The sequence below is a fragment of the Salvelinus alpinus genome, chromosome 6, assembly GCF_045679555.1.
Source record: "Salvelinus alpinus chromosome 6, SLU_Salpinus.1, whole genome shotgun sequence".
NCBI classification, from domain to species: Eukaryota; Metazoa; Chordata; class Actinopteri; order Salmoniformes; family Salmonidae; genus Salvelinus; species Salvelinus alpinus.
In genome coordinates, this window is record NC_092091.1 from 22,521,670 (window position 1) to 22,629,843 (window position 108,174).

The 108,174-nt window shown below is 43.2% G+C and overlaps 4 protein-coding genes and 1 long non-coding RNA gene across 10 annotated transcripts; 3 read left to right on the top strand and 2 right to left on the bottom strand.

Moving 5' to 3' along the window:
• The first annotated feature begins 3,675 nt into the window (after positions 1-3,675).
• On the top strand, positions 3,676-65,616 carry LOC139578364 (perilipin-3-like). 5 transcript variants are annotated; one of them, XR_011675534.1, is made up of 9 exons: positions 3,676-3,823; positions 13,797-13,891; positions 14,195-14,390; positions 14,493-14,572; positions 15,192-15,543; positions 15,776-16,137; positions 16,249-16,464; positions 16,649-17,309; positions 65,585-65,616. XR_011675534.1 is itself a non-coding variant. In XM_071405844.1 (8 exons), the coding sequence occupies exons 2-8, from the start codon at positions 13,820-13,822 to the stop codon at positions 16,784-16,786; spliced, it is 1,416 nt and encodes a 471-aa protein (XP_071261945.1). In that variant the 5' UTR covers positions 3,676-3,823; positions 13,797-13,819; the 3' UTR covers positions 16,787-17,324. The 5 variants fall into 5 exon arrangements, 3 of the variants coding, with proteins under 3 accessions (XP_071261945.1, XP_071261947.1, XP_071261946.1); XR_011675535.1 differs by having other exon boundaries at positions 3,692-3,818; XM_071405844.1 differs by lacking the exon at positions 65,585-65,616 and having other exon boundaries at positions 16,649-17,324.
• Positions 17,657-25,742, top strand: LOC139578365 (AN1-type zinc finger protein 5-like). 2 transcript variants are annotated; one of them, XM_071405848.1, is made up of 6 exons: positions 17,657-17,788; positions 19,231-19,438; positions 19,724-19,838; positions 20,030-20,151; positions 20,352-20,459; positions 22,108-25,742. In XM_071405848.1, exons 2-6 carry the CDS (start codon positions 19,288-19,290, stop codon positions 22,254-22,256), a joined length of 645 nt encoding a protein of 214 aa, XP_071261949.1. In that variant the 5' UTR covers positions 17,657-17,788; positions 19,231-19,287; the 3' UTR covers positions 22,257-25,742. The 2 variants fall into 2 exon arrangements, with proteins under 2 accessions (XP_071261949.1, XP_071261948.1); XM_071405847.1 differs by having other exon boundaries at positions 17,658-17,788; positions 19,231-19,447.
• LOC139578362 (alpha/beta hydrolase domain-containing protein 17A-like) lies at positions 31,138-40,859 on the top strand. Its single transcript, XM_071405841.1, has 5 exons — positions 31,138-32,094; positions 32,278-32,659; positions 33,613-33,807; positions 34,247-34,426; positions 35,622-40,859. Exons 2-5 carry the CDS (start codon positions 32,286-32,288, stop codon positions 35,845-35,847), a joined length of 975 nt encoding a protein of 324 aa, XP_071261942.1. The 5' UTR covers positions 31,138-32,094; positions 32,278-32,285; the 3' UTR covers positions 35,848-40,859.
• Positions 60,794-77,660, bottom strand: LOC139578363 (ral guanine nucleotide dissociation stimulator-like 1). Its single transcript, XM_071405842.1, has 18 exons — positions 77,612-77,660; positions 77,421-77,498; positions 77,225-77,311; positions 76,991-77,077; positions 76,758-76,790; positions 76,479-76,600; positions 76,233-76,322; positions 68,170-68,317; positions 67,940-68,054; positions 67,661-67,830; positions 67,055-67,254; positions 66,654-66,728; positions 66,286-66,479; positions 66,000-66,133; positions 64,738-65,057; positions 64,537-64,622; positions 64,325-64,414; positions 60,794-62,222 (listed from the first exon to the last, which is right to left on the bottom strand). The coding sequence occupies exons 2-17, from the start codon at positions 77,424-77,426 to the stop codon at positions 64,401-64,403; spliced, it is 1,881 nt and encodes a 626-aa protein (XP_071261943.1). The 5' UTR covers positions 77,427-77,498; positions 77,612-77,660; the 3' UTR covers positions 60,794-62,222; positions 64,325-64,400.
• Positions 77,661-77,802: 142 nt separating this feature from the next.
• LOC139578366 (uncharacterized) lies at positions 77,803-81,172 on the bottom strand. Its single transcript, XR_011675536.1, has 3 exons — positions 81,005-81,172; positions 78,269-78,448; positions 77,803-77,931 (listed from the first exon to the last, which is right to left on the bottom strand). It is a non-coding gene; the product is annotated as an uncharacterized lncRNA (long non-coding RNA).
• Between the last annotated feature and the right edge of the window lie 27,002 nt (positions 81,173-108,174).

Genomic DNA, 108,174 nt, shown 5'->3' on the forward strand with positions numbered 1-108,174 from the left:
CCAGGAACACAATGTAAGAATGAATGGTTGGATCAGAATCGCAGTTATAATCATTGGCTAGTGTGGAGAATTAAGTTTAATTTTTTTTTTTTTTTAAATCAAGGTAGGCTAAATGCTCACTGGCTTCCATGGAATTCAATGCTACAGGGGGCAACAATCTATGGAGCCAGATAGCTGCCAAAAGGTTGAACGTACGTATCGTTAGGATCATAAGAAAAGCCATGAGTGAAACATGAAACGTGAAATTTTATCTGTGAACATACAAACACCATGTTATGATTACGGAATTTTGGGGGGGGGGCAATTCTGGCATACAATAATACATTTCAGAGTTCTGGCAGCTTCATCTCACCAACATGTTTTTTTTTACACCAAACGACCTGTGAGGAGTGCTACGCAAACAAGCATAACACAGTATAAAAACAACTGAAGTCAGGGAAACCGGAAAAGGTATCCTGCATCTTTTCAAGTCTCCATTACTCCTCACTTGAGTTCATTTCACATTTATTTAACCTTTATTTAACTAGGCAAGACAAGATCAAATTCGTATTGACAATGAAGGCCTATACCAGCCAACGCTGGGCCAAATGTGCACCGACCTATGGGACCCCAATCACGGCCAGTTGTGATACAGCCTGGATTCGAACCAGGGTGTCTGTAGTGACGCCTCTAGCTCTGAGATGCAGTGCCTTAGACCGCTGCGCCACTCGGGAGCTAATGTAATGGATCTCTACAGCATTCGGAAAGTATTCAGACCTTTTTCCACATTTTGTTACGTTACAGCCTTATTCTAAAATGTATTAAATATTTTTTCCATCATCTATCTACACAAAATACACCATAATGGCAAAGCGAAAACAGGTTTTTAGAAATGTTAGCAAAAATAAAAAACAGAAATCCCTTTATTTACATACTAAGTATTCAGACCCTTTGCTATGAGACTCGAAATTGAGCTCAGGTGCATTCTGGTTCCATTGATCATCCTTGAGATGTTTCTATAACTTGATTGGAGTCCACCTGTGGTAAATTAAATTGACTGGACATGATTTGGAAAGGCACACACCTGTCAATACAAGGTCCCACAATTGACAATGCATGTCAGAGCAAAAATGGTACTGGTATGCCAAGTCTAGGTCCAAGAGGCTTCTAAACAGCTTCTACCTCCAAGCCATAAGACTCCTGAACATCTAATCAAATGGCTACCCAGACTTCCGGAGGCATGCAGCCATAGATGCATTATACCCTAATGTTGGTCTATTTGCCTACTAGCCAAATAAAGTGCAGAGCATGCATGATGTGTGCAACTCATCATTCCAACATATTTGAACATTTAATTCATCCTTCATTCAGTTCAGTCAGTCAGTATGTCATCCATTCTGTCATTTGTTGCAATAGGAACTAAATCAAAGAGAATAGAACAGTCTTATCCATTTGTTTACTGAAATCCAGGTGTGTATCTAAAATGATCTAAATTCTCCAAAGTTCTTTAGCCTATCACTTTAATAATTCAATGTTTAATTTAGGCCTATTCAAATAAAAATATTGGCCTTCAACTTATAGGCATTGCAATTGAGTCTATCATTTTGGGTACTGGTGTCTTGCAGAATAGTATTTGTGTTTTATAACTGTTTTTATTATAGGCCTCCCCTTAAAAAGAGACCCTAGCTCACAGGCCTCTAAATATAGCCTCTAAATAAACGTTAAACAAAATAGTTGAAGAAGCACATGCAGTGGCTGATAGGGAAAACAGTACTGACAACAAGAATAGGTTATAAATGGTCTTGACCATTTGGGACTCCTTGGCTATTTTGCTCGGGAAAGGTTCTAGCCACGACCGGGAGACCCATGAGGTGGTGCAGAATTGGCCCAGCGTCGTCCGGGCTAAGGGCGGGTTTGGCCGGCTAGGATGTCCTTGTCCCATCGTGCTCGAGCGACTCCTTGTGGCAACCGGGTGCATGCACGCTGACTTCAGTCGCCAGCTGTACTGTTTCCTCCGACACATTGGTGCGACTGTCTTCCGGGTTAAGCGATCACTCTGTCAAGAAGCAGTGCGGTCATGTTTCGAAGGACGCATGGCTCTAGACCTTCGCCTCTCCAGAGTCTTTACGGGAGTTGCAGCGATGGGACAAGACTGTAACTACCAATTGGATATCACGAAAATTGGGGGGAAAAGGGGGAAAAAGTACCCCCCAAAAATATTTTAAAAATCATTTTGTTTTGTCTCATTATGGATATAGCCTCTGCGTGGCGGGGTTGTGCAACACAAATGGCTATAACAAGCCTACATACAGACTGGAATTCACAAATACAACAGTCAAAATGCCTAACATAAGGCCGTGCTCCCAAATACTGGAAAAGTGTGATTCGTTAGGTTACATGATCACCACAGTAGCCCCACGCGGCCATAAAAATGTATCATGTAATTATATGGCCATTAAATAACACACAACAGCATGGCATATTTAGATAGTAGAATAGGCCTAGCATAAATCATATTTACTTTCTATTTTGCAGTTCAGGTGGTTATTCTAGACAAGGCTCTTCTGTGTCTTTATAGTATCATTCTCACAAAAGTAATTTGCTGAAGGCCCAAGCCTATACTACGCCATCAACTGGTATAATGTCGTTATTGAATTTCCGTTCTAAAACAATCTCTAGACTTTTATTTTGGAAATGAAACTGGAATCTGCAAAACAACTCTAATGTCTGGGCTAGAGTTGCTTGATTGACTAGTTAACTTCGACTAGCTACTTTAAAGTAAGAATTGAACGTGTAAATGTTCATTCATAGATGTAACATAGGGTTTGTACATTTACAGACCTAATTTGACGGTTACGTTTCATGTTTCACGCATGGCTTTTCTTACAATTTACGTATGGATTTTTTAAAGATGCTAACGATACGTACATTCAAAAATTTGGCAACTATTTGGCTCCATAACAATGTCATACTCTTTTCGACCAGACAGCATCAGATAGGTGGTCTATACTTACAGAGACAGAGTGGCGCTGTTTCACTCACTCAGTTGCTTTCTCCGGTGAGATTTGTATTTGTATTTATTATGGATCCCCATTAGTTGCTGCCAAGGCACCAGCTACTCTTCCAGGGGCCCGGCAAAATTAAGGCAGTAAATACATTGTCTCTTGCGTATTGAAGGAACATTATGAAACACAGAGAGACGAAAGATACATTATTTAATGTTTTTATCTTGGTACATTTTTTTGGAGTAGCCTGGCTTCCCTTGGCATCCATGAATACACGCCACTGACTATTACCCTTTCAGACATGTTCCTCAGATGGTGAGAAGCTGAACTCGTGAAACTCCCTTTTGTGAGCCATTTTTCTTCATCTGTTAATGCAATGTCAGGTTGTGTACTTGGAGATGGAGAGACTTTATCAGTTAGCTAAAACTGTTCCCCCTCTATTTATAATCAAAATGATTATTGGAATAGGCTAAAACAGTCTCCTCATCAATTATGACATGAACACAACACTTACATAAATATACATTCACAGACATTATAGACAAATGGCTGTGGATATTCAAAAATATATTACCATCATCATACAGGCACAACTATTGATATCATAATTGTTAGCCTACATTGCTTCATATAAGCAAACAACATTCATTGGCTACTGTAGCTAGCTTGGTTTCAGTTTACTGTGATTGGTTAACTTTCATGGACAATTGGACAACCCTGCCTTTCCTAAGCCATCATGTGTTGCAATTGTGCTGTCAAGAGGGCTTGGTCAGGACACAGCTAGTTCGGCTTAACTTCGCAGCCAGATAAAAGGAGGACAGGAGCATACGATCGGTGAGGTCAGTAAATACAATTACAACTTATAGCGACAAACATATATTTAAAAAAGCATGACAATTGTAGTACTTTGAAGACATCGCCACGTTTCGTGACTACTAGCTTGCTTACTAACAAACTCTAGTGTAATATTAGATGTCTGCCTAAGTGCCTGTGTAGATGCCTATTTCGATAGAAGTTAATCAAGTTACACGACTCAATAGTTATTTCTCAAAGACGCTGTTAATATTATTACAGTACTAGGAAAATTCCTCTTGTGGGGGAAAGTTCAGCTGAACCATCTTTCAAAACAGCAGCAAATTTGCAAATGGCCACTCAGTGCAGACCTCTTATTATTTTCTTCTTGGTAAAATAGTATTTTTCATAACTGTACATGATGAGTCTAGATCTGGACTCGTAATGTTGTAGGCTGCTAGGACCATTCACTTCTATGCCTGGGACCTTTATATATATATATGGGCTATGGCTGGGGCCCAAGTCTTTCTTCATACAATCAGTCAGTGTTTCACTGCTTGCATACTAACGTGCTTGCCATTTAGGCCTGCCCTACTAGCTGCAGGGGTCACAGAGAGTGCTTTTTGATAGTAGATTGAACACTCACCAGGATGTGGTTGTTCGAAGGTGTAGACCTTCAATGCAAAATAATGTCAATTCCCCCCTCCAACTGTTTGGTATTGTTAGTTGCAAAGCTTGTCACAGTTATTAAAATATATTGCTCTAGTATTATATTTCTCTTTATCTGTTGCTTGTTATCAGATATGAGAGACACAGACTTTGCTCCAGTGGTGTCACAGTGTAAGTGAAGATCTCACTGTCGATCATTTCAGTTCTAAACAAGTATGCCTACATTTAGTCTGTCTGTTGTATTTCCACCTATGTTTGTTCTGTAGTTTATAGCTTCAGTCGTGACCTTGACCCAGGAGCACTGAACTGTATTATCATACCAAACTAGTCTCCTCTCCATTCATGTTACCTTCACTAAGAATGAGAGAAGAGTAGGCCTACACACAGTGACATTTTTTTTTACTAATTTCGGTTTAGATGCTTAATATAGGTATTAATACTGACCAAGTATTACGAATATAAGAAACACAGTTAAATGTGAAATCAGTTCAATGGGAGTCTAGTCAGTTCGATCACATCAGTCAATCGGAGCATGTTTTGGATGCCTCGGAGTCTGAGGCAGGCAGGAGGCCCATGTTTTTGGCCAGCTCCATCACTCATAGAATGGAAGTAAGCCTCTTCAGGATGTTATCAGGGCAGACCAACTCCTCAGTGGTTTTTATAAGCTGCCTGCTGGTAGGATGCTCAGCTGCCCTGTCCACACCCTCAGCATGGTCGGGTCCAGACTGGGCCTTCCTCTTCCTCAGCTGCATCAGTATGTGTATGTAGAACTCTCTCGTATGGGCAAACTCTGCTCTGCGCATCAGGTCCATGTAGTAGCAGACCTGGTTCCACCTCTCCTGATCAGACAGATGCTGGTAGTACTGCATGCACCTCTGCCAGTACTTCTTCTGGTTGTAGCGCTCTGCTGGGTGACTGAAGACAGGTGCCTGCCATGGACCATAAACGAAGGGGAGAGCAGCAGGAGAGGGGCCTGCTAAGGGGATGAGCCCAGGGGGTGCCCAACTTCCTCCTTCAGCTGCGACAGAAACGGCCTGGAGTAGGCACAGTAGAGGGCTGTTCTTGGACTGCTGTGGGGGTGACGCCTGGTCAGGAGCCTGAGGGAAGTTTATGGTTCCCAGGAGCCCCTGACTGTACCTTCAGACCCTTTATAGAGCTCTCATGGCTGATGAGAGAGGAGGAATCTGGAAGATCCTTCATGGTGTCCACGTATCTGATATGGGTCTCCTCCACCTTTACTTTAGGAGCCTGCTCTGAGGTGGGTGGCAGGTTGACTGTGCCCACGTAGGTGAGGGTCAGTGAGGCCTGCTGAACAGGGCCAGGGACCAGAGCCACGGGGCTGGGTGCTGCCACAGTATCAGTTTGACATGAAAATTACACATCCATATTGCGGTTGTAATAAAAACTATCAATAGGGATTTGAAATTGCTTTGTGATGTTGCTTTGAAAAGATAAGATTTTGGTGACAGAATACTGTTTGTCCACTGTCTCTATGGCAATTGGATATAGTGACGTCCAAAGATTTTGGCATCTCTGTATTAGAGGTCGACCAATTATAATTTTTTCAACGCCGATACCGATTATTGGAGGACCAAAAAAAGCCGATACCGATTAATCGGCCGATTTAAAAAAAATAAAAAAAATAATAATAATAAAAAAATAAAAAACATTTTTTTTTATATGTATATATATTTGTAATAATGACAATTACAACAATACTGAATGAACACTTTTATTTTAACTTAATATAATAAATCAATAAAATCAATTTAGTCTCAAATAAATCCATCTGTAAACTACCCACCCAATTTACCTACCTCACCCCCCATACTGCTTTTATTTATTTACTTTTCTGCTCTTTTGCACACCAGTATCTCTTCTTGCACATGATCATCTGATGATTTATCACTCCAGTGTTAATCTGCTAAATTGTAATTATTCGATTTATTGCCTACCTCATGCCTTTTGCACACATTGTATATAGATTCTCTTTTTTTCTACCATGTTATTGACTTGTTTATTGTTTACTCCATGTGTAACTCTGTGTTGTCTGTTCACACTGCTATGCTTTATCTTGGCCAGGTCGCAGTTGCAAATGAGAACTTGTTCTCAACTAGCCTACCTGGTTAAATAAAGGTGGAAAAAGAAAAAAATAAAATAAAATGAAACATGTTCAATTTGGTTTAAATAATGCAAAAACAAAGTGTTGGAGAAGAAAGTAAAAGTGCAATATGTGCCATGTAAAAAAGCTAACGTTTAAGTTCCTTGCTCAGAACATGAGAACATATGAAAGCTGGTGGTTCCTTTTAACATGAGTCTTCAATATTCCCAGGTAAGAAGTTTTAGGTTGTAGTTATTATAGGACTATTTCTCTCTCTACCATTTGTATTTCATATACCTTTGACTATTGGATGTTCTAATAGGTACTTTAGTATTGCAAGCCTAATCTCGGGAGTTGATAGGCTTGAAGTCATAAACCGCAATGCTTCAAGCATGTTTATGGCTAAGAGCTGCTGGCAAACGCAGTAAAGTGCTGTTTGAATGAATGCTTACGAGCCTGCTGCTGCCTATCACTGCTCAGTCAGACTGCTCTATCAAATCATAGACTTAATTATAATATAATAACACACAGAAATACGAGCCGTAGGTCATTATTATGGTCAAATCTGGAAACGATAATTTCGAAAACAAAACGTTTATTCTTTCAGTGAAATACGGAACCGTTCCGTATTTTATCTAACGGGTGGCATCCATAAGTCTAAATATTGCTGTTACATTGCACAACCTTCAATGTTATGTCATAATTATGTACAATTCTGGCAAATTAGTTCGCAACAAGCCAGGCGGCCCAAACTGCTGCATATACCCTGACTCTGCGTTCAGTGAACGCAAGAGAAGTGACACAATTTCCCTAGTTAATATTGCCTGCTAACATAAATTTATTTTAACTAAATATGCAAGTTAAAAAATATATACTTGTGTATTGATTTTAAGAAAGGCGTTGATGTTTATGGTTAGGTACACATTGGTGCAACAACAGTGCTTTTTTCGCGAATGCGCTTGTTAAATCACCCGTTTGGCGAAGTAGGCTGTGATTCAATGATAAATTAACAGGCACCGCATCGATTATATGCAACGCAGGACAAGCTAGATAAACTAGTAATATCATCAACCATGTGTAGTTAACTAGTGATTATGTTAAGATTGATTGTTTTTTATAAGATACGTTTAATGCCAGCTAGCACCTTACCTTGGCTCCTTGCTGCACCCGCATAACAGGCAGTCAGCCTGCCACGCAGTCTCCTCATGGAGCGCAATGTAATCGGCCATAATCGGTGTCCAAAAATGGCGATTACCGATTGTTATGAAAACTTGAAATCGGCCCTAATTAATCGGCCATTCTGATTAATCGGTCGACCTCTACTCTGTATATAAGTTACACCTCAATGACATATCAATGACTTCTGACATTCCATAACCCAAAGTAAAGACAAGGCAAAACAACAGCAGATCACCATACAGATGTAGGATCTTAATTTGAGCAAGTTTGCTACAGCAGAAGAATTATCCTGCAGCAACAGGAAGTTTAAATTATGTGGATTATAATTAATGGGCATTTTTTTGTAGGTGTTGATACATCTTTCATTAGGGCAAATGAGTGTTGTGTTCGAGACCACCTAAAGTGAGACTGAGTCAAGACCAAGACCAGAGGGGGTCCGAGACCAAGTCAAGACCGAGACCAGAAAAATGCGAGTCCAATTCAAGACTATGAATGTAATTTGGTCAAATCGCCACCATAATAAGAGTTCAAAATGTCCAGTATTTCTGTGTTCATAATTCAGAAGAACATATGGATTCTTTAGACATTCAGAATGGTGAAAAAAATAAATGCTGAAGGCAAATAGAGCCACTCTACAAATGATTACTAACCCGAACACAGTGGGGAACAATGAGGGACTTCTACGCTTTCAGAGAAAGGTTAAGGATCTATAAAATAATACAAATGTTTTTTTCCCAAAGATGTTCTGATTTTAATATCTTCAATTTGTTAGAAAGGAAAGGGTTAACAATGAAGAGAAAAAATCCTGATTTAATATTTTTTCTTTGGTGGTCTCTAGGCAGATAAATCTAGCTAGCTAAGTCAGCCATTGGCTAGGCCATCAGATGCTTGATAGAGGGCATCGGCCATTCAACTATATTAGGGGTGTCAACCAATCACATTGACTTCTAATAAGTGGGACCACTTTTACAAAAACCTATGGGAACTTCTGCATTCTCGAAGGCCAACAGGCCACTGTGCAATAGCAAGCAGTAGTTTTCCCACGGTCCAGCTAGCTAGCTTTTGTTGTAGGCTAGTTTGCAGCGGCTGCAGCAGGTGTTATCAAAGTACATGTTGTTGCTAATTTGTTAGCTTGTCCCTTTTCAAGAATAACTTTCAACAAGAAGTTAACTTTCAAATGATCATCATCTGGTAAGTGGAACTGTGTTTTTTTTTTTTATTGCAGCACACTTCCTGTTAGCCATCTCTTTTGAAAATAACTTATGTCAAATCAATCAAATCAAATGTTATTTGTCACATCTGCTGAATACAACCTTACGTTAAATGCTTACTTACAAGCCCTTAACCAACAATGCAGTTCACGAAATAGAGTTAAGAAAATATTTACTAAATAAACTGAAGTAAAAAATAAAAATTAACACTAAAATAACAATACAGAGGCTATATACAGGGGGTACTGGTACCGAGTCAATGTGTGGGGGTAGAGGTAAATTTAGGTAATTTGTACATGTAGGTAGGGTAATGCATAGATAATACACAGCGAGTTGCAGCAGTGTAAACTCATGGGGGGAGGGGGGGGTGTCAATGTAAATAGTCAAGGTGGCCATTTGAGCAATTGTTCAGTAGTCTTATGGCTTGGCGGTAGAAGCTGTTATGTAGTCTTTTGGACCTAGACTGGTGCTCCGGTATCGCTTGCCGTGTGGTAGCAGAGAGAACAGTCTGACTTCGGTGACTGGAGTCTTTGACAACTTCTTGGTCCTTCCTCTGACACCGCCTAGTGTATATAGGTTCTGGATGGCAGGAAGCTTGGCCCCAGTGATGTACTGGGCCGTATGCACTACCCTCTGTAGCGCCTTACGGTCGGAGGCTGAGCAGTTGCCATATACCAGGCAGTGATGCAACCGGTCAGGATGCTCTCGATGGTGCAATTGTAGAACCTTTGGAAGATCTGAGGACCCAAGCCAAATCTTTTCAGTCTCCTGAGGGGGAAAAGGTGTTGTCGTGCCCTCTTCACGACTGTCTTGGTGTGTTTGGACCATGATAGTTTGTTGGTGATGTGGTCACCAAGGAACTTGACACACTCCACTACAGCCCCGTCAACGTGAATGGGGGCCTGTTCGGACCTCTTTTTCCTGTAGTACACAATCATCATCTTTGTCTTGCTCTCATTGAGGGAGAGGTTGTTGTCGTGGCACCAAATTGCCAGGTTTCTGACCTCTTACCTATAGGCTGTGTCATCATTGTCGGTGATCAGGGCTACCACTGTTGTGTGGTCAGCAAACTTAATGATGGTGTTGGAGTCATGCTTGGCCACACAGTCGTGGGTGAACAGGGAGTACAGGAGGGGACTAAGCACGCACCACTGAGAGGCCCCCGTGTTGAGGATCAGCGTGGCAGATGGGTTGTTGCCTACCCTTACCACCTGGGTGCAGCCCGTCAGGAAGTTGCGGAGTGAGGTGTTTAGTCCCAGGGTCCTTAGCTCAGTGATGAGCTTTGTGGGTAATATGGTGTTGTAAGCTGAGCTGTAGTCAATGAACAGCATTCTCACATAGGTGTTCCTTTTGTCCAGGTGGGAAAGGGCAGAGTGGAGTGCGATTGAGATTGCGTCATCTGTGGATCTTTTGGGGCGGTATGCGAATTGGAGTGGGTCTAGGGTTTACGGGATGATGGTGTTGATGTGAGCCATGACCAGCTCTTCAAAGCACTTCATGTCTACCAACGTGAGTGCTACGGGGCGATAGTCATTTGAGCAGGTTACCTTCGCTTTCTTGGGCACAGGGACTATGTGAAAACATTCTTGCATTTAAACTTTAAATCACTGGTTACTTTGTGCTAAACGTGAAATGTGTTTTGCAATGGAAAGTCACAGTTATACATTGCAATTCGGAAATGCTTAGTCTAATGGTTATCTTTTTGTATTCTTATGATTGTGACATACTGGCTTATTTTGTTTAAGTGAATTGACTGCTTATCCTTTAACATCATGCTGTATGTGACTGCTGTCTTTCCATCGGCCCAATGAAGTGGTGCCTTGAGAAGAGGGTCCTGTGTGAAGGAAAGGTGCCCTGTGTGACGTACTAAGTTTTCCTAAAGATTTTTCAGATTTTCACTCTCAAAATCCTACTTTAAAAAAACATTTTAAAAGAAAAATGTGATGTCCTTGAACTACATCAGGAGACCATTTGAGGTGTGGGAAAAATAAAAATAAAGATGTTTTTACTTGTCCCTTATTTCAATTGAGCAAAACAAATGCCCTCCCCATTTGATACAAATCAGCATTTATAGCATTCTATCAGGTAGGCCTGCATTGCGGTCAACATTTAATTGGGAAGGTTTTTTGGGAAAGCCTTCAGAAATGTTCATACAAACAGTGTATGATGACTGAATTGCACATCGCAAATAGCCTACAAACCAAGACTACGGATGAAACTTTTTCAATACCTGGTTTGCATACCCATTGTTGCCATAGTTAGCATTTACTGGTAGATATAAGTTGAAATGTCTTTCCTACCCTACCGGCTACCGATGTCATTCTGTGAGCTGCTCCATGCGACAACCAGTTGAGAGCTGCGCACTCATGCTGGCTGCAGATGATATGCTGCTGAAACTAGGCTATTCGTGCTGCAAGCAGATGCATATATTTCACGTGCTTTGCAATTGTTTAGGCTACTTTGTGCATGATTTCTCTATTGTACTACAGCGGGGACTGTGAAGAGACATAGACACATATACACATAAGACACTCAATCTACTGTTAGGTTCTAATTATCAGAGTAAGAACTCGACGGATACTATGAAAGCTTAGACCAAGTTTATTCTTCCCAAAGGATCGAACCGCTGAATCGACAAAAACATGTTTACTATAGTGGTGGTATATGTACCCCACTTTGGGTGGAGTCTCCTCCTTCTCGCTAAACATTGTATCTTTATTGCTAGGCAGGAAACTAAGTGATACGGGCAATAAACTTTTCCTTCTCCCTTAACGTGACCTGACCTGACCTTGACCCCCTTCATCACTAATCCAAGACTCTCTCCCCTTATCAATGCCTGCCACGTATGATCGTTTTCCCTACACTCAGTACATTCCAAGCTTAATTGCACCCATCATATACCTTCCTCCTACAGATAACCATTAACTTCTGGTGTAAACCCTCTAAACCATAGTACTCAATATTTCAATAGAATACCTGATAATTATTTCAAGTTTAGAAGTTAGAACCCAGAATCCATCACTACACACACGTTGATGTTGTATTGTAAATATGTGATAGTGGAGTAGTGGCTTGAGGGAACACACTAAATCTATTGGGTAAGGTGTTATGAAATGTAACGTTATATTTTAAATTGTGTATATAACTGCCTTGGTGTTGCTGGAAACAAGGAAGGGGATCCTTAATAAATAATAAGTCGTATACCTCCACTACACTAATTTGATACGCAAACAGTAGGGATTAAGAAGTGAGTATAGGCAATGCCCACTGAAAAACAAAGTGTGTATACGGCGTATATCTGCGTATAGCCTCTACTACACCACTGGCCCTTTGTGTTTTACAAAAAGTGCACTCCAACCTACATGAGTGCGCTGGTATTACGCTTGCTGTCCTTTCAGCATCACGAGCATGTCACACACTGATGGCCCAATAGGCTCGACACTGCGCAAACATGTCTATAACAGATATAAATACTGTTACAATTTCCCCCTGTCTCCCCTTACTAATAGTGAGCGTGCAAATTTCCCCCACTCTTCCCTACCAACAAGTCAATTAAATTCAGACAAAGTTTGAGGATATCTTTCAACAAAAGTAAAGGACAGTAATGTTACGAGTAAAGTAGGAATCCCAGGTTTCAATAGGCGATACAATATTAATGTTTCAAGAAAGGAGTGTATATATTTGGCCTGGGGAATCGGTTTTATCCGCTGACTGAATGGAAGCTGATAATTATTATTTTTTTACTCCGCTGGTCTTGGTAAGAAATTACAGACCGATATGCTCAATATGTGGTCTCGAGACCGGACTCGTATTACAACCCTGGGGCAAATTAAGTCTGACATTTTTAAAGTGGAGATTACAAACTTTAGAAGCCTTTTTAAACCTCGAATAGACTACAAGTTTGCATTTGCTGTGCAGAAAAATTCTCAGCAACAAAGTGACCAAATTGAGATCCTACATCTGTGCCTTTTTGGACATGGAATATTGAGCAGTACACAAAAATAAGCTATAGGCCTGTCCTCTGCAGAGGAATAAAATGTTCTTACCGCTATAGATGAAAATAGTTGGTCTTGCAGAAAGATGTACCTGTTCCATCAATGGTACAGACTGATCAACTTCCTGAATTAAAAAATAATAATAATTAAAAGGCACATTTTTGTACAGACAGCTTGGTCTCAAATGGCCTTAAATTTGATGCCACCAAAACTGAATTCAGGATCAACTTTGGCACATTCTTGGCCCAAACATTCTACCAAAGTTGCTATGTTCAAATGTTATCATCCAATTGAATAACAAACACATTCAGAATCACCATGACATTATGAACAAAGTTCTGCAGGATTTTCATGTTCAATTGTGATGTCATCAAATAAAAATTTTGCCAAAATTGTTCAGGTAAAATATAAAAAGCACATGATCAAACTGCAACATCTTTATTATAACAGCAAACATCCCAATGAAGGCCTACATTACTTTGGTCTGCAGTGAGATTGGCCCAGATAGACCTGTAGCAGAGGAGCTATACTGTTTGTTTGTAATATAAACAATTACTGTATCTGCCTCCATCATAATGATATTAATATTTTGGCTGTGGGAGACATAATTGGAAACCACAAGACTTCAGTCATCCTTGCGCAGTTCAACTTCTGTCCAGTGACGTGAATAATTCTACATTTCTGCCCTATCCATTTCCATCTTGGCTGTATCCTGTTGTTTGACAAATGAAGCAAACATGCCTGGGTTGTCCTCTAACAGATGGGTAATGATGAATCCCATCGCTGTTGTTTAGCTGGATAATACATTTCTGTCTTCTGAAGCAAGTAAAATTTCTGTCTCATTAACCAAGTCATTTCATGTCAGAAATTAAAGAAAAATCCTGCACAATGGCAGACAGCGAGAAGACTGATGAGCCCAGTGCAGCAGCTATAGCCCAGCCAGCTAATGGAGATCAGCAGGTGAGGAGCACCATCACTGGGACAGTAGTTTACTCTACAACACACAGCTCTCATGAAGGGTCTGGTACACGGATAACTTTGAAACCAGCATTCAATATTTCACAGAGAATAGGCACTCAAAGTTGATTCATTGGAAATATGCAAGCACTCCTCAATTGTAATATGCACACACAAAAACTGTGTGCAGAGTTGAGTTATCAGTACAAAGCAAACAAAATATGCAATATGAAATTGGCAGCACAATGGCTGTTTCTTCTCTCTTAAACCTTGCTAAATTATAAGCATTGTGTGTTTTGTTCCCAGAGTGTTGTGTCCCGTGTGGGTAGCATCCCCCTGGTGAGCTCTGCGTGTGGCGTAGTGTCCAACGCCTACAGCAGCACTAAGGACAGCGTTCCCCTTCTAAAGGGGGTAATGGATGCTGCCGAGAGCGGGGTGCGCACCCTGGGGGCAGCCGCCACCACCGGCTCCAAGCCACTCCTGGACAGACTGGAGCCACAGAGTGAGTTCTAATGCATAGTGACCACAGACAGACATCATTTTTTAAATTATTTTATTTTAGTGGATCGCTTTTTGTTAGGAATTGATTCATAATTTGTTGCAGTTTCTGTGGTGAATCAATATGCCATGATGGGACTGGACAAGGTGGAAAAACTGCAAATCCTCCAGCAGCCAGCTGACAAGGTGAGACTTTCCAAATCTAATGTTGACTAGTCAACAATGCTTCCTCATGCATCCAATTTGACTAAAGTCCCCAAGAAAAGACAGGTAAACTACTTGATATCTCATCCATCAGTCACTAATCTTCGCTTGGAGCATAGCGCCTCAACATATGGATCTCCACGCTGTCCTATTCTGGGTCAGGTCCCAGGTTGATGTGGTTTTTTGTCTCAGGTTGAGTAGGTCGTCCTCTTGGGCGTGTCCAGTTGGGGGAAGGCTCCTTGAGGATGAGGGTGGGCTCTAGAGGTGGGTTTGATCAGGCCAAGTCACCAAATAGTCTGAGTCAGGAGGCACTGATCAGGGAGGAGACAGGGTTGGTCCGTCTTTCGCTGTATTGTGGTTCGGGATGTGGTCGCACCATGTGATGCCCAGTGATGCCAGAGGCATTTGCAGTAAAAGGCGTCCAGACGACATGTGAGGTCCAGTTTTTATTTTTTTTACAGAGAGTGCGTTGTTTCCAGATGTTGTCTAGGCTGGCCATGGTTGAGGCTTCCCATGGTTGTCACCGTTGCTCCTGCAGATATATAATACCTCGTATATTTATAACAGCTTTTTAATGAGCTGTATATTTTCTTTCCCACAGCTGGTTTCAGACACAGTGGGCATGATGTACCAGTCTGTGAGCGGGGCAAAGGAGGCCATGGCTGGAGCCAAGGACACCATGACTGGGGCTGTATTGGGGGCAAAGGAGTCGATAACTGGGGCTGTGACCGGGGCCAAGGAAACCATGGCTGGGGCCAAGGAGACCATGACTGGGGCTATGATGGCTGCAGTGTTTGGGGGTGTGGAGATGACCCAAGCAGCAGCCAGTGGATGGTTCAGCTCATTCATGGGGACTGGTGTGGGCCAGATGGTCAGCAGTGGGGTGGGCCTGGCCCTCAGCCACTCTGAGAACTTGGTGGACCAGATCCTGCCTCTCAGCGACAGAGAGCTGGGTCAGTATGAATGAGAAAATGAACTAGTAACCACTGAATGGACTGTACTGAAATGGATTTGAACCAATCCCTGGTGTGGGTGCTGCTGAGTCAGGTCTAGAGCTGCAAGATGGTGTGATCATTTAATTTATGTGTAGATATGTGTATGTAGACAGGGTGGCACTAAAATCAGTAGCTCTGATCTCAGACTGAATTATCCTTTATAGATCATCTTCATTTTTTCCCTGTTCAGCTGCTTTGGCCGAGCCTGCAACAGCCGAGGTGGCTACTGCACCAGTGGTGGGCTCTAGCCCCTCTAGCCCCAGCTACTTTATCCGTCTGGGCAAGCTATCCTCCAAGGTGCAGGAGCGGGCCCTGGAGCAGTCCCTGGTGAGAGCCCGGTATGCCAGAGACACCACATATGCCACCATAACCCAGATCACCAGCACCTTGGACCTGCTGGAGAACGCCCGCTCCACCCTGGCTGCTACCAACCAACAGCTGGGAGGAGCACCAGAGCAGCTGCTGCAGCGCTGGAAGGAGTGGCAGGAGAAACAGCCTAAAGATGGACAAGTAGATGGCGGGAAGGTGGATGGTCCCAAAGACCAGACTGCGGTAGGGAGTCTCAAATTAGTCTGTTTTGACAAAGTAGTCATGGGAATGAATGTACTTGGGGAACTTAATAAACACTGTCTAGTTAACCAAATGCCATTGTTTGTGTTGCAGTTAGAGTGGCGAACACTCTCGATGGTGCGTGGTCTCAGTGACCAGTTGCGGTCTGCCTGCTCTGGTGTGGTGTCCAGCGTCCAGGGCCTGCCCAGTGCGGTACAGGACCAGCTGGCAAATGCACAGAAAGCAGCTGAAGAACTGCACTCCTCTCTGGGCAACACTAGCACCCTCACACCCCACCTCCTGGAGCAGACCCGTTATCATCTAACACAGGTATACCAAACTCTCTGTTGCTCCATTTTTCCTGTGTGTATTCATTATGAATACACCAGCTACTGGTTTCTCATTATTTATTCATAGTCTTAATATTTCAACCAACACATTGCATGTACATCATCATAACAGAAAATTATGAATCACTCTGAGGTTATTTATGTTGATTGACACATTTTCGCAGGTGCGACATTCTCTGGATGGCGTAATGGAGTATCTGCTCAATAACACTCCTCTCAACTGGCTGGTGGGACCTTTTGCACCCCAGCTCACTGAGAAGGGGGAGGACAGGCAGGCTGTGGATAAAGGCCCTCCGACCTAGGCTTGGTTTGAGGACCGACAGGTTGGAGTAGATTACTTCAAAAAGGCTTGCACTTCATCTGCTTTCAGTGACCGAGGCCTTAGATTAACATGTTGCTGACATGGTGTGTGCATTGTTTTGTACAGTGCAGTAAATTATGCACTTTCTACGCACTTACTGCACACACACTTGTGAGTATAAACCAATGCTGATGATAACATGGTACATGCATATGGAAATCACAATACTGTTTTGTATATTCTCCAGAAGGGGATGACTACTAAAATGGCCATGTTTGTGCTGTAAATCACACTCCAATCTGTGAATGTTAAGGAACCATTTAAAACAAACTAATTGTATTTTTCTGTAACACTAACTGTACGAAATGCTTTATAAACCCCACATGTGACTGATCATTAATCCTCAAAAATGTACGAAAAGGGGTCATGACAAGTTGGTGTGACATTTCTGTGCTCTCCTCTGTATGTGTAAGCTCCTGAAGGGTGTAATGCTGTTGTTCTTGATTGCTAATACAGTCAATAAAGTATTGTTGACTCTCCTCCTGGGCTTGTAGTCCATTATATTTGCTATTTCAGCTTTTTATATAATACAGGATTTCATTCACCTGCATCTTTCACTCATTGTTAGTTGGTACTGCCTAGTGAATATTTAGAATTGGTTATGTTGTCTCCAGTCGAAGTACTTTGCTGTTCTTTTTTTATTTTTCCAATTAACACACAAACATGTTTTCCAAGAACCTGTAGTAGGGAGCTGATATTGACTCATTAGCAAGCATTTTTTTATATAATTATATCACCGCGTTTCTACGATGCTATTGGCAAATGAAATGGGGATATTATGCATGGTGAGAAAATAATGAATTGTTGCTTAGAATTACGTCACGGTGGTTTCGAATGTCGGGAGCTAGCGCTGGTTAGGAGGCCGCGCGCACAGAAGGGACCGATTACTTGTACATTTCTGGAGACTAAGGTCGTCAACACCGCTCATCACTTCGTATTTCAGGTACTGGGTTGCTTTAATAACAAACAAGAAACGGTTTCGCTAATGTAAACCTATTAAATCCAGTCAGATCCGTTCCCGCTGACTACAAGCTAGCGTACCGTTAGCGCTTCATGCTAGCTAGTTATAGTAACGTTAGCCAGATAGCAGTTGTAGCTGGCAGTACATATTAACGTTCGTTTAGACACTTGTGTGAAAACAAAGTCGTGTTACATATTCAATGTAATTCGTCTGACTAATAAATATCATTACCCAGATAAACTAGTGCATCTTTACATTCAGGACATGAAAAATATGACGTCGCCGCTGGTCCTTGTTTTCAATGAATTAGCTAGCTAAATATTACTGTAGCTAACTAAATAGCCAGTCTCTTAGCCTAACGCTATTTGCTTTTGAGCGAGGACGCAATTGTTTTCGACTGCGGACAAACAAGACCTGAGTTGATGATCAGCAGTAACGTTAGTTACTAATTTAACTAGTTAACCAGACAGCTAGTTTGCCAATTATTGTCAGTCTATGACAAGGGAATGCCATCATTTTAGTGTTTTGTTCTTTGATTTCAAGTTTGCTTGAACCGACCAAAACATGTAGTTATGATGCTTGCGCTGTAATTGAATTTAGGCTATCCTGGCAGCCTTAGTATTTCTTGGTTTATCGAGGCACAAACACTTGTTTTCGGTACACACTAGAGCTAGCAAGCTTTTGTTTGTGACACAGGCACTGTCAGACAGTTTGCGATGTGTCTTTTGTTGTTGGTCTGTTATCCATGCTGTAAAACAAGGAGTACCAAAGCGTTCATGGAAAATGACCCCATATGTATTGTCATGGTGACTGATGATATTTAACATGTTTAGTCATTTAGCAGACGCTCTTATCCAGATTAGTGAGTGCATACATTTTCATATTTTTTCGTACTGGTCCCCCGTGGGAATCGAGCCCACAACCCTGACGTTGCAAGCGCCATGCTCTACCACACGGAATATCTCAGTTTTACTTCCAGCCAGGTGTATGTGTAATAGAGTATTGTGATTTGTAACTGCTTGTGTTTCTACTGTCAGTGTTATCTGACCATTCAAATGAAGTAAACAAGTTGTTTTTGTGGTTTGAAAGATACGGGTGTAAAATTCTAAGCCTAATTTAACAGAATAAAGCATAGCCTCTGGATTGGGTAGCCTCCATGTTAGTAACAATAAACAGTATTTGTATTGTATCTAACAAAATAGATCACTCATCACCAGTACCATACAGATTAGATCTGTCAGGATCATCTCTAATACACTAAACCAATAATCAATCATTCACACTTACTCCTAGCAAAACCACTAACACTTTCAGAATTGCTCTCCTGCTCCAATGCTGGTCTCCAAGCTCTTTTAGCCTTTTTATAGAAATGTTCATGTAAACAATGGCCGTGAGTTTGACTAACTCTTCAACCCTATTTTCAGGAATATCCTCTCCCACCCCCCCCCTCCCTCCCTCCCGCCCTCCCTTTATCAGAGAGCATGGCTCAGGAGACCAATCAGACGCAGGTGCCAATGCTTTGCACTATGGGCTGTGGTTTCTATGGTAATCCCCGCACCAACGGTATGTGCTCGGTCTGCTACAAGGAACACCTACAGAGACAACAGGGAGGGGGCCGTTCCAGCCCCCCAGGTGAGAAAGGTAGGAAGATGGGAGAGGGATACAAAAGGAGGGTGGTGGGTTGCTAAAAGGGGCTGGAGAATGAGGTAGCAATCGCTGCTAAAACCTTGGCATTATAAAGCAAGAGAGTGATTTATCAGTTCGTGAAACACAACACTTAAAAAAAAAAATTGGAGCCATGTAGGTAGTCAATAGCATGTGGCATATGATTCAATATAGGTACAATTCATTCATGGTCAACAACTGGGGGGGAGGGTGTTCAGTTGTGTCCTATATAAATGTGTGGTTTACCCACAGGCTCGGCAGCTTCATCGCCAGTGGGGTCCCCGGGAGCAGCTGGTGTGTCAGTGGAAAGCACAACGTCGGAACCCAGCACGGAAGGTTTCACTCCGCCCGAGGAAAGGACATCCAGGTATGCTGACATAAAATCAGCTTGTCTCTGCAAACAAACACACAGACTGCTAAATGGAATCCATTACATTGACAGTAAGCTGTTGCTCAAGAGGCTTTTGTTCATCATTGTTTTTTGGAGTTCCATAGTAGATTGGATTATGGTTTCAGTTGTTCACCTCATTATTGGTCTGTGTGAATGTGTGTCTCCAGTCCCAACTCCCCCAGCCCAGTAACCCAGCAGATGACAGCCATGAGTATCTCCCAGGATACTGGAGCCACTGACTCAGACCGGGCTGATGAGGAAGAGGACGAGGGGACATCCAAAAACACTGGTTAGAACAACAGGGGGAAAAGCTTGAGACTTTCTTGGTTTCCAAACTCTTTTCCAGTAGCAGTCATCAGCAGTATATGGCATGGCTCCTGTCTTGTCTTGTAATACATAACTACGTTGCAGCCACCCGAGGGTACACTTCAACAGTAATATATGGGTAGCTCTGTTTGTGAGGTTCAATTAGATGTTGTATTTTAACAGGGCCAGTGGGGGAGGCAGCCCAGGCCTCGTCTGATGGTGATCAGACCCCTGACAAAAATAAGAAGAAGAACCGATGCTTCACCTGCCGGAAGAAAGTGGGCCTGACGGGTAAGACGGAAGATAGGCTGTCCAATCAGAAACGCATCTTTTGACCAATGGGTAAAATAATATGGTAATTGTGTAGATACTCCTCTAAGAAAACCAATGGTCCAAACCTTGTCTCTCACAATCCATTCAAAAGTTATTGGAGTATTTACCCTTGTAGGATAGCTGAAATTAGGGACCCTAAATTAGAGAAAAAAGTGGTAAAATAACAGGAAAATATTTTTGCATCAGCTAGGCTGGATGCTGTGTGAGAATTAAGTCTAACTGAATGGCTCACTGTTGAACTCATCTTTCGTCTCGAATCCGTAGGGCATAAAACAATATAGAGGTAAGATAGATATTGATTTTGAGACATGACCTGTAGTATTTTCATATTATAATATACACTTGTCATATTAATGCGAAATTTTCGTTATTTAAAGATTTTTCACACAAACATGTATCTTTGAAATGTCAACGGTACACTGAGCCGTACTGCAAGCGTTGTATTTTTTAAGCATTTTACATTTAATTTCGCTTTTTGCAACCCGCGGAAACTACTTTGTAGATGACTACCAGAACATGTAAAATCCTCAAGTTGCTGTGAGAAAGCGTCACTGCTTTGTCAACAGAGATTGGTGCTTATTACCGGATGTATTAGGTTACAAAAGCTGACTTTTAGGATATAATGTTAATACCATGTTAGAGAAAGACCCCACTGAATGATTCAGGACATGAAGAATCATATTTGTTCTGGTAAAATGTATTTTATAACATAAGGAAGTGAAATTTCATGACCAAAGTGTGTTTTCAACCAGTGGGTAGTGGGTGAACACCTTACAGAAGGTTTCAGGGCGCACAGCACACACATGGCAGGTGGCTGCTGAGTTCAAATGGTTTATGGGGCATTGAGCTCGAGTGCAAAGGACTTATTTTCTGAGTTAGCTTTTAGGTGTTTGAGATTGTCTAGAATCTTTACCCCTGGGGAAATGAAAGCATGCAGGGCTAATTAGTTAGTTCAGATACATCTTCTTCTTTTTTAACTGACTCTGATGTTACTGCTCTCATACAGTGTTGATTTGATGCTTTTTCAATGGTATGTTTATTTTATTTTTTTCAAAGAAATTAAAACATCTGCTACACAAACTAAATTATATCTAATTTTCAATAGACATGATTGATCCGCCTATTTGAACGTCAGAACATCATATTTATCACACACAGTGCAAAAATAGCACAGAGACCTCAAGACTGAATGTTAACACGATGCTATTGTCCTTACTGGCTGTTTTTTTAAACTAAATCTTTGGTAATTTTTTTTATATTTGCTCGTTTATTTAATAGTTCCTATTCCAAACGTAGACTACAACTTGTATGAAAGTAGTCTACCTATCACATTGCTGTTTGTGTAGAGAGCAACATACTGCAGGTTAGTGGTGCATTTCACGGTCCACTGCATTTCACAGTGTACTGTTGGCTTGCACTCTACCGTGGTGTTGGACTGCTATACAACAATCTCTTGGAAGAGCCTTGTGCTCACCACCCTCTAAGAAAGCACACTGTTACTACACATCTCAGGTTTTCATCTTGGTACAGTTGGTTGGAACTGACCTTGGAGACTGAGACGTAGATAGGGTTGGATGTTAACTTTGTCCATCTCTTCACTCTCTAGGCTTCGACTGTCGCTGTGGTAACCTGTTCTGCGCCATTCACCGCTACTCTGACAAACATAACTGTCCTTACGACTACCGAGGCGCCGCCGCAGCCCGCATACGCAAGGAGAACCCCATTGTGGTGGCTGAGAAGATCCAGAAGTTATGAGGACTAAGTAGAAAAGTCTCTGACGTGAAAATTTGGAACAATGGCGGCATGGAATAATACCAGATAAAATGGCTTCATTTGTTCATGGTAGGATAAGGTGGGTGGGGTGGCAGCGTCATAGCCCCTGTCCAGCCACTCCTTTTATTGGTATCTCCCTCTCTCTCTCCTAGAGTGACTGCTGGAGTGTGAATGCGTGTGTGAATTCCCATGTGGGGAGATGGTGTGTGTGTGTGTGTAGCTTGCTTGAGAGTCAGGGAGAGTGCAGTAGGGTTAGGTGGGCATTTGTCTGCTGTGGGGAGGGAAGGCATTACATTTTTACCCTTTTTATTGTTAACTTGGGGGGACTTATTTTTATATTATCCCTGCGAGGTAATTCAAATGAGACAGAAGTAACCTGTTTAAGAGCATGCCACAGCTCGGATAAGGACATTGGGAGGTCAAGTTAAGATCCATACTGGGAGTTTCTGTGTGTATCAGCAAGATCTTTTGAAGACTTCACATTCATTTACTCCCAAAGAAAAACCATTGTCTAGTTTCTGTCAAATTGGCCTTTTGTTTTATTTTAATGTTTCCCTCTGGGTGATTAGTTCACAACATGTCAAACTCCCAAGTCTCTGCATTCAAGAATGTTTTCTCTTCGATATATTGACTTCTCATACTGATGTTGGGTGCATGAACAGTTAGTTATTGGAGGGGGTGGGGGTGGGGTGGGGTTATCGAGATAGCCTTGACATAACTGAGTGATTGAGTTCTGTTATTTTTCCTTTTTTGTTTTAATGAGCGAATGACATCAGAAGATCTATATTAATATATTGTAGTTAGCTTGAATTGTGTGATTGCATTCTATTTATTTTTTAAATCATTTGGTTGGTTTGTACTGGAGGATTGGCAGCATGTGTCCGCAAATCATTTGATTTGTACTTAACCTTTCAATTCTATTTAAGCATTTCCATCTGATTATGTAACCATTTGAAAATACAAGTTCTGATATGTGATGGAGTAGAGTGGACATAAAAGGTCCATTATTTTGGAATCAAAACACAACAAATAGTCTCAACTGCAGAGCACAAAACATTGAATGTGCAAATTAACCTACTCTGTTTTCTTCAGCCTCTGGGTCTTTATAGTTTAGTTGGATCTCTGCAGGTTGGCTACAGAGAATAAAGCATATTCTTCCCATGCAGGCAGGACATAATGTAGTGTTCTCCTTGAACACCTGCTTCTGTTCCATATAGCTTACACTTTAAGCCTCCTTGTCCTTAACCACCATCATACCACTGACATATGCTGAATGATAACTGAACTGGTTGGCAATTAATCTCCATAGTGACACACCTCTATTCTCAGCTGAAGTGAATTACTTCAGAATGACAGTGGCGTGCTTTATAATGTCCTCCCAAATGAGTCCTTTTTCGAAGACGCTTCTAGCTAGCTACTTCCGAAAGATCAAAATGTGCATGCATGTGCAGTCAGATGAATAACTGTTTATTATAAACAGAAAAACGAGCAAGAATGTTAAGACACAGCATTAGCACAATGCAACGCGTTACTGGAACCTTGACTGGCTGAAGTTCTAGTTAATGGGACTCTACTGTGTTTTCAATTGTAAATACCATGTGACTACTATTCATGTAGAATAATCTTATGTAGAATGTCGCCAGATAATAGGGGAGGAGAAAAATATCAAAATATTAGTATGTGTGAATAACAGTGCTTTTCATAACTACCCTAAAAGAAGTGCAGTGGCACTGCTTGGTTTTCCTTTTATTTTGTTTCACCCACAGGTAATTCCTGTGTCTTCAAACAGGGTGTAGAATTTAGTCAAAGGGCTAAAATCACCCTGGATGACATATTTATCTTTGACAGTGTCATGCTAGATTGCTTTCCAGTTCCTCCTGACTGCCCTGAGATTCAGTGACTCAACTCTACAGTCAAACACATCCCTTCTATGTCCAAAGTACTGCTACTAACTGGCTCACTCCTCAGCAAGGGCCTTGGTGTCCCTGTGGTTGTTTTCAGGATTGGTCACACTAGTTCATTTCAAAACTATTTGTGGCAGTTTTGCATTGTTGAATCAAAGGTGTATCAAACATTGATTTACAATTCATGCTTTTTCATAACATAGCAGATGTCATTGAAAAATATTGTGTGGAAAAAGCAGATACTGAAAAACAGCAAGTGTAACACCTGGCAAAACAACAAGGAGAAAGTCTGAACTGAATGAGATCTCTTTATATAAACAGGGAATAACCTAGACTTAATTTAGTCAGACCTGTGATTGGCGCGTTAGCCTGGGTAGTATTACAAGTTAAAGAATGTCTTAGTGAAGGGCGGGCAGCAGTGGCTTAGGGCCTTGGCATGCAGACACCAAGACAGCCTGTCCCTGAGCCTAGCCCGGAGCGCAAAGCCCCTGTTACGAGATGAGTCCTCTGGTTTATCATTTGTATTCAGACACTCATGGATCTTAGGGTTCACACTGTTTTAAAGTATCTGAGTGGAGATGGTGCGGTGCCTTTGATACCATGTAAGAAGAGGGCCTGAGAAGAAGTGTGTATGATGAGCTAAGGCTAGGCTGTCTGAGTTGAAAAACCTTCCTTGCTGTTGGTTTATTCCCCATGGTGATGTTTCGGTTTTAAGAGTATGCACTAAACTGACTTTTTAAAATGGGGCAGAGATGCGTGGCCTCGTGTACCTGATGAGTGTACTCTGTTCTAGGGCAAGGGAACAGTGTCGGGTTGTCCTTCATTTTGGCTGACTGTCGTCTTTGCAATTGTGATGTGTTGCAGGTTGATAGTTCCCTTGACTGCTCAGACTATCCCAGCATTTAAAAAGGTGAGCAGTTTGAATGTTACCAACTGGTTGATGGGGTCATGCTTATCAAGCTATTTTTGTCTCTGGAATTGACCACACTGAGCCTCCCTTGTGGGGCCCACTGAGCTTATGTTTTAGGCTTAATAAGATCTGTTGATTCACTGCAATTGTATGTAAATGGATCAACTAAACCGGATCAGAATCAGTGATTTGATGTTACGAAAACATCCACTGCAATTTCAATCTGTTGCACTTTTACAATGTTGATGTCAAGTTTGTCTTTAGCACACTTTAACATAATCATTGTACTCCTCTTGCGGCCATTACTACAAAAGCTTTTGATCTGTGATGAGTAACCAGCTAATGGGTGACCAAATCTGGCAATATTCTCTCAATGTGTTGCAGCAGAACTGAGTTCCCATAAAATACAGTGAAGTGCTTGACTCATTCCACTGATGAGAAATGATGGAACAGACAATAATTGAGTTCCAGAATGTTACAAATTGTAGATCTCTCCTGCAGGAAATTACAAAAGTGCAGTCAAGTCCTTTGGACTGGTGCACACCAGTCCCCCAGAAACAACACCAGATATCTTTTTGGTTTTTTTCTTTACAAATGTAGGGTTGTATGATGAGTAAGTATAAAACAATAAAATCAAAGTTTATTTTAAATTTACACTGTATTTTGTATTTATTTGTACAGCTGAGGGTAAGCAGGACAGATATGGTAAAGAAGGGTTCATGGGTTCAGACTTTCCTCTTGAGACTGGTTTATCCTATAAAAAGCCTAACATTCCATCACAGCCTCCCAACACCTGGAGTACATTCAATGGACAACACTTAATATTGCAGTAGCCTATTGTTGTACAGCTGTACATTTACACAATGCTTTGTACTGATGTGTTTCTCTGACTCGGCAAAACGCTTAAGAGACAAATGGGTGTCCACAATGTCACCAAATGTTCAACTGGAATGGATGCTGGCTCTAACTAGAATTTACCATGAGGGCCGACATATCCCGCTGTGTGTAACACACCTAGACTGAGGCAGCCATGTCCATGTGTGCAGTAGCTGTGTATACCCATGCCACAGAGCCCTGCCCACTTCCACATCAGCAGCCATTCACTACTCTTGGTTGGATTTGAGCAACAAAGTAGGTGTCAATCTACCTCAGATGTGACTTCTGTTTTGGAAATGGAACACTCCACACTTAATGATGATGGTATACCTCACCTTTCAACTATTTTAAATGTGTTGAGTAAGTTGTTTACTACACACACTCCGGTCAGTTTGTTTGGTACACCACCCCGTTCACAAAAATTGATCACTTCTACAGACAGTGAGTCACGTATCTTGTTATATAAAGCAGACAGGCATTGAGGCATTCAGTTACCGTTTGTTGAATGGGTGAATCGAGTAACCTAAGCAACTTTGAGTGTGGTATGATCGTTGGTGCCAGGCGCGCCGGATACAGTATCTCAGAAACGGCTGCCCTCCTGCGTTTTTCACACAGGACAGTGTCTAGGGTTTACGAGAATGGTGCGACAAACAAAAAACATCCAGTCAGTGGCAGTCCTGTGTGTGAGAGATGAGAGGTCAAAGGCGAATAGCAAGAATCATGCAAGCTAACAGGCAGGCCACAACAGACAAATAACGGCGCAGTGGTATGCAGAACGACATCTCGGAATGCACAACTCATTGATCCATGTCGCGGATGGGCTACTGCAGCAGATGACCACGCTGGGTTCTACTCCTATCAGCTAAAAACAAGAAGAAGCAACTTCAGTGGGCACGTGATCAACAGCACTGGACAATTGAAGAGTGGAATAACATTGCCTGGAACATGACAGCGAGTTCAGTTCACTTGAGTGGCCTGCGCAGTCCCTAGACCTCAACCCAATACAGCATCTTTGGGATGAGATGGAACGGGCTGTTTACAGCATGAATGTACTGCCGTCCAATCTGCAGCAACTGTGTGATGCCATTGCGTCAGCATGGACCAACATCCCTGTGGAATATTTCCGACACTTTATACAATGCCCCTAAGAATTAATTCAGGAGGCAAAGGGGGGTCCAACCCAGTACTAGATGGGTGTACCTTATAAACTGTCCAGTCAGTGACAAAGCTACTAACTACTATGTCCTGGAAGAGGTCCATGCAACAAACTAAAATGTTGAAAATATGCCGACACCTATTTTTCAGAGGTGGGACCAAATCACTATTATTAGAGTCACAAGCAAGTCACAAGGTCTGAGTCTCAAGTCGTGTCCCAAGTAGAACGGGTCATGTCTCCAGTCAAGTCCAAGTCGTGCATTCTAAGAGCAAGTCGAGTCAAGAGAAGTTTTTTTTTACGTCTCAAGTAAAGTAAAATAAAAAAAGCTATACATGCAAATCTTTGTCTATTTATTGAAGCTACCAGACAACCCTTTTCATTATTTTGTCTAACACATTTTGATATGTAAGAATTAAGTTTAATAACAAATTCCAAATGCAAGCTTCATAAATAATTGATAAATTTACCATAAGACCAGTAGCTAGGCCTATGCTAGTCATTGTTGATTGACGCTCCATTGCTGGTGAGCTTGTAAAGTAACCAGTTAATATTGTCACCAAACAATATTTGGAGCTGGATATTTATTTATGGAAATCTTCTCTCCCTACACTACCGGTCAAAAGGTTTAGTACACCTACTCATTCAAGGGTTTTCTTTATTTTTTAATATTTTCTACATTGTAGAATAATAGTGAAGACATCAAAACTATGAAATAACACAAATGGAATCATGTAGTAACCCAAAAAGTGTTAAACAAATCAAAACATATTTTATTTTATTAGATTCTTCAAATAGCCACACCTTGCCTTGATGCCAGCTTTGCACACTCTTGTCATTCTCTAAACCAGCTTCATGAGGTAGTCACCTGGAATGCATTTCAATTAACAGGTGTGCCTTCTTCAAAGTGAATTAGTGGAATTTCTTTCCTTAATGCGTTTGAGCCAATCAGTTGTGTTGTGAAATGGTAGGGGGGTATACAGAATATAGTCCTATTTTGGTAAAAGACCAAGTCCATATTAAGGCAAGAACAGCTCAAATAAGAAAAGAGAAACTACAGTACATCGTTACTTTAAGACATAAAGGTCAGTCAATATGGAAAATTTCAAGAACTTTCAAAGTTTCTTCAAGTGCAGTTGTAAAAACCATCAAGCGCTATGATGAAACTGGCTCTCATGAGGACCGCCACAGGAATAGAAGACCCAGAGTTACCTCTGCTGCAGAGGATAAGTTCATTAGAACTCTACCAGGTGACTCTAACCAGGTGAAGCTGGTTGAGAGAATGCCAAGAGTGTACAAAGCTGTCATCAAGGCAAATGGTGGCTACTTGAAGAATCTCAAATATAAAATATTTGTTTAACACTTTTGGGGTTACTATGTAACAGTATAACTTTAGTGCGTCCCCTCGCCCATACCCGGGCGCGAACCAGGGACCCTCTGCACACATCAACAACAGTCACCCACGAAGCATCGTTACCCATCGCTCCACAAAAGCCGCGGCCCTTGCAGAGCAAGGGGAAACACTACTTCTAGGTTTCAGAGCAAGTGACGTAACTGATTGAAACGCTATTAGCGCGTACCCGCTAACTAGCTAGCCATTTCACATCCGTTACAACTACATGATTCCATATGTGTTATTTCATAGTTTTGATGTCTTCACTATTATTCTACAATGTAAAACATTTTTTAAATAAAGAAAAACCCTTGAACCCTCTTAAACTTTTGACCGGTAGTGTACAATTTGACGTTTGCTCTGCACCCGATCCTTTAGCTGTTCAGCAAATCAGCAATCTGTTCGCTAGCTCGGTGGTTCAAAGCTCGCGACCCCCCACGCATGCACATGCGCGCACACAGTCGCTTTGAACGGCCGCCTGCCCGCAGTATGCTAGTTGCCAACTGGGTAGCCCATTTCTTCCTCACAAATATCGTAATAAATTCGCCAGAATATGTTACATCTTCATACCATAATCTTGAAGGCAGTGCGATGTTACAGCTATCTTTAGACATATAGCCAGTAGCCACCCAAACTAGGCCTATCTGAAATATGAAAATGATCAATGAAATCGCCAGGTAGCCTGTTATTGTTCTGACGAAGATGCCTCTGAAATAGCTTTCTAAACTGTACTCTGTGCTTTCTGGTCACTTATCTCTGGATATGCGCTCTAGCCTTTGCGTGCCAATGCTGATGACTGGTCATTGGTCAAACACAGACGATATGTTTTTGAGACAACAATCTAGTGCAATACCGTAGCCATATATTAGAAATCAGATCAAATGGACAAAGGTGTATATATAGAAAATATATATGAAACATAGGTATTTTTCTCATTCTTCGCTAACTCGCCTGACCTGTTTGCTGATCCAATCAGAGGGCAGAGTGTGCGTTTCACTAGCTATTCTGTCGCACGTTTTTTTGTCAATGCTGCGGCTACTGTCTGGCTCGCGGAGGGTAGTCAACGGATACTCTGTGCCACAAAATGAGTGATAAAACGTTACAAAACCTGCCCAGACAATTTCAAGTCATCAGACTCAAGTCAAAGTCTCGAGGCTCCAAGTCAAGGCTCAAGTTATTTGATTTTCTATCAAGTCAAGTCTAAAGTTATCAAATGTGTGACTCGAGTCCACACCTATGCTATTTTCCAGAGAAGTAGTAAAACTCCAGAAACCACCTTAGTGCCTCACTGCAGGAAATATTTTCTCACCAGAAGAATGTCTCCTCCTGCAACACTTCCCAAACCCTCTTGCTTCCTTCATTCCTTCAAGTGTGTGTAGGCCTACTGTTTTCAAGAGTAGGCCACTTTTCATGGTAGTTCCCAATGAAGTTCTGAGGATTATTCAATTGATCTTTACAAGCAACCAATAGCCTTATCTTGCAAAGATAACATTCTCACTCTACACAGGAATACTTTTTAATTGAAATCAACAAAATTATATTAATTTGAGTTAAACAACAATTGACAAACTGAACAATAAATGATTCACACATCATTATTGTATTTGTATTATGGTATGTATTTAGAGTGATTCACATTCCATCTGATCTGGTAGTTAGAGAAACAATAGGGATACATTCCCCATGAAATGTAGGCCCAAATGAGGTCCAAAAAAAGATAACTAGATATTGGATGTATGTGTTCGATATTGCGGCGGACTTTAAAGGCGAGACTGATCTATAAATTACATTGCATCCTAAATAGAGCTTGCCAGCTAGTAGTTGTAAAACCCGGGGAAAAAAGTTACCTCTGGTTCGTTGAGCGATCCCTGTGGGGAAAATGAATGGAGAAAGAATAAGATTTTGGAATAAACGACGAAAATAAGGAGATCTTATATAATTTGTTCTATCAGATAATAGCAGTCAGTTAACATGACATTTATGAATGAATTATGAAGCCTTTATGTTGTTTATTATTACATACATTCTTCAAAATTCACAAAAAAATTACGTTAGCTGATGAAGATTATCTCATAGAGCAAAACGTATAAAATCTAAGCCTGTTTTTACCACAGACCTTATTTTGCGTTTATCCAAAAACCCAACAAAAACGCCATTCATTTTCCTCATATGCTTTGTCCAACGAACCATGGTGGAGTAAGTGCCTACAAAAATAATCCATTACTATTTCCGTCATTGTTCTATCTGTGCTATAACTAATCAATGTTATTTCTTGATCAATTGGTAAATCACAATTTACCCATGATACATCACGGGTTTTGATGCTCTCGAACACTCTCTGTAACATAGATCTGTTTGATAACAAAGTTCTCGGTTTCCACTATTTACCACAGCCACAAAGTCAAAATTGTCTATATCGTAAAAAATACATGAAAACAACCATTTGCTTTTTAATCTTAATTCAAGGCTATGGTTGTGCATAAGGTTAGCAGTGTGGTTATAAATTAACGTTTAAAATCATATTTTAAGAAGATAAATTGTAGAAATAGGCGGGGTTTATGATTTTGTGTTTGTGGTAACTAGTGACGATCAAAGTTCCCCCTGCTTTCCCATTGGAAGCTTTCCCCCTTCACTGTCATTTCCGGACGCGGCGAAACAGAAGGAAAAATATATATTGCACATCCAATGGAATGGATTAATAAATGCAGTAGCTAGCTAGCTGCTCGAAAGTAATAATTTCAACCACAAAACATATGTGATTATCAAAACGGGTATCCTGGACGCTTGGTTTTTTAAGTCTCGCTATATATTTGCATCAGTCCATAAATGACGGTCCTATCTGAGGAGACGGTGTTTCCAGGTCTGAATAGCTAAACTAGTTAGCTGGCTACCCTATGCTAGCTAGTTAGCGGATACATTTCTGCTAACTAACATTAGATGGCCAGCCTTGATTTGGTATCTGGTTAATCCGAAAATTGTATTTGTGTCTCATTATTTTTAGCAGTGCCGGTGTGTTTACTTATTTCGTTGCAGTTTGAACGTGTTTTAAAGGCACGACTTAACGTTAACGCTTTGACTCCTTCTCTTGAAGGCTAGCTAGTAGAAGGTCAACATTGTTGAACCCTGCTAGCTACAGCTGACTACAGTGGGTGGGATACACTTCTCAGCAAACCGTCAGCTGCAGTTATGTGTAATGAGATATAAACAGAGTGGGTGTTTCAGCTATCCAGGTCCAGACAGTTGTTCATTAGTTAGTCATTAGCTAGCTAACTGAGAAAGTAGCTATAACATTACCTGCTGGCTGAAGTTACTCAATTCTCTCCAACCATGATCAAGTTGATGCGCCCGAAAATACCTCAATAACAACAGCCAATACTTGGAAATATGGATTTCACGTGGACTAAAGCCATACTTCAAAATCCCCCGATTCTACTTTCAAAATTACATTTTCAGACTACTGTCTTAGCTACTTTTTGATTTTTGCTGACAGGACAACTTTCCCTGTTTTGTTTTGGAGAGTATTGTTTTGACTTGGGATTTCTGGTATATTTTTGCATGGTAGTTAGTTTCTTTCTCAATAACAGGTAGGCCTGACTTCTAACATAAGATGTTCTGTTATTTTGTTATTTTTATTAACCATTGATGACAGATACAATTGTCAAGTCTTGTTCAGAACATTTTTAACTACAGTGGAATTTGTGAATCAAATTCCATTGTAGTACAGAATAACATACAATCACAGTGCTCATCTGTCTTTGCCCCCACAGAGTGGACAATGAATGGCCTATCTGTCAGTGAGCTATGCTGCCTGTTCTGCTGCCCCCCCTTTCCGAGCCGTATTGCTGCCAAGCTTGCCTTCCTGCCTCCTGAGCCTACATATTCCCTCCTCCCAGACCTAGAGGGGTCTGTAGCCCCGGGGACAGAAGGGACCGCAGGGCTGAGATCCAGAGCTAGTGGGGTACCTGGAGCTGCTGTAGGGGGTTCAGTCAGCACTGGTCCTGCAGAAGGAAAATGGAAGCTCCACCTGACAGAGCGAGCCGAGTTCCAGTATTCCCAGAGAGAACTGGATGCTACAGATGTGTTCCTTACCCGCTCCAGTCGTGGAAACAGAGTGGGATGCATGTACATCCGCTGTGCCCCCACTGCCAGGTTAGTCACACGTGTGTGTGTGTGTGTGTGTGTGTGACACCTTGGCTCATTGAGGCCCTATTGTTTCACCATGTGTCACACATCCTCTGATAAACTCACCCCCTGTTCGTCTTGTTTTTGTTATGCCATTATTTTGCTTGTGTCCTATTTCTTTACTTCCTGTACTTGCTTCCTCGTTGTGTCAGGCTATCTCAAACCTGTTCTCTTCCTGCTTTCCTCATTCATTGTTCATGCCATCTTCTTTGACCTACCGATACCATTCTCCTTGTCCTTACCCCAATTCATGCTCTCATTTTTTGCCTGTGGTTTTGTAAGATGATATTGGTGAGTTGTGATAGTCTAATTTGTCTATTGGTGATTGATAGTCTGGTTTGCGGAGTTTATACATCATTATGTTTTCACATGGTATGGCTTCAGGTAGCCTACTTGTTGCTCCTGTTGATTTATTTCAGTAATCAGCTAAATTGATTGGCGAAGACATGGACTGGGTCCTGTTACACTTGATGTAGTGCCAGCGTCACAAGTGAATGTAATATGGCACTCCTTGTTCAGGGTATTTTGAGTAAAAAGCCCAAGAGCAAAGCAATGACTTACTGTATGGGAGGGGCCAAGTCTCTTTAGGGAATAGAGAGTATCCAGTGGCTTTAGGGAGCACAGCTTGCATTCATGAATAGAAAGCACAAGGCTGATGCTTGGGGAATACCAACCCTATTATTCATGTAATACAGAACAAGTAAAAAGACAGGAGTTAAACTTAGTGAACTAGTCCTCTCTTCAGTCTGTGGCCATAACCAGTTTACCTTAATCAGCACATTCAAGTCCCATTCAAATCGGTAATTCCTGAGGTTTTAATGGGAATCTGCTGTTCACACAGTACAGGTCAGGGTAGGTAAAAAGACCAGGTACAGTCTATCTTGGTAACCTAGTTGTCTCTCTGTGGCCTCTCTCACCAGGTTCACAGTGCTGTTCTCTCACGGCAATGCAGTGGACCTTGGCCAGATGAGCAGCTTCTATATCGGCCTGGGAACGCGTATCAACTGCAATATCTTCTCCTACGACTACTCCGGCTACGGTGTCAGCACGGGCAAGCCTTCAGAGAAGAACCTCTACGCTGACATTGACGCCGCCTGGCAGGCCCTGCGCACACGGTACTTACGCAACGCACAGGGCTGGGCAGGCTGGGGCTCTATACATCATCATGTCAGGGAGGGACGGCTGTGTAGTCATTGGGAGATGTCACCTTACAGAGAGGGGGGGAGGGGGGGTGTAATGTCACACAATGACAGGCTCATGCAGCTAATGGACTGTCTCATTAGTTTGATGGGATGCTGTGTTATCAATGGCTGTCCTTGGATAGATGTTATGGAGCTACAGCTGGTGTTTATGTTAGGCGTGCCATGTTCGCAGACATTTGTTACCCGTTACTCCTAGATCTATATGATAAAAGTATGTTGTCATTACATATTATCATAGTTTAGGCTTCAAAGGAGTGATTTATGTTCAAATTGTTTTAGTGTTTGCTACTCCTAGCTTTTCCCTGACATACATGATTGTGTTTAATTCCTCTTTCTTCCTGGTTGTGATCAGATATGGCATCAGCCCAGAGAACATAATCCTGTACGGGCAGAGCATTGGCACCGTGCCCACGGTCGACCTGGCATCTCGGTATGAGTGTGCCGCTGTGGTGCTCCACTCCCCCCTCACCTCTGGCATGCGGGTGGCCTTCCCAGACACCAAGAAGACCTACTGCTTTGATGCTTTCCCCAAGTGAGTAACCTACAACACCTTCCTCCTTATCTCTTTATCTTCAACTCTGACTGCTTGTCTGTGCCTTTTGGCATTTTCACATAATAGCACATGATGAGATTAGGATATAAGTGTAGAAATGGAAGTGGCAAAAGATTTGTCCAACTAAAAGAAGAAGAACTGCAATCTCTCATTTATTTCATTATTCAGTCTCTCTCTCTCTCAATGGGGAAACAGCCTCATCACATCTGAGTCATAACTGAGTCATCTCTCACTCTGCATCAGATCATAAGCAGGTGTCGTAAACACTGACTCCTCCAGTCATTTTATCATATCATCACCCTTTATTATGTAAAGTGTGATGGTGTGGTATTTGAGCCATTAGAATCACATGTTTGTTCACTGAATAGGATTCCATTACAGTCCAGTACCAGGCAGTACCAGTGTAGGAGTAGAGTAGGTGATGGGGATGCCTCTGCTCTGTGGTGAAAGCCTCCAGTGTTGCTCCACCCCCGGGTGCCTGTTGCCTAGCTGGCTCTCCCCACTCTTCAGCCCACACTGACTCCCATACTCCAGGAGTAGGCAACTAGATTCAGCCGAGGACCGATGTGTCCAAGCGGATGGTCGGGGGGCCGGAAAATTAAGATAATTTGTACACTTGAACAAGTATTTGTAGGAATACAAAGTTTTTGCTGAGTTCCTTGTGATTTTTGTCTTTTTTGATAAACTAAAATCACTCGCAGGCTGGTTTTGGCCCGCAGGCCGCCTGTTTCCGACCCCTGCCATACGCCATCCGGTCCGTGGACTCCCAGTAATGTAATACTAGCTTGGTTCAGATCTGTATGTGCTTATAGCCAACCCACAGTTATGTGTGGGACAGAGGGAGGACTATGAGTACTCTCTTCCTTCTGAACTAGTTGATTGAGCTGAGCTGGGAGATGCATTTACATGCAGCAGTATTATGATCTAATTTATCTACTGTCTGTCCTGTTTGTTCCTCGACCTGTTAGGCAACAGTTGCTGGTCAGTGCTCGTTGCAGAGGGCAGGTTGCACTAACCGGCCATGCTAGAACAGACAGAAGTCTGTACAGCGCTTTCTGTCCACGGTTACCCTTTAAGAACATACTTACTTATAACAGTGTTGTTACACACATGGCAAGTGACTACCTTTGCTTCCCTAATCCCCAGTCTCTAACTCTGCCTCTCTCTCTGTCAGCATTGAGAAGGTGTCTAAGATCACGTCGCCAGTGCTGATCATCCACGGGACGGAGGACGAGGTGATCGACTTCTCCCACGGCCTGGCTCTGTTCGAGCGCTGTCCCAAGGCCGTGGAGCCACTCTGGGTGGAGGGGGCGGGACACAATGACATCGAACTGTACAGCCAGTACCTGGAGCGCCTGCGCCGCTTCATTGGCCAGGAGCTGGCCGCACAGCACGCCTGATACCCCCATACCACCTGAGCCCCCAGTCCTCCTCTGGCTCCGTGCTGTTCCCCTGGTCGGAGTGGGTCAGTGAAAATGGGTGGCTCTGTCTGGGAGGAGGGGTGAAGTCTGGCCTCTCAGAATGAATAATCCTTCACCTTTTGGTCAACTTTGTCTGGATGCTCACAGCCCTGTCTTTTTGTTGTTTTCCGTCTTTTCTGTCTCTGTCATTAATCCTGGTCAGGGATTCTCTAGTCCACCTCTCGCCCCGGGGACAGTGCAAGAATGCAACCCAGACATGGAGGGCTCTCTACTGGTCTGTCTAAAGCGCCTCTCTCTTACCCCAGCCTAACACAACCTCAGATAGGTCAGGTGTTCCAAACATGTACTGTTTAACCTCTTCTGAGACATTTACACATGACTCAACTTTAACTAACAACCCTAACATGGACAAATAATTGAGTGATGAATATTTGTCATTTTATCTTTTAACACATGACACTGAGCCACTACTTTACAAATCATGTGGTATTGACAGATTAGTATAACTGTCCTGTTTGAAAGCAGGTTTGTTGCGAATGTTTTGTGTGGAATCTTCTTAGCTCTCTCTCTCTCGTTTACAATTAAGATGTCATTTAATCATTTGTTTCATAGACATATAAATCGGAAATTTTTATAATTATTAAGCATGGATTCATTTGAATCCAGAAAGTGATTAGAGCAAAAAGTTGCAGAATTATTGCTTTGGCTGAAGTTCAAAATCTCAGCCAAATTAATTGTTTCAAAAGCATTCTTAAGTCGCTTGGATATCTCTAAGGCAAGATTAATTTCTAGCTCGGCAACCCCTCTTATGTTTCTAGCTCAGCAACCCCTCTTATGTTTCTAGCTCAGCAACCCCTCTTATGTTTCTAGCTCAGCAACCCCTCTTATGTTTCTAGCTCAGCAACCCCTCTTATGTTTCTAGCTCAGCAACCACTCTTATGTTTCTAGCTCAGCAACCCCTCTTATGTTTCTAGCTCAGCAACCACTCTTATGTTTCTAGCTCAGCAACCACTCTTATGTTTCTAGCTCGGCAACCCCTCTTATGTTTCTAGCTCGGCAACCCCTCTTATGTTTCTAGCTCGGCAACCCCTCTTATGTTTCTAGCTCGGCAACCCCTCTTATGTTTCTAGCTCAGCAACCACTCTTATGTTTCTAGCTCAGCAACCCCTCTTATGTTTCTAGCTCAGCAACCACTCTTATGTTTCTAGCTCAGCAACCCCTCTTATGTTTCTAGCTCGGCAACCCCTCTTATGTTTCTAGCTCGGCAACCCCTCTTATGTTTCTAGCTCAGCAACCACTCTTATGTTTCTAGCTCAGCAACCCCTCTTATGTTTCTAGCTCGGCAACCCCTCTTATGTTTCTAGCTCAGCAACCACTCTTATGTTTCTAGCTCAGCAACCCCTCTTATGTTTCTAGCTCAGCAACCCCTCTTATGTTTCTAGCTCAGCAACCCCTCTTATGTTTCTAGCACGGCAACCACTCTTATGTTTCTAGCACGGCAACCACTCTTATGTTTCACGCACTGAACTAAATTCACCTCTTACTGGGTTTCTGTCTGAAATGGTGGTTCCACATCCAGCTTCAGATGTTTTCAAAGGCTTTTTTGTAAGTGATTTACAGAGTTGTACAAAGAATTTCACTTTAGGTATTTCTAAATCAGTGAGTTTATTTCATACCTCCAAAAACACTAAATCATTGTGAATCACTAAGATTTTGCCAGTAATGGCCATTCACATAGTAAATTGGGTCGGGTCAGATGAGACTAAGCTGAATGGAGTATTAACTGAACTTGCTGCTAAAGATTAGGATAAAATGGATTGAAAAGGGTCAAACTCTCCACATCCATTAATGCAGCTTAGTTTGATGGGAAATTGAACAGTCATACATGTTTCAATAATATTTTTTACGCTGTACAGTAGTGGCGCCAATGATGTACAGTACACGCTGCTGGTCCCATATGACATTTGAAAACACTTATTCAGCCATGTCATGTTACATGTGTGATTAGTTTTTTGTTTACTTCATTTTAGGGTAAATAACACTTCATTATAACATTAGTAGAGCTATGGAATAGGATGTGCTCTATTTTGTTATTGACCAGGTTTATTTCCAGCAGGATCCCTTTTCAACTCCAACTAGCCCTTTTCACTCACTTCGTCCTGTTGCCACACTATTTCAGACAGACTTGGGATTCCACCATTTCTGTCCGTCTGTGTGTGAAAGTTGACTTGAACGAATGCCCAACTTCTCTGGCATATGGGGTCTACCACCACAAGATAGTGGAGATCCTTGAGTTGGGTTTTGGGGGAGTCAGGATAACATGTACATAGCAACCAAAGTTTAACAGGAAATGTTCTGTCTTGAACAAAGCGTGCCTGCTTTTCTAATGGTATGTTCATCAGAACCAAAGAAAAAGTCCATCACATCACCCATAGTACATGGGTTTCTTATCAGTCACTGCATACAGTTAGGGAACAAAAGTGAGTTTACTCCCTATGATGGACTATTGTATCGAGAATACAAACAATACAACTGATTTCTGTGTCTGGGTGGCCTGAGAGAGGAGCATGTGTCTGGGAGGTAGGGTTGCAAAATTCTGGGAACATTCAAGAAATTCACTTATTTTCCCGAAATCCCAGTTGGAGGGTTCCCGGACACAGGAGGGAATAAGCAGGACTCGAGTCATGCAACCAGGACTTATGGAAAACAGGGGAATTTAAATCAAATCAAATTTTATTTGTCACATACATATGGTTAGCAGATGTTAATGCGAGTGTAGCGAAATGCTTGTGCTTCTAGTTCCGACAATGCAGTAATAACCAACGAGTAATCTAACCTAACAATTCCACAACTACTACCTTATACACACAAGTGTAAAGGGATAAAGAATATGTACCTAAAGATATATGAAGGAGTGATGGTACAGAACGGCATAGGCAAGATGCAGTAGATGGTATCGAGTACAGTATATACATATGAGATGAGTAATGTAGGGTATGTAAACATAAAAGTGCATAGTTTAAAGTGGCTAGTGATACATGTATTACATAAAGATGGCAATTTATTGAAAGTTCACAGAATTTTGCAACCCTAGTGGGAGGTGACGGACTGACTGTACTTCGAGTGTGAGACGAGTTCCAGACAGACACATTCAGAGCTTTTGTTTGAAGAAACTAAGTTATGGAAATTAATTTTTGTATTCAAATGTAATGTGCTTTCAAAAAGTATTCAGACCCCTTGACTTTTTCTACATTTTGTTAGGTTACAGCCTTATTCTAAAGTTGATTAAATTGTATTTTTCCCTCATCAAGCTACACATAATACCCCATAATGACAAAGCAAAAACAGGTAAATATAACATTTACAAAAGTATTCAGACCATTTACTCAGTACTTTGTTGAAGCACCTTTGGCAGCGATTACAACCTCGAGTCTTCTTGGGTATGACGCTACAAGCTTGGCACACCTATATTTGGGGAGTTTCTATCATTCTTCTTTGCAGATTCTCTCAAGCTGTCAGGTTGGATGGGGAGCGTTGCTGCAAAGCTATTTTCAGGTCTCTCCAGAGATGTTTGATCGGGTTAAAGTCCGGGCTCTGGCTGGGCCACTCAAGGACATTCAGAGACTTGTCCCGAAGCCACTCCTTCATTGTCTTGGTTGTGTGCTTAGGGTCGTGGTCCTGTTGGAAGGTGAACCTTCACCCCAGTCTGAGGTCCTGAGTGCTCTGGAGCAGGTTTCTGTACTTTACTTTGCTCTGTTCATCTTTGCCCCGATCTTGACTAGTCTCCCAGTCCCTGCCTCTGAAAAACATCCACACAGCAAAATTTGTAAGTCGCTCTGGATAAGAGCGTCTGCTAAATGACTTAAATGTAAATGTAAGATGCTGCCACCACCATGCTTCACTGTAGGGATGGTGCCAGGTTTCCTCCAGATGTGACACTTGGCATTCAGGCCAAAATGTTCAATCTTGGTTTCATCAGACCAGAGAATCTTGTTTCTCATGGTCTGAGAGTCTTTAGGTGGCTCATGACAAATTCCAAGCTGTCTGTCATGTGCCTTTTACTGAGGAGTGGCTTCTGTCTTGCCACTCTACCATAAAGGCCTGATTGGTGGAGTCCTGCAGAGATGGTTGTCCTTCTGGAAGGTTCTCATCTCCACAGAGGAACTATGGAGCTCTGTCAGAGTGACCATCGGGTTCTTGGTCACCTCCCTGACCAAGGCCCTTCTCCCCCGATTGCTTAGTTTGGCCGGGCGGCCAGCTCTAGGAAGAGTCTTGGTGGTTCCAAACTTCTTCCATTTAAGAATGATGGAGGCCACTGTGTTCTTGGGGATCTTCAATGCTGCATAAATGTTTTGGTACCCTTCCCCAGATCTGTGCCTCGACACAATCCTGTCTCGGAGCTCTACGGACAATTCCTTCGACCTCATGGCTTGGTTTATGCGCTGACATGCACTGTCAACTGTGGGACCTTATATAGAAAGATGTGTGCCTTTCCAAATCATGTCCAATCAATTGAATTTACCACAGGTGGACTCCAATCAAGTTGTAGAAACATCTGAAGGATGATCAATAGAAACAGGATGCACCGGAGCTCAATTTCGAGTCTCATAGCAAAGGGTCTGAATACTTATTTACATAAGGTATCTGGTTTTTGTAATACATTTACACACATTTAGAAAAACCTGTTTTTGCTTTGTCATTATGGTGTATTGTGTTTAGATTGCTGAGGATTTTTATCTATTTAATCCATTTTAGAATAAGGCTGTAACGTAACAAAATGTGGAAAAAGTCAATGGGTCTGAATATTTCCGAAGGCACTGTATGTGCTATCTCTATGGATAAGTTTTGGGGGTGAGTATTTGGATCCAAGGTGATGATGGGTTGGTGTGTTATTCTATCCAGTTATGCATTGTTTATTATTTACAACTTTGTTATAGAAATGTTTTATCTTTATTCCAAAAATAAAAACAAACATGAATTGATAAAATAAACCTTCTGTGTCTGTTGTGATTCCTATTATGTTTCTCCCATTGATATAGAACTGCTCTCTGTAAATTATGTTTAAGTCAACTCTATTCACCATTTTCCCATTGATTCGCTTTTGGCATGCTATAAAGAAAGAGTAGCATAAGTGTTGGAAAAGGCCTCAGAGGGCTAGTCTACCAGCTGCTATACGGCTGCTGGCTTTTACGGGCTCCTAACCAACTGTGCTATTTTGTTAGTTTTTTCACATTGTAACTCATTTTGTATTTTGTTGCTGCTACCGTCTCTTATGACCGAAAAGAGCTTCTGGACATCAGAACAGCGATTACTCACCTTGAACTGGACGAAGATTTTTTATTTAATGATTCCGACGCAAAGGATATACTGCTTTGTCAAGTTGAGGCCCAAATCCCCGTCATCAGCATGAGGAAAAGGGGGAGGAGGGCGGGGGTGCCTTGTAAGAATTTGCCAACAAGTAGGTAAACCACCACTTCCCTCTGTATTATTGGCTAACTTTAAAATCATTGGAAAACAAACTGGACGATCTACGATTAAGACTATCCTACCAACGGAACATTAAACTGTAATTTGCTGCACCCTCGACAACTACTGTGATTATTGTTATTTGACCATGCTGGTCATTTATGAACATTTGAACATCTTGGCCATGTTCTGTTATAATCTCCACCCGGCACAGCCAGAAGAGGACTGGCCACCCCTCATAGCCTGGTTCCTCTCTAGGTTTCTTCCTAGGGTTTGGCCTTTCTAGGGAGTTTTTCCTAGCCACCGTGCTTCTACATCTGCATTGCTTGTTGTTTGGGGTTTTAGGCTGGGTTTCTGTACAGCACTTTGAGATATCAGCTGATGTACGAAGGGCTATATAAATAAATTTGATTTGATTAATATCTAATGTTTCACCGAGATGTGGTTGAACGACGACACAGGTCATATAGAGCTGGCTGGCTTCTCCATGCATCAGCAGGACAGAGCAGCTATGTCTGGTAAGACGAGGGGTGGGGGTGTGTGTCTATTTGTCAATATCTGCTGGTGCGCGATGTCTAATATTAAAGAAGTCTTGAGTTATTGCTTCGCTTGAGGTAGAATACCTCATGATAAGCTGTAGACCAGACTATCTACCAATAGAGTTCTCATCTGTATTATTCGTAGCCGTCTAATTACCACCACAGACCGATGCTGGCACTAAGACCGCACTTAACGAGCCATTAGCGAACAAGAAAATGCTCATCCAGAAGCGGCGCTCCTAGTGGCCGGGGACTTTAATGCAGGCAAATTAAATCCGTTTTAACCTAATTTCTACCAGCATGTCACATGTGCAACCAGAGAAAGAAAAAAATCTAGACCACCTTTACTCCATACACAGACGCATACATAGATCTCCCTCGCCCTCCATTTTGCAAATCTGACCATAATTCTATCCTCCTGATTCCTGCTAACAAGCAAAAACTAAAGCAGGAAGTACCACTGACTCGCTCAATACGGAAGTGGTCAGATGATGCGGATGCTATGCTACAGGACTGTTTTGCTAGCAACGACTGGAATATGTTCCCTGGATTCATCCAATGGCATTGAGGAGTATATCGTTTCACCAACAAGCGCATCGACGACGTAGTCCCCACAGTGACCATATGTACATTTCCCAAACAGAAGCCATGGATTACAAGCAACATCTGCAAAGAGCGGGACACTAATTTGGACACTTATATGAAATCCCGCTATGACATCAAACAGGCAAAGCTTCAATATATGACTAAGATTAAATCCTACTACACCGACTCTGACGCTCGTCGGATGTGGCAGGGTATGAAAGATATTACGGACTACAAAGTAAAACCCAGCCGCGAGCTGCCTAGTGTCGCGAGCCTACCAGACGAGCGAAATGCCTGTTATGCTCGCTTCGAGGCAAGCAACACTGAAGCATGCATGAGAGCACCGCCTGTTCCGGATGACTGCGATCACGCTCTCCGTAGCCTTTAAACAGGTCAACATTCACAAAGCCACTAGGCCAGACGGATTACCAGGACGTGTACTCAAAGCATGCACGGAAAAAACTTGAAAGTGTCTTCACTGACATTTTCAACCTCTCCCTGACCGAGTCTGTAATACATACATGTTTCAAACAGACCACCATAGTCCCTGTGCCCAAGAAAGTGAAGGTAACCTGCCTAAATGATTACCGCACTCACATCGGTACCCATGAAGTGCTTTGAAAGGCTGGTCATGGCTCACATCAACACCATCATGCCGTACACCCTCCAACCCAATTCGCATACCGCTCCAACAGATCCACAGATGACGCAATCTCAATCGCACTCCACACTGCACTTTCCCACCTGGACAAAAGGAACACCTATGTGAGAATGCTGTTCATTGACTACAGATCAGCATTCAACACCATAGCTCATCACTAAGCTAAGGACCCTGGGACTAAACACCTCCCTCTGCAACTGGATCCTGGACTTCCTGACGGACCACCCCCAGGTAGTAAGAGTACGCAACAACACATCTGCCACGCTGATCCTCAACACTGGGGCCCCTCAGGGGTGCGTGCTTTGTCCCCTCCTGTACTCCCTGTTCAACTACGACTGTGTGGCCAAGCACAACACCAACACCATCATTAAGTTTGCTGACAACATAACAGTGGTAGGCCTGATCACAGACAACGATGAGACAGCCTATAGGGAGAAGGTAAGAGACCTGGCAGTGTGGTGCCAGGACAACAAATTCTCCCTCAATGTGAGCAAGACAAAGGAGCGGATCGTGGACTATAGGAAAAGGAGGGCCGAACAGGCCCCCATTAACATCGACAGGGCTGAAGTGGAGCGGGTCGAGAGTGTCAATTTCCTTGGTGACCACATCACCAACAAACTATTATGGTTCAAACACACTGTTAAGAGAATTATGTTCTCAATGTTCATAAACTGAACTTCAATTAACTACTCAGTCTGCAACCCAGAATTTGTAAGATACTGGTTGACATGAAAACAGACAGAGGCCCAGTCTACAATAGTCAAATGTTTATTCACAAGAGCGCTCTAAAGTCAAGAATACAAAGATCCATTTTATAGCTGCGCACATACTTCCACACAAACATTAGATATCCTACGCACATACATACACACTAACATTAGGAGAGCTATCTTCTTCTCTACAATTCTCACCACAGTTTCTCACTACCTAGCTAACAGTTCCAGTCCCCCCCAGATAAAGGAAAACTGGTGGCGTGGTCCCTGTCCTATCTTATCTTCCCAGAGTTATAGCAGGGTCGTTCAACCATAGTTTAATTGTTTCTAGGTGTTTTCTTAAGCATACACACATTTCTCTCTCTCCCAGTCTAACCTAGTTGGACTGACGTTTAATACTTTTAATTACTCCTTATCCATGCTACATAACCTCTAATCCCTAATGGTTAAGTTTCCGGGTAGAATTATTTAATCATTTATATTTAAACCTTATAAACTCTTTTATCACACACCAAGAAAGTCGTGAAGAGGGCACGACAACACCTTTCCCCCTCAGGAGACTGAAAAGATTTGGCATAGGTCCCGAGATCCTCAAAAAGTTATACAACTGCACCATTGAGAGCACCCTGACCGGTTGCATTACTAGGCAGAGGAAGGCCCAAAAAATGGTCAAAGACTCAAGTCACCCAAGACATAGACTGTTCTCTTTGCTACCCCACGGTAAGTGGTACCGGAGCCCCAAGTCCAAGACCAAAAGGCTCTTTAACAGCTTCTACCCCAAGCCATAAGACTGCTGAACAATTAATCAAATGGCCACGCGGACTATTTACATTGACCCCCCCCCACCGCTGCTACTCGCAGTTTATTATCTATGCATAGTCACTTCACAAATTACTTTGACGAACCTGTACCCCCGCACATTAGCTCGGTACCGGTACCACCTCTATATAGCCTCATTATTGTTAAGTAACTTTTTTTCACTTTAGTTTATTTAGTAAATATTTGATTAACTCTTTCTTGAACTGCATTGTTGGTTAAAGGCTTGTAAGTAAGTATTTCACAGTAATGTCTACACCTGTTGTATTCCGCGCATGTGACAAATAACATTTGATTTGATTTGACCAGAGAAGAGGGAATGGTAATTGGGGAGCTCAACAGATGTGCTTAGCTATTATCTATGACAAAAATATTCAAATGATTGGTCTGTTTTCATTATACAAATGTTAGTCTCACCAACCTCTCTTCATAGAGCAGAGGTATGTGGCAGGGTCTACAGTCAATCACGGATTACAAAAAGAAAACCAGCCCCGTCGCGGACCAGGATGTCTTGCTCCCAGACAGACTAAATAACTTTTTTGCTCGCTTTGAGGACAATACAGTGCCACTGACACGGCCCGCTACCAAAACCTGCGGGCTCTTCCTTCACTGCAGCCGAGGTGAGTAAAACATTTAAACATGTTAACCCTCGCAAGGCTGCATTCCCAGCCGCGTCCTCAGAGCATGCGCAGACCAGCTGGCTGGTGTGTTTAAGGACATATTCAATCAATCCTTATCCCAGTCTGCTGTTCCCACATGCTTCAAGAGGGCCACCATTGTTCCTGTTCCCAAGAAAGCTAAGGTAACTGAGCTAAACGACTACCGCCCCGTAGCACTCACTTCCGTCATCATGAAGTGCTTTGAGAGACTAGTCAAGGACCATATCACCTCCACCCTACCTGACACCCTAGACCCACTCCAATTTGCTTACCGACCCAATAGATCCACAGACGACGCAATCGCAACCACACTGCCCTAACCCATCTGGACAAGAGGAATACCTATGTGAGAATGCTGTTCATCGACTACAGCTCAGCATTTAACACCATAGTACCCTCCAAACTCGTCATCAAGCTCGAGACCCTGGGTCTCGACCCCGCCCTGTGCAACTGGGTCCTGGACTTCCTGACGGGCCGCACCCAGGTGGTGAGGTAACAACATCTCCACCCCGCTGATCCTCAACACTGGGGCCCCACAAGGGTGCGTTCTGAGCCCTCTCCTGTACTCCCTGTTCACCCACGACTGCGTGGCCATGCACGCAATCATCAAGTTTGAGGACGACACTACAGTGGTAGGCTTGATTACCAACAACGACGAGACAGCCTACAGGGAGGAGGTGAGGGCCCTCGGAGTGTGGTGTCAGGAAAATAACCTCACACTCAACGTCAACAAAACAAAGGAGATGATTGTGGACTTCAGGAAACAGCAGAGGGAGCACCCCCCTATCCACATCGACGGGACATTAGTGGAGAAGGTGGAAAGTTTTAAGTTCCTCGGTGTACACATCACGGACTAACTGAATTGGTCCACCCACACAGACAGCGTTGTGAAGAAGGCGCAGCAGCGCCTCTTCAACCTCAGGAGGCTGAAGAAATTTGGCTTGTCACCAAAAGCACTCACAAACTTCTACAGATGCACAATCGAGAGCATCCTGTCGGGCTGTATCACCGCCTGGTACGGCAACTGCTCCGCCCACAACCGTAAGGCTCTCCAGAGGGTAGTGAGGTCTGCACAACGCATCACCGGGGGCAAACTACCTGCCCTCCAGGACACCTACACCACCCGATGTCACAGGAAGGCCATAAAGATCATCAAGGACAACAACCACCCGAGCCACTGCCTGTTCACCCCGCTATCATCCAGAAGGCGAGGTCAGTACAGGTGCATCAAAGCAGGGACCGAGAGACTGAAAAACAGCTTCTATCTCAAGGCCATCAGGCTGCCAACATACTGACTCAACTCCAGCCACTTTAATAATGGGAATTGATGGAAAATATGTATCACTAGCCACTTTAAACAATGCCACTTAATATAATGTTTACATACCCTACATTACTCATCTCATATGTATATGTATATACTGTACTCTATATCATCTACTGCATCTTGCCATCTTTATGTAATACATGTATCACTAGCCACTTTAAACTATGCCACTTTATGTTTACATACCCTACATTACTCATCTCATATGTATAGACTGTACACTATACCATCTACTGCATCTTGCCTATGCCGTTCTGTACCATCACTCATTCATATATCTTTATGTACATATTCTTTATCCCTTTACACTTGTGTGTATAAGGTAGTAGTTGTGGAATTGTTAGGTTAGATTACTTGTTGGTTATTACTGCATTGTCGGAACTAGAAGCACAAGCATTTCGCTACACTCGCATTAACATCTGCTAACCATGTGTATGTGACAAATAAAATTTGATTTGATTTGATTTAGAGCAGGAAGATGAGTAGGGGGATGTAGCACTGCCAGATGGATCGTAAGCCCTGCTCCACCTCCACCCCAAACACACAAGTGTCTCCCAACTCTTCCTCAATGGGCTGCATAAATGAGCTCAGTCTCTCTCACACAAATGCTCTTATGTATTGACACTGGGATTAAGGCAGATGCAACAACACTCCCCTTCTGTCAGGCTGCAGTGTACAGCACAATAGGAAATTGGAGCAGAGTGACTCACTGTAGCAGCACGATCACATCCACTGTCACCCATGCATCCATGTTAATTTAAACACGCAGCTAGTAGGTTTCAAATTGAAGTTGAGAAACATCCCACTCTGTTCTTGCAGCCCATGTCAGATGCGTAATTATGTTACCCCATACAGTGGGCGTGCATGCATTTTACCGTCTCCAGAGTGACACTGTACGTTGGTGGACCTGAGAATTTGCGTATGCCAGCTGGTAAGTGACACGGACTATCGCACTCTCCAGTTGTTAAAAATAAGCGACATGTTTGATAGCTGTGTCAAGGTCTTAGGTAAATTATCTCATCTGAAGTCGCATATAAGGACACGCACAGGTATGTGCGTAGTTTAGCACTTAGCTTACCATCCTCCAAAGAATGTACAGTATATTATATTGACAAGATATTCCAGTGACCTTGCTCACAATGGAAATACATGTCCTCGAAGATGGGAGGAGGCGAGATCAGGTGGGACAATTCTTGCCAATAAGAGGGCAGATAGAGGACAAATCTTTGGATCTATGCAATTATAGCGTCTGTGACCTCATTGGCGGTGCCATCAAGGCTATCTCCGTTTTAAAGTAGCAAATTTTCTTCTTCATTTGCTGATTGCTCCCAACCAATAGGAATCCCCAACCAGTTGACTACTTTAAAATGGTGGAAGCCCTCAATAGAGTGGTGAGGGGGAGCTCCTCACACCCTTCTGTCCAGATGTAATTTAGCCATTAATTGTACTCATTGTGCTCTGTAGAGTTGCTATTTTCTCGAGTTTTCTTGTGTCAATTAACTCATGCTTACTAATTATATTAATAAAGTCTGATTTAAAATCAACAAATACAATAGTCAGTTTAAAAAAAGTTTGTTACAACACTGTGTACATACAGTTGAAGTCAGGAGTTTACATACACTTTGGTTGGAGTCATTAAAACTTGTTTTTCAACCACTCCACAAATTTCTTGTTAACTATAGTTTTGGCAAGTCGGTTAGGACATCTACTTTGTGCATGACACAACAAAAAAAAATCCAACAATTGTTTACAGATTATTTCACTTATAATTCACTGTATCACAATTCCAGTGGGTCAGAAGTTTACATACACTAAGTTGACTTCTTTTAAACAGCTTGGAAAATTCCAGAAAATGATGTCATGGCTTTAGAAGCTTCTGATAGGCTAATTGACATCATTTGAGTCAATTGGAGGTGTACCTGTGGATGTATTTCAAGGCCTACCTTCAAACTCAGTGCCTCTTTGCTTGACATCATGGGAAAATCAAAATAAATCAGCCAAGACCTCAGAAAAAAAAATGTAGACCTCCACAAGTTTGGTTCATCATTGGGAGAAATTTCCAAATGCCTGAAGGTACCACGTTCATCTATACAAAAAAATAGTACGCAAGTATAAACACCATGGGACCACGCAGCCATCATACCGCTCAGGAAGGAGACGCGTTCTGTCTCCTAAAGATGAACGTACTTTGGTGCGAAAAGTGCAAATCAATCCCAGAACAACAGCAAAGGACCTTGTGAAGATGCTGGAGGAAATAGGCACAAAAGTATCTATATCCACAGTAAAATGAGTCCTATATTGACATAACCTGAAAGGCTGCTCAGCAACCACTGCTCCAAAACCGCCATAAAAAAGCCAGACTACGGTTTGCAACTCCACATGGGGACAAAGATCATACTTTTTGGAGAAACCTCTGGTCTGATGAAACAAAAATAGAACTGTTTGGCCATAATGACCATCGTTATGTTTGGAGGAAAAAAGGGGAGGCTTGCAAGCCGAAGAACACCATCCCAACCGTGAAGCACGGGGGTAGCAGCATCATGTTGTGGGGGTGCTTTGCTGCAGGAGGGACTGGTGCACTTCACAAAATAGATGGCATCATTTTTGGAAAATTATGTGGATATATTGAAGCAACATCTCAAGACATCAGTCAGGAAGTTAAAGCTTGGTCTAAAATGGGTCTTCCAAATGGACAATGACCCCAAGCATACTTCCAAAGTTGTGGCAAAGTGGCTTAAGGACAACAAAGTCAAGGTATTGGAGTGGCCATCACAAAGCCCTGACCTCAATCCTATAGAAAATGTGTGGGCAGAACTGAAAAAGCGTGTGCGAGCAAGGAGGCCTACAAACCCGATTCAGTTACACCAGCTCTGTCAGGAGGAATGGGCCAAAATTCACCCAACTTATTGTGGGAAGCTTGTGGAAGGATAATCGAAACGTTTGACCCTAGTTAAACAATTGAAAGGCAATGCTACCAAATACTAATTGAGTATGTAAACTTCTGACCCACTGGGAATGTGATGAAATAAATAAATCATTCTCTCTACTATTATTCTGACATTTCACATTCTTAAAATAAAGTGGTGATCCTAACTGACCTAAAACAGGGAATCTTTTACTTGGATTAAATGTCAGGAATTGTGAAAAGCTGAGTTTAAATGTATTTGGCTAAGGTGTATGTAAACTTCAGACTTCATTTGTATCTGGCTGTGTCAGTACATATCCCATCGAGCCAAGCAGGGAGAGGCTGCTCATTGTCACAAAACCAATCAGAAACGTCCAGTTTACCCTACGCCAATGACGCCGGTGGATCTAAAAATTTAACTTGGGTCCGCGGTAAGTATTAATGATATCCTTCGCCACCGTCGTTTTACGACAGATATCTTGAACCAGTCATGATAACTCAACAAAACAATAAATAATTAAAGTTTCTTTCCAGCAAATTTCTTAGTTACATGATTGTATAACTAGCAAGAGTTTTAATGTTGAAGGTGCAGTAATTATGAAGTTTGGCAATGAGGATGAAAACTAGCATAGTTCAGCTAGTTTAGTCATCTGTTAGTAGGGTCCTTGCTCTATGGGATCCCTTTTTACCCAAAACAGGGGCGGGTTTTTTCTTATTGTTTCAACTGCAGATTGCATGGAAATTATTCAAGTAAAAGTGAAAGTCACCCAGTAAAATAGTACTTGAGTAAAATTCGAAAAGTATATATATTTTTTAAATATACTTAAGTATCAGAAGTAAAAGGAAATGCTAAACTATACTTAAATGCTATAAATCATTTCACATTCCTTATAAGCCAACCAGACTGCACCATTTTTAAAATGTGACAGACTCCAGCACTCAGACATAATTTACAAACAAAGCATTTGTGTTTAGTGAGTCTGCCAGATCAGAGGCAGTAGGGATGTCCATATGTTCTCGATAAGTGTATGAATTGGACCATTTTCTTCCTTCTAAACATTTTAAATGTAATGAATACTTTTGGGTGCCAGGAAACATGTAAAACTTACATGATTACATTAGGAATGTAATGGAGTAAAAGTTATCAAAAATATAAATAGTAAAGTACAGATACCCCAAAAAAACTACTGAAGTAGTACTTCAATACATGTTTACTTAGTTACTTTACACCACTGAGGGTATCCGTGTTGCATACAGAGAAGCAAGTGTGTTGGTTGTGAATAATAACTGTTTCTTCATCCCATCCCAGGTGAGAAGCCCTACAACTGCTCCTGGCCCGACTGTGACAAGAAGTTCTCCCGTTCTGATGAACAAATCCGCCATCTGCGGACTCACACGGGCGAGAAACAGTTCCAGTGCCCACTGTGTGCCATGCACTTCATGCGAAGCGACCACCTGCTCAAACATGCCCGTCTCCACCCTGGCTTCGAACTGTCCATGATCAGTTGTTAGTTGGAGTAAGGCCTGGGGTTTATTCATTAGTCAGATTCCGTTCAAAAACAGAAAACATTTAGCAAAGAAAACAAGAGTTTCTATTGGACAAATTCAGGTAGGTTCTGTTTGCTTTCATTTGGTTCCTAGAGTAAACGGTAACGGTTTCTGTAGAAAAATGTTTTGCAACGGAATCCGACTAATGAATACACCCCTGGTCAGACCAATGGATAACTGGATCTCCACTGTGGGGAAGCAGAAGTACAGGATAGGAAGAGGTTCTGTAGCCATGCACTGGTCCCAGATCTGTCTTAAGAAAACTCCTTTGACTATTGTCATGATGCCATACATTCATGTTTGGCTTGACAAGTACCACACATGGCACAGAGTTGGCTAAAGCACACATACAGATGGGATCAGGTAGCCTACTTCACTCAGCCAACTCTTGTATTTGGTATGGTATTTGACTGGTAATCTGAGCTCTGAAAGCCAGGCCGAAGACATACCCTTTTCCAACGATAACACCTATTGAGAAAGCGCTTTCTGGTTACAGTTTATTTTTCTCGCTTTGGTGCATTTCACAAGTATATGGTACATTTTCACCACGCTTTGTACAGAACATCAAAAAGGCATTTGTTTTGAAACTCTATGCAGGTTTTTCTATTGACTAGGTTCAACACACAATCAGTTATTCACCAAACTTAGTGTTTCATCTAGAAATACATGTTCATATTAAGTAGTAGCTTTTAACAATGCAATACTCATTACTTTTAGTATGATTGTCTTCTCATTTGTTAAAATACATATAACTGACTTAATCCAACTGCTCTTAATTGATAATCATTTAACTATTTGGTAAACCTATTGAGATTTCACAGATTGAGAACACAATGAAAATGTTTGATAAGTATAAACACACATACATACACTAATGTACTATTATGACTTATGATTTTACTTCACAGTAAATAAATACAAAAATCTGATAGACAAGATGTGTAATGCATCCCCTATACAGTAAACATGTATCCAAAATGAAGTCTTTCGGTGGGGTGTTTCACACTGCTTTGCTAAAATTGCATTGGCCAACACAGTAATGTAATACCTTTATAAAATTGCCTGTACATAGAAGGCCTTTAAAACCAAAGTGACAGTGAGTCCACACATTGTAAGTGACCCCAGAGGGAATCGAACCCACCACTCTGGTGTTGCTAGTGCCATTTTCTTACTACATAACTGAGCCACACATGACCACTACAATACAACACACGTGGAAGGTGTATGATCGCCATTCCCGTGAGCGTGCCACCCTCCTCCAGGCCATGGATGAGGCATGCAATGACATCAATCCAGACCTACAGTATGACAGGCTTTGATTCGCCTTGCCAAAAGGGATTTTCTGAAATGATGTCAATGAGAACATATGGCCAAATGCTCAAGACAGACTTTATGTAAACTAATGCCGCTAAATGTCATGTTTCTTTCATTTCATTTGATTACAGTACACCTACAGTGGCTTGCGAAAGTATTCACCCCCCTTGGCATTTTTCCTATTTTGTTGCCTTACAACCTGGACTAAAACATTTATTTTGGGGGGGGGGGGGGGGGGGGTTGTATAATTTGATTTACACAACATGCCTACCACTTTGAAGATGCAAAATATTTGGTGAAACAAGAAATACAACAAAAAAAGAACTTGAGCATGCATAACTATTCATCCCCCCCAAAGTCAATATTTTGTAGAGCCACCTTTCTCAGCAATTACAGCTGCAAGTCTCTTGGGGTATGTCTCTATAAGCTTGGCACATTAGCCACTGGGATTTTTGTCCATTCTTCAAGGCAAAACTGCTCCAGCTCTTTCAAGTTGGATGGGTTCCACTGGTGTACAGCAATCTTTAAGTCATACCACAGATTCTCAATTGGACTGAGGTCTGGGCTTTGACTAGGCCATTCCAAGACATTTAAATGTTTCCCCTTAAACCACTAGTGTTGCTTTAGCAGTATTCTTAGGGTCATTGTCCTGCTGGAAGGTGAACCTCCATCCCAGTCTCAAATCTCTGGAAGACAAACAGGTTTCCCTCAAGAATTTCCCTGTATTTAGCGCCATCCATCATTCCTTCAATTCTGACCAGTTTCCCTGTCAATCAAAAACATCCTCACAGCATGATGCCACCACCATGCTTCACTGTGGGGATGGTGTTCTCGGGGTGATGAGAGGTGTTGGGTTTGCACCAGACATAGCATTTTCCTTGATGGCCAAAAAGCTACATTTTAGTCTCATCTGGCCAGAGTCCCTTCTTCCATATGTTTGGGGAGTCTCCCAAATGCCTTTTGGCGAACACCAAACATGTTTGCTTATTTTTTTCTTTAAGCAATAGCTTTTTTTCTGGCCACTCTTCCATAAAGCCCAGCTCTGTGGAGTGTACGGCTTAAAGTGGTCCTATGGACAGATATTCCAATCACCGCTGTGGAGCTTTGCAGCGCCTTCAGGGTTATCTTTGGCCTCTTTGATTAATGCCCTCCTTGCCTGGTCCGTGAGTTTTGGTGGGCGGCCCTCTCTTGGCAGGTTTGTTGTGGTGCCGTATTCTTTCCATTTAATAATGGAGCTCTGTGGGATGTTAAAAATTTCAGATATTTTTATTAATCCCAACCCTGATCTGTACTTCTCCCCCACTTTGTCCCTGACCTGTTTGGAGAGCTCCTTGGTCTTCATGGTGCCCCTTGCTTAATGGTGTTGCAGACTCTGGGGCCTTTCAGAACAGAGATTATATACACACACAGATCATGTGACACTTAAAGTCCACCTGTGTGCAATCTAATTATGTGACTTCTGAAGGTAATTGGTTGCACCAGATCTTATTTAGGGGCTTCATAGCAAAGGGGGTGAGAATACATATGCTTTTATGTTTATTTTTTTAAACAAGTTATTTTTCTCATTTCACCAATTTGATCTATTTTGTGTATGTTACATGAAATCCCCCCCCAAAAAAAAATTATTACAGGTTGTAATGCAACAAAATGTAATTACATCTGAACAATACATTTATTTTAGAAATCAATGAAAGATGTCTTCAATCATCACACATGGGATAGAAACAATGGACATTTTATTTACAATTTGATGGGTCAATTTTGATAGTGCAAATGTAAATTACAGTACAGTAGAATATTACTGTCATGACTGTCCAGTGAGGAGCCGAATGGGTCAGATCAGCTTGGCAATGAATGACCGTAACCAGACATTCTCTCACCGACAGATGAGGGAAGGAGGGAGCTGCTGCCGGGTTGACAGCTCACGCCCTGTTGTAAATTAAAAGGAGAAGACTCTCCCCCCTCCAGTATTAACCAAAGGAATATACTTTAACATACTTTTCCTGTCGAAACTCAAACGCACTCAAGTGAATACTGGAACAATATTTCTAACATAAGAATGTTGGGAATGGTCAGTGGTGAGCTATAGAAAACTAATGTAATTAAAAGTGTTAAAAGGAAATACTGTACCTTGAAAAGTATATACACTACATGCATGAAGTCCCCATCCTTAATGTTGTATATGAAATATGAACATATTTTTGTTAAGATATGGATGAGATTTTAGGAAGGCTGGGATTTTTGCAAATGCAGGAGGTTACGACTATTCAGAATGATGATATGAGGTTATGATTAATACGTTGACTGTTTAATGGATGTGATAGGTAAAGACCTTAAGAGTTAAATTCGGGAGATGGTAACTCTTTAAAACAATCGTTCTTGTGGTGCCCCAAATCCTAATGAGTTAATTGTTACCAGTGGCGATTTTTGCATGTAAATCTTGGGGGGGCAAAACAAAAAAAGGTGGAATGCATGCCAGCAAAGCCACTACACAACACAATACCTGAATTGCACTATACCACTGCTACACCTGGCTATCAGCGGAGCCTTCTCTGGCAGTGAAACAATTCAGCCTCAATTACTGACTTTTAATAAAACATAGCTGATATGGCTTGTCCTGTGTAAATATAATTTGTTTTTTTGTATGGCTGACTTGCAAACAAATGTGGTTTCTACTGACAATTGAGATGTACAAACTATGGCATAAGGGGACGACAAGCAGATAAGAGGCAATCCGTCATTTCGAATGACAATGAGCGAGCTAGGACGGACGTAATCAATAACTATTTGTTGAGCACTTTTGAAATGTATAGTGACAGAATTCAGTACATGGGCCGTTCTTAGTGTTCTCCCTGTACACCAAGTCAGAACCGTAGGATAAATAAACGGGGGCAAATAAGCAGACAATGAAAGCTCTTACAATATTCAATTATTATATTTCTCAAAAACAGGTTATAGACTACATGTGCACCACTAAATCAGAACAGTAGGTGGAATTAAGAGGTGAAAATATACCAAATTATTAGGGTGAGTCACATGGGCTACTAACAGCTTACTACACAACATTCACTTAGTATTACTTTCTTAGCTACAGCATAAATATCTCCCTAGTATATTACATCATTTATTCAGCAGATATTTTTTGACTCCTTGTTGTGCTGTGCTCACTTGAACAGGAAGGTGGCGCGGCGGTCCTTCGTGGGCAAATTTTGTCAAACTTTGTCATCAAAGTCTGGCATTCTCTGGATTTATGGTGCTTTCAAGACAACTGGGAACTCCGGGGGGGGGGGGGGTTGAATCATGATGACATCAGTGATTCTCAGGTCGTAGCACTAGAAAGAGGCCCGAGATCCCGATTTACAATTCCAAGTTGGATGATAGTTCAAAACGTATTTACCCAGCCGTAGCTCGTCCTCGCCCAAAGGATCACGAATATCCTACCAACTGGCCATTAAAAACTAATATATCTTATGTTTCATCGAGTCGTGGCTGAACGACATGGATAAAATACAGCTGGTGTGGTTTACGCTGCATCAGCAAGATATAACATCTGGCTGCGGTAAGACAAGGGGTCGCGGTCTGTGTATATTTGTAAACAGCTGGTGCACGTAATCTAAAATTAAGTATGTCTCGAGGTTTTGCTCGCCTGAGGTAGAGTATCTCATGATAAGCTGTAGACCACACAATTTACCATGAGAGTTTTCACCTATAAATTTTCACAGCTGTCTATTTACCACCACAAACTGATGCTGGCACTAAGTCTGCACTCAATGAGCTGTATAAGGCCATAAGCAAACAGGAAAAAGCTCATCCAGAGGCGGCGCTCCCCGGCCCGCTAGCTGTCTGAATCATCGTGTCTCCAGCTCGCCTCACGTAGTAGCGACTGCTGAATGGCTCCCTGACTCACCTATTGCTACTCATTGGACCCTATGATCACTCGGCTACACATGCCTCTCCCTAATGTCAATATGCCTTGTCTATTGCTGTTTTGGTTAGTTAGTCTTATTTCACTGTAGAGTCCCCAGCCCTGCCCAATATGCCTTAGATAGCCCCTTTGTCCCACCCATGCAGTGACCTCATCTGGCTTAACTGGTGCCTCTAGAGACGCTCTCTCTCGTCACTCAATGCCTAGGTTTACCTCCACTTCACTAACATCCTACCATACCCTTGTCTGTACATTATGCTTTGAATCTATTCTACCATGCCAAAGAAATCTGCTCCTTTTACTCTGTTCCGAACGCAATAGACGACCAGTTCTTATAGCCTTTAGCCGTACCCTACTCCTCATCTGATAGAGGTTAACCCAGGCCCTGCAGCCCCCAGCACCACTCATATTCCCCATGCACTCTCATTTGTTGACTTCTGTAACCGTAAAAGCCTTGGTTTCATGCACGTTAACAGGAGCCTCCTCCCTAACTTTGTTTTATTCACTGCTTTAGAACACTCCGCCAACCCTGATGTCCTAGCCGTGTCTGAATCCTGGCTTAGGAAGGCGACCAAAAATCCAGAAATGTCCATCCCCAACTACAACATTTTCCGACAAGATAGAACTGCCAAAGGGGGCGGAGTTGCAATCTACTGCAGAGATCGCCTGCATAGTTCTGTCATACTATCCAGGTCTGTGCCCAAACACTTCGAGCTTCTACTTTAAAAAAAACCTTTCAAGAAACAAGTCTCACCGTTGCTGCTTGTTATAGACCCCCCTCAGCCCCCATCTGTGCCCTGGACACCATATGTGAATTGATTGCCCCCCATCTATCTTCAGAGTTCGTACCGTTAGGTGACCTAAACAGGGATATGCTTAACACCCCGGCCGTCCTACAATCTAAGCTAGATGCCCTCAATCGCACAAATTATCAAGGAACCTACCAGGTACAAGCCTAAATCCATAACCATGGGCACCTTAGATATCATCCTGACCGACTTGCCCTCTACACCTCTGCTGTCTTCAACCAGGATCTCAGCGATCACTGCCTCATTGCCTGCGTCCATAATGGGTCCACAGTCAAACAATTGCCCCTCATCACTGTCAAACGCTCCCTAAAACACTTTAGCGAGCAGGCCTTTCTAATCGACCTGGCCCGGGTATCCTGGAAGGATATTGACCTCATCCCACCAGTAGAGGATGCCTGGTTGATCTTTAAAAAGTGCTTTCCTCGCCATCTTAAATAAGCATGACCTATACAAATAATGTAGAACTAAAAACAGATATAATACTTGGTTCATCCCAGACTTGACTGCCCTTAACCAGCACAAAAATATCCTGTGGCATTCTGCATTAGCAACGAATAGCCCCCGCGATATGCAACTTTTCAGGGAAGTCAGGAACCAAAACAGTCAGTTAGGAAAGCTAAGGCTAGCTTTTTCAAACAGAAATTTGCATCCTGTAGCACTAATTCCAAAACGTTTTAGGACACTGTAAAGTCCATGGAGAATAAGAGCACCTCCTCCCAGCTGCCCACTGCACTGAGGCTAGGAAACACTGTCACCACCAATAAATCTACGATAATCGATAATTTCAATAAGCATGTTTCTACAGCTGGCCATGCTCTCCTCCTGGCTACCCCTACCCCGGCAAACAGCTCTGCATGCCCTGAAGCAAGTTGCCCAAGCCCCCCCCCCCCCCCCATCCGCTTCTCCTTCACCCAAATCCAAACAGCTGATGTTCTGAAAGAGCTGCAAAATCTGGATCCCTACAAATCAGCTGGGCTAGACAACCTGGACCCTCGCTTTCTAAAATTATCCGCCGAAATTGTTGCAACCCCTACTACTAGCCTGTTCAACCGCTTTCGTATCGTCTGAGATCCCCAAAGATTGGAAAGCTGCCACGGTCATCCCCCTCTTCAAAGGGAGAGACACTAGACCCAAACTGTTATAGACCTATATCCATCCTGCCCTGCCTTTTAAAATCTTCAAAAGCCAAGTTAAACAGATCACCGACCATTTCGAATTCCCACCGTACCTTCACTATGCAATCTGGTTTCCGAGCTGTTCATGGGTGCACCTCAGCCACGCTCAAGGTCCTAAACGATATCATAACCACCATCGATAAAAGACAGTACTGTGCAGCCGTCTTCATTTACCTGGCCAAGGCTTTTGACTCTGTCAATCACCGCATTCTTATCTGCAGACTCAATAGTCTTGGTTTCTCAAATAACTGCCTCGCCTGGTTCACCAACTACTTCTCTGATCGATTTGACGCCCTGAACTCTGAGGGCCTGTTGTCTGGACCTCTGGCAGTCTATGGGGGTGCCACAGGGTTCAATTCTCAGGCAGACTCTTTTCTCTGTATATATCAATGATGTCGCTCTTGCTGCTGGTGATTCTCTGATCCACCTCTACACGGACGACACCATTCTGTATACTTCTGTCCCTTCTTTGGACACTTTGTTAACGAACCTCCAGACGAGCTTCAATGTCACACAACACTCCTTCCGTGGCATCCAACTGCTCTTAAATGCAAGTAAAACTAAATGCATGCTCTTCAACCGATCGCTGCCCGCACCCGCCCGCCCGACTAGCATCACTACTCTGGACGGTTCTGACTTAGAATATGAGGACAACTACAAATACCTAGGTGTCTGGTTAGACTGTAAACTCTCCTTCCAGACTCACATTAAGCATCTTCAATACAAAATTAAATCTAGAAATCGGCTTCCTATATCGCAACAAAGCCTCCTTCACTCATGCTGCCAAACATACCCTCGTAAAACTGACTATCCTACCGATCCTCGACTTCAGCGATGTCATTTACAAAATAGCCTCAACACTCTACTCAGCAAACTGGATGTAGTCCGTCACCGTGCCATCCGTTTTGTCACCAAAGCCCCATACACTACCCACCACTGCGACCTGTATGCTCTCGTTGGCTGGCCCTTTTTGCCACCCAGTATCTCTACTTGGCACATCTATCACTCCAGTGTTAACGCTAAATTGTAATTATTTTGCCACTATGGCCTATATATTGCCTTACCTTCCTAATCTTACTCCATTTGCACACACTGTATTCAGATTTTCTATTGTATTATTGACTGTACGTTTGTTTATCCCATGTGTAACTCCGTTGTTTTTGTCGCACTGCTTTGCTGTATCTTGGCCAGGTTGCAGTTGTAAATGAGAACGTGTTCTCAACTGGCCTATCTGGTTAAATAAAGGTGATATAAAAAAATAAATGTTTATTTTCTCAGGGTTAAAATGATTAGCTGAAAATGCTTTTGTAAAAGATTTAAAGTAAAATCCTTTAAAGAAAGTGTTTGATACTGAATTCCAACGAAATTGCACTTGAGCAGTAGCTTCGAGAGGTCATGACTGCATTGATGTCAGTTGAAATGTCTTTAACTCAAAGCCCACAAATTCTATGGTGCTTTACAGTACTTCTCATTGCAGCACTTTATTTTATGGTAAAGAAATGACCAAGTAGATAATTAAATGATAATTACACTGTAATAACCCATTTGTTACACTACTTGTACCAGAATAATAATTGGAAGTATCGTTCAACTCCGTAAATCTTATAAGTTGTTAAAGGGTCGAACAAATAAATGACATCATAGTAATGATCATTTATTTAGGTAGAGAATTTTGGCAGTGAAGACACACACAGAAACTGAGTTCATGAGAGAAAATTCACAAGTGTTGCATGAGAATCAACACAGGGAGAATCGACCACAGTACCTCTTGCCCAGCATTTAGTACTGAATGACCAATAACAGACCAGTACACTGCTCAGTGAGATGGCCAGAATGTCAGTATTAGAGAATGAGCGTTATAGTAATAACCAGTGTGATGGAGAGAATAGGTATGAAACATAGGAGTGTATATGGTAGGGACCACAGTAGAGACCGGTTTCACTGTGTGGGTTAGACAGGTGGGGTGGAGGTGTTAATGCTGGTTAGGCAGTGTGTGGGAGCCGGTATCTGTGGGATTCCGTTAAAAGGGGGGTGAGTGTCGGTGTGTAGAGGCCTAGGCACAGGAGGAACTGAATTAGTGTCAGTGTGGGCTAGTGTGAAAATCTAATTCATATCGTTTGTGACAAACTATTGGGGGTGAGTGTTTGGGTGAGGCTCGGTGCACAGGGAGCTGGCTGTTCAGAATGTTGTAGATAGAATGCCTATTCTGAATGACAGTCTGTTCTGCACAGTACATTTCTAACTGAACATCCTGTAAAAGGCTCGGCACACTTTACAGTTTATGCAAATGGAGTACAACGCAATACGTGAATGTCGTATTTGTCAAAATGGGCGGTTTCTTTTTTGCCTGCTACGCAGATTTTCACTGCTCAAAGTTTGAAATGAAACGTACTATTCCTTACCCCACGGTGGGAGGCACTCGTGTAGATAATGAGGCTGTATCACGCCAAACTCACTTGGTTAAAATGAAACCAGAATCATAGTTCCTCTTTCGGCACAAAGTTGTTTCTCTTCACAAAATTACTATCAACTTATAAATTGCAAAAAAACATTTAACAAGCAGTGCTGGTATAAATCCTTGAAAACAAAAGTGATGAATGTACAAACGCCGTTTATAAACTTTCAAACCGCAACATTTTCTCAAAGCCACGTTGACAGGATGAACAGAATCAGAATTAACATACAATTTAAAAACATTGTCCTCAATCACCCTCTACAAGTTTGATTGACATACACTGGTGTACAAAACATTAGGAACACTTTCCTAATATTGAGTTGCACCCCATTTTGCCCTCAGACCAGCCTCAATTTGTTGGGGTCATGGACTCTATAAGGTGTTGAAAGCGTACCACAGGGATGTTTTTGACACACTCAAACCGGTGCACCTGGCACCTACTACCATAGCCCATTCAAAAGGCACTTAAATCTTTTTGTCTTGCCCATTCACCCTCGGAGTGGCAAACACATAATCCATCTCTCAATTATTGCGAGGCTTAAATATCCTTCTTTAACCTGTCTTCTCCCCTTCATCGACACTGATTGAAGTGGATTGAACAGGTGACATCAATAAGGGATCATAGCCTTCACCTGGTCAGTGTCATGGAAAGAGGTGTTCCTAATGATTTGTACATTGTGTGTGACATGGTTTTCTGCCCTTTAAAAAAAACGAATCAAAGAGAAACTAAATGATACTCCATTTTGTTCTGAGGTGAAAAGAGTAAGATTAGGTCACTCATTCCATCTACTTCCTACCTCCTGAAGTCACCCAAACACAAACAAATGCATTTCTATTAGGACTGCTAATCAATGCGTCAGGCAGCGCAATCCGGGCCTCACAGAGACCCATCCTATTTGTGTCATTACACCCTACAGGTGATAGGACAGCTAGACAATATTAAAAAGGAAATAACTTGTTAAAACCAAGTAGTAAGCTATCACACAGCTCACAATGAGAGGTGCAGCCCCGCGTGGTACACAGTGCACACTGGTACACAGCGGACAGGAAGGCCACAGTCTGCTACTGGTGTGGGGGAGGGGGGCACAGAGGTGGGGGTCCGATTGGGGACAAGGGAATAGGTAGTTCTGAGTCTACCTCATTGACTTGAACTCATTCCCCCATGTTTGGTCCTTCTCAGTCTCCCAGCATCTCTGGGGGGGGGGGAGCACTGTTGGGGCGCCGGAGGCACAGAGACTCCTCAGCTGGACTGGCTGCCCCGCACATACAGCAGGATGTCAAAGTTAGCTGAGGTGTCATGGCATAACACAGGCTTACTAGGATGATGCAGGAGGCCTGGGTGTTTTAGGCGAGGGAAATGGCCAACAGGAAGACCAAGATACACTACATGCAGGGCGGGCCAGGCTGTTTCACTCAATGGGGAACTGGCTGCTGAGGAGTCAACTCCCTGGAACAGTCTGGTGACAGAGGGGAAATGGTCATGTAAAAAAATGAACATCTATATGGGTCAGATACATCCAATATAAAAATACTGATAACTGATTCCTGTTAAAACATGTCAAAGACCAAGTTTACAAATTTGATTGAATTCCTGACTATAATACAATGTCTATTTCAGGGTAGATTTATTTTAAATAAATGTTAATTACAGTATACCTCATAGGGGGAGATCAGTGTCAGTCAGGTCAATCGAGCAGACACTAAGATCATGAATGACTAACTAATTAGTAGGTTAAGAACAGGTTGTAAATTACTAGCCTGTCACCTATTCTCAAAGTTGAAGAGCTCACCTTGCAGGGAACAAAATGACAGTGTGAAAGACTGAACGCTGATAACACGCTGTGCTGGTGAGACAAACAGTGGTGAAGGACTATAAAAACTGCCCAAAAATACTAATGAAACGCATGCTCTAGATGCAAACAGCGGTTAGTCACAACACATACAGGAGAAGTCTCTACAACCGTCACAGTGGGGAGCCTCTATTGGGTGCACACGCTTGGAAAAAAATAATGTATGGGTCTAATTGTAAAGACATGTCATTTAACAGTAAAAATGTATTACATTTTAATGTGGCATGAACACAAACAATAATGACATGGTCATCTGATTAGCTAGGTTCAGCCAATTGGCGACCAATTACTATGCGAATATTCTAAAATCTGCATAAAACAATACGCGCATTTTCCCACCAGAGATGTTTCCATCAAATATACTTGTTGCAAATAAAATGTGCATGATGACGCAGGGCACAAATTTTTATTTTGCAGTTAAATTCCCATGTACCGAATAAAAAAGTTAAATGGGTTCCCATTTTATTTTTAACTCTGATGGTTTTGGCAGACATTTTATTTGCTTTATATAGCGAATGTGCCCACTCGGATCTTCGCACGTCCACTCTAGTCAACAGCTCGCAGATACAGTGCGGGTATAGCCTACATGAGATTATTATGGCAGCCAAGCATCGATCATCATGTCACCAGAATAAAACCCTTGATATTTATTGGAAAGGGGTATCAAGCCTTTCCAATAAAGCATTACCACACTGTGAAGTTCATCATAACTCATTTAATCTATAGCCTAATAAACGGCATGCTTTACCGAGTGGGATGACCACACCATAGCGTAACTCCAAGTTCACTTCAATGTGATAGTTATTATATAAATATTTGCACATAACGGAATTTCCACCATACATTCTCATATATTTAATTTTACCGACAAGATCCACCTTGTCTAGAGTGTTTTGTTTTGTCAAAATTGGAAAGTTTGCCAACAAATTAGGTGTTTCCATCAGGCCTGTCGTGACATTTATCTGGCATGTACATTACTCACATGAAAAGGTTGGATGGAAACCTGGTTATTGTAAAGATTTCACTTAAATCGGCTACCTGCAGCTGTGCACATTCATCTACTCAAAAATAATTCCAGCATCCATTTGATGAATGGAAATCTGTTACAAACACCATAATGACATTCATCGATTGTTATTAGGCCTACTACTAGTGGATGCCAAGTTTTCCCCAAAAATGTGAAAAAAATTAAATTACATGAAATGGTTCATAAATTTCCTGCAATTCACAAGTGGCTGAATCTCAGAGCGAGCAAACCAGCATATCAGTCTGTGTAGCCCATATATCCAGTGCTGTCTCGCCAGAAATACTATGACAGTCGCCGTTTCGCTCGCAAGGATGCTTTCTCCAGTGAGATTGATGCGTTATGCTCTTGTCTTGGTCTAATTATAAATATTTAGAGAACCCCCCCTCCCCAGTTTGCCTTTAGAGGAGCTCATGTCCTATTCAGGGGAATAGGACATCCCTGTGGCTCCCCCGTAATTCGCACTCCTTGTATCTAGCATGGTCAGGTCTGTCAGGAAGGTGCCCAAGTAAGGTATTGTCCCCTGCAGTGCACCCTGGGAAAAGAAAAAGCATAGGATAAACCATACCAATACGTCTGCAGCCACTGCCAAGCTTATCTCACTTTGACTTCCCTCCTTAAAACGTAAACAAACAGGGCCTTGAACACAAACTGCCAGTGGCTTGTAGCTTGCGCCATCTCTCACCATTTCCATTTTCCTCTGGAATCGTTTGAGAGTGTGTTTCTGGTGCTCCTTAGCACAGCCTAACTGATTGGCAAACTTAGAGGTGCCCTCCTGTAGTGGAAAAAGTAGATTGCAGTAGTGATTTGATATTTACACAATCAATTAAATCAATCAACCACTACACCAACAGCCAAACACTCTCATATAATGTTATTAACAGAGCAGTCTCTCACCCCTCATTAGCAGCTCTCGGCTGGTCAGGTAGTTGTTGTGATGCGAGAAGATGTCTGATAGCTCCCCAAATGTAGACATGCTGTCTCTGGGGGAATTACATAGAGAAAAGGTTAGAACTAATTGGGAAAGCATAGGAACTCCTCCACATGAGTTGTGACTAATCAGTTCATATGCATTCAGGTTGTGAAAGAAAGACTCACTTGGGCACCCAGGACCAGGCCCTCTTCAGTCTGTAGAGTGGGTTGGACTGCAGAGCAGACACAATGGCACGCAGCGACGAGAAGTTCTTAAGCATGCGACACTCCTGAGCGATGTCTATCCAGCGCTTGATGACCCGTGCCCTGAGGTGTGGGCGGATCTGTTGTCGGTGCAGTATGGTTCTGACCACACATGCTGCCACAGCGTTGAACTGGGTGATGGTGGCACGGATGGTGGGAGCACTGTGCTTGTTCTGTTTCTTATCCCTCTGGGACCAGATGGAGCCCAGGCAGTGGTGAGGAATCACCTTCTTGAACAACAACTGGAAACAGACAAACTAATTAAGCCGTGTTCACATTGGCTTAATTTCATAGGTGGTTTGAAGTCCGGTAGAAATCTGATTCCTTTTCCATGTGACTTGTGTCTGAACGGTCAAATTTTATATATTTGCCCTCAAGTTGATTTTAGACTTATTTGGCATATCTTGTTGCTTGCTAACTACTCTAATAGTTTGACAAGAACATGTGGTAGCTAACTAGCCTGTTAATTGTTTACAAACAAATGAATGTGCTAGAACGCTAAACAGCTACCTAGCTAGCTAGTTGATTTCTGTGGCTAGCCAAAAATAATTTGTTTTGAAAGTTGAATCAACTTATCCTGAGGTTTTAAAAGTGTTCTTACACTATCATTTTGAACATTCAAAGCAACTGGGAAGATTCCATGTCAGGCATTGTTGTCACCTTAGCTTTCTACATAACCTCTGAGTAATAGGACGCACGAGCACCACCAATCAGCCTACACCACTGGGCACACCCGTCATTACTATGACAACTAGCGTAGCCATGTCAGGAAATGGCTGCTGTCAAAAAAAAAAAAAAAAATCAGATTTGGTCACTTGTAACTTACTGTTTGGACAGTACGTAGTCCAAAACGGATTTGAAAAACAAAACTGATTTTAGCATTAAGGCCTGCAGTGTGAATAAGGCTTTAGATTATTAGGTTGCGTTCATACAGGCAGCCCAATTCTGATCTTTCGTTCACTAATTGGTCTTTTGACAAATCACATTAGATTTTCACATCAGATCTTTTCAGAGCTGATCTGGTCAAAAGACCAAACAGTGAAAATAAATATGAGAATTGGGCTTCCTGTCTAAACACAGGCATAGTATTAAAACACTTAAACGTATATTTATCGTGCATTGTTCAAATCCCAGCTGGGAATCCATACTCCCACCCAGACCCCCTCCCTCAGCCTCTCTCTTACCACATCCATATAGGTCAGTTGCTCTGCCACCAAATCTGTATCAAATGACATGAAGTCTTCCTGGACCTCAATCTCCACTTCCTCATCCTCACACAGGCCGAAGGAGCGTATGCTGTCAAAACCGCTGGAGAAACCTACCAGGAGTAATGATCAGATTAATGATGGAAGGCCAAACATGGAGATAAAAGTATTTTTAGAGAGAAAGAGAGAGAGAAAGATACAAAGATAAAAACTAAAGAATTAAGGATAGAGTACTAATTAACGAGATATCTTACTGTTCACCCACCCTCTGAGTCTACATCCAGACTGGCCTCAGCTTTCAGCTGCTCCAGTAGACTCTGGGCTCTACGCATGGGCTCCGATCCAGGCAGGGCCCTCTGTAGGTAGGCCATCACCCTGTGGAGGCAGGGGTAGGATGGAGGCTCCTGGAAGTCCTCTCGATACTGGCCCATCCAGGCTCTCAAGATGGAGGCCAGGGCACTAAGGGGGATGAGGGGCAGCAAGAGTCAGGGAGGGCTGCTGGGAGTAAGCTGCTGCTGACAGAGGGCAAAGCAGACAGGAAAGCTACACAGTAACAACTCAACTTCGCTTGAATCAATATGGAAATCAAGCGAAGACAGACCAAGTAAAGCAGGAGACGTTGAGAAATCTTACATTCGAACAGCTCCTTTGGTTTCAGAGGGTCTACATCGCTCAGTCTGTCCTTCACTACCCTCTGGAATTCCATACCTGAGAGAAAAAAAATTCAACACCACTGTCTACCATCAGTCTAAAAGCAGTGAGACCAGTAAGTCTCCTCAGCCTCTCAATGTAGAGCAGTAGTGTTCTTCAACCATGTTTCTGGAGAGCCACAGTCTGTACACGCTTTGTCGCTGCTCAACACTTACACGTGACTTAATCAAAATCATGTTGATTAGATGATTATTGAACCAGGTGTTATAGCACTATGACTGGGACAAAAACCTGCACACACTAGGTCCCACCAGGATCAGCTGTTGTCAGCTCCTGCTATACACTCTAGCCACCATGGGCCCCCAGCCCAGAACCAGACGTACTTGTCTAGCAGCAACTGCAGCACAGTGTGCGTGCTGGCGAAGGTGCGGTATGTGGACAGGAAGATGCTGGTGTAGGCGAGGTCATTGCCCCAGAACCCCGTCAGCAGGGTCTCTACCAGCCGCTCCAGAGTTCCAGCACGGATCTTCCAGGTTTCTAGCTGGCTCACCGTGTGGCCGGGTGGCAGCCGGTCCCCCGCTGCCTGTGACGAGACAAGATGGAAAGAACCAGGGATATTAGAACAATGAGAATGGGGAAAGAGGTTGAGACAAAGGCACCCTATATTTAAATTCTTAGGCAGACGTGTCAGAGTATTGTGTCTGCTGGGAGAAAAGGGAGAGGGCGAGAGAGAAAAGGGAGAGGGCGAGAGAGAAAAGGGAGAGGGCGAGAGAGAAAAGGGAGAGGGCGAGAGAGAAAAGGAAGAGGGCGAGAGAGAAAAGGAAGAGGGCGAGAGAGAAAAGGGAGAGGGCGAGAGAGAAAAGGGAGAGGGCGAGAGAGAAAAGGGAGAGGGCGAGAGAGAAAAGGGAGAGGGCGAGAGAGAAAAGGGAGAGGGCGAGAGAAACCTTTGTGCTGCTAGCGCGCTACAATAGGAAACTACAACAGGTGACCTTGCTGAGGCGCAGGCTGGCACGCTGCTGGGCACAGGGGAGTGTGGAGACATGGCGACTCCTCAGCTGGACAGGCCACCCTGCCGTGCCTCGCACACGCAGCAGGAAGTCAAAGTTGGCTGAGGTGTTCATGGCGTAAAACACATTGGCGTTGTCAGGAATCACCAGTTCTAGAAAACGAAGGATTTTTTAATTACAATATTATCACAAGTCAGTAATTACAAATGAGAGTATAAAAGACAGTGTGTGATATTTGAGTGACAGGGAGAATATTTGTACCTCTTTCGTCAGAGATGACCTGCACCAGCTCGTATCCCTCCCCAGGCTCACTCTCCAGGTTATGTTTGGCCACGGCTCTAGAAATCACTGCTGGAGTCTTATCCTGACTCGTCAACTGGGGAGGGAACAACACCATGTACCAATCAAAAACCACTTTAAAGGGTTCCATACATTTATTCAAAATGTCTTGGCCATCTGAATCAAAGTACTAATCTCCTGCTGAGCCGTACCATGATGCTCTTGTAGAGGTTGCCATTGCCCTGCTCCAGGCTGACTCTGATGATGCAGGCGTCCTGAGCCTGGGTGTTGTAGGCAGGGGGCAGGGGAGAGGAGGGGGACATGGGCGTTAGGGAGCGCAACCATCTTGTGCGCGACTGCCTGGTGACAGAGGGAAAATGTTCAGGTTAAAAAAAGGACCATCTATACGGGTCAGATAAATCTAATGTAAAACACACTGATATAACTGATTCCTGTTAATACATATTGGGCTCTATTTGAACAAATCTAAAGCAATGGTAAATATTAGTGCTGGCGGTAGAGTTATAGGTTCAGGGTGTCTACGAAATATTTTTGCTATTTTCACAACCCGAATAATGACAAAAAAGGACTGGGTTTTGATGAATAAACAAGTTAAGGGTTATTCAAAGCTTGGCCCCTCACTGGCCTATCAATGTGCTCCATGGTTAAATATGTGCTTGCTTCAAGTTGTGCATTTCCAGTCTCCTATGTATTGAGTTGTTAGTCCATTAAATAGTTTGCCCCATATTTGCTAAATATGTTGAAAATGTTTGCCGTCCACATTGTTCTAATTGCATTGCTAAACATAGGCTATAGCATTCACACTGATATAGGGGCTAGGCCTACTGTAAATTGTAGTCTGGACATGGAAACAGTCAATAAGCAAGATGACATTCCCTAGGCTATTGAAAAGTAAAAATAGTATATATTTTCAAACAAAACTGCCTATTTATAATAGACTGTCTAAATACAGTTACAGGCACTAAAATTGCTCCCTGTGGGTGTATAATGCAGACAAGGCAATTTAAGACTATGGAGGGTTTTACACACATCCAAACTTTTCACAGGATCTGGATACCCACCGAGCACATTTGGTTCCTTGGAAGTGAACATGTCGCCTGAGAACTTAATTTTTAGGTTGCAGGGAGGTCCTGAAAACATTTTACTATGGTTCCCTGAAAGTTTTATTAACGTTCTGAGAATGGCAATTGTAGGTTGAAGTTTTTTAATAATTTCCTTAATTATTTCAATAACACTGCTAAGCTTATTTTGGGTTTACTTTTTTGAACTCCAAGCACAGACAGGACACACAAAGCCATTTCCTTATGCATGCAAACATTTTCTTTGTGACAGCTTAAATGAGATTCAAAAGTATTCTTATTTTCTTCATCCATGAGATTAGTCCACTGCGCCATCAGGATGGAGCTAGCATGCCATGTTTTTTTACACATACAAAGCTGTTCATTTTAGTCTATTCAAAACAAGGGTTGGAACCGGTTCAGGGAACAAAACCAAAAAAGGAAATTTGAGGAACAGAACCGTTATTTGAAAAGCATGGGAATCGGGTTAATGAAACGTTATTCTACGTTCGGGGATCTTTTTCCAGTCCCACAGAAAATCGCAAAACAAAATGCCTTTGCAAAGCCCTCACTGTCAGTCAAACCTTTTCCAGCGTCTGCCTGCCAGCTGGAAATCTTTGCCAGTAGTATGCATGCTACCTTCCCCTCCCTTTTGAAGCATACGTTACTGTAGTCTACTGACGACATTACAAGCATGACTTAGAAATTAGGGAGAGATGTTTAAAAGAATGGATGTTAGGATGAAACAGTCGGAGTTCACCAAGCGCAACATAGCTTCAGCGTGTAAATCAGCTAGAATGATGTGTCGGCATCGAGTAATTGTCTCTGGCCCCCTCCCAGTTAGGGGGAGTGATGAGCTCTACAGCAGAGTCTCACAACTCAATCGCTGGTTGAAAACGTTTTTTTGCCCCTCCCAAAATATAGAATTTGTAGATAATTGGCCCTCTTTCTGGGACTCACCCACAAACAGGACCAAGCCTGGCCTGTTGAGGATTGACGGACTCCATCCTAGCTGGAGGGGTGCGTTCATCTTATCTACGAACATAGACAAAGCTCTAACTCCCCTAGCTCCACAATGAAATAGGGTGCAGGCCAGGCAGCAGGCTGTTAGCCAGCCTGCCAGCTTAGTGGAGTCTGCCACTAGCAGTCAGTGTAGTCAGCTCAGCTATCCCCATTGAGACCGTGTCTGTGCCTCGACCTAGGTTGGGAAAAACTGAACATGGCGGTGTTCGCCTTAGCAATCTCACTAGAATAAAGACCTCCTCCATTCCTGCCATTATTGAAAGAGATCGTGATACCTCACATCTCAAAATAGGGCTACTTAATGTTAGATTCCTCACTTCAAAGGCAGTTATAGTCAATGAACTAATCACTGATCATAATCTTGATGTGATTGGCCTGACTGAAACATGGCTTAAGCCTGATGAATTTACTGTGTTAAATGAGGCCTCACCTCCTGGTTACACTAGTGCCCATATCCCCCGTGCATCCCGCAAAGGCGGAGGTGTTGCTAACATTAACGATAGCAAATTTAAATAAAAAAATAAAAAATAAAAAAAGACGTTTTCGTCTTTTGAGCTTCTAGTCATGAAATCCATGCAGCCTACCCAATCACTTTTTATAGCTACTGTTTACAGGCCTCCTGGGCCATATACAGCGTTCCTCACAGAGTTCCCTGAATTCCTATCAGACCTTGTAGTCATAGCAGATAATATTCACATTTTTGGTGACTTTAATATTCACATGGAAAAGTCCACAGACCATGGACATGGACATTTTATTATGTTTGCAATCGCAACAAACAATCTGCTCAGACCCCAACCAAGGAGCATCGAAAGTCGTGCTATAAATTCTCAGACAACCCAAAGATTCCTTGATGCCCTTCCAGACTCCTTCTGCCTACCCAAGGACGTCAGAGGACAAAAATCAGTTAACCACCTAACTGAGGACCTCAATTTAACCTTGCGCAATACCCTAGATGCAGTTGCACCCCTAAAAACAAAAAACATTTGTCATAAGAAACTAGCTCCCTGGTATACAGAAAATACCCGAGCGCTGAAGCAAGCTTCCAGAAAATTGGAACGGAAATGGCGCCACACCAAACTGGAAGTCTTCCGACTAGCTTGGAAAGACAGTACCGTGCAGTATCGAAGAGCCCTCACTGCTGCTCGATCATCCTAATTTTCCAACTTAATTGAGGAAAATAAAAACAAGCCGAAATTTATTTTTGATACTGTCGCAAAGCTAACTAGAAAGCAGCATTCCCCAAGAGAGGATGGCTTTCACTTCAGCAGTAATAAATTCATGAACTTCTTTGAGGAGAAGATCATGATCATTAGAAAGCAAATTACAGACTCCTCTTTAAAGCTGCGTATTCCTCTAAAGCTCAGTTGTCCTGAGTCTGCACAACTCTGTCAGGACCTAGGAAGACACTCAAGTGTTTTAGTACTATATCTCTAGACAATGATGAAAATAATCATGGCCTCTAAACCTTCAAGCTGAATACTGGACCCTATTCCAACTAAACTACTGAAAGAGCTGCTTCCTGTGCTTGGCCCTCCTATGTTGAACATAATAAACGGCTCTCTATCCACCGGATGTGTACCAAACTCACTAAAAGTGGCAGTAATAACGCCTCTTGAAAAAGCCTAACCTTGACCCAGAAAATATAAAAAACTATCGGCCTATATCGAATCTTCCATTCCTCTCAAAAAAAAATTAAAAAGCTGTTGCGCAGCACCTCACTACCTTCCTGAAAACAAACAATGTATACGAAATGCTTCGGTCTGGTTTTAGACCCCATCATAGCAATGAGACTGCACTTGTGAAGGTGGTAAATGACCTTTTAATGGCGTCAGACCAAGGCTCTGCATCTGTCCTCGTGCTCCTAGACCTTAGTGCTGCTTTTGATACCATCGATAACCACATTCTTTTGGAGAGATTGGAAACCCAAATTGGTCTACACGGACAAGTTCTGGCCTGGTTTAGATCTTATCTGTCGGAAAGATGTCAATTTGTCTCTGTGAATGGTTTGTCCTCTGACAAATCAACTGTAAATTTCAGTGTTCCTCAAGGTTCCGTTTTAGGACCACTATTGTTTTCACATATACATATATATATATATATATATATGTATATTTTACCTCTTGGGGATGTCATTCGAAAACATAATGTTAACTTCCACTGCTATGCAGATGACACACAGCTGTACATTTCAATGAAACATGGTGAAGCCCCCAAATTGCCCTCGCTAGAAGCCTGTGTTTCAGACATAAGGAAGTGGATGGCTGAAAACTTTCTACTTTTAAACTCGGACAAAACAGAGATGCTTGTTCTAGGTCCCAAGAAACAAAGAGATCTTCTGTTGAATCTGACAATTAATCTTGATGGTTGTACAGTCGTCTCAAATAAAACTGAAGGACCTCGGCGTTACTCTGGACACTGATCTCTCTTTTGACGAACATATCAAGACTGTTTCAAGGACAGCTTTTTTCCATCTACGTAACATTGCAAAAATCAGAAACTTTGTCCAAAAATGACACAGAAAAATGTATCCATGCTTTTGTTACTTCTAGGTTAGACTACTGCAATGCTCTACTTTCCGGCTACTCGGATAAAGCACTAAATCAACTTCAGTTAGTGCTAAATAGGGCTGCTAGAATCCTGACTAGAACCAAAATAATGTATCATATTACTCCAGTGCTAGCCTCCCTACACTGGCTTCCTGTTAAGGCAAGGGCTGATTTCAAGGTTTTACTGCTAACCTACAAAGCATTACATGGGCTTGCTCCTACCCATCTTTCCGATTTGGTCCTGCCGTACATACCTACACGTACGCTACGGTCACAAGACGCAGGCCTCCTAATTGTCACTAGAATTTCTAAGCAAACAGCTGAGGCAGGGCTTTCTCCTATAGAGCTCCATTTTTATGGAATGGTCTGCCTACCCATGTGAGAGACGCAGACTTGGTCTCAACCTTTAAGTCTTTACTGAAGACTCATCTCTTCAGTAGGTCATATGATTGAGTGTAGTCTGGCCCAGGAGTGTGAAGGTGAACGGAAAGGCTCGAGCAACGAACCGCTCTTGCTGTCTCTGCCTGGCCGGTTCCCCTCTCTCCACTGGGATTCTCTGCCTCTAACCCTATTACAGGGGCTGAGTCACTGGCTTACTGGTGCTCTTCCATGTCGTCCCTAGGAGAGGTGCGTCACTTGAGTGGGTTGGGTCGCTGACGTGGTCTTCCTGTCTGGGTTGGCGCCCCCCCTTGGGTTGTGCCGTGGCGGAGATCTTTGTGGGCTATACTCAGTCTTGTCTCAGGATGGTAAGTTGGTGGTTGAAGATATCCCTCTAGTGGTGTGGGGACTGTGCTTTGGCAAAGTGGGTGGGGTTATATCCTGCCTGTTTGGCCCTGTCTGGGGGTATCATCGAATGGGGCCACAGTGTCTCCTGACCCCTCCTGTCTCAGCCTCCAGTATTTATGCTGCAGTAGTTTGTGTCGGGGGGCTAGGGTCAGTCTTATATCTGGAGTATTTCTCCTGTCTTATCCGGTGTCCTGTGTGAATTTAAATATGCCCTCTCTAATTCTCTCTCGGAGGACCTGAGCCCTAGGACCATGCCTCAGGACTACCTGGCATGATAACTCCTTGCTGTCCCCAGTCCACCTGGCTGTGCTGCTGCTCCAGTTTCAACTGTTCTGCCTGCAGCTATGGAACCCTGACCTGTTCACCGGACGTGATACCTGTCCCAGACCTGCTGTTTTCAACTCTCTAGAGACAGCAGGAGCGGTAGAGATACTCTCAATGATCGGCTATGAAAAGCCAACTGACATTTACTCCTGAGGTGCTGACTTGTTGCACCCTCGACAACTACTGTGATTATTATTATTTGACCATGCGAACATCTTGGCCATGTTCTGTTATAATCTCCAGCCGGCACCGCCAGAAGAGGACTGGCCACCCCTCATAGCCTGGTTCCTCTCTAGGTTTCTTCCTAGGTTTTGGCTTTTCTAGGGAGTTTTTCCTAGCCACCGTGCTTCTACACCTGCATTGCTTGCTGTTTGGGGTTTTAGGCTGGGTTTCTGTACAGCACTTCGATATATCAGCTGATGTAAGAAGGGCTATATAAATAAATTTGATTAACTTTTTCAATGCTCGTTAAAGAATGCAGTTTCCCATTGAATTAACTACAAAAAAGGTAAGATGTGTTTTAAATTCTAGTGCTGCTCTGCAAACAAGGTTGTTAGCTAGCTAGCTCTGATCCAACTTTAAACAAACTCTGAAGTTCAAAGACGTCTCAAAGTTCCTCCAAAGGTATAATTCTGTGGGCCGAATTCAGATAATGCATGTCATAAAAAGATGCCCAGCGGCAAGCCTCCTCCATCCGCTCTTGCAAAATTTCAGTTGCATCTCGCGCCCTACACTGACTGGCAGCACAGTTTGTGTGTTCGTATTTCAATATGATTAAACCATGCCGTTACGGTAAAATACAATTTGCTCTTAACTTCCCTATACAGATTAGAAAATTAAAAAAATCTGCCATAGCAAGCTGCTCTATCCGCACTGATTGGTGAAGTAATTTAAATGTCAAACTAAATGTAAAAAAAAATATTTACATTTCAGAGGTTAAAAAAGGAACGTTAGTCTTTTTTTGAAAATTGTTCTGTTTAGAAAGAAAAGATTGGAAAACAATTTTGGTTCCAACCATATTCAAACAGACCCCATTTCAAAGGAAACAAGCACTCAGTAAGATCAGGTGTGGCCAATTAGTGGGCGCAGCCAATATGCCTGAAGACACTTAAGAGTTTTGTTGATGCTGAGAATGGAATGTGTTTATTTTACTCCCTTTTTTCTCCCCACATTTGTGATATCCAATTGCGATCTTGTCTCATCGCTGTACTGAGAACGTTCCAAAGCAAGCAACAATCATGCACCATTTCCAGAAAGTTGTGGGAAGGTGGTACGCAAAATATTCATAGGACAACCACACTCTCACCATGCTCTAAGAAACATCTGGTTCTCAGAACATTATGTGCTACCTGGGTAAAGCTCCAATATAAAGAGAGAAAGGGGGAACGTCCACTCACCATTATACTGCTTTCAAATGTAATGTTTTGTAAACATAATGGAACCATCTTACAGATCATATTTGCCCTTTTGAAATTGCATTGCATTCGAGCCATAAACCCATGTCAACAATATTTCTAAATAAGATCGGGTCAGAGGCACAATATCATAAAATCGCTTCGCTCGTTCCATGGCACTGTGCACACGTACTGTAGGCCTAAATGTCTTTACGCGTACCATTCGCACATCTATCTATACAATATACTAGGCTTCTGTCAATTGTATCGTTGCCCATGTGCGAAGCAGATTTTAAATCTAATGTTGATATGGCATTACAGGAAGATTGAAGAGATTGGAATTGCGTGTCTTTGGTAATCGGGGTGCTCTTTGAAAATGGGGATGATAGTCTACTTAAACAAGCGAAATGCAGGTATGTGAATAATGAAAAGGCATGAGGGCAAAAACCTCCAACATATTTCGAAGCACTATGTAGACCATTCAAAACCCATTTATTCATAGGCTACTTTTGACTAAATGTCCAAGTTAAATTCTGCTAAACTAGCCTTGATTGGAGGCAGGGTATGCTTGTTTTTTATGCAATTAAACAAAAAAACTAAAACGGGGGATACTAAATACGAGATTCACCGGCATAAAATTCACATGTCTCCTTCCATGGGCACCGTGCGTAATGGTTGGATAGGCTACACTTCCACTCTCAAAATCAATGCCATTATCAACTGCGTTACTGTCAACCTGCTTTTTGTGAGTCTTAAAACGTCCCATTAGCGCTGCATGAAATTGTCACTTTCGGGGCGTTTTTAGGACACAACTTAAATATTGCCACCCCTCCCAACTCAGCACAAGTGAGCTGATTTTAGACAGATAAATTGACAGACCTGCCATTAGAGCTGGAAAATGCCAGTGCGCCAGTTAACATCACAAAATTGCAAACTAACAAGAGTTTGACACTTAAGCCTCCTCAGCGTCAGATGGAAATAGAGACCAATAAGGCTAAGGTTCCAAATCTGATTGTAGTCAACGGAATTCAATAATGTCTATTATTTCAGGTTAGATTTATTTTAAATCTCAAAGTTACGTACAGTACACATCATGTTAAGTCCTCCAGTGTGTACTTACTGGCTAAGTCTCTTGACAATGCCCTTGCAAAGTTTGCATAAAGTCGTACTGCTGTCTCCCACTCCTTCAATGTCACAAGACATGGCATGGCTGCAGAAGGCAAACAGAGAATAATCATGATATCACTACTACCAGTCCACTTATCCTGAGTAGGAGTAAAACAATCAGAAAGAGATGGAGCAGAGAGGATAGAGGGAGTAAGAGCTGATGTAGATATACAGTGTGAATGATTACTGACGCTTGTACCTCTCCTCCTCTCTGTGTTGAGGCTGGCCCTTGAACCAGCGCAGGAAGGCAGCATTAGCAATAAGACAGTAGCTGTTACACGCAGACTGCAGCAGCTTGATCCGAGCTATCACCTCAAACTCCTGAATAAGAGAGTCAGAGAGAGATCAAGGTCACAGTCAATTTATTTCACTAGGCAAGTCAGTTAAGAACAAATTCTTAACATAAAAAGCTGACTAACAATGACTTTTCCCACTTTACCTAATTAGTGGTTTAGAACGGGTTAAAAATGACACTCACCCTTCGCATCTTCTCAAAGTTGATTAGCCCCCCCTGCAGAGGACACAAAGATGAGTGTGAAAGACTGAACAATGATACCACGCTGTGCTGGCTAGACAAACAGTGGTGGTAGACTAAAGACTGTCAAACAAATTCCTCAAATACTCATGCTCTATTTGCAAACAGCGGCCACAACACACAGGAGAAGTCTACATCCAAACAGAATGAGTGAGTAGGATGATAGTAAGGCTCACCTCTACTAGGTCTGACCGGGCAGTATCTAACATGGTCAGGTCTGTCAGGAAGGTGCCCAGGTAAGGTATCGTCCCCTGCATGGCACCCTGGGAGGAGAGACAGAGCAATGGTTCAAAATCATACTGATACATCAGCAGGCACAGCCAAGCTTATCTCACTTTGACTCCCCTCCTGAAACGGAAACAAACTGGGCCTCAAACTGACAGTGGCTTGTAGCTTGCTCCATCTCTCACCATTTCCTTCTGCAGCTGGATTCGTTTGTGAGTGCGTTTCTGGTGCTCCTTAGCACAGCCTAACTGATTGGCAAACTTAGAGGTGCCCTGTAGGGGGAAAAGTAGATTGTGTAACTATCAAATCACTACTACATTCAATCACTACACCAAAATCCAAACCCTCTCATATGATGGTATTAACAGAGCAGAGTCTCACCCTCATCAGGTCGTCAGGTAGAGTTAGAGTTTGTGATGTAAGATGTCTGATAGCTCCCCAAATGTAGACATGCTGTCTCTGGGGAATTACATAGAGAAAGGTTAGAACTAATTGGGAAAGCCTAGGAACTCCTCCACATGAGTTGTGACTAATCAGTTCATATGCATTCAGGTTGTGAAAGAAAGACTCACTTGGGCACCCAGGACCAGGCCCTCTTCAGTCTGTAGAGTGGGTTGGACTGCAGAGCAGACACAATGGCACGCAGCGACGAGAAGTTCTTAAGCATGCGACACTCCTGAGCGATGTCTATCCAGCGCTTGATGACCCATGCCCTGAGGTGTGGGTGGATCTGTTGTCGGTGCAGTATGGTTCTGACCACACATGCTGCCACAGCGTTGAACTGGGTGATGGTGGCACGGATGGTGGGAGCACTGTGCTTGTTCTGTTTCTTATCCCTCTGGGACCAGATGGAGCCCAGGCAGTGGTGAGGAATCACCTTCTTGAACAATAACTGGAAACAGACAAACAATGAGACGATTAGTATTAAAACAACATATACTTATCCTGCATTGTTCCAATCCCACCAGTAACAGTCTCCTCAGCCTCTCAATGTAGAGCAGTAGTGTTCTTCAACCATGGTTCTGGAGAGCCACAGTCTGTACACACTTTGTCCCAGCTCAACACTTACACGTGACTTAATCAAAATCATGTTGATTATTGAACCATGTGTTATAGCACTATGGCTGGGACAAAAGCCTGCACACACTAGGTCCCACCAGGACCAGCCGCTGTCAGCTCCTGCTGTACACTCTAGCCACCATGGGCCCCCAGCCCAGAACCAGACATACTTGTCTACTAGCAGCTGCAGCACGGTGTGCGTGCTGGCGACTGTGCGGTATGTGGACAGGAAGATGCTGGTGTAGGCAAGCTTATTGTCCCTGAATGCCATCAGTTGGGTCTGCACCAGCCGCTCCAGCGTTCCTTCCCGGATCTTTACAGCTGGTTTCCTTTCTTTCACAACCCTCAACCTGCGACGGGACAAGATGGAAAGAACCAGGGATAGGTGTTGAGACAACGACACCCTATATTTAATTCTTAAGCCGATTTGGGAGAGAGAACTTGCTGCTACAACAAGAAACACTTCAATCTGATTCTAATCAACAGAGCGCCCCTCATTGAGCCTGTCCTCTGGCTCAAAGAGGACAGCAGACTCCGTCCAACTCACCAGCTCTTTACTCTCAGTCAGCACTGCTCTCTGGCAAACATCTAGCCACTGGAAATGTACTGACTGTCGAGTACCAAAAATATACATTCACACTGTATTTGCTTAGATTTTCTAGTCAGATGGCACTCTGAGAAGTGCCACAACAGTAAACAAAGCACCAGTGTGGCTCACCGTTTACATCATCTTGCTTTCCACTAAACAAATAAGATTACAAGTCAACAGAAAACAAACCACCACACAGACAATAGCTAGGTTTCCATCCAACTTTCATGCAAATATTCAAAAATTCACAAACATTTTCCCACCAGACATGTTGCCGTCAAATGTATGTTGCAGATTAAAAGCTTTGCACATAAAAATAACAAGCTAAATGGGTTTCAATCGCATTTAACTCTACTGATGGTTTTGTCAAAAACAATGTTGGGTCATGTGCCCACTCTGGTCATGGCAGGTACACGCTAGCCAACAGCTTGCAGATAATGGGTATAGCCAACATGTGATTATTATAGACATTTTTATTTGTCAAACGGCAGCCGAGCATTGATCATCATGTCACCAGAATAAGACCCTCAATATTTATTGTAAAGGAGCAACAAGCTCACCACCTTGCACTTTCACCACCCTGTGAAGTTCATCGTTTATTTCATCTGTAGCCTAATAAACTGCATGGTTTCCTGAGTTGTAGTGGGAGGACCACACACCGCGTCATCGCTTGACTCTTGGAAAGTTCACAAATTTGCTGTTTACATCAGGCCAGTCGTGACATTTTTTTATCCAACGTTTACTTTACTTACATAAACAAAAAAGGTTAGACAGAAACCTGGTTAGTCTTGCTTTCACTGGCTTACTCATATACATAACTCCCACTCAGGACCTGGATAATGCTCCAATGTTCTGAGCACAAATTGCATCTCCTTGCTTGTGGTTGGCTGGATGAAAGTTTCATCATCCAATTATTTCAGAGCTACAGAAGTGCAAGTTTCACCATTGCACAGATTGTGGTGATACATTGGCACAAGAATTATTAGAATATGGCAAATATTAGGAAATTATTGCATTCTAGCCATGCTGGCCAGCCTACCTGTGACATGAAACCAATAGGTTGGAGGGGATAATGGCTGTTGCCAATTTATTAAATGCACATTTAGCCTAAATGGGTAATGGAAAGACTTCTCCACCTACATTTTTATTCGACATTCCAGGTCTTTGCAAAACATATATTTTTAGCTGTGACGTCATTACATCCAGCTGTTAATATACAGTTACAGTTCAACGGAAATGTACCGCAGCAGGCAATTGTTGCATCAATTTTCTATGCAAACATTCTACATGTCGAAAAAAATACAAAGTCTGGTTTATTTTCTCATCCATAGACTCCAGTTAGCTGCAAGACAATAACACAAAAAGGCAAATAAACGTAACCTTTTTGGGTGAACTCAGTTGAGGTCTCAATTTACTGTTGGGAATTAGAATAGAATACACAAGGTGTACTTTCAAATTTTGGTTGCGCAACAGCAATCACTCAATTAGCCCATGTCAGCAAAACATTTATAGATTGGTAAATTCTAGCCGCCAGCTATCTAAACCTGTAGTGAGTATGGTCGAAAAACCTACCAAGGTGGGCCCCACTGATAATCAGTTATGTTAAAAACCGAAAAACATTTGCCTCTATTCTATGGCAAAATGTTTAGAACTGTAGGAAATGAACTGTAAAACTGCTAATTTCTCTCCGCCCCATGGCAAAACGCGCCGAATTGCAGGGGAAAAAACTAACTTCAATTTGTTCTCTTCACTGTCATGAGGGGGGGCCGGTAAATGTTTTGATCGCATGGTGGGGCGCATGTGGGTAAACAGACCCCACATGAGTTCTGATTTTTTTGTTGGTCCCCTCTGCTATCAAAGTTGCCCCTCCCTGGTCTAGAGGGTGTATTAACGAGTGTCGAATTTCGTCAACAATTTTACTAATTTGTTACCTACGTGAAGCTTATTTAATCGAATAGAAGTTTAATAATGGTTAGGTTTTACGAATGCACCAATACGGACGCACGTAGCATTTTGGAAACTATGAAAAAACGACTATCGGAGATGTGCCAGTTCACATGACTATGTGGTCACTAATTGGCTAGAATGGCCCCAATTGATCTCGCCTCCCATCTTTTGATTATTTATTTCCATTTTTAGAGCAGTAACTCGACTAGCTTGTCAATATAATAAAATAATTTAACTCAATGTTATAATGTACCCCTCTATTCCATTATCTACTACATCCCCAAGCCTAATAGCCCCTCTCCTCCAGCCTCTAAAGATGCCTCTTAAAACGCTAAATAACCTGCAGCACAGAAAAAAATAACTTTTTTACCATCTTAATTTTTCAGGTGAATCTCATGACCAGCGCTTTATGATCCGAGGACTGCATCAGAACACGGTAAGTCTACCCAGTGCATAAATGTTTCCAGTCCCCAGCCACATGGTCCTGCTCTGTAAAATATTTTCTCCTCCACTACACACACAATCTGTCCTCAATCTGTCTGCGTTGTCCCCACTTGGTTTCAAATCTTCTTGTTCTTCTTCTGTGGATTTTATATGGCGGTTGGCAACCAACTTTAAGGCGCATTACCGCCACCAACTGGACTGGAGGGTAGACCATTGTCAAGGAAGGCAGAGAGGAAGGGAAGCGGCAGGTTTATCTCGGCCAACAATGTCTTCTCCAGCAGGTGGCATTTTTTTTCGCTCCCGGGGCTTGAAGTTTTTTACGAGGTTTATTTGGTCAAATATAAGTTTTGTAATGCTTAGGTTGTTATGAATATACCGATTTATAAGTAGGACAAGTGACATCCCAGCAACTTTGATAAAAAACACTTTATATCGGAGTTGTGCCAGTTAGTTCTATAGGGAATCCTTGGGACATCCCTAACCTTAACCCTTACAGGCACCTTAACCATTTTACATTTCAACATCGATAGAGCCCCACAGTGCTGGTGTCATAATACCCATAAAACCTAGCGGTCAAACAGGGAAATGGTTTGTTGTTTTTTCCACCATTAATTTTTCCCATAGGGAATTTTAGAAACAATTAAAATAAGGGCTGTGAGTGGTCTAGGGCACTGCATCGCAGTGCTAGCTGCGCCACCAGAGTCTCTGGGTTCGCGCCCAGGCTCTGTCGCAGCCGGCCGCGACCGGGAGGTCCGTGGGGCGACGCACAATTGGCATAGCGTCGTCCGGGTTAGGGAGGGTTTGGCCGGTAGGGATATCCTTGTCTCATCGCGCTCCAGCGACTCCTGTGGCGGGCTGGGCGCAGTGCGCGCTAACCAAGGGGGCCAGGTACATGGTGTTTCCTCCGACACATTGGTGCGGCTGGCTTCCGGGTTGGAGGCGCGCTGTGTTAAGAAGCAGTGCGGCTTGGTTGGGTTGTGCTTCGGAGGACGCATGGCTTTCGACCTTCGTCTCTCCCGAGCCCGTACGGGAGTTGTAGCGATGAGACAAGATAGTAATTACTAGCGATAGGATACCACGAAAATTGGGGAGAAAATGGGATAAAATTTAAATTAAATAAAAAAAGGGCTGTGTTTCATGTAGGCTTACCCTGGTGGAAAAACGATTGGAACCATTTCTGTTTGACCGCTAGGTTTTATGGGTATTATGACACCTCCACTGTGGGGCTCTATAGAAGTTGAGACAAAAATGGTTAAGGTAACATTAGGGGTTAAGGTTAGGGACATCTCAAAGTTCCTGTATAGCCAGGATAAACTAGTAGCTAGCTGGGAAGGGCTTATGATGACTGACTGAACTGAATCCATTAGTCTCCACTCGACTCTCAGCTGTGTGACATACATCATCAATTTGGGCATCAGGCATGGCCATATAACCTCTCCTGAAGCACACGGTAAGAATAGTGACATTTTTCTGTTTTGATGTTAAGTTTATGGAACTGTCATAAATAATGCACTGTGCCAAATGGTGATGTAAATGTGCATAATACAGTATGTATGGCATTGAAATACATAAAGTTGCCAAATATTTTTCAGTTTTGTAATTAAGTCATTTTTTGTTATTGTCCTGCTATACCAACCATAGCAAGCTAAAGTAGGACAGCATGGAGTAGCTAAAGTGGGACAGTCTTATTTATAGGATTTTCCTATGGCGGAAAGGGATCCAGTTTATATTAGGGACCCCCTGTACTTAAGTTAGGCAGGGCTCTGGTTCTTATGGTACTGTAGAACTGTTATTTGAGTGAATTCAGAAAAAGTGGGACACTTTTTGCATTTCTGTTTTCTGTAAACCCTCTTCAGACATCCAACGTATTAGCCCAACACATAATACATTTCTGAAATCCTCAGATGTTTCCTAATCACACAAAATGTAATTGTCATTGGGGTACAATAATAATGGTGTCCCAGTCTACCAAATGCGAACTGAAAATATGGTTTTGACTCAATATACACAAATGTGTGTCATGCCTCCTGTGAATATGAGGCATGATTTTTTTGCAATTAGGAAACATCTTGAGGATTTCAGAAATGTATCATGTGTTGGGCTAATATGTTGGATAGATGTTGAATGAGGTTACAGAAGACAGAAATGCAAAATGTGTCCCACTACTTCCGAATTCACCCTACATAATTAAATACTAGGTCACCTGAAGATTTTCTCAGCAGTTCACTTAAGCTTTGTTCTTCAACACCATTATTCCTTAAATCTACACGAACAAAAATAAACACAACATGCAACAATTTCCTAAATTTGACAGAGACAGTTAGGAAATCAGTCGATTGAAATAAATAAATTAGGCCCTAGTCTATGTATTTCACATGACTGGGAATACAGATATGCATCTGTTGGTCACAGATACCTTAAAAAAAGGTGGGGGCATGGATCAGAAACCAGTCAGTACCTGGTGTGACCACCATTTATCTCATGCCGTGCAACAAATTTCCTTTGCATAGTTGATCAGGCTGTTGATTGTGGCCTGTGGAATGTTGTCCAATCCTCTTCAATGGCTGTGCAAAGTTTCTGGATATTGGTGGGAACACGCTGTCGTACACATTGTTCCAGAACATCCCAAACGTGCTCAATGGGTGACATGTCTGGTGAGTATGCAGGTCATGGAGAACTGGGAAATTTTCAACTTCTAGAAATTGTGTACTGATCCATGCGACATGGGCAGTGAATTTATCATGCTGAAACGTGACGTAATGGCGGCGGATGAATGCCATGACAATAGGCCTCAGGATCTCGTCACGACATCTCTGTGCATTTAAATTGCCATTGATAAAATGCAATTGTGTTCGTTGTCCGTAGCTAAGCCTGCCCATACCATAACCTGACCGCCACCATGGGCACTCTTCACAATGTTGACATAACCAAACCTTACATGCTGTCTGCCATCTGCCCGGTACAGTTGAAACCGGGATTCATATGCTGGAGAAGTGTGTTCTTCACGGGTCAGTGGCCATCGAAGGTGAGCATTTGCCCACTGAAGTCGGTTACGATGCCGAACTGGAGTCAGGTCAAGACCCGGTGAGGACGAAGATTACGCAGATGAGACTCCCTGAGACTGTTTCTGACAGTTTGTGCACAAATTCTTTGGCTGTTCAAACCCAGTTTCATCAACTGTCCAGGTGGCTGGTCTCCGATGATATCACAGGTGAAGTAGCCAGATGTGGAAGTCCTGGGCTGGCGTGGTTACACCTGGTCTGTGGTTGTGAAGCCGGTTTGACGTACTGGCAAATTCTCTAAAATGACATTGGAGGCAGCTTATGGTAAAGAAATTAACTTTCAATTCTCTGGCAACAGATCTAGTGGACATTCCTGCAGTCAGCATGCCAATTACACGCTTCTTGATATGCCACACCTGTCAGGTGGATGGATTATCTTGGTAAGAATAAATGCTCACTAACAGGGATGTAAACTAATTTGTGCACAGAATGAGAAATAAGCTTTTTGTGCATATGGAACATTTCTGGGTTTTATTTCAGCTCATGAAAAACAGGACCAACACTGCATGTTGTGTTTTATATATTTTTTTCAGTGTAATAACAATCTCTCCCTTTCCCTCCCATATTGCTCGCACTGAAATAGAATGTGTTCCATTGTCTCCACCTACCAATTTCCATGTACTGTTGAGCGTTGTGTGGCCCAGTCACAGCCATGTGATTACACTTTCCTACCTTCTCTCTCAAATCGAGGACCTCCCCGCCCCCACCTTTTTCTGGATATTATAAAGGCGTCTTCCCTTTCCCGCCCTGTTCCACACCTCTTGCCATTTGTTTTTAACCACTGTTTATCAACCATTTGGCTTCTGCTTTACTGATTGATCATTTAATTTCAACATTAGGATGTTTGAGAGCCTGCTCGGTGAGAACATCCACCTCCTTATTCATCTCTACTCCCACATTTTTACATTTACATTTTAGTCATTTAGCAGACGCTCTTATCCAGAGCGACTTACAGTAGAGTGCATACATTTTATTACATTTTTACATACTGAGACAAGGATATCCCTACCGGCCAAGAGCAGACGCTCTTATCCAGAGCGACTTACAGTAGAGTGCATACATTTTATAACATTTTTTTTATTTTTTTTATTTTTTTACATACTGAGACAAGGATATCCCTACCGGCCAAACCCTCCCTACCGGCCAAACCCTCCCTAACCCGGACGACGCTATGCCAATTGTGCGTCGCCCCACGGATCTCCCGGTTGCGGCCGGCTGCGACAGAGCCTGGGCGCGAACCCAGAGACTCTGGTGGCGCAGCTAGCACTGCGATGCAGTGCCCTAGACCACTGCGCCACCCGGGAGATACATATCCATCCCACATGAGCTAGTATCCATCTGTCCCACCCTATACAAGAACTGCAAAACCTCATACAATACATCTTGTCTGCTTTTAGACACAAATTAATTTAAGCTCATCAGTGCTGCACATGAGTCAGAGTAGATGACTACCTTGTCTGGCCTCACCTCCTCCATCCACTCAACAGTCAAGAGTATGGCCAGCAACTCCATTGCTCTTTTTGTCACTGCCACCTTAAACTCAGGAACACTAAAAGCTGCAACTGTCATCCCTGTTTTAGGGTCCATAGATCCATCTGTGAATATATTCAAGCAAGCATAGTACTGTGTTAATTGTTCACTTACAAAATGTACTTGATCTACTCCTTCCTCTCAAGCAACCCTAAGTCTGTCATTAGCTGAGGGAGGAACCAAGGTGGGATAGCAGGAAAAACCACAGAGGGGCTGAACTCCTTCCCAAACAGCCCCATCTCTCTCGCATTGCCATTACCTGTCCTCAGTCTCAAATCTTACTCCTCCTCTTATCTCCCTTCTGCCTCTTCATGTGTTGCTGTTGAATGGCTGAGCTCTGCAGTCGTGGTCCTCCCCATTACCCCTCCTCTTTCCACTTTCTTTAAATGTTTCATTTTCAGGGAGAAAATGAAAGATACAATCTGACATATATTATAACGTGTACGATGGGAAGCAAGTACAGGGAGTGCAAATGTAATAATAAATAGTACAAAAAGCATACAGACATGAAACAGAGTCAATAACACCTGAGGAAAGAACCAAGGGGAGTGACAGATATAGGGAGGTAATCAGGATGGTGATGGAGTCAAGGTGAGTGTCATGAGGCGCAGGTGTGCGTAACGATGGTGACAGGTGTACATAATGATGAGACAACTGGCGACGTCGAGCGCCGGAGAGGGGGAGCAGGAGCATATATTTAGAGAAATTTAACATAACAGTTTAGCGCAGTCGAGCATTCTGTGAAAACTACGCTTGAATGTTTGTGCGTAAATCTTAAGCCAGATTGTCCTAACAGAGTGAGTGAATGCAAGGAAGGCTGGCGATGCAGTCACTACTGTGTATTGTTTGTGAATAGTGTATGTGTGGGAGAGTAGTCAACAACTGTTCCACTGTGTATGTGTTTGCACACGTAGTCAACCACTTGTGTGAGTCAGTGGAGAGATTAAAATCAGAAGGTGGTTTAAATATTTGGAGAGTTTTATGAAGCTATTAGGATGATCGATAGTAGTATGTCTCATATAAAAACTTCAGCCACACAATGCACTGAGTGAGCCATATACTGTACTAATAGTACTAGGCTGCTAGAGGACAATGGGAGCCCTGTGAGGGGTTTCTCTCTGTGGGAGAGTAGGCTGGTCATGCCGTGGCCCATGTCCTCTGACTCTCATACACTGGCCCATGCAACACACGTCACACAGCATCACACACAACGTCCCACACAGTGTTAGTCGGTGCCCACACACGTACAGGCCAGCCATGGTGTCGCTGGCCCCCAAACAGCTCAGTCCAGGGTGGCTGCAAATGGGGCCGGAGGCTGCCTGCCTGGAGGGTCAGGAGTCCAGGGAAGCCCTGTGTACCCTGTCTGGAGGCAAGTTCCCAGGCTGGCCTGACCCACCATCCTCATCAGTCTCCATAGGTCTGGGAAGCATTGACAGGCAGTGGGATAGGTTGTGACCCCTGGCTCTCCCCTGGGGACAGTTGTGACCCCTGGCTCTCCCCTGGGGACAGTTGTGTTGCTCTCAGAGGGGAATGATGTCATCCTTCTGCTCACAACACTTCTTCTGTCAAAGTGAAAGACACGGCTCAGATCAACTGGACCAATGAGAATACGTCTTCCATTTCACAAGAGTTGGTTTGGGATGCAGAGAGAGCGAGGGCTGTTCAATGGCCCAATCGATGCAGTTTGGCGCTGCAGTGTTCAGATGAAGTAAGAGACTGTTTGTGCTGCGTCTGCTGCTTGGGGATGATAAAGCCATCTATATGATTGATTGACAGTACTAAGATCCTACTGCTGCACCAACAGATATTATAGTCCAGAGCAGTCTGTGGAAAAGGAAGTTTGTTTGTCTGAGTGGCGCTGATCTTCCTGAGATCTGATACGTTAAATACACAGCACAGACTGGATACTGCACAGAGGGGTCAGCTCTCCCCCGGTTTGACCCCTGGACACCCAGCCTCCAGCCTTCCCTCTTGGGAACCACATCACTCTCCCCCCATCCTCCCCTCTGTCTCCTTGCCACAGAATCAGGACAGGGATCAGCAGCGTGGAGTGGAGCGGGACAAAAACAGGAGAAGCGCAGTGCTGTTATTGCTCCACTGTGGGGGAAAAGGCACATTCCAGGAAATCTCCCACTTCCTGCCTGCAGCCTCTGGACTCCACAGCGCCTGCTGTTCTCATACCTGACTGGCTGGGCTAGAGACATAAAAACTCAGGTAGGATGGGACAGGACAAGAGATGAAAGGACAGGAGAGGAACGGAGAGGAATCATAAAACCCTACATCAAGGGGACAGAACAGCAGCAGCTCACTCCCTCACAGAGAAGATAAGAAAGGAAACACTCAGTACAGCACAATAGGGATCTAACTATAGCCTTATGAGAGCCAACAGGGTTTTACAGTTCAGACAGTCAGACTGTGTGATATGGTTTGAAGCTGCTCTGTTTAAGTGAAGAGGATTAAGAGGTCCATGTCACAGAAAGTCTACTGTACTGTTGGAGAACAGGTTGTTTAGTGGGTGTTATCAGAGCTCTGTGTGTGTGTGTGTGTGTGTGTGTGTGTGTGTGTGTGTGTGTGTGTGTGTGTGTGTGTGTGTGTGTGTGTGTGTGTGTGTGTGTGTGTGTGTGTGTGTGTGTGTGTCATAGAGTTCACAGCATGGTCGGGAGCGCATAGAGAAGAGCAAAAAGGCAGAAGAGAAGAAGCCCAAAACAATAACAGAATCATCAGTTTAAAAAAACTTAGGGGCTGATCCGGGAGACAATAACGGGCACGAGTAAAGAGGTGTAGGAGCCAGTGGATAAGGTTGAGCCACCATAGGTCTATCTGGCAAGAACAAAGTCCCAGATATATTCAAACACTAACCATCAAGTGCCATGATGAAACTGGCTCTCATGAGGACCGCCACAGGACACAAAACACATCACCAGGCTGTGTAAGGGTTATTTGACCAAGAAGGAGAGTGATGGTGTTGCATCAGATGACCTGGCCTCCACAATCACCCGACCTCAATCCAATTGAGATGGTATGGGATGAGTTGGACTGCAGAGTGAAGGAAAAGCAGCGAACAAGTCCTCAACATATGTGGGTACTCCTTCAAGACTGTTGGAAAAGCATTCCAGGTGAAGCTGGTTGAGAGAACGCCAAGCGTGTGCAAAGCAGTCATCAAAGGTGGCTACTTTGAAGAATCTAAAATATATTTGAGATTTGAGATTTTCAGTACTAGATTCATTCTCTGATCCTTTGATTGGGTGGACAACATGTCAGTTCATGCTGCAAGAGCTCTGATAGGTTGGAGGACGTCCTCCGGAAGTTGTCATAATTAATGTGTAAGTCTATGGATGGAGGTGAGAACCAAGAGCCTCCTAGGTTTTGTATTGAAGTCAATGTACCTAGAGGAGCACAGAAGCTAGCTGTCCTCTGGCTACACCCTGGCGCTACCCTACAGAGTGCTGTTGAGGCTACTGTAGACCATCATTGCAAAACTGTGTATTTTAATCAATTATTTGGTGACGTGCATAAAACTATACTAAATATATCTAAAAAGGATAACTTTTTTAATTTGTCACTATGTTATTTTTATGAAATTCACTAAGGAGGATGGTCCTCCCCTTCCTCCTCTGAGGAGCCTCCACTGGTCTATAATCAGTACGGGAGATTCCAGATTTACCTGGTTTTAATATAACTGAAAATGCTGTTTGATACAAAGTACTGAATTTAGTGAAATGTGTGTTGTCATTTCTGTAAATTGGGGAAATACTTTGTCCCAAAATGTTGAATAGAATTCTATGGGAAAGCCATCCATTCCTGGTGCTTTTCACAGCACAAATTTTTTAACGGTATCTAATACTGTATACATTTTGGGGTGATCTCTGTTTTTAGTGATTATTTTTGTCTGCAGATAATTGCTTCAGCGTTGTTGAGTCTAAGAAAGCTATAGGAGCCATCCTAAATAAGTTCAAGAGTAAAAATTTGCTCAACCAATCACATAATAAGTTGAATCGACTCACTCTGTGTGCAATAATAGTGTTTAACATGATTTTTGAATGACTACCTCATCTCTGTACCCGACATATACAAGTATCTCTAAGGTCCCTCTGTCGAGCAGTGAATTTTAAACAAAGATTCAACCACAAAGACCAGGGAGGTTCACCAATGCCTCGCAAAGAAGGGCACCTATTAGTAGATGGGTAAAAAAAAGCAGACATTGAATATCCCTTTGAGCATGGTGACGTTGGATGGTGTATCAATACACCCAGTCACTACAAAGATACAGGCGTCCTTCCTAACTCAGTTACCTGAGAGGAAGAAAAAACACTCAGGGATTTCAATGGTGACTTTAAAACAGTTAGAGTTCAATGGCTATGATAGGAGAAAACTGAGGATGGATCAACAACATTGTAGTTACTCCACAATATTAACCTAAATGACAGAGTGAAAAGAAGGAAGCCTGTACAGAATAAAAATATTCCAAAACATGCATCCTGTTTGCAATAAGGTAAAACTGTAAAAATTTGGCAAAGAAATGAACTATATGTTATAAATAAAAAGCATTATGTTTGGGGGCAATCCCAATACATCACTGAGTTTTAGGACTCCCATATTGCTCCATGACACATTCAATTTTGCAATCAGGAAATTGTCCTAGAAATACCGATCCAGAGTGAATTTTATTGCAATATGCTGTTTTGCACATTTGTAACTCCGTTACAATGTAACCATCTCTTTGGATTATCTGCATTTTCATGAGGCAATATTACATAAAATGATACCATAATTGCTGTTGATAAAGTCAACTAAGTACTTCCCCAGATGATATATTACATAAATGGATTATCACTAAAGAACCTGCATGTTATGCAGGTTTGCATATAACTATCTGTGACTTCATTACCAAGCACTAATTAGAGATTTTATGCATGAAAGATATATTTCAACAATTACTTGTTAGTATTGCATTAAAGCACTTACAAATACATTATAAAAAATACATAGCATTAAGACTTGGCCCTTATTGTCAAAAAGATATGGTTGTTTTATAGGGAAAGGGAAAGGTTGGATACCTTGGCTATGATGGCTATGATCTTTGTCCCTTTGTAACTTTCTCATGAATATCCACATTAATGTAGACATATTCAGAAACATATTCTAACTTACAATAAAAGTGATTCCAAAATGACACAATGGAATATTCAACATTATTTAATCTCGTTTAACCCAGAAGTAAAATCGTGCGTAATTTGGTCAGCTGCGTGATTACCTTCTGTGTTCATACTTTTTAGGAATTGAGAGTTCCGTCAAAAACGAAGTCCCCACCCTCGCAGAGTTCCGTCAAAAACAAAGTCCCCACCCTCGCAGAGTTCCGTCAAAAACAAAGTCCCCACCCTCGCAGAGTTCCGTCAAAAACAAAGTCCCCACCCTCGCAGAGTTCCGTCAAAAACAAAGTCCCCACCCTCGCAGAGTTCCGTCAAAAACAAAGTCCCCACCCCTGCAAAAGGAAACATTCAGCTAAAGGCCCTCCATTGTTTCAAAAGCTTACTTTTTAGCATTTATGTAACAAATCCAATGCAACTCAATAGTACCTACAGTACCAGTCAAAAGTTTGGACACACCAACTCATTCAAGGGTCTTTCTTTATATTTACTATTTTCTACATTGTAGAATAATAGTGAAGACATCAAAACTATGAAATAACACATGGAATCATGTAGTAACCAAAAAAGTGTTAAACAAATCACAATATATTTGATATTTTAGATTCTTCAAAGTAGCCACCCTTTGCCTTGACACCTTTGCACACTCTTGGCATTCTCTCAACCAGCTTCGCCTGGAATGCTTTTCCAACAGTTATGAAGGAGTTCCCACATATGTTAATCACTTGTTGGTTGCTTTTCCTTCACTCTGCGGTCCAACTCATCCCAAACCATTTCAATTGGGTTGAGGTTGGGTGATTGTGGAGGCCAGGTCATCTCCACATTCGGGGCGGCAGATATCGTAGTGGTTAGAGCTTTGGGCCAGTAACCGAAAGGTTGCTGGACCGAATCCCAGAGTTGACAAGGTAAAAATCTGTCATTCTTGTCACGTTCCTGACCTGTTTTCCTTTGTTTTGTATTTGTTTTAGTTGGTCAGGGCGTGAGTTGGGTGGGTTGGTCTAGGTTTGATTTTCTATGTTGGGATTTTGTGTTCGGCCTGGTATGATTCTCAATCAGAGACAGCTGTCAATCGTTGTCCCTGATTGAGAATCATACTTAGGCAGCCTGGGTTTCACCTGTGTTTTGTGGGTGTTTGTTCCTGTGTCAGTGTTTGGGCCACACAGGACTGTTTCAGGTTAGTCACGTTTGTTGGTTGTTGTATTTTGTAGTGTTTGTTGTTTTCCCATTAAAATATGAATACTTACCAATCCGCATCTTGGTCCGATCCATGCTCCTCCTCGTCTGAGGAGGAGAACGACTACGACAGCCGTTACAGAAACACCCACCAAACCCGGACCAAGCAGCGTGGCAACGGGCAGCGACAGCAGCAGAGACAGACAGAGGAATGGACATGGGAAGATGTCTTAAACGGCAAGGGTTGCTACACATGGGAGGAGATCCTGGCTGGAAAGGATCGCCTCCCATGGGAACAGCTGGAGGCAGCAAGGAGAGCAGAGGCAACCGGAGAGAGGAACCGGAGGTATGAGGGTACGCGACTAGCACGGAAATTTCTTGGGGGGGGGCTAAAGGGGAGTGTGGCAAAGCCGGGTTGGATACCTGAGCCAACTCCCCGGGCTTACCGTGGAGTGAGAGGGCGTCGTACTGGTCAGACACCGTGTTATGCGGTGGAGCGCACGGTGTCCCCAGTACGCGTGCTTAGCCCAGTGCGGGCTATTCCACCTTGCCGCACTGGTAGGGCTAGGTTGGGCATCGAGCCGGGTGCCATGAAGCCGGCCCAACATATCTGGCCTCCAGTACGTCTCCTCGGGCCGGCGTACATGGCACCAGCCTTACAGGTGGTGTCCCCGGTTCGCCTGCATAGCCCAGTGCGGGCTATTCCACCTCGCCGCACTGGCAGGGCTACGGGGACCATTCAACCTGGTAAGGTTGGAGAGGCTCGGTGCTCAAGAGCGCGTGTCCTCCTTCACGGTCCGGTATATCCGGCGCCACCTTCCCGCCCCAGCCCAGTACCACCAGTGCCTACACCACGCACCAAGCCTCCTGTGCGTCTCCAGAGCCCTGTACGCACTGTTCTTTCTCCCCGCACTCGCCCTGAGGTGCGTGCCCTCAGCCCGGTACCTCCAGTTCCGGCACCACGCATCAGGCCTATAGTGCGTCTCAGCCGGCCAGAGTCTGCCGTCTGCCCAGCGGTGCCTGAACTGCCCGTCTGCCCAGCGGCGCCTGAACTGTCCGTCTGCCCAACGCCGTCTGAGCCGGCCGTCTGCCAAGCGCCATCGGAGCCATCCGTCTCCCCAGCGCCATCTGAGCCATCCGTCTCCCCAGCGCCATCTGAGCCATCCGTCTCCCCAGCGCCGTCTGAGCCATCCGTCTCCCCAGCGCTGTCTGAGCCATCCGTCTCCCCAGCGCCGTCTGAGCCATCCGTCTGTCCCGAGCCGTTAGAGCCGCCCGTCTGTCCCGAGCCGTCAGAGCCGTTCGTCAGTCAGGAGCCGCTAGAGCCATTCGTCAGTCAGGATCTGCCAGGGCCGCCAACCAGACAGGATCTGCCAGAGAAGTCAGCCAGCCATGAGCGTCCAGAGCCGCCAGCCAGTCATGAGCTGCCCTACAGTCATGAGCTGCCCTACAGTCATGAGCTGCCCTACAGTCATGAGCTGCCCTACAGTCATGAGCTGCCCTACAGTCATGAGCTGCCACTCAGTCCGGAGCTGCCACTCAGTCCGGAGCTGCCACTCAGTCCGGAGCTGCCACTCAGTCCGGAACTGCCACTCAGTCCGGAGCAGCCATTAGTCCGGAGCTACCTCTCTGTCCTGAGCTACCTCTCTGTCCTGAGCTACCTCTCTGTCCTGAGCTACCTCTCTGTCCTGAGCTACCTCCAAAATCATATGGGGGCCTTGGGGAGGATTCTTAGGCCAAGGTCGTGGGCGAGGGTCGCCACTCAAAGGACGCTAAGGAGGGGGACAAAGACAGTGGTGGAGTGGTGTCCTCGTCCACCGCCGGAGCCGCCACCGCGGACAGATGCCCACCCAGACCCTCCTCTTGAGTTGTAGGGGTGCGTTCGGAGTCCGCACCTCAGGAGGGGGGTACTGTAACGTCCTGACCAGAGTTATTATGTGTTTTGCTTGTTTAGTGTTAGTCAGGACGTGAGCTGGGTGGGAATTCTATGTTGTGTGTCTAGTTTGTCTGTTTCTATGTCCAGCCTAATATGGTTCTCAATCAGAGGCAGATGGTAATCGTTGTCCCTGATTGAGAATCATATATAGGAGGCTTGTTTTGTGTTGGGATTTTGTGGGTGTTTGTTTCCTGTCTCTGTGATTGTCTGCACCAGATAGGTCTGTCTCGGTTTTTTCACATTTGTTATTTTGTATTGTTGTTTGTAGTGTTTCACTTGTTCTTTATTAAACATGTTTAACACTAGCCGCGCTGCACTTTGGTCCTCTCCTTCACCCCTGGAAGAAAACCGTTACAATTCTGCCCATTAACAAGGCAGTTTAACCCAGTGTTCCCCGGTAGACCGCCATTGTAAATAAGAATTTGTTTTTAACTGACATGCCAAAATAAAAGTTAAATATATTTTAAAAATATATTATAATAATAATCCATCACTCTCTTTCTTGGTCAAATAGCCCTTAAACAGCCTGGAGGTGTGTTGGATCATTGTCCTGTTGGGGAAAAAAAGATAGTCCCATTAAGCGCAAACATGATTGGATGGTGTATCGCTGCACGATGCTGTGGTAGCCATGCTGGTAAAGTGTGCCTTGAATTCTAAATAAATCACAGACAGTGTCATCAGCAAGGCACCCACAGACCATTCCACCTCCTCCTCCATGCTTCACGGTGGGAACCACACATAAGGAGATCACCTACTCTGCGTCTCACAAAGACACGGCGGTTGGAACCAAAAATCTCAAATTTGACTTCATCAGACCAAAGGACAGATTTCCACCAGTCTAATGTCCATTGCTCGTGTTTCTTGGCCCAAGCAAGTCTCTTCTTCTTATTGGTGTCCTTTAGCAGTGGTTTCTTTGTGGCAATTTTTTATTTGAATGTATTTAACCATTATTTAACTAGGCAAGTCAGTTAAGAACACATTCTTATTTACAATGACGGCCTACCAAAAGGCCTCCTGTGAGGAAAGGGGCTGGGATTAAAAATATAGGACAAAACACGCATCACAACAAGAGACAACATAACACAGAGACACCTAGACAACAACATAGCAAGGCAGCAACACATGACAATACAGCATGGTAGCAACACAACATGACAACAACATGGTAGCGCCTCCCGGGCGGCGCAGTGGTCTAAGGCACTGCATCGCAGTGCTAGCTGTGCCACCAGTGATTCTGGGTTCGAGCCCAGGCTCTGTCGCAGCCAGCCGCGACCGGGAGGTCCATGGGGAGACGCACAATTGGCACAGCGTCGTCCGGGTTAGGGAGGGTTTGGCCGGCAGGGATATCCTTGTCTCATCGCGCACTAGCGACTCCTGTGTCGGGCCGGGCGCAGTGCACGCTGACCAGGTCGCCAGGTGTACAGTGTTTCCTCTGACACATTGGTGCGGCTGGCTTCCGGGTTGGATGTGCGTTGTGTCAAGAAGCAGTGCGGCTAGGTTGGGTTGTGTTTCAGAGGATGCATGGCTCTCGACCTTTGCCTCTCCCGAGTCCGTGTGGGAGTTGCAGCGATGAGACAAGACTGTAACTACTACCAATTGGATACCACGAAATTGGGGAGAAAAAAGGGGTAAAAAAAACAACAACATGGCAGCAGCACAAAACATGGTACAAACATTATTGGGCACAGACAACAGCACAAAGGGCATTAAGGTAGAGATAACAATACATCACACAAAGCAGCCACAATTGTCAGTAACACTGTCCATGATTAAGTCTTTGAATGAAGAGATTGACAGTTTGAGTGTTTGTTGCAGCTCGTTCAAGTTGATAGCGAACTGAAAAGACTAGCGACCCAGGGATGTGTGTGCTTTGGAGACATTTAACAGAATGTTACTGGCAGAACGGGTGTTGTATGTGGAGGATGAGGGCTGCAGTATATATCTCAGATAGGGGGGAGTGAGGCCTAAGAGGGTTTTATGAATAATGTTAGGATTTATGTTTATGCATAATAGCCTGTTAGCATATTGGTTGAAGAGGAATATTGTTTTGTTACACACATACACAAACTATACAGAGGGGGGTGTGTGTGTAGGTGTAAGGACTGACCAACACAGGCCATAAAAGTTGTGGACAGTCTGGAGAGGGGAGGGGTGCATCTCTCTAGACCAACCAGGAGGTTAGAATACTGGACAATACCATATTAGGAACTGTTTTAGTGTAGAATCGACAGACCCAAGACGGAGGTGCTCTACCCAACAACCAGATGTGGACAAAGGAACGGGCCAAGGGGCTTGGACAAAGGGCCAGAAAAGGGGGGCAAAGTCTAAACCAAGCCCAGCCTCTACTGTGATAGGCCAACTGGACACGTTGAGAATAAAATTGTCATAGTATAAAAACTACTATGTGAGTACATTCCACAGTTCCCTGTTCATCCTGCGCGGTGATACAGTGAACCCGTATATACGAAAATTGCATTTACCATTTATAAGTTTCAGTTTAATTAAAATACTTAAAATATATTCGGTGACTATGAATCACATTTTGTCCTGATGCCAGATTTGAACTGACGCAAATCTCTTTCAATAAGCATCAACCAGTGGGTCTTGCGATGGGTATATGGAGATGACCAGTTTACAGAGGAGTATAGAGTGCAGTGATGTGTCCAATAAGGAGCATTGGTGGCAAATCTGATGAGTGAATGGTAAAGAACATCTAGCCTTACATGCCGATCTATAAATTACATCTCCGTAATCTAGCATGGGTAGGATGGTCATCTGAATCAGGGTTAGTTTGTCAGCTGGGGCGAAAGAGGGGTGATTACGATAGAGGAAACCAAGTCTAGATTTAACTTTGGCCTGCAGCTTTGATATGTGCTGAGAGAAGGACAGTGTACCGTCTAGCCATACTCCCAAGTACTTGTATGAGGTGACTACCTCAAGCTCTAAACCCTCAGAGGTAGTAATAACACCTGTGGGAAGAGGGGCATTTCTTACCAAACCACATGACCTTTGTTTTGGAGGTGTTCAGATCAAGGCTCAGGGCAGAGAAAGCTTGTTGGACACTAAGAAAGCTTTGTTGTAGAGCGTTTAACACAAATTCCGGGGAGGGGCCAGCTGAGTATAAGACTGTTTCATCGGCATATAAATGGCTGAGAGAGCTTCCTACTGCCTGAGCTACATTGTTGGTGTAAATTGAGAAGAGCGTGGTGCCTAGGATCGAGCCTTGGGGTACTCCCTTGATGACAAGCAGTGGCTGGGACAGCAGATGTTCTGACTTTATACACTGCACTCTTTGAGAGAGGTAGTTAGCAAACCAGGCCAAAGACACCTCAGAGACACCAATACTTCTTAGCCGGCCCACAAGAGTGGAATAGTCTACCGTATCAAAAGATTTGGCCAAGTCAATAAAAATAGCAGCACAACTTTGCTTAGAATCAAGGGCAATGGTGACATCATTGAAGACCTTTAAGGTTGCAGGGACACATCCATAACCTGAGCTGAAACCAGATTGCATACCAGAGAGAATACTATAGACATCAAGAAAGTCAGTTAGTTGAATATTTACACGTTTTTCCAACACTTTTGATAAACAGGGCAAAATAGAAATAGGCCTATAACAGTTAGGATCAGCTTGATCTCCCCCTTTAAATAAAGGACTTACTGTGGCTGCCTTCCAAGCAATGGCATCCTCCCCAGAGAGGAGAGACGGGCTTGGCGATGATAGTGGCAGGAACCTTAATTAAAGAAGAAAGGGTCTGAACCATCTGACCCAGATGTTTTTTTGGGGTCAAGTTTAAGCACCTCAGCCTCAGTGACCGCCTGCAGGGAGAAACTTTGTAGCGTGGCAGATGGAAAAAGAGGGAGGAGCATCGGGGATAGTCGCATAAGAAGGGGTGGGAGATGAGGAAATGTTGGATGGGCAAGGAGGCATGGCTGAGTCAAATAGGAATCCTGACTTTTAATGAAGTGGTGATTAACGAGCTCAGCCATGTGCTTTTTGTCAGTAACAACCACATCCTCAACATTAAGGGACATGGGCAGCTGTGAGGAGGGGGGTTTATTCTCCAGGGCTTTAACCGTTTTCCAGAACTTCTTGGGGTTAGACCCACAGAGAGAGAACTGCTCCTTAAAGTAACTCACTTTGGCCTTCCGGATACCCTGAGTGCACTTATTTCTCATTTGCCTGAACGAGAGCCAGTCAGCCTGAGTATGCGTGTGCCGAGCCTTTCGGCAAATGCAATTCTTGAGGTGGAGAGATGCAAGATCACGGTCGAACCAGGGGCTGAACCTGTTTTTAATTCCCATTTTCTTTATGGGGGCGTGTTTGTTAACAATACCACTGAAAATATCAAAAAGAAGGTTCAAGCGTCGATTGGAGCTGTGAACCCACACTTTTAAATTGATCCATTTTAGGTAATAAGCTTCTAGTGTTAACGTGCAGAAAACCCAGGCTTTTACGAGAGCAGAAATCAGCGAAGCGGATATCAGAGCATATTGATGATTTATGACATTTAAATGTGCATTAGATGGCAACAAGATCATATTGTACAGCAATTTGATCAGGTAACATGAATACAAAGCCGGCGAGAGGTGGTTAGAATAGAATAGGAGTCCAAAAGTCTGTGTAACCAATAGAGAGTGCCGAGTGTGGGAACAAACATTGTCTGTCCCACGGTTGGGTAAACAAGAAAGTTCACAGTCAACAAAGCATGCAGGAGTCATGAGGCAAATAGCAAAATGCACAATAGAAATGTTTAATATATAACGACTTGCGGATAGCCATTGTAAGTTCAGAGTCACTTGACCCAACAGTGCGTGTGTGCTGGAGGTGAGCGAAAGCTCGGGAGAGAGGGGGGAAAGTGGTGGGGGTACCTGTACCAGACAAAGGGGGAAACAGGCCAGGGCAGACGGTGAACAGATCGCCAGGTGGAATCCAAGCAGTAATGCAACATGCAACAAGAGTAGGTGTCACACCCACTTGGGAGAAGATTTTATTTCTGGAGGCAGATTTCTTGTAGAAAATGCCAGTGGGTTGTCTCTGAACAGCGGGAGGGGGCTTTAAAGGCCTCTGGATTTTGGTGGGGCAGGCTGCGAGAGTCTCCTGTTCGGCCCAAAGGCCTCGACACCTCTCACTTCACACCGTGCTAATTGAAGTTGTATCTGGTTTGTCCTAGTAAGCCTGGCAGCCTTAACTAGTTAAACAAAGGTAAAACAAATATATGTATATATACAGTGGGGCAAAAATGTATTTAGTCAGCCACCAATTGTGCAAGTTCTCCCACTTAAAAAGATGAGAGAGGCCTGTAATTTTCATCATAGGTACACTTCAACTATGACAGACAAAATTAGAAAAAAAAATCCAGAAAATCACATTGTAGGATTTTTTGTGAATTTATTTGCAAATTATGGTGGAAAATAAGTATTTGGTCAATAACAAAAGTTTATCTCAATACTTTGTTATATACCCTTTGTTGGCAATGACAGAGGTCAAACGTTTTCTGTAAGTCTTCACAAGGTTTTCACACACTGTTGCTGGTATTTTGGCCCATTCCTCCATGCAGATCTCCTCTAGAGCAGTGATGTTTTGGGGCTGTTGCTGGGCAACACGGACTTTCAACTCCCTCCAAAGATTTTCTATGGGGTTGAGATCTGGAGACTGGCTAGGCCACTCCAGGACCTTGAAATGCTTCTTACGAAGCCACTCCTTCGTTGCCCGGGCGGTGTGTTTGGGATCATTGTCATGCTGAAAGACCCAGCCACGTTTCATCTTCAATGCCCTTGCTGATGGAAGGAGGTTTTCACTCAAAATCTCACGATACATGGCCCCATTCATTCTGTCCTTTACACGGATCAGTCGTCCTGGTCCCTTTGCAGAAAAACAGCCCCAAAGCATGATGTTTCCACCCCCATGCTTCACAGTAGGTATGGTGTTCTTTGGATGCAACTCAGCATTCTTTGTCCTCCAAACACGACGAGTTGAGTTTTTACCAAAAAGTTCTATTTTGGTTTCATCTGACCATATGACATTCTCCCAATCTTCTTCTGGATCATCCAAATGCTCTCTAGCAAACTTCAGACGGGCCTGGACATGTACTGGCTTAAGCAGGGGGACACGTCTGGCACTGCAGGATTTGAGTCCCTGGCGGCGTAGTGTGTTACTGATGGTAGGCTTTGTTACTTTGGTCCCAGCTCTCTGCAGGTCATTCACTAGGTCCCCCCGTGTGGTTCTGGGATTTTTGCTCACCGTTCTTGTGATCATTTTGACCCCACGGGGTGAGATCTTGCGTGGAGCCCCAGATCGAGGGAGATTATCAGTGGTCTTGTATGTCTTCCATTTCCTAATAATTGCTCCCACAGTTGATTTCTTCAAACCAAGCTGCTTACCTATTGCAGATTCAGTCTTCCCAGCCTGGTGCAGGTCTACAATTTTGTTTCTGGTGTCCTTCGACAGCTCTTTGGTCTTGGCCATAGTGGAGTTTGGAGTGTGACTGTTTGAGGTTGTGGACAGGTGTCTTTTATACTGATAACAAGTTCAAACAGGTGCCATTAATACAGGTAACGAGTGGAGGACAGAGGAGCCTCTTAAAGAAGAAGTTACAGGTCTGTGAGAGCCAGAAATCTTGCTTGTTTGTAGGTGACCAAATACTTATTTTCCACCATAATTTGCAAATAAATTCATTAAAAATCCTACAATGTGATTTTCTGGATTTTTTTTCTCATTTTGTCTGTCATAGTTGAAGTGTACCTATGATGAAAATTACAGGCCTCTCTCATCTTTTTAAGTGGGAGAACTTGCACAATTGGTGGCTGACTAAATACTTTTTTGCCCCACTGTATATATAATTTTAAAAAGTAAATGCAAAATACAAAATAGAAAAATCATAATATAAAAAGAAAATAAATACATGGAAAAATAGATATAAATACATTCAGTACACATAAAGTAAAATATATCATTTTAATGTACTTTCTTTTCTTTTTTCTTCTTCTTGGCTTTCAAAATAGCGTCAGACCAAACACTACTCACTCAGTTCCAGGTTGGATGGTTTCTTCAGGTCTCTGCTGCATGTTTGCCAGAGCACCCTCCGTATAGCTTGGAAAAAGGAGTCCTTGGTAACAGTAATCCTTCCAGGTAATTTTGTCCAAAATTAGGTTGTAGGTTTGGAGTATTGATCTGGAGTGAAGGCCATGCTGTGGATGGTAGAATCCTGCATATGTCCCTGCCGAAAAATCCAAGTTTATCTAACTCCGAATCTATCCTTTTGTAAAAAAACATGTTGAAAAATGTGAGAGCTCACATGCAGCTGTGTCTCTCTCTCTCTCTCTCCCTTCTCACAACACGAAGGCCTGATTCACGTAGTCTACTCTGAACAGTTGATGTTGAGATGTGTCTGTTACTTGAAGTATTTATTGAAGTATTTATTTTGGCTGCAATTTCTGAGGCTGGTAACTCTAATGAACTTATCCTCTGCAGCAGAGGTAACTTTGGGTCTTCCTTTCCTGTGGCGGTTCTCATGAGAGCCAGTTTCATCATAGCACTTGATGGTTTTTGTAACTGCACTTGAAGAAACTTTCAAATTTCTTGAAATGTTCCCGGATTGACTGACCTTCATGTCTTAAAGTAATGATGGACTGTCCTTTCTCTTTGCTTATTTGAGCTGTTCTTGCCATAATATGGACTTGGTCTTTTACAAAATAGGGCTATCTTCTGTACACCACCCCTACCTTGTCACAACACAACTGATTCGCTCAAGCGCATTAAGAAGGAAAGAATTCCACAAATCAGCTTTTAACAAGGCACACCTGTTAATTGAAATGCATTCCAGGTGACTACCTAATGAAGCTGGTTGAGAGAATGCCAAGAGTGTGCAAATCTGTCATCAAGGCAAAGGGTGGCTACTTTGAAGAATCTCAAATATAAAATATATTGTGATTTTGTTTAACACTTTTTTGCGTACTACGTGTTTCCAAAACCTTGAATGAGTAGGTGTGTCCAAACTTTTGACTGGTATTGTATGTTAGCATTTTCGCGCTTCATATCCAAATCCCCTATAAGTAACATACAGTTTTACACAATACATTTTTAGATACTTTAAGATGATTTGGACTTGAAGCGTGAAAATGCTAATATACAGTTGAAGTCGGAAGTTTACATACACTTAGGTTGGAGTCATTAAAACTAGTTTTTCAACCACTCCACAAATTTCTTGTTAACAAACTATAGTTTTGGCAAGTCGGTTAAGACATCTAATTGTTTACAGACAGATTATTTAACTTATAATTCACTGTATCACAATTCCAGTGGGTCAGAAGTTTACATACACTAAGTTGACTGTGCCTTTAAACAGCTTGGAAAATTCCAGAAAATGTTGTCATGGCTTTAGAAGCTTCTGATAGGCTAATTGACATAATTTGAGTCAATTGGAGGTTTACCTGTGGATGTATTTCAAGGCCTACTTTCAAACTCAGGGCCTCTTTACTTGACATGATGGGAAAATCAAAAGAAATCAGCCAAGACCTCAGAAAAAAATGTAGACCTCCACAAGTCTGGTTCATCCTTGGGAGCAATTTCCAAAACGCCTGAAGGTACCACGTTCATCTGTACAAACAATAGTACACAAGTATAAACACCATGGGACCACGCAGGCGTCATACCGCTCAGGAAGGAGATGTGTTCGGTCTCCTAGAGATGAACGTACCTTGGTACGAAAAGTGCAAATCAATCCCAGACCAACAGCAATGGACCTTGTGAAGACGCTGGAGGAAACAGGCACAAAAGTAACAATATTATCTGTTTCTAACAACATAAACTTTTTCAGAACAATCTGTTATGGTGGGTGTCGTAATCCTCTTTCTTGTGATTTTTGAGGTGGAATGACCCCAAATACATACAGAGGGGAGTGTATGTTTTGGTAGTTTCATTGTTGGGCTGAGATGTGAAATTTACCTAAATATTGTTGATATGGTGTCGGAAAATGTAGGTCTTTGGGTGGTCTGTGTATGTTTGACCAATACAACTATTAGTAGGTCTGTGGCTCAGTATTAAAGGGAAATTCCACGATAGCAGAGTGATATTGAGACTCATATTTTTCACTTTTAAATGTATGTCAAACAAAAATCTATGATTGCAAAGTTAAACAAACCATACAACTCTATGCACAAGGATTACTTACATTTTTACAAAAACACATTTACTTGAAGAACAATGCAAATGCAACGTTTGTTCACAGAATGATGGCACAAACGGCATAAACTGTCATTCTGTTACCAAACTTTGCATCAGCACTGTGTGTTTTTGTAAATGCTCTGTGGAAATTGTTAAAAGTAGTCCTTGTTCGTAGAGTTGTATAATTTAACCTTGCAATCATTGGTTTATGTTTGACATACATTTTTAAGTGAAACATCTGAATCTCAGTGCCAGTATTTTACTGTGGAATTGCCCTAAAGTACATAGTGTTGATATGGTGAATATGAATAGAATCTGTATGGTCTCTGTGTGCTCAGTGGATAGAGAGTGTGACATTCTGTATCTTTGAGATGGTCTTCTTCTGGTCCTCTGACATCCTGGGTGACAACTCTTCCCGACTAGCTGGACAGTTTCCGCTCATTGCTCCCGGACAGAAAGGCCAGGTCGGAAGGCAGACCTCTCCCACTGACCACTGCTCACGCTCACATATACAGCTTCCAAACAATACAGATTCCAAAACATACAGACTTGTGACTTCACACAAACAGATTCCAAACAAACAAACAAACACACACACACACACACACACAACATACAGATTTGTGACTTCACACAAACAGATTCCAAACAAATTAATTACACACACACACAGATTTTGTGTGTGCACACATAATCAGTGTGTGCTTTGTAGCTCAGTGGTCCTTTGTAGCTCAGTTGGTAGAACATGGCGCTTGTAACGCCAGGGTAGTGGGTTTGATTCCTGGGACCACCCATACGCAAAATATATGCACACATGACTGTAAATCGCTTTGGATAAAAGCGTCTGCTAAATGGCATATTATAAGCTAGTTTTGGCGCTGACACACCAAACAATGAGTCTGTTTGTGTTAGAGGCACTCTGAATCCTGTTTGTTTTATTGTTTATCAGAGATGGCACACTCTCTTAACCTATATTATCTATTCGAATTACACAGGTATATGTATTATAGCATTTCTGTTTATGACTGCTCTTCCTCCTGTTATTGGTTACAGGAGAGAAAATGCTCCAATTTAACATTTTAATAGACTACAGTTACATAACATGTATGCCTGTTATGCATTTATGTCCACTAGTACTGCTCCCTTGGCTTGTGAAGTGTTGTTGTAATGTGCCCTATTATCTGTCTCTCCCACCCTCCTCTTCCCTTCTTAAAGATCAGTTATGAAACTAGGCGTGCCATAAAATAAAGCAGTGATTGAACTCAGACCGTTTTCACATGGCAGCGTCATTAAATAGTACCCGCAAAACACCAGTCTCAATGTCAACAGTGAAGAGGCAACTCCGGGATGCTGGCCTTCTAGGCAGAGTTGCAAAGAAAAAGCCGTATCTCAGACTAGCCAATAAAAATAAAAGATTAAGATTGGCAAAAGAACACAGACACTGGACAGAGGAACTCTGCCTAGAAGGCCAGCATCCCAGAGTCGCCTCTTCACTGTTGACTTTAAGACTGGTGTTTTGTAAGTCAACATTTTGAGATGGTAGCTCATACGAATATAATGTATTTGTTTTCCTATTTGTAACATTGTGTGGTGATTTTCAATGGTGGCAGGCCCCAGAGTGATGGGGAGGAAATTGTCTTCCTGGGGCCCAGAGTTTTTCCTGATCTGGTAGGCTAATCTAACCAGGTAAATCAGCTGTAAAAAAAAATTGATATGGGCTATGATGGGATCAGATTTTTTTTTTTTATCAGGTCAGATGCTTTAAAATAAAACTCCTGGAAAACTCCTGGCCCTAGGGAGGATAAAAACATTACTTTGTTCCTCTTTTCAACGCTTTTGACAGTGAAAAGAAGGAAGCTTGTACAGAATATTCCAAAACATGCATCCTGTTTGCAATAAGGCCACCAAATGAAATTAACTTTATGTCCTGAATACAAAGCGTTATATTTGGGGCAAATCCAAAAAATCCACATCACTGAATAGCACTCTTCATATTTTCAAACATGGTGGTGGCTGCATCATGTTATGGGTATGCTTGTCATCGGTAAGGACTATGAATTTTTTTTAGGATAAAAAGAAACAGAATAGAGCTAAGCACAGGCAAAATCCTAGAGGAAAACCTGGTTCAGTCTGCTTTCCAACAGACACTGGGAGACAAATTCACCTTTCAGCAGGACAATAACCTAAAACACAAGGCCAAATATACACTGGAGTTGCTTACCAAGAAGACATTGAATGTTCCTGAGTGACGTAGTTACAGTTCTGACTTAAATCGCCATAAAAATCAATGGAAAGACTTGAAAATGGCTGTCTAGCCATGATCAACAACCAACTTGACTGAGCTTTAAGAATTCTTTAAAGAATAATGTGCAAATGTTTTACAATCCAGGTGTCTGTCACGATCGTGTGGAGGAGAGACGGACCAAAACGCAGCATGTGGAAAATAAGCCATCTTCTTTTATTATAACGACGAAGATGAACATGAAACGAAACACTTATACAAACTATACAAAAACAACAAACGACCGTGACGCTACCAACGCAAGTGCACACACAAACTACTTACGTTCAACATAGACAATTCCCCACAAACAGCTAAAGCCTATGGTTGCCTTAAATATGGCTCCCAATCAGAGACAACAATAACCAGCTGTCTCTAATTGAGACCCAATTCAGGCAACCATAGACTTTCCTAGATACCTACACTCAACCATAGACACAGCTAGACTACTATACTAAACATAAACCCAACTACTCTAATAAACCCCCTAAACCTTACAACCACCCTAGACACTACAAAAAACACATACATTCCCCATGTCACACCCTGACCTAACTAAAATAATTAAGAAAACAAAGAATACTAAGAATACTAAGGCCAGGGCGTGACATAACCCCCCCCTTAAGGTGCGAACTCCGGGCGCACCAGCACATAGTCTAGGGGAGGGTCTGGGTGGGCGTCCGTCCACGGCGGCGGCTCCGGCACTGGTCGTGGTCCCCACCATAGTCACTACCCGCTTTCTTAACCCCACTGGAATAAGGGGCAGCACCGGACTAAGAGGCAGCACCGGACTAAGGGGCAGCACCGGACTAAGGGGCAGCACCAGGATAAGGGACAGCACCAGGATAAGGGACAGCACCAGGATAAGGGGCAGCACCAGGATAAGGGGCAGCCCCAGGATAAGGGGCAGCCCCAGGATAAGGGGCAGCTCCGGACTGAGGTACGGCAGCTCCGGACTGAATGGCGGATCCTGGCTGGCTGGCTCTGGCGGAACCTGGCTGGCCGGCTCTGGCGGATCCTGGCTGGCCGGCTCTGGCGGATCCTGGCTGGCCGGCTCTGGCGGATCCTGGCTGGACGGCTCTGGCGGATCCTGGCTGGACGGCTCTGGCGGATCCTGGCTGGACGGCTCTGGCGGATCCTGGCTGGACGGCTCATGGCTGGCTGACGGATCTGGCTGGACGGCTCATGGCTGGCTGACGGATCTGGCTGCTCATGGCTGGCTGACGGATCTGGCTGCTCATGGCTGGCTGACGGATCTGGCTGCTCATGGCTGGCTGACGGATCTGGCTGCTCATGGCTGGCTGACGGATCTGGCTGCTCATGGCTGGCTGACGGATCTGGCTGCTCATGGCTGGCTGACGGATCTGGCTGCTCATGGCTGGGGACACGCATCTCAGGGCTAGTGCGGGGAGAAGGAACAGGGCATACTGGACCCTGGGGACGCACATTAGGCCTAGTGCGTGGTGCCGGAACTGGTGGTACCGGGCTGGGGACACACATCTCAGGGCTAGTGCGGGGAGCAGCAACAGGACGCACAGGACTCTGGGAACACACAGGAAGCTTGGTGCGTGGTACCGGACTGGAGACACGCACCATAGGGCTAGTACGTGGAGGAGGAACAGGGCACACTGGACTCTCGAGGCGCACTATAGGCCTGGTGCGTGGTACCGGTACTGGTGGTACCAGGCTGAGGGCACGCACCTCAGGAAGAGTGCGGGAAGAAGGAACAGTGCGTACAGGGCTCAGGAGACGCACAGGAGGCTTCCCAACCTTACCTGGTTGTATGCTCCCCCATATCAACATCTCTCTCTCTTCGCTCTCCTCCAATAACACCAACAACTCCTCAAATGTCTCATAATCTCCCATCCTTTCACTTTCCTCCAATCTGTCCAATAACTCCTCCACATTCTCCGACTCATACCTTCGTTTAGCCAACTGCTCCTGATGGTAAGCACGGGGAACTGGCTCAATTCTCCCACTTGACCCAGCCACACTCCCCGTGTGCCCTCCCCCAAGAAATTTTTGGGGTAGCCTCTCGGGCTTCCAGCCACTCTGCCTTGATTTACGCTGCTTGGTCCCATGTTGGTGGGGAATTCTGTCACGATCGTGTGGAGGAGAGACGGACCAAAACGCAGCATGTGGAAAATAAGCCATCTTCTTTTATTATAACGATGAACATGAAACGAAACACTTATACAAACTATACAAAAACAACAAACGACCGTGAAGCTACCAACGCAAGTGCACACACAAACTACTTACGTTCAACATAGACAATTCCCCACAAACAGCTAAAGCCTATGGTTGCCTTAAATATGGCTCCCAATCAGAGACAACAATAACCAGCTGTCTCTAATTGAGACCCAATTCAGGCAACCATAGACTTTCCTAGATACCTACACTCAACCATAGACACAGCTAGACTACTATACTAAACATAAACCCAACTACTCTAATAAACCCCCTAAACCTTACAACAGGGGTGTCAAACTCATTCCACGGAGGGCCTAGTGTCTGCAGGTTTTTGGTTTTTCCTTTCAATAAAGCCCTAGACAACCAGGTGTGGGGAGTTCCTAACTAATTAGTGATGTTAATTCATCAATCAAGTACAAGGGAGGAGCGAAAACCCGCAGACACTCGGCCCCCTGTGGAATGAGTTTGACACCTGTGCCTTACAACCACCCTAGACACTACAAAAAACACATACATTCCCCATGTCACACCCTGACCTAACTAAAATAATTAAGAAAACAAAGAATACTAAGGCCAGGGCGTGACAGTGTCAAAAGATCTTAGAGACTTAC

Coding starts and splice junctions, on each gene's coding strand:
- LOC139578362 (XM_071405841.1), top strand. CDS start 32,286: ATGAATGGCCTATCTGTCAGTGAGCTATGCTGCCTGTTCTGCTGCCCC. Junction 33,808..34,246: donor TGGCAGGCCCTGCGCACACG/GTACTTACGCAA, acceptor GGTTGTGATCAG/ATATGGCATCAGCCCAGAGA. Junction 34,427..35,621: donor TGCTTTGATGCTTTCCCCAA/GTGAGTAACCTA, acceptor TCTCTCTGTCAG/CATTGAGAAGGTGTCTAAGA.
- LOC139578364 (XM_071405844.1), top strand. CDS start 13,820: ATGGCAGACAGCGAGAAGACTGATGAGCCCAGTGCAGCAGCTATAGCC. Junction 13,892..14,194: donor CAGCTAATGGAGATCAGCAG/GTGAGGAGCACC, acceptor TTTTGTTCCCAG/AGTGTTGTGTCCCGTGTGGG. Junction 15,544..15,775: donor TCTCAGCGACAGAGAGCTGG/GTCAGTATGAAT, acceptor TTCCCTGTTCAG/CTGCTTTGGCCGAGCCTGCA.
- LOC139578365 (XM_071405847.1), top strand. CDS start 19,288: ATGGCTCAGGAGACCAATCAGACGCAGGTGCCAATGCTTTGCACTATG. Junction 19,839..20,029: donor CCCGAGGAAAGGACATCCAG/GTATGCTGACAT, acceptor GTGTGTCTCCAG/TCCCAACTCCCCCAGCCCAG. Junction 20,460..22,107: donor GAAGAAAGTGGGCCTGACGG/GTAAGACGGAAG, acceptor TTCACTCTCTAG/GCTTCGACTGTCGCTGTGGT.
- LOC139578363 (XM_071405842.1), bottom strand. Junction 77,078..77,224: donor TCCAGCTGCAGAAGGAAATG/GTGAGAGATGGA, acceptor CTCTCCTCCCAG/GGTGCCATGCAGGGGACGAT. Junction 68,318..76,232: donor ATTGTCAAGAGACTTAGCCA/GTAAGTACACAC, acceptor CTCTGTCACCAG/GCAGTCGCGCACAAGATGGT.